Below are 118,056 nucleotides of genomic sequence, written 5' to 3'. Positions count from 1 at the left end.
TATTTGACAGAGAGAGACACAGCGAGAGAGGGAACACAAGCAGGGGGGGTGGGAGAGGGAGAAGCAGGCTTCCCGCTGAGCAGGGAGCCCGATGCGGGGCTCGATCCCAGGACCCCGAGATCATGACCTGAGCTGAAGGCAGACGCTCAACGACTGAGTCACCCAGGTGCCCCAAGCGTCCAACTCTTGATTTGGGCTCAGGTCATGATCTCAGGGTCAGGGCCCATGATGGGCATTGAGCCTGCTTAAGATTCTCTCTCTCCCTCTGTCCCTCCCTCTCCCTCTCTAGAAAGAAAAAAAAAAAAAGAAAAATTAATTTAAAAAATTAACAAATACTATCTTTGGATAGTTGCATATAGGTGATCTTTCTTTTCATTTTTAAAAAGTTTTGTCATATGTGCAAAAAGCATTTATTACCTTTGTAATCCAAAATAAACCTATAAAATCTTTGGATTTAGCTAAAAAATTATTTTTTAACTTTATTTCTTAGAGCACTGTTAGGTTCACAGCAAAGTTGAGCAGAAAGGAGAGATTTGCCATATCTCATCTGCCCCCAAACACACACAACTTCCCCCACTATCAACATTGTCAGACATTTGTCATAATCAGTGAACGTAACCTGATGCATCATTATCACCCAAAGGCCAGAGTTTACATTAGGATTTACTATGGTGTCACACACCATCATTGTAGTATCATACAGAAGAGTTTCTTTGCCTAAAAATTCTCTGTCCTGTTCATCCTTCCCTCCCTACTCCTCCCTGGTGACCACTGATCTTTTTACTGTCTGCATAGTATTTTTTTTTTGTTTTTTTTTTAAATTTTATTTTATTATGTTATGTTAGTTACCATACAATACATGATTAGTTTTTGATGTAGTGATCCACGATTCGTTGTTTTTGTATAACACCCAGTGCTTCATGCAGTACGTGCCCTCCTTTATACCCATCACCAGGCTAACCCATCCCCCCACCCCACCCCCCCTAAAACCCTCGGTTTGTTTCTCAGAGTCCATAGTCTCTCATGGTTCATCTCTCCATCCAATTCCCCCCCTTCATTTTTCCCTTCCTTCTCCTAATGTCCTCCATGTTATTCCTTATGTTCCACAAATAAGTGAAACCATATGATAATTGACTTTCTCTGCTTGACTTATTTCACTTAGCATAATCTCCTCCAGTCCCATCCATGTTGATGAAAAAGTTGGGTATTCATCCTTTCTGATGGCTGAGTAATATTCCATTGTATATATGAACCACATCTTCTTTATCCATTCATCTGTTGAAGGGCATCTCGGCTCTTTTCACAGTTTGGCTTTTGCAGACATTGCTACTATGAACGTTGGGGTGCATATGGCCCTTCTTTTCACTAAATCTGTGTCTTTGGGGTAAATACCCAGGAGTGCAATTCCTGGGTCATAGGGTAGCTCTATTTTTAATTTTTTGAGGCACCTCCACACTGTTTTACAAAGTGGCTGTACCAACTTGCATTCCCACCAACAGTGTAAGAGGGTTCCCATTTCTCCACAACCTCTCCAACATTTGTTGTTTCTTGCCTTGTCAATTTTTGCCATTCTAACTGGTGTAAGGTGGTATCTCAATGTGGTTTTGATTTGAATTTCCCTGATGGCTTTAGCCTTGCCGGATAAAGTATTCTTGGCTGCATGTTCTTCTCATTTAGTACCCTGAATATGTCTTGCCAGGCGTTTCTGGCTTGCCAGGTCTCTGTGGATAGGTCTGACGTTATTCTGATGTTCCTCCCTCTGTACATAAGGACTCTCTTCCCCCTAACTGCCCTTAAGATAGTTTCCTTGGTTCTAAGATTTGCAAGTTTTACTATTACATGCCAGGGTGTTGGCCTGTTTTCCTTGATCTTGGGAGGGGTCCTCTCTGCCTCTAGGACACGAATGTTTGTTTCATTCCCCAGATTAGGGAAGTTCTCAGCTACGATTTGCTCAAATATATCTTCTAGTCCTCTCTCTCTCTCTCCACCCCCTCAGGAATCTCAAGAATTCTGACATTGGAACGTTTCATGGTGTCACTTATTTCTCTGATTCTATTTTCATGGATTCTGAGTTGTTTTTCCCTGGCCTCCTCTTTTCCCTTTTTGTCTATTAGTTGGTCTTCTGGGTCACTAATTCATTCTTCTCCTCGCTTACCCTGTTAGATTATCTAGATTAGATTGGATCTCATTGATAGCATTTTTAAATTCTGTCAATTCAGCTTTCATTTCTGCCCTTAGAGACTCCATGTTGCCATTAATTGATTTCTCCATTCTAGCTATTGTCTTCACAATTGCTAGCCTGAATTCCATCTCTGACATCTTGGTTTATCTGCATCCATTTGTAAATCTGCGGCATAAATCATAATCTCTGAGTCTTTCCTATTTTGGGCGTTCCTCCTCCTAGTCATTCTGTTGAAGGATGGTTGAGGGAATGTATAGAGTCCAAATTATTGACCACAACCCAAGCAAGATGCACCTGTTTTCTAGGGACCTTAGCGTTGCTGGCCTCTTGTTCTCCCAGCCTGTCTTCTGGGGGAGGGGCCTGCCGTACTGTTACTCAGGCAACCCTGTTTGGGCAGAGTTGCCCTGCCCCCTGTGGCAGGGGATGGGCTCAGTGAAAACTGGTTTTGGGGGGCTTTTGTTCTCTGACAGCTTTCCCTGGCGGCTTTCCACGTCCCTTCCGAGAGTCAGAGCAGAAGAGACCGTTTCCAGCCCTCTGCCTCAGAGCAGAGAGACGGCAGTCTGTTCTTCAGTGAGCTCTCCAGGCCACACCATCTCCGTTTCTGTCCGTGCTGCTATAAACTGCAGTGGCCTGGGTTGTGCGCCCCTCTGCAGCGCCCCCAGTCCTGCCTCCAGGTCGGGGCACGTCTCTGCCCTTTGTGCTTCTAAAACCGCCAGCTGCTCCCAGTTCATGCGCATGACCCCACCGCTCCAGGTTTCTGTGTGGGGGCACTGCCCTAAAGTCCTTTCCCCACTGCTACTGGTCTGTGAGTCTGTGCCCGGTCCCCAGCGTGGAAGGCGGTCGCTCACCGGCGGTGTAGGATCCCCACAGCCAGGCACCCTCCCGCTGCCGTTTATCCTCCAATATCTGCCCACAGAATCATGCTTCAGACCTGGAAACCAACTGCCCGCAATATTCTGTTTGTAGAGATCCAGATCTATCTTCTTACATCTCAGGCTGATTTCATGGGTGTTCAGAGTGGTCTGGTAGATATCCAGCTCAATTCCAGGGACCTGCTGGAATAGGGTCCCCTACTCCTCCACCATCTTTTCCCCCCTCCACTGTCTGCATAGTTTCGCCTTTTCCAGAATGTCATGTGGTTGGAATCAGAGTATGTAGCCTTTTCAGGTCTTTTTGACTCCATAATATGCATTTAAGTTCCTCCATATCTCTTCTGGACTTGATAGTTCATTTCTTTTTAGTGCTGGAAAATATTCCATTGTCTGGATATTCCAGTTAACATATCCATTCGACCTACTGAAGGATATCTTGGTTGCTTCCAAGTCTTGGAAATTATGGATAAAGCTGCTATAAACATCCACGTGCAGGTTTTTGTGTGGACATAAGTTTTCAATTCATGTGGGTAAATACCAAGGAGTATGACTGCTGGATCATATGGGAGAAGTATATTTAGTTTAATGTAATTTATAAACTTCCCCAAAGACAAACCCTCCTACGTAATATAACAACTATAAACTCTAGACAAACTACAAAAACCAATTCTCTTAGGGCTCCACAGAGTCAACAAAGGCAGATTTTGGAAGAGAGCTAAAACATGTAAGGCATCAATATACGGTGAGCTTCCTGGATTTGTGGCTTTCGTCTAAAGTGAAACACAGCCAAAATGGGGCCAAGAAGAGCTGATGTTCTCATTGAAAACAACTTCCTTTCAACCTGAGGGAGGCAGAGCCCAAGACAGAAAGTGAAGGGAAAATTCAGGAAAGAAAAAAGGCAGATGGGGAAGCTCCACATTCTACGTGTAAGCTCTGCCCAAGTCTCTGGCTGACCTCTGAAACCACACATGTTGCAGAGTAGATTGCAAACAGGTCCACTAAGAAAAAAAAAAAAAAAAAGGATTGAACTGACATTTGAACTGCTACCCACCAAAGGTAAGATATGTTACGGTTTGAGTCTAAGCCTGTTAATTGCCTACCAAAAGAAAAGCACCTCATTGGAGGAATATATAATAGAGTCCAGATTTTCTTCAGCATAACATTCACAATGTCCAGGATATAATCCCAGAACACTGGACATATGAAGAACCAGGAAAAGGTGGGTCAGCGGGGGTGGGGCAGGGGACAATCAACAGAGACCAAACCCAAGATGACCCAGATGTGTCGCTATCAGACAAGAACTGAAAAGCAGTTATTATAAGTATGCTTTGTGAACTTTAATATTAAGCTCGTAATGAATGGAAAGGTTGGAAATGTTAGGAAAAGAATATAAAAAAGAATCAAGTGGAAATTTTAAAACTTTTTTAAAAAAGATTTTATCTGAGAGAGAGTGAGAGAGAGAGAGAGAGCAGGAGTAGAGGGAAAAGCAGACCCTCTGCTGAGCAGGGAGCCCGATGTGGGGCTTGACCCCAGGGCCCTGGGATCATGACCTGAGCCGAAGGCAGACGCTTAACGACTCAGCCACCCAGGCGCCCGGAAATTTTAAAACTTAAAACAATATCTGAAATAAAAATTCACAGGATGGTCTTTAATATCAGAATGGACATAGCAAACAAAGTCAGTGAACTTAAACACAGATTTTTTTTTTAAATGCCTCAGAGATCTGTAGAACAGTATCAAATGATATTTTTAAAGATTTTTTTTTTTTTTTTAGAGAGAGCACAAGCAGGGGGAGGGGCAGAAGGAGATGGAGAGAGAGAATCCTCAAGCAGACTCCCTGCTGAGCACGGAGCCTGATGGAACCAGGGCTCTATCCCAGGACCCTTGAGATCATGACATGAGCTGAAATCAAGAGTCAGACACTCAACCGACTGAGCCACCCAGGCGCCCCTAGAACAGGATCAAATGATTTGACATAGCTTTAATTGGAGTCCCAGGAAGAGAAGAGGGAGCAAATAGCACAGAAAAAAAACCCCAAAACTTTTGAGTAAATAATGGCCCCAAATATCCAAAATTTGGTAAAGCACAAAAACTTTTTTGTGTGGACATAAGTCCAAAATCTAAGCAAACCTCAAACAGGATAAATACCAAAAAAAGTACACCTTGGCATATCATAAAGTGCTGAAATCCAAAAATAAAGAAGATCGTGGAAGAAGCCAGAAAAAAAGGATACATCTAGGGAAACAACAATTTGAATGACCAGCTATCACACTGGAAAAATCTTGGAGGCTAAAAACAGTGGAAATCTTTAAAGTGTTGAAATAAAACAAATACTCAAAAAATATTTGCTTCAACTGATGTTTAGAAGAGATTTTGTATTTGAAGACAGGTCTGGAATCAAAAGTAGCGTAATAGAATTAGATATCTAACTGCTAATACCCCAAACTGATTTTAAAATACTCTTTTCAGGAATACCCAAACAAAAATTAGGAATCCTTCAATGATTACCTGTTTTCTCCCTGTCTTTTGTATTTTAAAGGCAACTTTATCAATGGTCCTTAAATGTAAAAATGTGTCATTTCTTAAGATAAACACTTAAAATTTTAAATAGCCATTGTTGGAAAGGCTGATTGTTTCCAATTTTTGTAGCATTATGATTTTCCACTTAAAAAAAAAAAAAAGCAATCCAATCCATCAAATTGGAACCTGCATTTAGGGGGAAAGGAAGCAGAAGAGAACGACATAGGCTTGTTGGCTCCGACTACCAATAAAGCAAGGTAACTCTCAAGCACATCTTCCAGTGTCAAGATTTGTCTGGCAGCTTACCGCACAGGATGTCTGACATTTTATGTCCATAGCCATGTCCATCAATCTTGGTCAAAAGCAGAACTGCCTGTTTCTATGTGTTCACCTGGGATTACTTTTCTCAAATATAAATAAATAATCTATCTTTCAACGATTACTTCTCTCCAAGTATTTGATTGCCATTTTTCAGGTGTCCTGCCTTTGTTTCTGCTTTGCTCTGGGACTTCCAGTTAAGCCAACTATGTCTGCTTCGGGGACGTAGCTCAGGATATGGCAGGCAATAGGGCCTTTTTCGGTTTTTAAAATGTCACCAGTCAAGGGCGCCTGGGTGGCTCAGTTGGTTAAGCGACTGCCTTCGGCTCAGGTCATGATCCTGGAGTCCCTGGATCGAGTCCCGCATCGGGCTCCCTGCTCGGCGAGGAGCCTGCTTCTCTCTCTAACCCTCCCCCCTCTCATGTACTCTCTCTCTCTCTCATTCTTGCTCTCTGAAATAAATAAATAAATCTTTAAAAAAAATAAAATAATAAAATGTCACCAGTCAATTCCCTGGAAGCTGAACTATTTCCCTAGAGAACCAGTAAAAATCAGTGCACTCCTTCAAAAGAACTGATCATGCAGCTTTTATTTACCACTTAGTATCTTCTTGGGCATGGGTAGGATGTTCCTTTCAAATAGGTCGATCACATGCTTAACTAGCTCAACACATATTGCAAGGGAGTCTATGAAGACTTCACGTATAAAATACAAAAATCTGTTACATATACATCCATCTAACAGCGGTTTGTACATTACAATGAGTTCCAGTGTCGAAATAACCCCCTGTACCTAACTAGCAGCATGAGCAGACTGTGGCAACAGCCCGCAGAAATGCCCCCCAAAGGGCAGGCCACACAGTGCAGTCGCTGCGAGAGCACAGATCAACAAGGTCACATCTTTTTCTTGTTGGTGCACACACAAGGAAAAGATGGAAGGGGAGAGCCTTGGGGATTTGGCAGTGGTCAGTCTTACTGGCAGGTAAACCGTCACAGGCAGTTGTAAATGGGACACAATCATTCATTAAAGAAACTCCTGCTTTTTCTCACCGAAAACACAACTTTATGCTACTTTCATTGTTTTGATTTCCAATTGCCAAACTTCGGGTCCCTCCTTTTCACATACCTAATAATTTTGCGAAGTTCGACCTAAGTGCACTAATTTCAAGAGGAAGGTGTTCAGTAATTAAGCTCTCCAAATCAGATACTTGTATGACAAGTAGCACTGAATATTCCCAGGGGGATAAAATAATAAAAATCCATTCCAGAGAGCTTTGGAGAATGAGGGCCAAAGACATAAACACGTGTGGGTCCTTTCGCCATTGGTTCACCAGTATCAACATCCCAAAATGACAAACTCTCAGTTATTAATCCTTTTAATAAATATGTGCCCACCCAACACAAGCTGCAATGGGACACCATGATTTCACATTACCAGTCATGCCAATGACTTGGCTGGTCGAGGGGAAGGCATTAAGAGCGTAACTCGGCATTGTGCTTATAGAAAGCGACAATAAATGAACTCAACAGCACTGCGCACAAAGGTTTAAGAGTCAGCCCCACTCTCAGCACCATGGGAAATTCCCAGCAGTGAATAACAGAAAGTTTAAAAAGCATAAAACTTGATGAGGTGAAACACTCCATATGGGCAGAGAGCACAATTCTTGCCCTCATCCTCTTTCAGAAAACAGCTGACCTGCACGGCATTCTTGCCTCAGAGGCGTATCCCAGGGCCTGTAAATCAAAGTCAGAGGGCACTCAGCAGAGGGGGAAATACTGAACTGGAAAACACCAAATTCTATGAGGCCACACGCTTTCTGAAAAATAGCCAAAGTGGATTTTCCCCCCAGGCACAAGCCATTCTTAAGTGGGAGTCCATGAGAAGCTCCTTACAATTCATGCTACTAAAACCCACAATTATATTTAGTATCATCTAAGAGGATGTTTTTTCAAACTGTGCACTACAACACATTTATAAGTCAGGAAATGAATTTAGTGGGTCTGAAGAGCATTTAAAATGGTTGTGGGGGGATCAAAGTATATTACACATAGTTAAAGAGTATGTATTATTATCACTCCTCGGCCTTTTGGCTAAGATAAGTGAAGAGTGTATATTATTTCACAAAACATTTATTTCAGTTAAAGATTTTATATTCGTTCACACACACACACACACACACACACAATTTCTGGGTCAAGATGTAAGAAGTTATTTTTATTCTGGTCACAGTCAATACAATGGTCTATAGAGACCACCAAAAATAATAACCATGGAGTTTCCACCGTGGAAACTGTAAAACCAATTTTGTGCTTGGAATCCAAGGTGAGCTAGAGTCGTCAGTTGACCATAAATACTTGCGTTAGGCTTGGTTTTCCCCCTGACCCTACACCCTTAGGCAGGGGTAGAGCAGTAAAAACAAAAAACAAACAAAAAAACCCTAGCTGCAATTGTTTACTTTGAGTGATATCATGTTATTCCCAAATGGCTAATTAAGAGGTTTGCCCTCCTATTCCATAATCATACTGTTAGCCTAAAAATGGGTGGAAAATTTTAAGTCATCTTCACAGTTTGGAGATTATAAATGTTTGTCTAAACCAAAGCGGTCATGATTTTGTTGTTGATTTGGCTTTTTGCAAAGTATGCAACCACAGATACAGAGAGAAGAAGCAATCTTGTCCTAAAGTATTTTCATCTGCCTGTAAAAGGACGATCAGAATGATCACATGGAGATCAAAGTCTCTCTTTCAACCTGTGAAGATGCTAAACAATCATCTTCTAAAAACTGATCATCTAAACGATGTGTTCAGTGTTCAGCTTCAGAGTTTCAGGAATCCCATGGTACTCAGATAATGGGTCGGTCGGCTTCCGGTGCAAGGACTGTTGTGCATGCCTCATCTCAGGAGCTTCTCGGGCAGACCAGGGGCAGCACTAGGCAGGGCATCTAACCCTGGGTCCCAGCCTCGGCACAGGCCGCAGGTCGGAAGCTATGTCATCTCCTAGCCTCCCTGAGGCGTAAAACAAAGGGGTTAAATTAAGTGAGTTAGAGAGTCCCTTCCTGAAGTAACTTTATTTACTTTGGATGCAGTTCTAAGACTTTTATCCAGATTGCTCTGCAACTCTGCCTATTGCTTTACTAACAGCTTTAATTCTTTTCATAACTATTTCCGTCAGTTTCACCAACAACCACCTCTCAAACATCCAAGGTCCCATTAAGCTCACTAGGCCCAGACACTTTTAAAAATCAAGTAAAATAGGGGTGCCTGGGTAGCTCAGTCATTAAGCGTCTGCATTCAGCTCAGGTCACGATCCCAGGGTCCTGGGATCAAGCCCCACACTGGGCTCCCTGCTCCGCGGGAAGCCTGCTTCTCCCTCTCCCACTCCCCCTGCTTGTGTTCCCTCTCTCGCTGTGTCTCTCTCTGTCAAATAAATAAATAAAATCTTAAAAAAAAAAAAAAATCAAGTAAAATAAAGCTAGTAAGGAACAAAATTTAAGGCATTTTTTTTTTTTATTTCAGCCAAGGAATGATGCATGCTACAGATTAATCTTTACTTTTCCCCACTTGGTTTTTCAAAGAATACCACCATTTCAACCCCCAGTGAACATGGCACTTGTTTCTTTCTTCCCCTTCTAATTTATTCCAGATTTTCAAGTGTTTTCTTCAGTAATGATGCTTTCTCCTGCAGCTCAGGTCTGCTGTCTGCCTCCATAGTAGCTAAAGACTCGATTAGGAGCACTCTGCACTCAGATGTCAAACTTTCCCACTGTTTAGATTCTGAATGGAAAAAGAAGAAAAACAGAATCCTTATAGAACAAGCAAGCAAAAAGCCTAAAACTATTCTTTCTGCTTTTCTTCCATATAGCCTATCCCCCGAATAAATGCAAAGCAACCCCCTGATAACAGTTTGGTATAGAACAGGTTCAATAGTTGTCTCAAAACCTAATTATTGACAATAATCTGAGAGCATGTCAGGGAGTTTCATCCTCTGCCCCAGTACTGGTGGGACAAAGAGAATCTAGGGATGCTGAATCAAAGTGCGAAGGAGGAGTTATCAAGGCAAAGCACACAGTAACAAAAAAGCATTTTTAACACACAAAAAAACTCTTTATAAAATATGCTCAGTAAAAAAATCTTGAATAAATTTCATAATGGCCAAGTCAGTCTGAACAGACAACAGACAACAATTACTCCTTTCTTTAAAGCACTAGAAATCTATATACATACTAAAAATTTTAGAAACTCAAAGTATACCAGATCCTAAATCTTGTCTATGAGGTTCTGCCACTTTCTAGTGATAAGGTTTCAAGCAAGTTGTTTTGCTGTTTAGCCTCATTTTCCTCATCTAGAATACATTCGTATGCATCTGGCTAATTGTGAAAATTCAGTGATGTGACTAAGTGCCTAGCTCTTTTACTTCAACAAGGAAAAGATGATGAGGTGTGTAGTGTTACTGAGTCTAAAAGGCCTGCTTCATGGAACCTTAAGGGGGGTGCTTTAATTGCTAAGCAGAAAGAGAAGTAGAAACAGCAAATAAAGACTCTAGAGGAAACTGTTCCATCTTCTCCATTCTTAATCCATAGGCTTAGAATAATTAAAAAAGAAGAGAAAGAACAAAAGTGGCCTCCTTTTGAAATACCCCACTGGAGAAAATCAGAGCAGTTTTCTTTTATCATTAGAAGAAATCTGCTTCTTGATAAAAGGTTTTAAAAAAAAAAAAAAGGAATAGGGGAAAAAAATAAGATTAAGCAAACTGCTGTCAAATTTGATGAGTTGGGTAGGTAAGTGTTAAAATGTTTTCCCAACCCCACTCTTCAGGGATCACTCTGTTTCTTGGCGTGTGTACTGGGAGCCCCATTCTGCCACTGGAAGTGACCCAGATTACATCAGGAGTCATGGCGGAAACAGAACTTTTTTATTTCAACATAACTGTAGCTTCATAATACATTAAAAGTATATAAAATGAAAAAGTACCAAATTTAAACACTTAATAAAATTTAAAGGTTTTAGCTTTGTAGATCTCACTCACATGTCCGTGTACTAATTTGTACTTTAGAGTATACACTTATTAAAAACAAAAGCAGGAAAAAATTTCTAAAATATATGCCATAAAGTATCCTGGCTTTCTGGCCCTCTTCCAATCAGAAGAATCAAGAACTCACCTTCCTCCCCCTCTCCCACTCTCCCTACTTACGTTCCCTCTCTTGCTGTGTCTCTGTCAAATAAATAAAATCTTAAAAAAAAAAAAAAAAAACTCACCTTCAAGTTTTTTAAGCAGTAATTCTATCACAGATAAAGCTTCTGTTCTCACAGATGAGTAGGTCTTATTTTCTAAGAGGAAAATCAGATATTCACATTATTTGTTTTATACGCCTTACAAACAGAACCTCCAAGATTAAGTTAGTGTTACTGGAAGAAAGATATTCAGAAATTACAAATTCAGGGAAAGATACACCTGTTCTTAAGTAAGCTTCACTTTGCTCATTATCATCAAATACTTGAAATGCGTTACATGTCCATATTCCTTACTTAAGAAAAAAAACAAAAAACTGTCATATACCAATATACCAATGTAACTGTCATATACCCAATATACCAATCACCACAACAGATGGCAATATTTCAAGGACCCATTTTAGAAGTGAGAACTCAAAGGACACTATCTCAAACACAGAGTTGTCGTCACATGATACCTAAGAAAGGTCTTTAGGTTTGCATGACTTCCTCATTTTATCAGAGAACATTACAGAACCCAGAGGCCTAAGGGCAATCAGGGACACCTGGCTGAGACCCTGCAGAGACTAGTGTCTTAGCAGCCAGTTTTTTATTCGAAGGCAGGCTACCTCCAAGAGTTGCAACTGAAAGAGGCGTCTCTGGTGTCTATTCTAGACACAGCATCTTGTTCAGGGTGAAACTGTCTACGGAAAAAATTAATACACAGCCAAACCTGAGGCAAGGAAAGCACAGGGTGAGCTTATAACATCCTTTTTATGCTACGAAGTACAGAGGTGCCTAAAAGGATGACAGTGACCTGCCAATAAGACATAGGAGCTTTTCCACTGGCCAAAGCTGGAACAATTTGAGCAAAAAATTAATTAAGGAAAATAATTAATTATAAACTGGTGGGGGGGGGGGGAGAAAATCCACAAATCAGTACTGTTAACAGATCAATAAAGAGGCAGGGAGAGGTGGGATCTTGTTTACAAGAGGATGCCAACTGCCAAATGATAGATATGGAGAAAGCACCAGAGTTGGAAAATCATCTTAGTAAAAGCTGGTTCAGGGAGAAACCACGGATGCATGGTCTAAAGAGGATGTTTTGAAAAGGCGCAGTGTATCTGCATGGTCTTGGGAGTATCTTCTGACTGCTGGTTAGACACACTTTACAAAAGGAGCAGGGTGTCTGAATGGTCTTAAAGTGTGTTCCCACAGGCTGCTTATCAGACACAAGGGAGAAATTTAGTAACTATACAATAAAGAAAACTGAGTAGTACCTTGACCAGGTAATCAAAATTAACATCGCCAAGTAGGGCAGATGAACACTCTATGCCTCTTGAAGTGAGAGCACACAGCCTCACTTTCGGAGTATCCCAACTGGGAATTCATAACCTGGATCCAATCGTGAGCATACATCAAACAAACACCAAATGAGAAACACTCTAGCTTCAACTAGGCCGGTGGGGCGGGAGGGGGGGCTTTTCTTCAAAATTGTCAATGTCATGTGAGGTAAAGGAAGGCTGAGGAAGTGTCCTAGACTCAAGGAAACTAAAAAGACACAACAGCTAAAATCAGTGAATAATCCTGGATTCCTTACTGGAGGGGAGGAGGAGAAAGTCTATAAAAGAACACTGTCAAATCAACTGAACCTAAAATATAAATGGAAAAAATGTGATTAAGCCCACAGCGTCAGCGTCATACAACCTACGACTGGTAACGGTCCTGAGATGGTATGGAAGATGGCACACTGAAGAGTTCAGGAGTAAAAGGGCATGACATTAGCAACATGCTGTCAAACGGCTCCAGAAAAAAATATGTACACGGAAGTACAAATGATGAAGTAACTGACACAAAATATTAACAGGTGACTTTGGGTAAAGGATATACAGATATTGGGCGCCTGGGTGGCTCAGTCGGTTAAGCGACTGCCTTCGGCTCAGGTCATGATCCCAGGGTCCTGGGATCAAGCCCCACATCGGGCTCTCCCTATTCTGTGGGGAGCCTGCTTCTCCCTCTGCCTCTGCCTGCCACTCCCCCTGCTTGTGCTCTCGCTCTCTCTGTGTCAAGTAAATAAATAATCTTTTTTAAAAAAGGATATACAGCTATATGTACTGTAACTGCAGCTTTTCTGTAAGTTTGAAATTATTTCCAAGTAAGGGTAAAAAAAAAAAAAAAAAACTATCACAAACGTTTTCCCAATCTAGGGGTTAAAATCCTAAATTACAGCTCCAGACTAATATACCACAGTGTGGGGCCAAGGTCAAGTAGATGAAGTAGCTCAGCAGCTGTTCCATAAATCTAGCTCCAAGCACAAGGGAGGGAACATCTGAAGTTTCACTCCTTGAACTTGAAAATGAGAGGCCTCCTGGGGCACCCACGTGGCTCAGTCGTTGGGCGTCTGCCTTCGGCTCAGGTCATGATCCCAGGGTCCTGGGATCGAGCCCCGCGTCGGGCTCCCGGCTCAGCGGAAAGCCTGCTTCTCCCTCCCCCACTCCCCCTGCTTGTGTTCCCTCTCTCGCTGTGTCTCTCTGTCAAATAAATAAATAAAATCTTTAAAAAAAAAAAAAAAGAGAGGACTCCTTACCACTGTCAGTTCACCACACTCACCTAAAGAGTAAGTGATTGATTTACAAGTTTCAAGGAGAATTTCAGCCAAAGCCTCAGGATCTGCATGTTCTTCTTCCAAAATCATTAATCTGTACAAATCAGAAAACAAGATACAAATTGCTAGTTATGAAGAAACATTCTAAAACCTTTCTGGCACAAATAATTTCTATCTGCATATATCACTTTCTGATGTCACTGCAGCTTTTCAGTTTTAAAATAAAAGAATTCCCTCTTAATCTCAGGAAACAAACTGAGGGTTGCTGGAGTGGGGGGCGGGGGTGGGATAGGGTGGCTGGGTGATGGACACTGGGAAGGGTATGTACTATGGTGAGCGCTGTGAATTGTGTAAGACTGATGAATCACAGAACTGTACCCCTGAAACAAATAATACATTATATGTTAATAAAATTAATTAAATAAAATAATTCTACTGATTCACTATAAAATGCTACTGGGGGGCGCCTGGGTGGCTCAGATGGTTAAGCGTCTGCCTTCGGCTCAGGTCATAATCCCAGGGTCCTGGGATTTCGAGTCCCACATCGGGCTCCCGGCTCAGCGGGGAGCCTGCTTCTCCCTCTGACCCTCTCCCCTCTCATGCTGTTTCTCTCTCGCTCGCGCTCTAAAAAATAAATAAATAAAATCTTTAAAAAAAAATAAAAAATAAAATGCTACTGGGGCAGGAGAGACAAACAAATGAGTGAACTAGAAGCAAAATTACCCCTGAAAAAAGGCGTTCATGGACTGTAGGACTCCGAGCTGCACTTTCCACGTGCTCAGTTTTAGCCGTTCACATAGCAACTTGCACAGCTCCCAACGGTAACAACCTGGGGAGAGCAGGGCAGAGAATGGGCAGGGCCAAGAGACAGAGCAAGTGGGGGACACAGACAGGGACAGAGAGAAATTGGAGCAGAGAAGGACAGAGGGACAGGGAAAGGAGAGTAGAAGAGAGGAAAAAAATAAAATAGCAAATGCCTTTAATTAAAGCCATGAAATCTCAAAAAAATTTCAGCCTGACTTTGTGCCCAATTCCCAAATTTCCCTGGCCAGGAACACGCCCCACCCCACCCTTGTTCAAAAATGTTGGCTCTCCAAGGAACGAACACAGAATCTTAACCACACTACCTTTCCCTGTAAGATACCCTGAGTGACAGCCAGAGAAAGCAGAACTCGGGAGGCAGGGAACTCGACTTGGGACACATCCAAGCTTCTGTGCCTGGTTGGCTTATCAAGAGACAACGATGCCTATTCCAAACATGTTATGCCAACTGCACTTGTTATAATTACATAATTACTATTATGCTAACTGATGAAAAGGAGTATAAAGCTCAACAAAGTAGTTATTTCTTAAATACTGTAAAATTTAGTAGGGTTCACAAATGATGAATGGTGGTAAAAATCTAGAAGAATTCTGTTGCACTTGATTTGTTTCGTAAGAAATTGTAAGTTCTTTTTCCACTATAAAGAACCAGAAACCGGAAATTGTAGATGTGCGTAAGAAGCCAGTGTGGAATAGTTCAATTCTCAAAGGCCTTAGCCCTCCCTTCAATAACTAGCAAATGAATGTACATTCCTATGCCTTCTATGAAAATAAACTGCTTTGTTTTGAGATGTATGTCATCTTTTTTTACAGAATTCGCTACTCTAACTTTTCTACCTATCAAGCAAAAATTAGGAGTCCTAATGGTGTCAATAAAGTGAACTTCCGCTGTGGTAGTCAACGTAATACCAAGAAATAAGGCCACTTAACAACGCTCCATCTTTTGGAAAATCCTTCTAGTATGTAGCAAATAGGCCGTAAAAAGCTCACACAAAGATGGCAAGGTTCAAAGACAACCTTAAGTCTGAGTTTAGACATGTCCAGTCCTGAATAATCAGTAATGTTCTGTGTAACATTTGAGAATACGGAGATGTTCAGCAGGGTGCACTGGAGGAAGCAACACCAGGCCAACTTAGGAGCAGCGTCATCCCGCGACTAAGGCCCTATGAATGAACTACAACTAAATCAACAACAAAGGTTTAGTGGTTATTTACTTAATCCTTTGGAAATACATGTACACTTTAAAAATCTCTCAAAAAGTTGCAAGTTTCTCAGTGAAATACAGATTTCACCTCTTTATTGAAGATTTGGTAACAAGGCCCTTAATTTCGAGATGGAAAGAACCCACTAGTGAAAATTCTACAGATTCCTCAGAACAGAGCATTTACGTAAAAGAGTACCAGAATTCTTTTTATGGCCAAACTATCTACATAAAATGTATCATGACTGTTACGGGTTGAACTGTGTCCCCCAAATTCGTATGCTGAAGTCCTAACACCAACTACCTCAGAAGGTGACCGTACTGAAAGACAGGGACAGGGTCTGTAAAGAGCTCATTAGGGTGGGCCTCAATCCAGTCTGACTGGTGTCCTTGTAATAAGAAGGGATTCGGACTCAGACACAGGCGGCCATTTACAAGCCAAGGAGAGAAGGTTCAGAAGCAGCCAACACTGCCAACCCCTCGATGCCAGACTCCCAGCCTCCAGAACCGTGAGAAAACCATTTCTGTCGTTGAAGGCACCCAGCCCGCGGTGCTTTGCTCCTGCAGCAGCCCTCGCCAACCCGGTAAGAGGAGTCAACGAGATCATCTGCTCACGTAGGAGTACAATTTACACTGGATCCTCACTACACAACAAACGGTAACTGTGATCTGGCACACACAACATCCTTGCTCTCATTCAGTAACCTCTGGTGACAGCACTTCTCCAAATGCAAGCCGTGTGCTTACGTTGGGTCTCCACATTTCGGGGCCAGGCTTTGCCCAGGCTCTCGAAGGCTCCCAGCAGAGACTCCAGCTGCAGCTCCTTTTCCTTCTCATTCTCATCTTCATTCTTGGTTGTCCGAACGCCAGTGTTTTCAGGGGAGTTCTAGGATACATCAAAGCAAAACTTATTTTCCGTCAAAGTTACAGGTGTACTGCAAAACAGTCAGGGTACCAGAGTAGATGTTAACCAAGAACTAAAAACTAAATTCTCTACCACGGGCCTTCCTATTTGTAAAAAAAAAAAAAATTTGTTACAGAAATACTACACCTCTCTAATAAATTTGGAAAATCCTTTAAAGGACTCTGTTAGGAAAGGTGAAAAAAATACTGTGTATGTAGGATTTTAAACATAACATAAAAAGACTTGCATTAGAATCATGGGATTAAAGATGCAAGAACTTGGTAATAATCCTCTAAATCCAAACTCTCTCTTAATAAAGAAAGGGAAACATGCTGAGAAGTGACTCATCCAGCTAGCTGGTAATATAATCAATTGAAAACACAAGTCTCCCAAATCCATGTACTATCATTATGTAACAGAAATTATTTAAACAGCCTTACTGTTGAAAGAAAACTGCAGATTGGCAGCAACACAAGAAATAAAAATGCTATTTAAAATATTTCGTGTTTCACAAAAAAAAAGATAATAAACCGTAACTTTTTTTCTCTGAACCAGTGCCCAACCTTTACAAATGAGTACTTCATTTTCCAAATGAAACCAAAGTCTTTTTGACCAAAGTCCCTCAATACATGGCAGAGACAATTAACAGTGGCCCACTGAGCTCCCTGTACTCACTCTAGGATGCCTGGGGTGGCTTCTGCACACCCTTAAAGGGCAAAGCATATCACCACTACGTCAGAGACTGTCCATTCACTCCAACACTCACTCTTGGAAGTCACTGTCCCCATAACCCTGAGTTTCCCCGTGTGCAGGTTGAAACCCCTGCAACAAACTCATCTTTCGCTTTGCTTAAGAAGAACCAGCCATTCTCCCATCGTCCCACGGAGGGCAGATGGAGGGCAGACACCTGGAGGACTGCCTTCCTCAGCCTCCTGTGCAGAGCTGTGGCTAGCTGGTGAAGGACTGGCCGATGAAAGAGAAGTGCCAGGGCCATGCAGCAATGTCCGAGAACTCTCCTTGAGAGAGAAGAGATGTGCCGACTTCGACCCTGCATCCTCCCTCCATCTCCTCTGCCATTACCCGCCCGGAAGGCAGTGACACCACGCACCACGATGACAATGGCCACACTCCAGGGAAGGCGGAGCTGTGAAGAGCCTCAACTATTACGTGACAGACAAAACTCTATCTTGTTTGAGGCCATGAGACTTCGGGATTTCCTATTTGCAGCTACACTGATCCAAATAAAATGAGTAAAGAGGATGCCGGGAAAATCTTGCTTCCTTTTCTTTCTTTCTAAATTTTAGTTTTTAAGTCTAAACGAGACCTGAGAGAAGAGAGGTGATCACTACCTTCTTGATGAGAGGTATGACAATGTCAGAAAACTCCTGGAATCTGTCTTCTTTGGTGGCCTTCAAGACATCCGCCGCACAGCTGATTGCTACGATCTTGTATTTAAGGTTCTCTTTGCAACACTCCTTCAGAACAGCCCGGAGAATCTCCTTTGTGCTGGGCTGACTGGGCACAGGCTTTTCCAGCTCTGCACTACGGGAGCCACACAAACGCATCGGGACAGTTAACAAGGACTTCAGCTTTGGGGTTCAGCTTAAGAAATGGCATCTTCTGATGTAATGTATGGGGATTAACATAAGAATTAAAAAAAAAAAAAAAGAAAAGAAATGGCATCTTCACTGAAAGAACATTTACCTGCAAGCTGTCACCACACAGGCAATGGCTTTCAACAGCTCTTCCTAAAGGGTTGAAAGATGAGGGAACACTGTTAAGCACACAGGTGTCACTTCCATCCCACGTACTATGACTCCATTACCTCAGGAATACTTAATGACTATGAGGACAAAAATTAACCAGAGTCATCTTATCTTTAATGCACTTTACTATTTAACAAGCACATCGACAGACTTGTACTCCAAACCACAAGAGCAGGACAACTGTCTTCATCTCCATCTCATAAAGCCTAGAGACCTGACTTGCCCAAGGTCAACAGGTGGACGTGCCAATCACGGAATGCTGATACCCAGCCCAACGCCTCTCCTCTAGTACAGCGCTGGCCACTACTGACTGGGACAACATCAAGGACATTGTGATATGCTGCCACAATCTCATCTCCCCCACGGAGGGTTCACTGTAAGTATCCCACTAGCACCCTTGTGTGTAACGTGACTGATTCACAGGCCTCAGAGATGGGCATCCTCGGCTCCAGGTTTAGACACAGCTTGCCTTGCTACTCAATTTCACATGTGCCCAATCCTGATCTGTTCATGAGGTCAACAGGGACAAAATGGCGACCAAGTGATTTAAGACCTCTCTTGGAAAGCTGAACATGACAAATAAAAATCAACCCCCAGCATTACTGTGCAGTATTCAAAAACACGTGGGTTACACTTTGATGAAATAGCATATTTAATCAGACAAGGTTTACCCAAAGCTTCCCATTGGCTAGGAAATCTGCTTCACAAAAACAATCCATCTGACATCCCACAAAACCAGATTCTAATTTTTATAGAAAATGAGAGATGAAGTCATAATCCTTTAAGGATACCTTAAATTTAACTGGGCATGAATGGTTCCTTTACCTTTCCTGCCCATGTTCTTCCAGCTAGGCCTTGCAGTAATGCGGTCAGGATCATTCCCAGATATGGAGGTACTAAGGAGCTGGTTTGTTTTGCAATTGATGCCATGGCAATTGCACCCTGGGCTTTCATTTTCCAAGACTGAGACTGCAAAGCCTTCTGGGTAATGGTAATCAACTCCTGCAGGTATAACCGAATGCCACCAAAGGAACCTAGGTTATGAAAAGCAAAATCAAAGCAACTTTTAAGTGACAAAAAAGAATTAACTGGGTTTTTTTAATCTGAAAAAAAAGTCAGTGACCATCAGTCTAAAGCAGTAATTCTCAATGGTTAGATCACACCACTCTCGGAAAGAGAAAGAGAACAGTGTTGCGATATATCTTTACAACAGTAGGACTTTACGAACTCGAATATGCCCACAGGAGGGTGTCATGCAAATGGTCGTCATCCATTTACACATGTGCAGGTGAAGTACAGAAGAAGCCTCACTCTAAAATAATACTCTAAGCCAACATCAAATCACCACTCACTCCCAACACAAATCAGTAAAGCTCTACTTAGCTGGGGCAGAGGTTCTATTCTCTCACATAGGCAGCAATGAGGGAGGAGAGAGAAGAGCTGAGCATCAACCTTGAGAAGGCAGCAATTTGGACAGGCTTAAAACCAGACGGGACACATACCGTTAAGGTCCTGGGAAAGTAACTATAGGAGTCTATAAATGAAAAAGAGGAGTAAGAACTCCAGCTGTGGTTCTTAAGAAACGGGATGAATTCACAGGTACTGATTACTAACCAGGTACGTTTTCCTGCCACACTTCAGTCCACAAGTCACACTCTTCTTTCTCTGATTTCTCCTCCTCGGCGATCTCATGCATGCCCAGAAATGCCAAAGGCAGCACTTCTTTGGCATGGTTTTTCAGCACGTCGGGGCTGTACCGTCCAATAGCATGGATGGTCAAAGCACAAGAGGTCTTATAGATGGGTTCTGAAGAGGAGCAGAAATAGAGTCATCTTTATGATACTTACTGTGGTTAGGGTAACGAACTGACGTAAACAGACTATTGCTCAGCTCGCACCACAGCAAAACAAATCAGTAACATCAATCCAGTGTTCCTAGCAAAGCACATAATACCACAGACGGCAAGACCCGATTTGTATTGTCTTACTAGACTGTTAACATCTAAATTAAAAATAACAGAGGGCCGCCTGGGTGGCTCAGTCAGTTAACGGTCCGACTCTTGCTTTCAGCTCAGGTCATGATCTCAGGGTGGAGAGAGGGAGCCCACCCCTCATCTGGCTCCCAGCTCAGCAGGGAGCCCTCTTCTCCCCCTTTCCTCTGTCCCCCGACTCACGAGTGCACTCTCTCTCTAAAATAAATAAATCTTTAGTAAATAATAAATAAAATAAAATAAAATAAAATAAAATTAATAAAATAAAATAAAATTAATAAAATAAAATAAATACTAGAGAGAAGGAAATAAAGGTACCTTCTTTCTCCATGTACCAGCCATTAAGCTTCTGCAGGAGTTTCTCAGTGCTGCTATCCCTTGAGGTCTGAAAAAGAAAACAATCGCTATTTATTTCTTTATAATTATCAAAGTATAAATACTTAATTAAATTAAATAAGAAATTCAACTCACCCGAACTAAATGGCCCATGGCAAATGCACAAGATTTCTGAATTACACTGTTCCGATCTGTCAGGCCACTAAGCAAAGCACTCATGAGTTTACCTATCAAAAATAATGAAGAAAAATCTGATCCTTGGTTGACCAAATGTTCAACCAAAACAAACTTAACCCTGTTTAGAACCCTTGTATGTTACATGTGTACGATGCACTTGCTTCGTTTCGCCCAATACAAAATTAAACAATCCGTGTCTAGAATATCGTGGGGAAAGTTGCAAAAATGAGAGCTAGGTACATAAAGTTCATTAGCCCCATCGAGGAGTCAATCCAAGAAGAGAAAAATGCTGATGTAAAATTAGGCATAAATGGGAAACAAATCCTACAAAATGGCAGATACTCTTACCTCTTCATAGCCAGTAAGAATTAATCTAATACTTATAAAACAGTGAACACGTGCTAAACTTGTTAAACTTGGTCATCACCGCACCTCTTGCAAACAAAGAAACAAAGGCAGAAGGGGGAGTTTACAGGGAGGAAAACCATACAGCAGATCACAAGCCCGTCTGAAGGATACTTAACATTTTTAAAAACCCTGTCCACAAGACATGGCCACACCGAAGTATCACCACTCGCGGCTCTGACAAACTCACCTGAGTGAGGGGTCAGGTCCTGGGGACACTGAGTCGTTAACGACACGATGACACTGGCACAGCCTCCCTACAGGGTTACAAAAGGCAAAGGTCTAAATCTGATGGTCACAATGTTCTGTCTCTCAAACCCACCGTGTCTTAGGTGTCGCTGATTTAAAGATGAGAAATACAGGACGCCTAACGGGATTCCTATCTGGCAAGAGGAAGGTCCTTATTTTAAGTATGCAATGCAAAGATTTTTTCTCAAGGCTTCCAGCAGGAAGACGTGTGCTCTCACACACACTACAAGGAAGAAAGAAAACTAATACAATCTTTTGGGAGGGTCACATAGGTCAACCTGGCCATCCTTGTTCTAACAGTTCCAGCTCTAAAAATGTAACCAAAGGAACTAGCTCCAGATATGTCCAAAGACATTCATCACAGTGCTCTGTTCAGTATCAAAACAGTTGAAGACAAATCCGATGCTCCTTGACGGACTAATATCAATGATGCTACAGCCACATGACAGAGTACCCCATGGCCATTAAAGGGGACGCTGTCACAGACACGTGCACAGAAAAGAGACTGGAGGAAAACACTGTGGAATATTAACAGCGATTACCACTGGGTGCTAAACTTCATGCACAGTCTTTAACTTTCTCCTGATCTACAAATGCTAAAATGTTAAAATGCAAGCAAGTGCTAATTTTGTCAAGAGAAAAACTGTGAGTTGGCTTTTGAAGTGCGGGGACAGGGTCTGATCCTTGAAAGACCTTGGAGAGGAAGACATTTTTCTTGCCAAATACCTGCTAGCCCCCGTGAAAATGCTAATCACCACCTAAAACCACCATCCGTGCCTTGATACCTACACGAGCATTTCCATTAATGACTGATCATGGCGGGGACCCAGAGGGCACGTACACGGCAACCAGGGGACAGAAATGATCCCACTAAAAAAGTCAGACACTATTTATTGAATAAGTCACATGTTTTCTATTCTGAGTGAGCTACATATTTTAAGTTATTAGTACAACCAGAGAAACAAAATGGTTAATGTAAATTATTATTAAGTTGTACAGAGAAATATGAATTTCAAACATGACGGCTGTTATATTTTTGTGGCCCCAACTAATGAAGATGCAAATTCCTCTTGTGAAAAATACACGTACTTACCTTAGTTCCAAGACCCACACCACTTCTGATCAATTCACATAATCTAGGAACGAGCTCACCAAGCACCGACACATCAAGATATTGCAGGCACTTTGGGAAAAGAATAAAGTTAACCTTAGAAAATGATGAAGGCAATGCCACATCATCAATTAAAAGCTGCTGTGTCACATATGTACCCACTGGATTTATCAAGTTGAAAAACTGCCAGGTTCATTTTGCACTGATTTCAATATAAAAACCACCACTGTACTACAAACAGAAAAAACATTCATCAGTCGTTCAACATTAAAACAAAAATTGGGGTGGGGCACCTGGGTGGCTCAGTCGTTAAGCGTCTGCCTTCACCCCAGGGGCCTGGGATCGAGCCCCGCATCGGGCTCTCTGCTCAGCGGGGAGCCTGCTTCTCCCTCTCCCACTCTGCCTGCTTGTGTTCCCTCTCTCACTGTCTCTCACTGTCAAATAAATAATAAAATAAAATCTTAAAAAAAAAAAAAACATAAAACAAAAATTGGGGTACCTGGGTGGCTCAGTCGGTTAAGTGTCCAACTCCTGATTTCGACTCCGGTCATGATCTCAGGATCATGAGACTGAGCTCTGAGTCCAGCTCCACGCTCAGCATGGAGTCTGCTTGTCCCTCTTCCTTCCCTTCTGCCCCTCCCCCCACTCACATGCTCTATCAAATAAAATAAAAATCTTTTTAAAAAATCATGAAAAACACTGACTTACTAAAGGAGAAAATAAATTAGGATTCCGCAAGAAAGGATCTCTCTGGGCCTACTCTTCCTCCTTACCAATCCACGTTTAGTGTAAAACATGTTTAGTTAAAACTTTCAACGGGCCTGCCCTACCAAACCAACTTCTTAGCCAAATTTGCTACACTATGTTTTTAAAAACGCAATGACATATTTTCTATTATTAATGAGCATATCCAAAAGGTGTTTGCTAACCATTCCTATTTATTTAAGATTCCTTTTCCCCTCAATAATCCAACTAAGACATAACACCCTTAGACCAAATTTCGGTGACAGTCCCCCAGTAAGCACTAAAAAATATCTTCTTCTCTTGTCCAGCCTTGTGATCTGCTTAACAAAACAATTTCCAATAGCTCACGAGTTGTCAATTAACCACTCCAGGGTATGCGCAGCAGAGCTATCTCTCGACTTTAGTGACCCCTAGTCCCGGACTCCAGGATCTTTAGAATTTAGAACCTCAGTGCCAAGCAGATCTTTTCTGCAAATCCCTTCTTACAACTAAAACATTTCAACATTGCTCAGTTCTCCTTCCCTATCTTTTATGCTACCTACCTTCACTGAACACCTCCAGCTTACACCTTCCTAGGTCCTCCCAAAGACCGTGCCCAGGCACACAAATATCTGAACCTTTCTAAACAGGCCAAAAGAGATAGAGATTTATAGAGGAATCTTTTAATATATTGTTCTTCTATGTAACACAAATCTGGACTAACGGATTCTAGTATTTGGAAAATGTTTTATTCCATTTAATAATCTGGAAGAAGAAAGAAAGACCTATACTAAGAAAAAACTAGAGTCAATAGCTGTTTGACTCATCCCTTAAACCTCTACTTCATTTAATGGGCTGTAAAGACTGAAAAATTACACTCTAAGGTAAGCAAAAAACAAACTTTCTTATTACATTAGGCACTGACCATGTTGATTGTTTCCATCATGGGAGAGGATTTGGCAGCACTGAGTCGAGCACTATCCATCGCAGCCTGAGGACACAAATTCAAGTCACTCAGCATATTCGATCAATTAAGAAGAACCCACATACACTCCCATAAAAGGGCTTTACTTCCAGAAGAAATTTTTTAAAAATAATACATAGGTAAAGCAAACTCAAATGTTAAGTCCAACTCTAATTTCTTTTGAGCTACATTCAACAATTACCAATGAGGCAGCCTCTCACTGCAGGTGAGAAATTCAGACAATAGTTAGAAATTAACTGCAGTTAGAAATTAACATAGCGTGGCTCTGAGCAAGCCATCGGCCTGCCTGAGCCTCAGGTTCTCCAACCACTAAATACGAGAATAGGCTAAATAAATTTCTACCTAAGGTTTTAAAAAATTGTATCTAAGCAATAAAAAATGTCATACTTTTTTTTTGCTTTAACTTTGTAAAGGTATTTCAGTCTAACAATGACCCTGCAGGAGAGGTTAACTAGCCACACGTAGTCAATGAGGAAAGTAACGCGTATAGAAGTGACAGGCCTAAGGCTGCAAAGTTTGGGCTAGACATTGTTTCCTACTTCTCAGCACTAGTAAACATACTGTGGGAACCTAGGCAGGGCGAGTCCACTGCTGAAAAGGAAAGAATGATGAATGGAGAAGAAACAGCAACATGAGAGGCAAAGGGAAAGAGGGTCGGTTATTAGAATAGTTTAGCCAAGGTAAAAACCAAATAGCAAACTGAGAGCGAGTACCAGCAGTCTACATGACAGAGGTGTGACAGTCCTAATAAACAGAGACCAACGTAAAAAACATCAACAAGCACAAAACCAGGCACGGAATAGAAACACACAATTCACAGAATGTAAGTGACTAACATAATACGATCAGACAATGGACAGCCCTAGTAACAGGAAGGTGTAAAGCAGAACGAGATTCTTGCTCATCAGACTGATGTTCTTCAATGTTGGCAAAGGTGTGGAGGAAACAGAACGGGCACAACTTTTGATGCTGCATAATCTCTCTGACCAAAATGTGAAATCACCTCACTGTAGAATACTATGCATGCATTAAAAAGAATGGAATAGCTCTATATACAGATATGATATAATGTCCATAACAAAAAGCAGGTTGTAGAACAACATTCACAGACTATTTTCAAATCAGTGTGTTTGTTTGGGTTTGTCGCCTGTGACTTCAAGGGAATTTCAAAACAGACCCAGAAGGCTACTGACCATGGGGACCCGGTAGGGCAGAGGAGACTCCTAGGGGATTACTTCCTCCCCCTTCTGCATTATTTTTTCATAGTAAATGTTTCATCTACAATTTTTTTTAAAAAAACTTTGGTCAGTCAAGGCAACTACAGTATCTCTGAAAAGCAGAATAATCTTGGACAATGCCAAAGTCTAGATACAAATCCTCTTTACTTATAGGGCAGGAGTGGTCCATAGAAGGACTCTGAAGGTGGAGAACCAACCCCTAAAAAAATAAACAAACATGTACAAAAACTGTGTTAAATAAATGGAAATGCATTTTTTGAATGGAAGTGTTAGTTTTCATCCAACTCACAAAACACTATGTGAGCCCTCGTTGTGCTCCCTCCGACCCCCCAAAACACACACTGCATGAAGTCACAGGTGTGGAGTTATTTCAAGAGTGGTGAAAGTATCATTCGAGTAATGGAGTTTGTCTAAAGACACTGGAAAGATTGTTCAGATGGAACTCAGTACCTTAGCAAGGCTTTTCTTCCTTGAGACTCACCAGTACGCCTGTGCTGTCAACTCACCTTTTCTTGGTCTGTAGCCCGGAGGCTCAAATAATTGAGAACCTGCGGTTCCAGTACACTTAAGGATTCCAACAGAGCTGGGATGAGTTTTGGTGCATGTGGTTTCAACATGGCTCCCGCACTTTTGCTAATCTTCACAAGGGTGTTAATGCTACAGACACACAGAATACAACTCCTAAGTCCTTTTGACAAAAGCCAGAAGCTCTACAAATCTAACCATGAGGATGTTCTGTGGTTTATTGTGTTCAGGAACACATTCACATGGTTAGTGTCTTAGCACTATTTTTTTCCTTTACTTTTTATTATAGAAATTTTCGAGCATATGTGAAAGAAGAGAGGATCATAAATGAAATTCTACATATTCTCTACCCAGTTCAGCCATTTGCAACTTCTCACCAATTTTGTTTCATTTATACCTCCTCCAGACACACAAGCACACATTCCCCGCCCCCCATATCATCTTGAAGTATCCTTTAACTAAACTTCAGTATGTGTCACTAAGAGGCAAGAATTCCTTACTATAATCAAAATAACATTTTCAAACTTAGAAAACATTAATAATTTTTTTCATATAATTTGATATCCAAATTTCCCTGTTTCACAAATGTCTTTAAGAGTTGGTTCGTTTGGAGGGCACCTGGATGGCTCAGTCAGTGAAGTGTCCGTCCAAGTCTTGATTGTGGCTCAGGTCATGATCTCAGGGCTGTGAGATCGAGCCCTGCGTGGGGCTCCATGCTGGGCTTGGAGCCTGCTTAAGATTCTCTCTCTCTTCCTCTGCCCTTCCCACCCCTCCACCTCTCTCACTCAAAAAAAAAAAAAAAGTAAGTTGGTTTGTTGGAATCGGATCCAGAGTCCACCCACACATTGCAATTTACTGCATTTCTTAAATCCTTTTTAATCATCCCTCCTCTTTTTCCTTATAATTTATTTGTCCTCACTAACTCTCTTCCAATGGTGTCATTTAACATGTTCCTCTCTCTGTCCCCTGTACAGATCTTCAGGCTAAATCAGGTTCAGGTTCAATTTTTTTTTTTTTTTTTACCACGAATCTTTTATAGGTGGTGGTGTACATGTCCTATTCCATCACATTAGGATGCATGTAATGTCTGCTTATCTTTTTTTGTGATATTAAGTGGTCAGTGAATTCAAGTTTGGTTCTCCTGACCATCCATTTAAAGCTTCCAATAACCTTTGACCAGTGGATTTAGGAGCCACTAATGATCATTACCCTAGATTATTTTAATGAGGTCAGCAAAACAGTAATATCCTACTTTTATCATTCCTTTGCCTTTGTTATGTGAATTCTTTAAAAACAAAACAAAACAACAACAACAAAAAAAACACCTTCAGGGAGCCTGGGTGGCTCAGTCAGTTGAGCGACTAGCTCTTGATTTTGGCTCAAGTCATGATCTCAGGGTCCTGGGATCCAGCCCTGTGTTGGACTCCGCAATCAGCAAGGAGTCTGCATCAGGATTCTCTCTCCCCCTCTGCCCCTCCCCCTGCTCACGCGCATGCTCTAAAATAAGGTAATTAATTAAAGAAAAAAATCTTCCCTCATCAATTATTTTATTAGTAATAGTAAGAAATAGTTACTCTTAGTATGAAATACTGTTGGTACTATTAATGTGATCTAATTTTAAGAGTGAAATAAAATGACAGGTAAAATTCCTAAATAGGACTCTAGTTTAAAAAAAAAACAAGAAACTAGAATCCTTCACTGCTGAATTTTACAAAATGGCCATATATGTCTAAACATGTGAGTGTATTTTTTTAGTACTTCACTGTTGCAGGTGGTACAGTTTATTTTAAACCTAGTTATCTGTGAAATATTACTAAATGGTCTAACCAACAGCAACCTCCCAGGGACCAGGGGCATAACAGAAAGGTGTGCTTGCCGAGGACAGATGCCAACGGCAACACAGTAACACACCTTACGCAAGTCAAAGCAGAACAGCAGGATGTTGGTCCAAAGCAAGGTTCCCGTGAGAATGTTTGTTTCTGAGAAATGTTCCGCCTCAGAACTTTTCACAAATGCTCTTGGGTCACCTCAGTGTATTCTCCTCAACTCATTTTCTCCATACTTTGAAGAATCTAACACTCAGAGAAACACTATTTCTGCGGAATGGCTAGAAACTAAGTAAATCCATTCATTTTATCAGCTGATTCACACCTGAGGGCTCGAACTTCTGTCACAGGACTCATCATTCCTTTGTCCAGAAGGCAAGGCAGAAGGACCGCGATGGTTCTCTGGCCAGCTGCTCCTTTGGTGGGGTCACACATTTTCACACAAACCTCACATACACAGAGCATGGAAATTAGTGAAACTGACTTCTTACCCAATAAAGCATTCATCTAACAAAATACTTTCTATTTCCCATAGCCATAGAAAAGAGTAAGCATCAACTCCATGACACTTCGGGGAGAAACGGAAAAGAATGCTCTGTATGCCAACACCTAACAGGGAATTGGGTAATGCCTTCCACTCTGTAAGCTTTGGTCTTGTCATTTGTGAGACAGGAAATAGTTGAAAAGGAAGTGAGAAAATCTGTAAGAAAGCACTCTGCAGAAGGCTTAAGGTATTATCATCATCAATAACTTTGGGTGGCGGCATAACACAGTGGTCAGGAACACTAATCGGGAGTAAGAAACACCTGGATTTAAAACCTGTTTTTACTACTTACTAACGATGTAATCTATGGCAAGCCTATACAGATAGAATGTAGAAGTCCCTGAAATACCATACAATCAAGTTCAAGTAAGAAACTAGTTTCAAAAAGCTTGCCAACCTCATAAACATGCAAGGCAGCTGAACACAAAACCACAGTAATAATAAAAGAGGTAATGTGTTCTTCAGGGTCGAGTGAAAGTCATACCTTATGTAAAAGCCCACAGAAGCCGACCAAATAAAGAGACCAGACATATTCTATGCTAAAAATACTAGTATTCTACTATAATGGCACCTAGTTTCTCATTCACTGTAAGAACACTGAACTATAACATGAAACCGATTACTTTATGTCACTGCAACTCAATGGCAATTGAGATGACAAAAAAATAAGTCATCGTTGTCCTGGTCACAGAAAGCCCTGCCCCACTTCACTCCCAGTATAAGATAAGAGTTTTCACCTTGCTCAGAGTTTTCAGAGCTAGTTCTGCGGCTTTCCGTACCGATTCCTAAAAATGAGGAAAGTATGGCATGACAGATTAGTTTCATTCCCATCCACCCCATGATGTGTATTTAACTGCCTCCGACTCTACACAGATTAGTGAAAAATCCTACTTGCAATATCAGGTAAAAAACAGTGTTTCATTAGGCTCCCTGCCCATCAAGGAACATGTTATAATGGCATATTTTTTTTAGGTATGACCTATTTTGATCTTATAAAAATATGGCTACAAAGTATAACAGTTTAGGGCCGCGTGGGTGGCACAGTCAGTTAAGTGTCCTCCTCTTGGTTTCAGCTCAGGTCATGATCTCAGGGTGTTGAGACTGAGCCCCATGTGGAGCTCTGAGCTCAGCACAGAGTCTGCTTGGTCTGCCTGGGACCCTCTCTCTCCTTCTCCCTCTGCACCTCTCCCTACACTCATCTCTCTCAAAAAATAAATAAATCTTTTAAAAAAACATAAAACAGTTTAGAAACTAAAGGTATTATAAACGCAAACATATAAATATCTGTATGAGCATTCTAAAAGACTTTTAAAAATCTCTAATGAATAAGTCAAAAAGAAAGGCAAAACTAAAGTGCCTAATTCTAATGGTGAGATACCAAAATATCTAAAATTTAGATTGAATTTAAAATTCAAAGGAATTGGTCACGTTATTTGGGATTAACTGATCCAATTTATAAAACTGATCAAGTAGAGGTTGTCTGGATTATTTCCAAACTGTTGCTTGTCCTAATCAATAACATCATAAAATCTCTATTGAAAAAAACCCTGCAACATCACAGATACATTAAGACTGAAATTTTGGGAGGAAACTGTAGTCTCTTAAAATTGTATACAGAGTGAATTCTTAAATACCCAATGTATACATCTTAACAATCTCAGTTAAAGTTATTCTGTGAATAAATGCAGACTTTTTTTTTAATACCTTGATATCATCTTGTACCCGAAAAAGAGTTTCCCAAATTTCTGGAAGTTTATCAATGATGTCATCTAGAGGTCTTCCTCTCAATAAATCATTCAGAGCTAAACAGCTGAAAATAAACAATTTGGTTTTCAAGTCTATGATCAAGAAAGCTCAATCTTACTATGAAACATTCATATCAAACAAGAATATGGATTCTGCCTCCTGGACAGCAACACCTGTTCTCTCCTTGGTGCCTCAAATACCCCCCCACACACATGGCATTTATATTCATCAGATGTCTGCGTCCCACAACTACAATACAGCCTCTTTGAGAGGATACATCATTTTTTATTTACCAGTGTACCCCCACGCAGCACACCGACAAGCACGTAACAGGCACTGAATAAATTTACATAAATATGTAAGTAACTGACACCCTACAAAGTCATGACAGTATATATCTTATTGTCTACCAATTTAACAAGTGATCTTCTTTAATGTCATACTTATATAAACTAAGACAACTGAGAAAAACCACTGATTAGAGTTGGGTGTTTATTTTAGAGTTTTAAATAGTTAGGTAGAGAGAACTCTCTAACCCAACCAAAAATACGCTTTTTCGTAATTTAGTAATTTATTCCTTTTGCATAAAGTATAAAGCTTGGAAACTTGAAGAAAAAAAATTAGTTATATCTGACTAGTCTTGTATTTCCAAAAATGGTACCTGGATTCTCGAACTCGCCACATACTGCTGGTAAGGTTCTTAACCAAATCTTGAAGAATCTCCTTCAAATATTTATCCACCTAATGAAAGAAAAAGTTTAACATTTAAAATGTGAAATTCATCAACTGTCAAATTATTAATCTCTCAACCACACTAACCATGTCTCTGTAGGTAGCAGCCTGAGTGTCTCTGGGCGTCTCAGCCCACAAGTCTCTCCCCACTCTGCTTGCTGACAGCTGCTAGAATGATCATTCTAAAATGCAAACTTGATTCTCTTGTCTTCTTCAGGACACGAGAATAAAATCCAACCACCCAGGCATAGATACAAAGCCCTCTGTGACTGAGCTAGCTCCAAAGGTATCATGTACTATTTCGCCTTTATTCCTTGATACATAATGCCTCTCCCTACAATCCCTTTCCATCTCTTGCTTGCCTGGCTAATTCCTACCTGTCCTTCAAGATTCATATCAGGCATCACCTGGTGGAGAATACTGGCCTACTCTCCTCTGTGTTCCCACAGCACCTTCTTCAGCATGTCATATCAGACTGTATGTAACTACACTGCTCCATCACACTGAGACCCCAAGGACAAGGACAGTGTCTGACTTGTCTCCATATCCCTGGTAATATGTACAGTGTCTGGCACATAAAGAAGTATTATGATTGTTCAGAATGAAAGGTGAGTTGAATCTTTTAAGCCTGTTTTGTTTGGATATACACTTAACAATTTGGTAATAACAACTAACTGATGGAAGGCTCAATTCTTATACTGATCCAAAGAACCTCAAAACTTAAGGCTTGGCGGCACCTGGGTGGCTCCGTTGGTTAAGCATCTGATTTTGGCTGTGGTCATGGTCTCAGGGTCCTGTGATCCAGCCATGGTGGGCTCCACGCTCAGCAGGGAGTCTGCTTCTCCCTCTGCCCCCACCCCTCCCTCCTGCCCCTCTCCCTGCTTGTGCGCGTGCTCTCTCTCATATAAATAAAATCTCAAAAAAAAAACAAAACAAAAACTTAAGGCTTTTCCACTTTTACTCTTATAGGTAGGAAAGGTTTTGTTATCCTCACTTATATGGAAGAAAACCAAGACAGAGAGGTAGGTAAATAACTCACCTAAGATTTAACAAACTGACATCTTATGTCCAGTTCTCTAAACATTCTCCACAGTGATCTCATCTGCACTATCTCATCTATCCACTGAGACAGACCGATCTCACTGATCCCCTTTCACTCATAAGGAGATGATACTCACATCTCGAAAGCCTCAGTCTGTGCACTGGACGCAGATCTATCAAGCCAAGTGGCCTATTAGATCTTGACTGACCCAGTGGTACCAAATACTCTGCTAGAGCCTTCAAAGCTGAATCCTCAAGGCCTATCACCATGAACAGGAACACACTCAACCTGACACTAAAGTGAAGAAGGGGAAAAGCCGTATCATGTGCAGGGACTGCAAAGGTAAGGTAAGGCTCATGGAATTTATTTAAAGTGAACTATGAAGCCACTAAAGGATTTTAACCCAAAATGGCAAAATCCAATTTCTTTTTAAATCACTTTTACTGCTGATTATATAAAGGAAGGCAAAGAGAAGAGAGAGAGAGGACACCCTGTTCTCCAGGAAAGAATCAGGGAAAGAAGACAGTGGATTCAAGAGATACTTTGGAAGCAGAATCAACAGAATTCGCTACTGGATTCAACTGAAAGTAGGGGCACAACAGACAGAAATCAAGAGGATACCAAGTTTCCTGGTATGGGTAAATGGATGAATGTTGAGAAGAGAGGGGAAAGTCCTGTTCTGGACATGTTAAGTTGAAGGAATTGTGAAACAACATCCAAGTGAAGCGGGCAGTTGGATGTGCAAATCAGGAACACAAGTCAAGTCTGGGCCAAAATATAAGATTGGGAACCATCACAAGTAAGATGACATTTAGATTCACTGGAACAGCTGAGCTCAAAACAAAACTGAGAGAGTAAAAGGTACTCAGAGGCAAGCCTTGAGAAATCCTAACATCAACAAGTGGAATCGAGTATGACAAGCAGCCAGAGAACAGAAAACCAAGAGAGAAAACCATACATGGTAATGGCCTGTTTCCTTGTCTAGCTCCTCAACAAAGGGAACTCCTTGAAGGCAGGACTGTGGCCTGTTCTCCACTGTATGGACAGTACCGATCGACACGGTATTCCGTTTGTGTGAGTATCCCGCCACTTCCTCAGCCAGCCACCCCATGGACATTTAGATTATTTCCATTCTTGAGATTTTAATAAATGTGGCCACGAGCATCTTCGACATCTTGAGAGAACGGAGAAAGCAAAGAATGAAAGAAAGCTTATTTGTTTAAACAGGTAAGTATACAGAGCAGAAAGAAAGATGGGCCTTGGGTTGAAATCCCATGTGTAATCTTGGACAAGGGTTCCCAGATACTTGCCGTTGATTTGTCAGTGACCAATGCATTCCAAATACTTGTCATGGCCTGTCGAATGCCCAGGTTGGGATCAAACTGGTAACGATAAAGACGGGGAACCAGCTGAGGCAGGAAAGGAGCCAGCTGTTCCCCAGCTCTGGAGGCAATCATATTAAAACCAAAAGCAGCACCCTAAAAAAATAAGATGGTGATGAAGTGACTCAGATACCTCACTGTGGTAAAATGTTAATATATTAAATCTACGAAGATCACAAAATCCTCCCTCCCAAACCTGTCCCTGGACCTGATCCACTGGGTGTCCCAGCTGTAGCGGTAACAGCAACCATGTGGTGGTCTGGCTCTCTCTAACCCCAGACTTTTACAAAGCATACTGCATATCAATCGCCACTGCCAGCCAGTGTAGCAGGTTTGGTTTGGAGGCAAAAAGCAAAAACCGTCCGTGATAGCAACTTACCTTCCTAGAGTTCCACATTGCATGATGGTTGGCTAAATTCATAAATTTATACACCAGATCTGGCTGACTAAGATCACTTGCCAGAGAACAAAGCTCCTTGTAAGTAGAGAGGCCCTGGCTTGGAAACAAACAAACAAAAAGTACACAATGTATTTCTCTGTCTCCAGCCTAGTAAAAGTCACATCACCAATATTAGTAGGACATTTTTAAATTATGTTCTCAATCTCATCACCACAGAGGAAGAGAATGAGGTTGAGAGGAATATAAAGAGTCACCTAGTTCAATTACTGACAAGGCCAGGTAAATGACAGAAAGGCCCCCTTGAGTCCCTTGGACATGGAGCCCTCACCCCCCCGGGAGGTGGCTCAGTAATTCCTTGTTACCTTGTGCACCAATCTCTCTCAGAATCAGGAGTTGCTTAGAGACAACTTCTATCATCCCCAAGTCTTTTCTAAGCTACAGCACCCCAATCATTTTCAAGTTTTTATTTTAATGCCACTTAGTTAACATAGTGTTATAATATTAGTTTCAGGTGTACAATACAGTGATTCAACACTTCCATACATCAACCAATGCTCCTCACAGCACGTGCCCGCCTTGATCCCCATCACCTACTTTACCCATCTCCCCACCCCCACTCTGGTGACCATAAGTTCGTTCTCCATAGTTAAGAGTCTGTATCTTGGTTTTCATCTCTTTTTTCCCATATGATCATTTGTTTGACTCTTAAATTCCACATGTGAGTGACATCACACAGAATCTGTCTTTCTCTGACTTGTTTCCCTTAGCATTATACTCCCTAGCCCCATCCACGTTGTTGGAAATGGCAAGATTTCATTCTTTTTTATGTCTGAATAATACTCCATTGTGTGTATATATATATGTACACCACATTTTTATCCATTCATCTACCTCAGTGAACAGTTGGGCCGCTTCCATATCCCAGCTATTATAGATAATGCTGCTATAAACATCAGGGTGTATGTATGCCTTTGAATTAGTATTTTTGTATTCTTTGGGTAAATACCCAGTAGTATGATTGCTGGATCATAGGGTAGTTCCATTTTTAACTTTCTGAGGAGCCTCCATACTGTTTTCCACAGTAGCTGTACCAGTTTGCATTCCCACCAATAGTATAAGAGGAGGTTCCTTTTTCTCCACATCCTTGCCAGCACCTGTTGTTTCTTGTGCTGTTGATTTTAGCCATTCTGACAGATGTGACATGATACCTCATTGTCGTTTTGATTTGTATTTCCCTGATAAGTAATGTTGAGCATCTTTTCATGTGTCTGTTGGCCATCTGGATGTCTTCTCTGGAGAAATGTCTGTTCGTATCTTCTGCCCATTGTTTTTTAGGTGTTGAGTTATATCAGTTCTTTATATATATTAGATACTAACCCTTTATCAGGTATGTTATTTGCAAATATCTTCTCCCATTCCACAGGTTGCCTTTTAGTTTTGTTGGTTGTCTCCTCTACCGCACAGAAGCTTTTTATTTTGATGTAGTCCCAATAGTTTATTTTTGCTTTTGTTTCCCTTCCCTCAGGAGAAATCTCTAGAAAGAAGTTGCTTTGGCTGATGTCAAAGAGGTTACTTGCCTGTGCTCTCTTCCAGGATTTTTATGGTTTCAGATCTCACATTTAGAACTTTAATCCATTTTGACTTTATTTCTGTGTATTTCTTTTACATGTTGTTGTCCAGTTTTCCTGACACCATTTGTTGAAAAGACTGTCTTTTTCCTATTGGATATTCCTTCCTGCTTTGTCAAAGATTAATTGACCATATAATTACAGGTCAATTCTGTTCCATTAATCTAGGAATCTATTTTTGTGCCAGTACCATACTGTTCTGATTACTATAGCTTTGTAATACAGCTTCAAGTCTAGAATTGTGATGCTTCTGGGCTTCACTTTTCTTTTTCAAGAGGGCTTTGGCTATTCAGTCCATACAAATTGTAGGACTGCAGCACCCAATCTTGATAACTCCTTCTGAGTCCTATTAACTTTCCTCTGAACAAATAATATTTCCTTAAATACCCGATCATTTGTATTAGTTATTCTGTGAAAAGAAAGCACTTTTTAAAAACTCAGAAAAAGTCTACAGGGACAGTAAGTGGAACAAAAATAATTTCTGATGTGGAAACAGCGAGCTATGGGAGAAAGTCAAGAACAGAACAAATGGCTGCTCTCTGGTGTTGCAGACAACACTGAAGCAGGGCCCAGCCAGCTGCACAGTTTGACCTGAGGGGTTTTAGAGGAAAAGCATCAGCATAACCACAACGGAATAATGATAAGATAAAGGAGGTAAGGCTCTAGGAATTAATCTGAAGTGCTAAATTGATGGACCCCACAATAACAAGCAGAGCTGCCCCCCCCGCCCCCAAAAACGAGGTGCAGCGGATGCGGAGCTGTGCTGCCAGACCGCCCCTCACGACTCAGCTGGCTGGGAGCTCATGGAACTGCCCTTAGTCCAAGGTCAGGTCCTCCCCCAGAGCAGCCCACCACCAATGGCTAGACACTGAGGGGATGTAAAGCCTAATGAGGGGATGTAATGTCCTGGCCCCTCATAGCAGGACAACTCTGAAGGGCCTGCCCAGCCCAGTTCCAGAGGCCAGGGTCTGCTTAAGTGTTGGCAGCAGGTCAGCTCCTCCTTGGGCCATCGGCCCTCTCCTGCCTCCTCACTGCCCTAGGTGATGAGCCTGGGGCACTCTTCAGTCAGCTTCCAGCTTTGTCCAAAACTCCACCTCAGAGTCTGTTTCCCAAGAACCCCAATCTGAGACACTATGCTTTCTCCACAGAAGTTTTCTTCTTCCACTAACACACATTTCCTAGGAGGGTAGAAATCAGTGTCGTGAGTGCTCCATTCAGAGACTAAAGGTGTCAGTGATGACTGATCGATGGATTTGGCACACTTACCCATCGGGTGTTTTGCCAAGGCTTCCCCCTTGAAATACCACTGTCTCTCCAGAAACTTCATGTTTAGTTCTAAAGCAAAACAACAGTAAGACTTTATATTAGCCTCAAATTTTTCAAAGCAGCATTCAACTAACTGATTCATTTCTTTTATAAATTGATAAAATCAAATTCCATAGCAGGTATTGACCAAGATGTAAAAGTCAACTAAATCCTTTCCAATCAGCCTGAGAATTCTGTAAAACTAACTCTAGGATGAACAAAGAGATGTAAAAGACATTCCACATCAAGTTAAACTGAATTAAATGTGGTCATCCATTAAAAAATATCCTCCCTGCAAGGAAGGCAACATAAAACAGTAACCAATTACAAGAATGACTGCCCCTCTCATCCTCTTCACAAATCAGACTATGAAAGACATGCAAGCTTCCCCTCCACATCTTCACTTTCATTTAGCCAACAGCAATTACGGTATTATTATAATCCAATGCTTTGACTGTCCTGAGATCATTCAACTTTTAAAGCTTGACCTACTGGCCTGTTTCTGAACAGTAGTTTAGTTTACTTCACTTTACTGTCTAAACAATATACGCTGAATAATTAAACTGCTATCCACCACATAACAATCACTGACTTGAATTTAAAGACTTAATAAACAAGAACATCAAATGCTGAATTTTCCTTCTTCCACTGCATATTCTCAGTATGTGCAAATCGTGCTGTATGTGTTTAAATCTGAAGTGTACAAGGTCACTGTACCTTTTGCCAGTCATAAGTGTCTCTACAAGTGTAGAAACCAATTCCTGCTGATCTTGTTCATTGCCCAGTTCATACACCAACCCAAGGCCTTTTGAGGCAACGTCTTGGCTAAGTTCTGCACAAAAGTCAGACAAAATAGTATTACTTTAAGAAAATTTGTCTTCCGGCCATTGTCGGATTTTTTTAAGTTGTAATAGAAATCCAAAATGATACCCAAGTGAAGACATGAAAGCAGAATCAATCTGCCTATTTTGTTAAAACATATTAAATCATCTCAGTGGACATGGAACCAAACGTCCCTGTAAGTAAGAATTACATTCACAAAAGATCCAACTCACAAACCAAGTCAACCCTGCTGGGCCTTAGAGTTCTGTGTACTACAAGTCGTACATGTGAAAAGTACAACAGTCTCATGGATTTCCATATACCCACATCCAATTTTTTAAGTAAAAAGTCAATATAAGACCATATGTTTAAAACAATTTATAAAACATGGGTGCCTGGGTGGCTCAGTTGGTTAAGCGTCGCCTTCGGCTCAGGTCATGATCCCAGGGTCCTGGGATAGAGCCCCATGTCGGGCTCCCTGCTCAGCGGGGAGCCTGCTTCTCCCTCTGCCTCTGCCCCTCCCCCCTGCTTGTGCACGCGCTCTCTCTCAAATAAAATCTTTAAAAAAAAATTTATAAAACAAAGCTACTGTTTAAATGTCTAATACATTTGCTCTCTCCTGGCTTACATCAGGAAAGGAACAAGAAATAGAAAAAAAGCTATTTTTGTAAGTACTAATGTTATAGAAGGCCTTGGCGCCATTTTTTTTTCATTTTTGATAATTAACTGAATTTAAAAAAAGATTAACATACAGTGTATTATTAGTTTCAGAGGTAGAGTTCAGTGATTTCATCAGTCTTATATAACACCCAGTGCTCATTACATCACGTGCCCTCCTTAATGTCCATCACCCAGTTACCCCATCCCCCCCACTCCCCTCCAGCAACCCTAAGTCGGTTCCATTTTTAAATGTAAAACTGAAGAACATGATCTAATTAATTAAATCAACCAAAAAAAATACTTTTCCTGTGTTCCTTCTTTTATGTTCATTAACCTAGATTTTTTAAAATTTAAAACACAAGCTTAATGAAGTTGGCAAATCAAATATTTACCAATAACTTACCATCATTTTCCGACAAAACGGAAACAAATGCACTCTGAATTTCTTTAAGGTGAGACTGAAAGAAGAAAACAGGCATTCAAGAACACAAACTCTACCTCTTGGTAGATTAATGGAAGGTAAGAATCTTCTCTCGGGGCATACAACACCTTGTAATTACGAGTCTTCCAACCCAAGACAGCCACAAACCCTATTGTGCTCTGTCTGAAGGCGGCCAAATTGCCTGAAGGTTGTACGTTTACAGGTAGTCTAATGCACACTCAGCCTCCCCCTCCTGACCATCTGACCTTATGCCTTCAAGTTTAGAATCATCTTCCAGCCAATGTACATCAGGCTGCCAACCTTCATTCACAGCTTCTTTCAAAATATCTGTTACTGGCTAATGGCCCTCACTATCCACTGGCCCTCACCTTCATACACTTTCCTTCCTATCACCTTTTAATTATAAATATTTCAAAGATGGTTTCTAACAATGCTGAACACATTTCTGGAGTGGCTTACCTTCACTTCTTTATGAGTACTTAGCTTCCTCACAAGGGAAAGGAGCCAGATGCAGGCTGCTTGCCTCACGTGTGGGTTGGGGCTGACGATATGTTTATTTAAAATCACATCCAATACCCAGGGGACCACATCATTCACTTTGGCTCCTGGGGGGAAAGAAAGGAATGATAAAATCAATTAAAACAAATGAAAAGAGTACCCTGAAAAATTAAATTTTACTCAATATTTACTCAGTACAACAATCCTAGAACATATTCAAGTCTACACGATTAAGGTGTTGAGGTTGCTGAAGGGACTGATGATCATCCATGTGAGAAGCGCAAGACATATGACACCATGGTACCTGTAACGTGTAGTCAGAAAGCGCGCACTCCTCACCAGTGTAGGCACTAAAAGCCAGCGCACCTCCAGTGCAGAGGTATGCAGAGCGTGAGCAGAAGACCCTGAGGCTTCATTATGTGATAAGGACTAAGGGACAGGTAACTTGGAAACGTAACTATGCCTCGACTTCTGAAAATGGCTAAATACACCAAGCCTCCAGAAAAAGCGCACAAGTTTGAAGGTAATACACAGCTAACGCCTTGTTTCCCAAAGAACTAAAAAAGAAGACCTCATTCATTTTGTTGTGTTCACTCTCCTTTAGCCAACTATTTTTCTTGACCGAACCAAACTGATAAGACATATATAAATATCCTACAAGAGTGAAAATGGAACACATAAATTTTTTCTTTTGCTTCAAATGTGGTAACAAGACCAGAAAGGGTTACTTGAGGATTACGAAAGGGTTAGCGGAGTGTGAGGTACCAGCAGGGGGAGTATATTCCTCCTCCGTCACCAGCCAGGCGTCCCGGGCAGCCACGGAGCTCGTTCCCACCGCAGCACTGGTGAGGGCTTCGCCAATAGTGAACTGCAGTTCGATCTGCTTGGCCTGCAACCATGCAAACGAAAGCCATGAATCACCGAGAACATTTCCCCACAACATCCACTTCCACAAAAAGCTGTTTCAGATCTTGTCTGTCAACATGCTCTGTTTTTACTCTTTTGCCTGGATTGCTCTCACCTAACCTGGTGGCTCGGAGGGGAGGCGAGGGGAGGGAATGGAGAATGTGAAAATGCCCTGAAGATCTTTTTCCAAGCCCACGTTGCCCTCTTCACCCTCGGCAGAGAACCACTAAGCAGGGATTTTTAATCTCTGGAGGAAAAGGGTATGGACTGAAGCCATACAGATCTCGGGGCAAATTCTTATCTGTCGCTCACCGGCTACATACACTTATTTAAACTGAGCCTCAACTGCGTTTCTAACGCAGGCGTAACACCATCGCCCAGCTCGTCAGGCTGTAGGAGGAAATGAGGGTAACGTACACAAAGCTTTTAGGGGACACCTGGTAGGCAGTAACAGCAGCCATTCTAACTTATTAATACCGCCTCTGGGCGCTGTTAAATTACATGGTGTTCACGAGCTACTCTCCAATGGTTCCAATAAAGGAGAGAACGCGGTAAAATGGTAAAACTTGGTGTATCTGGATAAAACAGTATAGTACAGAAGTACAGAGATCCATGAAGAGCTAGCTAGCTCCAATAGCAAGTTAATAATCCAGACAAGAACAGTTCTTCATGCTATTCTTACAACTGCACTGTAAGGTTGAAATTGTTTCAAAAACCAAACATTAAGAAAATTCTATATAGTATATACTCAAATTTTTTAAATTTTTTTTTTGAAAGAGAGAGCGAGCATGTGCAAGCGAGCAGGGGGGAGGGGCAGAGGGAGAAGGAGGAAGAGAATCTTTTTTGTTTGTCTGTTGTTTTTTTTGGAGAATCTTAAATAGGCTCCACATCCAGCACAGAGCCCGACATGGGGGCTCGATCTCATGACCCTCAGATCATGACCTGAACCAAAATCAAGAGTCAGATGCTTAACCGACTGAGCTGCCAGGTACCCCTCAAATTTTTTTAACTTGGTTTAGAAAATTTTGACACATTGGGGCACCTGGGTGGCTCAGTCAGTTAAGTGTCTGACTCCGGCTCGTCATGATCTCAGGGTCCTGGAATTGAGCCCCGTGTTGGGTTCCTTGCTCAGTGGGGAGGCTCCTTCCCCCTCTACCCCTCACCCCCACTTATGCACACATGCCTGCTCTCTTTCTCAAATAAATAAAATCTTTTTTCTTTTTAAAGATTTTATTTATTTATTTGACAGAGACACAGCAAGAGAGGGAACACAAGCAGGGGGAGTGGGAGAGGGAGAAGCAGGCCCCCCGCCAAGCAGGGAAGCCTGATGTGGGACTCGATCCCAGGACCCTGGGATCATGACCTCAGCCGAAGGCAGATGCTTAACGACTGAGCCACCCAGGCGCCCCATAAATAAAATCTTAAAAAAAAAATTTTGACACGTTTCACAAGCATGAAGTATTCAACATGGAACTGGACCTTAGTTCCCTTTGGTCTTTTTCTCTGTTTACTATAAACTGGAAAACAAAGAATTTGGGGACTAAGAAGAGAATGAAGAACAGAGAGTTCCCACGAGGAGTATGGGAATAGTGACCTTGGAGAGAACCCTACCAAGCACAGACCACAGTGTAGCCAGCCATTCCTAAGCTCAATCAACTATGCTCTCATCTCGAATGAGGTGTCAAGTTCTGATGCCAGATGCTTCCTATTCTGAGGAAAAAGAATTTCAGGGCTTCAGTTCCACAGCTTCCCTGGCCAAAAAATTCTTTGGAAATTTTAAACAGAGAAAAGGTATGTAAACACAGAGGATCCTACAGTAAGGATTCATTTTACAGGCCTGTTTTCAAATGTTTTCCTTTTTTCTTCTTTAAAAATTTATGCCAGAGATGCATTTCTTCTAGTTTTATTTAAATAAATGAAGCTTTGGGGCCCTGCTGGGTGGCTCAGTCGGTTAAGCATCCGACTTGACTTTGGCTCAGGTCATGATCTCAGGGTCATGAGATGGAGCCCCAAGTCAGGCTCCATGCTGAGCGTGGAGCCTGCTTAAGATTCTCTCTCCCTCTCTCTGTCCCTCATCATGTGCACACAACACATGCGTGCTCTCTCTCTATAAAGATAATTAATTAATTAATTTTAAAAGAAATAAGATAAGAAAGCAGACACTATAAGCTTTTCCCCAAGTGGTTACAATGTCAATGACACAAGGGAGAACTTGATGTGTGTATAATTCATTCTCAAAAAATTCACATTAAAAATACTGGATTATGGGGTGCCTAGGTGGCTCAGTTGGTTAAGCGACTGCCTCCGGCTCAGGTCATGATCCCAGAGTCCTTGGATCGAGTCCCACATTGGGCTCCCGGCTCGGCGGGGAGCCTGCTTCTCCCTCTGACCCTATCCCCTCTCATGCTGTTTCTCTCTCTCTCTCTCAAATAAATAAATAAATAAAATCTTTAAAAAAAAAAAATACTGGATTATGATTCCAGAGACCTGGATCCTGACACTGGCTCTGTCACTCACTGGCCTTAGTCCTCAACTCCAACCTGCTTCCTGCCTCCCACCCATCCTTCCAGGCCCAGCAGCAACCTTGCCTCCAAAAACCTGCACCAAGTCTCCAGACAGAAGTGCTCAAACCCCGCCTTGTGAGTCTACTCCTTGACACGCAAACGTCTCTTCTTTCAGTTACTCTTCCCACATTTACTAAGGTCCTACTACTTCTAATCACACTGCAAGACACCTATTTCATAATGGGGATCAGGAAAGACTTTGCCTTCAGTCTAGTGAAAAATTAGAAACTGTGATAAATGCTGTGAAGAAAAAGTATGGAGTCAGGAGAGCCCAGTATCTAAGGAATCTAGTTCAGCAACAACCCAAAAAAGGAAGTATTCATCTTTCAAAAGCTCAGAGCAAAGAAGACAAAGAGGCTGGTGTACAAAAATGTGAGCAAGTAATGAGAATTAAGCCTAGATGACGGGCCATATCAGGCCATGTTAAGACTTATGACATGGGACTAGCAACTGCCTGCTTGTAGGTCTTCCCAACTACATTAGAAATTTATCCAGACGACAGAAGCTTGGCCACCTGACTGAAGAGCGACTGGAATACCAGCACCCACTTCCCACATGTAGCTGATTGGGTGAGTCTCCCCTTCTACCCACACTGCACTGGGCTTTACTCAAAAACGAAGAGGAAAGTACTTTCCCATGTAGGTGATTTACTCAATGCTATGCCTACCAAAGTGGTAAGCCCAAGGCTGGTACTCAGTAAGTACTTGGTGAATAAATTAATAAAGGTTTAATTTAAAATCTCACAGCATGCCGGGGTGCCTGGGTGGCTCAGTCAGTTAAGCGTCTGCCTTCAGCTCAGGTCATGATCCCAGGGTCCTGGGATCGAGCCCCGTATCCAGCTCCCTGCTCAGCGGGGAGTCTGCTTCTTCCTCTCTCCCTCCCTCTGCCCCTCTCCCTCCCCCCCAATACTTTTTCTCTCTAAAACAGATGAAAAAATCTTTAAAAAAAAAAAAAATCTCACAGCATGCAAAATTCCACGCCTTTTGTTTGATTAACTGACAATCAGATAGCAATATAAATACCTCCACAGAATCCATCAGACCTTGCAAGAGGAGTTTCTGGTGAGGAAAATCTCCATCCCCAACTGGAAAATATCCCAGTGTTTGGATTGCTCGTTCTTTCATCTAGAAAACCAGAGAATTTTGCTTTTAAAAAAAAACAAAAAAAAACACAACAAAGTACGTAACAGCTTTATCCCAGAACAGTGTTTCCAAAATGAGATGACAGAGAGGGCAGTCTGTCTAAAGCACTTATGCATGCAAGTTTTTTTATTAAGTAGCCACAATTTTACAGAATTATGTATATAAGACATTGGAGGTAGAAAGACATAAAACTGAGTTCATTAAGGGTCCATGGCTGCAAAAGAAGAAGAAAGCCTTTAACAAGGTTTATTATCCGTCACACTGTTTATAAATATAGATTCTGAGTCCAAAGGACTTAAGATCAAATCACGGCTTAACCATTTTAGCAGCCTTTACAGGTATGTGACCCTAGGCAAGTTACTGCACTCTCTGTGACTCCATTTCTTCATATGGGAAAAGAGAGATGACAAGTGTACCTACTTCACTAGACCTTCTGAAGAGCTCCATTAATTAACATATATGAAGCCCTTAGCATACGCCTGGCACATTACAAGTGCTCAACAGTGGTTGGTGAGCACTAATTAGTTAATTAATAGCTAACAAAACTACACTGCGATATTCTCAGGAAGTTTTAAATGGTACCTAGACCAAGAATAAGACTGTTTATTAAACTGATAGTAAACTGATTCATCTGCTCATTAAATCATGTTATATTTCAACACTGAGGTACTCTGATCACAAATGTTTTAAAGTTTATGAAAGTGTTTATCTAAAACTAAAAAATGATAAATGTCCTTCTCCTCAGATATTACTCACACTGCTTCCTAACATCCAGACTTCTTAAAACCATTTTCGCTGTCAGAGGTTAAGATTCAGATTTAGTCTAAAATTACAAAAGTGATAACAACTATTTAACACTTTATTACCCACTTCCGCATGACAGAAGAATTACCCGTGCAGCTAGTTCTTCACTCAAATCCTAACAGTTATGGGTCTAAACTGGAACAACTGGGCCAAACGGTGCACGCACAGAGGTCATACACAAATCACCCCTAACTCAAAACTAAATAGTCACCTAGACTTTATCATTTTTTTTTTACATTAAATCCTTCCTCCGGCTGCACTGTCATCTATCCTCATGACAACTGCGTTTTTGCTCACTTATGTATCTATGAATAGAAAGAATTTCAGAAGAAGGGGAAAAAAGGAGAGACTTGCCTTATTTGTTTCTTTACTGGAGGGTATTCTATTCAGTAAGCTTTCTACAAGATGTGATTTGGTGAAGCCAGATCCCTCACTGGGGATTGGGAGGGGACCATTCCTGCCAATTTCCCCGAGGGCTGTGCAGGCAGCAATGGCCAGGAGGGGCGACGTACTGTCCAAAAACGAGCCTGGAAGCACATGAGCCGAGACTGAGAAGAAGACACTACTGCTCTCGGGGTCCGGGGCAAGCAGCAAGGGACTCAAGACTGTCTCAGAGACAACAGAACAAAATCAAAGTCCACATTTTCTTCTAATTGGTGGTTTGTTAACATTCAGTCAGTAATGAAACACCACGGGAACAAGGCAGACAGCACTGTCCTCTTAAAAATGTTTAAGGTTTTTCCCTGTAATGCAACCATCTCTGTCATACAGAAACACACAGGAAGAAACGTACAGAAAAATTAAAGTACTTTCATTGTTATTAAAAGCACAGAACTTATCCACCATCAAGCAAGTTTTGTGAAAAGACTTGTGCCTTTAAGGTACGATGCTGTAAAAAGAAACTAAAACGCTGTAATAAATTTGAACCCAACTCAAGGCAGCACAAGCAGGTCAAGTACCTATTGTTTCCGTGGCGCTCTGAATGAGTTCCTCTTGTTCCGGCAGGAAATCGGCATCTGTCTCCAGGTCCTGCTGCTCTGCCATTCTCATTTTCTTTTTGGCCAAGTATCTTCCTACCGTGAATCCCAACGCAAGCAAGGATCCGTGCTGTATCTCTGGGCTCTGAACCACACAATAGCTCTGTCACTCTCTCTCACATGCAAGAATGCACTGAAATAACAGTATGCTTAGGAGAGTCATCTCTCCAATAAGACATAAGGCTACAAAGTGATCATTTGAGGTTCTACTGAATGCTAACGAACCTGGAGTTTCCAACACTCAAGAATTCTGAGAAGGTAAGCTGAGTCTTGATTCACTTCGAGTAATTCCCTAACCCCACACCCACTCCAAGTCTGGGTGAAGTGACTCTCCTGCAGGCTCCCTGTAGCACCCATACTTTCTTCTAGCTTGGAGCACTTACGTAACTACACTACCATTAATTTTCAAGCATAATTTCTCCCTTCTGCCCTACTGCCAACAAAATACAATGAGCAGATACGATTTCTAATTGCTAAAACCTCTGAACACAAAGTAGAGGTTTGATTATTCGAAAGCACATGTTTCCTGACAGAACAGGCTCAATGACAGGTGGCTCTAGATGGGGAAAGAAAAAGGAACTAAGATTTCCGAGCACCTGGTAGTACGAGGGATCCTCGTGTAACCACTCCCCACTGTATTCCTAGCACCTAAAACAGCGCCGATTAGACACAAGGCACTCACAGTTGTTGAATGGACTGAATGAATCAATGTATCACCTATCTCAATTTTTCTTCACCATCATAAAAGTTCCTTTTAGAAATGAGAACACAAAAACTAAAAACATATCAGATGCTTTTAGAAAGCTCTCCCATCTCCCACAAAAAAGAACAAAGACAAAACTGATAACATACATGATTGTCTTTTGTGGTCTTTATAAGCTGTTCTATCATTGACTTCAACTCATTCCCCGACACTGTAGATACCACCACAGAATAAAACAATGCCGCCAGTTCACGCATCTCTTCTTTACTGCTATTCATCAGACTCTGAGTGATGTAGAAAAACAAATATATACGTGATATACAATCATCTTCCTACTGACAACATCTGACATTTAAAATTGAAAGAATAAATGATACACTATATTGTTCAATCTATTGGTATCGGTAAGAAAATAACACAATAAACTACGTCAAAATAAAAGCTGAATTATGTACCAAAATCTTCTGCGCATTTTCATCAAAAATACAAGACATAAAATAGACAGAATTAATACACAGATGATCTGAAACAGAGGTCAACAAATGCTTTCTGTAAAGGGCGAACGAGGCTTTGTAGGCCACCTGGTCTATGCGGCAACAGCTCCATTCTTCCACTGTAGGGCAAGAGTAGCCGCAGACAATGGAGAAATGAAGGGGTGTCTGTGTTCCAATAAAACTTTATGGACACTATAATTCTCATGTCAGAAAATACTACTCATCTTTTGATTTTTTTTTCAACCATTTAAGAACGTGAAAACCACTCTTAGCTTGCAGGCCAAATAAGAAAGGAGGCAAGGCAGATTTGGTACATGGACCATACATAGTTTGATGACCCCTGATCTACACGATCAAAAGTCAAAAACTGCGATCATTTTACAATCAGCAAATATTCACAAGGAATAAAAAATCCTTTTTAAATCTGAAGCAATTTCATGAGGTCAGTTTTTCCAGAAAAGCACAAAACTTACACTTCTTGGTATATTACATTCATGCTTTCACCCTAAGAGAGAATCTGCAAATTTTACCATAATTCAAGCTCCAATTTCCAAAAAGAACTGCATTATACAGCCCAAGAGGTATATGAAACTGTATGAGCCATACCTGTACTAAAAAGAACTTTTCGTTGTTTATGTGGAATTCAAATTTAACTGCGAATCTTGTTTTTTTTGTTTTTTTTTTTTTAAAGATTTTCATTTATTTATTTGACAGAGAGAGACACAGCGAGAGAGGGGAACACAAGCAGGGGGAGCGGGAGAGGGAGAAGCAGGCTTCCCGTGGAGCAGGGAGCCCGATGCGGGGCTCGATCCCAGGATCCCGGGATCATGACCTGAGCCAAAGGCAGATGCTTAATGGCTGAGCCACTCAGGCGCCCCGAGAATCTTGTATTTTTATTCGCTAAACCTGGCAAGGCTTTTGGTGTGACCATGAGACAGGAACACTCTCCTACATGGCTAGTGGGAGTGTAAATTGGTACCAGAGGATGTGGACTATCAATAAGAACTGCAGAAGTCTATGTCCTCAATTCCACTTCTGGGGAATCCATCTAAAAAACAGACTTCCTTATATTCAAAATGATGGACTGTTCATTGCAGCAGAGTGGAAGCAACCTAAATGACTATCAGTGAGGTTCTAGAATAAATCACGGCATAGTCATACAATGGAAAAAATGAAGCTGTTAAAGAGGATGTTCCCTCTCTAGTTCTACAGAATACCTCCACATTCTAATGTTAAGTGAAAGAGGTAAGGCACAAAACAGTGTGAGAAGTTAAATAACTTAATAAAATTATACTATATGTTAACTAACTAGAATTTAAATAAACACTTGAAACAATACAACTGTGGAAACTATGTACCTTTTGTGTAAAAGGAAGAAAAATTGAAAATGCTTATTTTTATTTGTGTGTATAGGCATAAATAAACTCTAGAAAGCACACCATAGAGAAATAAGTGATGACCTACATGTTTGTCAGGTGAGAGAGGAAGGGGCAGGAAGTTGAGAGATTTGGGTAGGTGGGAGAGAGTTACAGAAAGGAGATATTTTACATATATTTTATTTAAGCTACACAAATCTATTTTCTTAACTTTCGAAACAGAAAATACATATATATTTTTTTTACTTATATGATTCTCAATTCTTCTCTCACTCTCACCTAGATGGACTGTTGAGATACACTGACCTACCATGCTTCCCAGGAAGTGTCTGATAAAAAGAGTTTTCAAAACGACCCAAAGGCAGGAAAGGTCATAGGAACACTAGTAAGGAAGATGAAATTATAAGACTAAAGTGTAAAATATACAGAATCAAAGAGAAATATACATGCATAAGATGTACCTTTATCCATTCTGTTTTGTCTACAAATTTGGTAGCCAGTTTTTCTGGATACACGGAGACAGCTTCCAATAGACAGTACATGACTGGCAAACCTAAATAAGAAACAATTCAGAACCATTTTAGCTTTAAGAAAAGTGATAAACACACAGGGCTCACTAAATTCCTTTAAAGTATAAGCTACTGGGACACCTGGGTGGCTCAGTCGGTTAAGCGTCTGCCTTCAGCTCAGATCATGATCCCAGGGTCCTGGGATTGAGCCCCACATCAGGCTCCTAGCTTGGCAGGGAGCCTGCTTCTCCCTCTCCCTGCAGCTCCCCCTGCTTGTGCTCTCTCCCTCTCTCTCTGACAAATAAATAAAGTATAAGGCTACTGCTTTACGAAGCATTCCCCAGTTCTATGAAACAAAAACCAACATAAATACAGTATGTGATCCAAAACAGCAAATTTATAGACTACGTATCTATAAAAAGATGCTCTGTTCTTCGCACCCACTTCCAAAGTAAAAACATTATCTACTGTTAGCATTTCTTTCCGGGAAGAGTAAGAGTGTATCAAGGATGAATCAAGTAAGTTTGGAAACGAAGCAAAGACTCATGTTCAGTTACAGTAGTGAAGGGAGAAAATAATTTTGCTATAAATTCTCAGCTGAGTTTAAAATGAGATTTCTGCTTAAGTGCCTTAACTTCCTCCTCAGCAGCACGACCTCCTACCTCCAACACCTGCCAACAGCTGCTGAAGCAGGCCGATGTAGATCTGAACAGGGTGGGTTTCTCCACTCTTGGAAGAAGATGATGAGGATGTCGCCTGGCCGCCTGACAGCAAGGTCCGTATGTAGCGTCCAATGGCTGGGGCATGGTCCTGCATATCAGCCAGACTCTGGGAGGTGGGCACCACTCCCGCACTGTGCGCTAGGCACATGCGCAAGTACAGGACTATCTAAAAGCAGCAGGAAGAAGAATACCAGACAAGCTCCTCAAGAAATCAGTATGGGAGGGAACTCTTCAAAATGACAGTTTCCCATTTTCATTCCCCCACCCCCCCCTTCATAAAGCTGTTCAACAATCCTCACGAAAGCTGGAAAACATGACTCAGTACGTTAACTGAAATTACCATAATGGAGCACAACTTACATAACAAGCTTTTATAAATCCAGAGTGTTTTTAGTGGAGTTTAATGGAGTTAAAATGCAAACTCAACTTTTAAGGTCTAAACTAATAATTACAGGGACGCCTGGGTGGTTCAGCCAGTTAAAGCCTCTGACTCGTGATCTCAGCTCAGGTCATGATCTCATGGGTTGTGAGACAGCCCTGCGACTGGCTCCACGCTCAGCGGGGAGTCTGCTTGAGATTCTCGCCCTCTGCGCCTCCCCCACTCGCATGCTCGCACTCTTGCTCTAACAAATAAATAAATCTTTTTAAAGATTAAAAAAAAAAGTCTAAACAATTACAATAAAAATTGTTATTTTTGAAAGCTGGGGGGGAGGGGAGAGTGAGCAGAAACCTGGGGCAAATCATCTATTCCTGTGGAACTCCAGTTGTATTTAATCTCCACTAGCATAAGAATTTGAGAAAATGGGTTCAAATCATAAGAGTAGAGACAACACCATAAAAACTTCTGATATAGGGGCGCCTGGGTGGCTCAGTTGGTTAAGCGACTGCCTTCGGCTCAGGTCATGATCCTGGAGTCCCTGGATCGAGTCCCTGGATCGAGTCCCGCATTGGGCTCCCTGCTCAGCAGGGAGTCTGCTTCTCCCTCTGACCCTACCCCCTCTCATGCTCTCTCTGTATCTCATTCTCTCTCTCAAATAAATAAATAAAATCTTAAAAAAAAAAACAAAAAAACTTCTGATATAAACTGGCTACCCAAGGAGTCCTCCTGAAGCTCTTTCCTTGACAGCTAAAATAGGCAGCAATTCCACTGTGGGTATCTTACTCTGAACAAGATTACCTCTTGTCATTTAATTAGTGCAAGTCAATGACCTAAACAACAGATAATCCAAACAACCTCAACATAGCACTGGCTTTAAAATTCAAATCTAATTTGCTGTAAAATCACAATAGTAATCAATGCAGAGCACCCAATTCTTCCACAAAGAATCTCACAAATTTATCTCAGAGATAAATATATTTATAGACTCCACTACGAACTGAAATAATACCAATTACCCAACACTGTTTTTCTAATAAACAATCTGGTGAAGGACAATGACATCACAATATGGGTTTATCTAGAACACAAAAAAATTCAGACATCTCTTTGGGTGTGACATTATCTTTTAGAATGTTTAGAGAGAGCAAAATGGAAATAGGTCCAAGTCCTACCTCTCCAAAGGCTGCTGGGTTAAATGGAAGGACAGTAGTCCCAGTCATGTACTTAGCTGGAGTTTTCATTCGATGGGAAGCCTAATAAAAATAAGCCAAAAACAAACACAATTACTAAAACATGGAGCACGTGTGCCCTTCCTCAATTCAAAAATAACTGTATTTCTAACTACATTATTGTTTGCTACTGTTTTTTCCTAAATCAAAGCATTTTTCCATCAATCATGCTGATTTGCACATGTCCCTCAAACCCTAAATGATAGGTGTGGTGTCTTTTCTTCTTCCTGTTTTTACTGGCATATTTAAAAAGAATAAACCTGCTCAGGGCACCTGGGTGGTTCAGTCAGTTGAGCATCTGACTCTTGGTTTCGGCTCAGGTCATGACCTCTGGGTCGCAAAACTGAGCCCTGTGTCAGGCTCTGTGCTCAGCGGGGAGTCTGCTTGAGATTCTCTCTCCCTCTGCCCTTGCCCCTCACATGCGTGCACGCACTCTTTCTCTCAAATAAATAAATAAATCTTAAGAAAGAAAGAAAAAGAAAGAAAAGAAAAGAAAAGAAAGAAAGAAAGAAAGAAAGAAAGAAAGAAAGAAAGAAGGAAAGAAAGAAGGAAAGAAAGAAGGAAAGAAAGAAAGAAAGAAAGAAAGAAAGAAAGAAAGAAAGAAAGAAAGAAAGAAAGAAAGAAAAAAGAAGAAAGAAAGAAAAGAAGAAACCTGCTCCAAGCATCTACGAACAGTCACCTCAGGCCACTGCAGTCCAGTTACTTTCATTACTAATGGAGGCAGGAGGAAAAGATGAGCACAAAAACATCTTCTGACCACAAATATGACTGTGCCTCAGAGAAAAAAATCATGACTACTTAGTCCTGACCTCCAATTCCCTTAAGATGTCTATCTAAATAAAAAGCCAGGACCACCAGCATACTCAAAGAAACACTGACGTAAAAAGTGGGACAGGATCAGGACTGGGGGTCACGACAGCCAATACTCTTGTCTGATCCACCAGCAGACAGAACCACACACACACACACAAGGCTTGCAAAAGCAGACGTGATGTTCTCTTATGATCACAATGGAAAAAATCTGAACTGTTCCCTGAAGCATTCTTAAATTTATGGTTTCCAAATAATATCCTTAAAAATACAAAAAAAAAAAAAAAAAGAAAGATATTTTTAAGCATGTCATACCAAGGAGAAAATTTTTAAACCCAGGCAAAATGTTGACAAGCATAAAAGGAATTTAAGTAATTCAGATTGGGGCAAAACAGATCAATTTTGAGAATTACATTTTTCTCTTCATTTTGTATTTTCGTCCTCTCATTGTAAATATTAACATTGTTAGAAACCTTACTAATATTCAACATTTAGTGATAACATTTTAAATGTGTCACCTAAAAAAATACATGTTTATTTTCATGATTCATTATATGACCCCAACTAACTATCTGAAGTTAAATGCCATACCTTTTCGTGAATATAATACACCATTTCCGGGAAAGAAGGCATCTGCTTAGAAGCACTTTCTTTTCTGTTTCTACCAGGAAGACACCTTAATACTCGCTGTGCTTCTCCATGAACTTCTTCCCGTCTTACAGAAAGACAAATAGGAATAAAATATAAATTGCAATGACAGAATGATCATGTGATGATTAAGAACAGTCATTTTATTTGACAACTGGGGATCTGAGAAAATGTCTTAAATATATTCTTGGCTATCTAAGCAAAGAGTCATAAAATACATTTTAAGAAACTACTTCTTTGTGGAAATTTCTTGAAATTTGAAGAGTTACGTGGCTTGCATCTTTTAAGTTTACCCACAGAAAAAAAAGAAGATAGGGTATAACTACAGGTCTGTATCATATCAAGGGCCATATTTTTAACTCTTTAATAAACTGCTTCCAAATTCCATAGAGCAATACTGAAAACAATATAAATTTTAGTAATTCTCAAATAATTTAAAATGAACCCAAATTCAAATTAACACCTTTTGAAACTTACGGATCTCCTGCAGCTAGTAAGAGCAAATATCTGGAAGGTATATGATCTGAGGGAAACACCGTGCTAGCAAATTTCACAGCCACCTGTCGAACTTGAACTTCAGGCTATTTAACACATAAATACACGCACACACAAACACGTAACAGATTTTAAAAAAAGAAGAAGAAAGAAGAATCCAATTACCAACAGCTCATTCCAGTCAAGATAAGTCATCTTAATTGTAAACAATTAAAAATGAAGTTTTTTTAATAACTATATCTAAGTAAATAAAATGAAGACAAATCATTTGTTGAAAATCTTTAATCAAGTTGTTTAAAAGTCTTTTGGACAGCGGCATCCCTTAAAAGTACTTTTATGAGCTAAAAAAGGACCCTCCAAGTAAAGCAGGAAGACCCACAAAGACCATAGCCAGAGAATGTCCCTGTACACGCACATCCTCCGCCCAACTTTGGGACCACGGTCACTGTGAACAGTTTTCTCGCCGTCATCTCTGCTTCCCCAACCCTCAAACTGTCAGTCACATGAATGAAATTAAGATATTTGGCAGGGAACACAAACAGAGGTTACTTGGAATCTCTATAAATGTGAAGCAAATTCGTCTCCAAGTTTTTCAGATTAGCTTTAGTTAAAACTGACTCCGAAGGAGTTTCAACTACATGAATATATTCAATTCACCTAAACAGAATAATGAACAAATCTACGAATACAAAGTTCAATGAGAGAAGCAGCTGAAGAACCTTTATTCTGAAAAGCCTTATTCTCATGTACCTTTCCCCCCAGGTCATTCTCCTAGTCACAAACCTAACATAGTGAGATGAGAGTGATATTAAGAAACAGATAATGGTCCTATTCATTCAGGTATTCTTGCTCTTTAAGCATTCCTTGAGCTACAATCAAGAGCAGTGATACTAAGGACTAGTTCGTATGATTTAGCCTAGAGTCTGGTTGCTTTAAATGTAGTCTGAGAAAAGAACACCAACTAGCTTCGGTTTAGTAACATTGCTGCATGATTTGATCTGCATACGTATAACCAGAACCCACATGCATTATACATGCATCATACATCCTTATACGATTACCTAGGGAAAGATTTAAGTGTTCTATTCTAATGAGCTTCCAAATAAGCCCATACTTCTTTGTCCACAATATAGGACTATGAACCATGTACAAGAGCATCCGACAGTGGAACTCAATATACAGTAATGTTCCTGAGTGTACATAATAATCCTGTCACATTTCAATAGAAACCAGATACCTTTCTGAACCTTTAGTAATTCCCTCGATAGCAATGTATTAAATATGCCAGACAAATTTCAGTAAGACACAATATATATTAATCACACCAATACTTTTTGACATCATTCCCTCTTCCAATCTCCCTCTTTCTACTCCTAGAAATGGAGGACAAAGAACTGACTATAGCAAGTCCATATTATTTTATATTGTATACTATATATTACATATACATATGTGTATATATAGATACTCAAAATTTCCTATAAAATCCCATGACAGCCAAATAAAGAGGACTAGAAGGAAGAAGACTATGTATGATAGTACTGGCTTACTTCCTACAGACTCGATTTTAAGGTATAAAATTTGTCTTTCTTTCCTTCTGCTTTTCCCCCAGTGTTGGCTATAGAACTCCATCCCAAAGGACTGTAGTGTTCAGCTACCAAGTAAGACAAAAGACTTCCAACTTGGAGGACACGACATCAAGAACAGTTTCCCAACATGAAAGGCTTTAAACATAAAACCTCTGAGAATATCACCACTCCTTCTCCCCTAAAATCAGATTCCCATCATGAAGAATTAAAAATCAATCAGAAATCACAGTCCTGGGCCGCCTGGGTGGCTCAGTTGTTAAGCACCTACCTTCGGCTCAGGTCACGATCCCAGCGTCCTGGGATCAAGTCCCACATCGGGCTCCCTGCTCAGCAGCAGGGAGTCTGCTTTTCCCTCTGCCCTCCCTCTGCCGCTCTCTCAAATAAATAAAATCTTTAAAAATAATAAATCACAGTCCAAGTGAAAGCAAATATTCTTCTTAATTGTCAAGAACATTAAGGAAAAAAAGCAATTCCAATTCTGTTCTTAAAAATGTACACTGTATCACCAATCATTGCAGTTCACATAGCTGGACCTACCTTTATTAAGTACGAAGCCACAAGTGCCTCCATGAGAGTTCGCTGTGCTCCCTCCAAAGTACTATAAGCTCCCACCATCATAGACAATGCTTCTTGAATAGCAAGCCGAGTCTCAGGCTCTTCCTATAAATATAATAAAAATAGCGTTTCCCTCCCTGTCGGGTTTCCAGGTCGGCATCCAAGCAGAAAGCATAAACTTGCTGGGTGTTTCCCTACCTTACAAAGGGCTTCAAAAAGCTGCTGCACAAGAGCTATATCCTTGGTGAATAAATGGGGCATTCGACTGTAAGAGAATACAAGACCATTATTACGATCATCAATTTCCACGAGGTTAGAAGAAAATGTAACTCAACACAAATTTTCTTGAAATGCATTTTCATCTCTAAACATAATGTCGACATCATTAGATTACCTCCCCAAAGAGCCAAATATTGTTAAAAGTAAATACTTAGTTCTTCAACTGTCTAATATAAGTAACCCATGATTAAAATACATACTATCCAGATAGAGCCTTTATAAGATTCCATGCATTCAGTTAACATTTCTGATTTTAACATAAGAAAAATAGACAATTAAGACCAAACTGCTACTTAAACTAAAGGCTATTGTGTAAGCGCTGTATCAGGTGACTGAGGGTAGCTTTCCTCTGAACCCCAAGGATCCTTTCCCTGCAGACAGAAGAGCAAGACCCAGTCCACACAGGCCAGTAAGGGCCCTGCACCACGCTGGCAGCACCACATGGTGCCACAGTCTCCCTGCTCTGAAATATAGGGAAGGAAGAGGAAACCAGGAGGAAGTGGAATGAGGAAATCATACCAGAAGCAGAAGAAAAAAAATCCACCTCTGGAAACGGGCCACCCAGAATCATAATATACCACTATCAGGAAAGAGAGTCAAGAGCTAAACCTTGATGACTGTGGTTATAAAGACTAGTGGTAAGCAGCCACAAGAACACTTAAGGTCAATCAAATGTCTCCAGGGTGCAAGAAAAAGTAACCCGTTAAGACACAATCCAGTTCAAAATCTCATTTCAAGACTACCATTTAATATGGAAACATATCTATCTTCAAATGGAATGTCTCACATCATTTTCCCTCTACAAGGAAAACATTCCTAAACAACCCATGGCCATTAAATACATTTCCTTTCAAAATCACAACCAATTTATTCTCCATCCATTATTAAATGCCACATAATTTTTCTTAGTTTACCAACAGGGTATCTCTCACTGAAGAAGAGTTTACTCACCTGGAGAGTTTTCCAACAGCTGAATATGCCATTGACAGTAGCTTAGGGTCCTTGAAATTAAGAAAAAAAAAAAAAAAGAACAAAAAACAGACAAAACAAAAAATACAGTAAACGGCAAAACCTTTTTGCTGCAATTACATGCATTATTTTACTCCTTGTTAAACCTGGTCTCACTCTGCCTAACTACATGATATTAGCATCTAACAAAACAAACAAACAAAAAAAAGTCCAAACCCAGAATCATCACACTACTAAAAGGAAAAACAAAACAAAACTTTGTATCCCCAACTCACTCCAAAAGGAAAATACAGAGGCCATATATGAAAGGGTTCTCTCAGCTGGTGCTAAGTTCAGGATATTTTCAACACTATGTACCCTGTAAACACCAACGCACTGGGAAAACAGCTTAACTTATCAGAAAATTCACCACTGGTCGCACAGACTAGGATCCTCCATCTCTCCCCCCAAAACTGCAGTAAACTGGGGAACGATTACCTAAAACTCTGCATGATAATAAAGAGCTTCCCCTCATATCTTCCATTATAAAAAATGAAAGGGATCATAGTCATCAAGTGAGTGAGGTTCCCTCCTCAGACAGACAGAATTTTATATTGTTTTATGAAAACCAATAGTCTGATTACTCAGAAAAAAAGGAACACCTCTGTGAGTTGAAGTTTATACAATTAACATAGGACTCACTCTTCCACACCTCGATGGACACACTTACAGATTCATCTGTTGGGAAGTTCTGCAGGTACCTCCAGGAGGTACAGAGATTAGGGACCTATGGTTTATCTGGCCTCTCGAATTTATTTTTAAATATACAGATTCTCCCTAAAAGCCCAAAAGCATTTTTATTTCTACCAACCATCCCAAGCATCAGACTATGTATGCCATTAAAAAAACTCTGAAAGGTTCCCTAGGCCTCAAAAACCTTGCAAGCACTATTCAGTAAAGGATAGGAGAGCCAGGCCTACCACTGCTCCCAAAGGAACTGTACAGGAATGAACAGCTTTTCCCTAATAATAATACCTACTAAAGGGCATTCGATGTGCTGAACAATTTTTGTGTATAATCTCATTTAATCTTCACAATAATCCAACGAAGAGGTATTATTTTCATTTTTCTAATAAAGAACAGAACTCCAAAGAATTTAAGCAACTCATCAAAGAACAAAACTAGGATTCAAACTCAATTTTAACTCCAACTGGCAGAATGTTAATTACTATACAACTGCAAACATGCATTCATGTTTAGTTAAGACTTAGGAAAATAATGCTAACTAGAGTTCTTGAAATACTACTTTCTTTAACAAATTCACCTGAACTAATGAAGATGGTAAGAGTGACACAGCAAGGACAAAGGGGATTCCAAAGAATCCTCATCCCACTTAGCTTAAGGAATCAAAAACTTACTGAATGCATGTTTTTATAGAATTTTGAACTGGTAAAAACTCAGCCCTTAAGAATTAACACTATTTCTAAATATAAGCAAATCCAAATAAACATCCATATGGAAACAAATCATAAAATAAAATTTAATGCTTTCCATTCCATTTTTGCACAGTGCCTAAAAGCAGAATAAAATGCAGTTGCTTTAAAAGATGTTATTTAAAGAAGCAATAAGACCCCTCGAAATTCGTACTGTATTTTTAACACTTAATTCCAAAAACAAAAAAGCAAAAGATGGCAGTAATTTCTGAAATTCACACCACTTCAAGTAAAAAGATTAAGAAATGATGGAACAATAGCAAACTGTAACTAACTAAACAAACATGCAGACCAGAAAGATTGGTAACAGAAAATATTTTAAAATATAAAATGTTAACAGTGTTTAAAAGACAAGTCACTTACTTCTTTATATTCATTGATTAGCTTGGTGAGGCCATTCAAAAGCATTGGACCTAATGGCTTAATCTTGATTTCTGGACAACTTTAAAAAAATAGCACACATACACAAAAGCAAGATAAGAATCTCATTATTAGCGTATCTTTTCAGATGATGACTTAAAATAATTAGAGACACAACTGAAATAACCTATTAAAACCTAAAATTTTTTTAAGATGAGCAAACATGGTTTCTTTCTGGGTAAGAAAGAAATACTTGAATCATTTGATCACTCCAACAGCTTGAAATTTTACAAATAGTTCAAAAAAACTTACGTTATACAAATATGATGCACAAACTGCAGCGATAATGTTCTCAATTTTGAATTTGTATTTGTACCAAAAAGTCCATCATATACCACCTATGAAAAAGAGACAATGTCAAGAACACCAATTAATAATAGCAATTTGCTATTCTCAGATATTAGTCAGGATTCAACAGCAGATGTTGTGCACTACCCCTTGTTATTCAAACACAGTTCTTTTTAATACAGATAATCATCTTAGCTGACCAACTTAGGAAGCCGTCAGTAACTCCAATCAGGAGTCTGTGGAATAACGAACACAGTGGTTGATCTTGACAGTCTGCAAAACTTGTGGATCTACCACCAGAAAGCAACAGAGTTCACAGTGGGCCCTCAGTCTGCCACTCCACATCACACAGGGGACATGAGCAGATAAAGCCACTCTGGTCCCTTAATTACATGTAGTCAGTCATTCCAAACAAATTGTAATAAAAGCTTCATGGAAAATGTCAAGATTAAAGCATTCATTCTACAAGCGTAGAATACAGGTACTCCATGTATGGTGTAGTCATGCCTAGGTGGCAACAGATCACACAGGTGAGTCCTGTACAGCATCTAGAAGGTTCAGACATTAGACAGCAATGTCAAAGAAATCTAAATTCCTCAAATTCCCACTTTCTATGGGATGGATAGTCTTACACTTAGAAAAAAAAAATCTCCTTACATTGGTTCCTAAAATGACTAGCAGTATTCTGATCTTACTTAACAAGGGCATGTGACTGAACAGGACTGAGCTCTGCTGGGTAACCAACACTAGCCAGGTACTGTGAGACACAAAGAGACAAGCATTGCTCCCAAGGCACTCGATCTGCTTGAGGGATCAAAATGTACATACATTAAAAATGATACAGGACAATATATAATCACATGCTACCTTATCTGGAAAAGACTTCTAGAAAATTTATCTGATAATGCTAAATTATACAGAATAATATGGTAAGATAAAAGAAGCAAAAGAATCAGAATACTAATGTTTTATCAGAAAAAATAAAATTCACTGTGCACATATTATACACGAAGAATTATGCTGGGTACTTTCATACGTTCAAAATCAGGGTGAGGTACTATGTGCCTCGTTAAAGCCATTGGTATCAGGAAAGAAGAGGCTCATCTGAATGATGCCCTGAAGGATTTCTATGATTGACAGGTGGAGAAGAGAGGGGGCAGGGCCAATTATGTAGGAGAACAGTAATGCAATCATTAAAAATGGGACTAGAAAGAAGAATGTGTGTGAGGGACAGTGAGTTTGTCTTTGAATACACCAAGTTTCAGCCAGATTTATTTGGAAAACATATAAATAACTACAAATAAAGTACACACAGGATGTCTATGAATATTTTGTCACAAAATTCTAGCTGCTCGTGGCGCCTGGGTGGCTCAGTCGTTAAATGTCTGCCTTCGGCTCAGGTCATGATCCCAGAGTCCTGGGATCGAGCCCCGCATCGGGCTCCCTGCTCTGCGGGAAGCCTGCTTCTCCCTCTCCCACACCCCCCTGCTTGTGTTCTCTCTCTCGCTGTGTATCTCTCTCTGTCAAATAAATAAACAAAATCTTTAAAAAAATTAAAAAAAAAAAATTCTAGCTGCTTCTCATGTAATGTAGCGTTACTACAACCAAAGTTTCTGAACCAAAATTATCAAGACACTATCCAGGAAACAGTGCTTGCAAACACCAATTATAAAACACCAATTATGAAAAAGAATGACAGAAGCTCTGGGATAATTTTACATTTATGAGACACAGAGAATACTTTAAAGTCATCAAATATTAGAGTGCCAGATAGGGGGAATAAAAGTTTTATCATCGACGGGGAGGAAGTAGCCACTTCAACAAAATAAGCCTTAAGAGGGAGAGATGCTAAGACTGAAGTCTAGGCCCTCCATACAGTGAGCACGATGGCAAGTGTTCTCACTTTGGGACTGAAAAACGAGAGCGGCAGGAAGTGGGAACATTACCGATGGGAGGCGACAGACTGGAGGGAATCCTGAAACAGGAGTAGATGTTGACCAGGCTAAAAGGGGAACGGGGCGGGGGGGGGGGGGGCTCTGGCTGGCAGAGGGAACATCATGAGCGGAGACACGGAGCCGTGAAAACAGCGTCTTTAAAGAGGAACAATCTTCTGTTGGAGCATAAGGTACAGGGCAAGGGGGAGGTGAGACAGGAGACCAGAAGAGAGAAAACTGCTACCCCGTCAGCAGATAACTCGGAACGTGGTAACTGAATGAGTACCAGCCACTGTGCTCTCAATTTTCTACGACCCCATTCCGTCTTCAAAACCTTGCTACGAGTAAGCTGCTGTTATTACACCCATTTTACAGATTCAAAAAAGAATTTCTTAAGAAAAACAGGAAAAAAAAAAGAAAGAAAGAAAGAAAGAAAAACAGAAAAAACCCTGAGGCTTATTTAGGATCTACAGCAAATAACTGATGACAAAATTTTACTCCAATCTATCTGCTACCTGAGCTGAGCTGGTCACCACTTGGGCAAAAAAGGTAGGAGCTTTTGCAGAGGGACTCGTGTCCTGTACCAACAGAGTACAAGGATTTCCAACTGCAACAAAAACTCTGGTGGCAACAGAGAAAACAGGCTGACTGTCTTTCAGATGAGATGAAGGGAAACAAGCTAGATTACTGTGATGGCCAAAGTGAGAAGGCACAGTCCCAATTAACACCAGCATTAGCTGGAGGGAGATGAAGCTCTTAAGGAGGCAGAATCAAGAGAATATGGCCACTGCTGTTACGCAGGGGTTCAGTTAAGGATGACGCTTGATAACTGAATTTTTCCACTTAACTGACCACCAGAAACTTGGTTGCCTAAGACAAACATTTTTCGAGAAAAGCCGCCCAGAAAAGCACTAGTTTGAAAGGACAGTCACCATACATTTGAGTGTTAACTATATACAGTATGTACTCTATAACAAAAAATTTTTTAACCATGTCTGCAGCTAAACCTGAGATAGAAAAAAAAGATGGAATCTCATTAGACTTGTTACGAACATCAACATACCTCCCGAATATGCGTTAATGCAGTTCTTTCTGTAATTAGACAGACATAAAAGTTGTAAACAGGCCATTTTTCTCTGGAAAGAATGAATTACCTGGATGTTAGCTGGGAACGTTTCTGCAGCTTGTCTAGAACGAAGGAGATGGGGGACAATCTTTAACTTAACCCTTGTACTGACGGGGTCCCTCTTCAGCTCTGGTTTCAGAACTGCTCCCTGTTAAAAATATGTTTAATTATAACTCAGCAGTTCAAAATTACTACTCACTGAAAACAGTCATGAGAAATCATAAAATCAGTGGTCTCTCAATCTTTTGTTTCAAGATTCCTTTACACTCTTACAAACTACTGAACCCTCCAAAGAGCTTTTGCTATACTGGAATACCTATCAATATTTGCTAAATTAGAAATTAAAATTGAGAAATTTTTAAATATTCATTTAAAATTATAATAATAAATCCATTATACATTTTCATAAATAACGTATTTTTAAGAAGATTAACTATATTTTCCCAAACAAAAAACTGTACTGAGTGGCACTGTTTCACGTTTTCTCTAAGTATCTTAATTGTCCACCTTGACAGAAGAGAGTTGGATTCTTTTCTCTTCTGCCTTCAATCTGTTCTGGTATGTTGTTCTGGTTAAATTACATTAAAAAAAAACAACAACAACTGGCACTGGTTGTGGCCAAAAGAACAAAACAAAACCCAGTTTCATAAAGATATGTGTTTGGAAAAGTGGGGATGATTTCAGCCTTTTCAGGTAATTCCAGGTATTCTTTGATACTACAGCAAAACTTAATAAACAATAGTTTCTTAAAGGCTAGTTACAATTTGGATTTGAAACCTTCTCACTGAACTTTTGTACACTCTGTTATACTAAATTCCACTGATCTGTGTTGCCCACTGAATGGCCTCCTCACCCTCGTAATGCTTCTGTAACATCACCGGCCATTTGGAAAGTACTGGCTCATGAGTGAAGCAAACATTTCATTATGAAACATTTTTTTAAATCACATGTCATTATCACCACCAATCTAATCAGAAAAATCTGTAGGTACTGACAAAATGTCAGGCTCACGGTGACGGATACAAGTTTCCCCAAATTGTAATTTTTGCTTGAAAGTCCAACTTTTACCACTGCCAATAAACCTCGTGAATTGTTTTTCTTGAAGCCTCATTCCTTCATTTTAGAGAACGTATCTGCCAAATACCATCTCGATACCCACAGTTTCCCAGTCTACAGGTAAATAATTTTTACTGCTTCATCAAAGATATTTTTTCCTATTTTTTTATTTATTTATTTTAGAGAGAGGGAGAGAGAAAGTATGCATGAGGAGGAGGCGCAGTGAGAGAGGGAGAGAGAATCTGAAGCAGACTCCACACTGAGCATGGAGCCTGACACGGGGCTCAATCCCACGACCCCGAGATCACGACCCAAGCAGAAACCAAGTGTCAGCTGCTCAACTGAACCACCCAGGCACCTCATCGAAGATATTCTTCAGTAAAGCTGGGTTTTATTCTCTCTCTTTTTTTTTTTTTTTTTACCATGAGTGCTGACAGTTAAGAACACAATAACTACTAGTACTATTTAGTGACACAGTTTTGGTTCGTGCTAGGGCCCCAGCAGTTACACCCACCATTGTCAGCGCACCGTCAGTGCAAACATCGACACGATCAAAAAAAAGCTCCCTATGACCCGACAGGGGTGAAGAAGCACTGATCTAATCCAACCCTTTCATTTTCTCCACGAAGAATATGAGGCCAAGAAAAGCCCTGTGATTAGCTATTCATTACCAATAGCTTGTTATCAATAGCTCATTACATCCACGGCCCAATTGGACACCCACACAAGAAAAATGGACTGTATTTCACTCTCCTCCCCAGTACATTTGTGTGCAGCCATTCAGGACTAGAACCCAAGGGGGAGGCTCCCAATTCCCAATTCATTGTTCTTTCTGCCACATCACACTCAATTTAATCTAATTGGAAATAGTATGATGGGGGGGGATTATGATTTTTAAAACAACTATTTATGGTTTAAAAAGCAAGCAAGCAAATAATCCTTATATGTCTGGATTTGAACATGAGAACACTTTTAAACACAGTGAACTGAACAGAATTTAGCTTATTAAGCAAACACCTTACTTGGAGGCTTCAGAAGAACCCATCTATGGTCCTAGATTTTAGACCAGAGGTCAACAAATGAGCCAATGGGCCAAATCTGGCCCACCATCTTTCTTGATAAAGCCTATGAGTTAAGAATAGTGCCTTATGTTTTCAAATGATTTTTTAAAAATCAAAAGACTGGGCGCCTGGGTGGCTCAGTTGGTTAAGCGACTGCCTTCGGCTCAGGTCATGATCCTGGAGTCCTGGGATCAAGTCCCGCATCGGGCTCCCTGCTCGGCGGGGAGTCTGCTTCTCCCTCTCCCGCTCCCCACTCTTGTGCTCTTTCTCTCTCTCACTCTGTCTCTCAAATAAATAAATAAAATCTTTAAAAAAAAAATAAAAAAAAAATAAAAAAAATAAAAATAAAAATAAAAATAAAAAGACTAGTACTTCAGAATATGTGAATATTATATGAAACTCAAATTTCAGTAGCCATGAAGTTACACTGGCATCCAGCCATGCTCCTTCATGTGTTGCCTACAACTGCTTTCATGTTAGGGCAGAGTTGAATAGTTGTTGCCCCACAACCACATGGCCAGCAAAGCCTAAAAAACTGACAGAAAAAGTGTGTGGATCCCTAATCCAGAGATTGTATCATCATTATTTAAGTATAGGAATTGAAACGACCAGCTCAAATAAACTAAGTTACCAGGAAATCTTAATCCACCCAGACAACATGGCTTAAAACTAGTATTTCCTCCAGGATAAATTCAGCTTAAGTCAAAATAACTAGGAGAGGGGCGCCTGGGTGGCTCGGTCGTTAAGCGTCTGCCTTCGGCTCAGGTCGTGATCCCAGGGTCCTGGGATCGAGTCCCGCATCGGGCCCCCTGCTCCGCGGGAAGCCTGCTTCTCCCTCTCCCACTCCCCCTGCTTGTGTTCCCTCTCTCTCTCTGTGTCTCTGTAAAAAAAAAATAAATAAAAATCTAAAAAAAAAAAAAAAAAACTAGGAGAAAAAGTTCAAATATATGGAGCTCATGTCAACCAAATGCTTTTTATGATGATGTGAGAATAAACCAAAACAACCTACCTCTTTTGTCTTCAGTGGTATATCTCCAAGGTATACCTTGTACATCTTATTAATGATGGCAGGATTATTCCAGTCAATCAAGCTACAGAAGGTTTCAACACAGCTTGTTAAAATTATTTTTTTGGTCCCACTTCAATGATTTCAAAAAATACATAGCCCCAATATTCGTTACCAAAGGAAAATGTCAGAAATACACAAATGAACTGAGCAACTGACTTGTAGAAGAGAAGGAAAGGGATTAATTTAGATCAATGTTAATTTCTAAACAGAAATCCAGGAAGTCACTTGTCCCACCCTGATTCAATAGCTCATTACATCCACAGCCCAACTGGACACCCACACAAGAAAAATGGACTGTATTTCACTCTCAAGGCCAACGCCACGGAGCAGTTCCAACAGAGCAGAGCTATAGTACACTTGTTCAAAGAGAACTGAGGCAAGCATCATTCTTCTGTTGAACTACCTGGAAACCCAAAAGTGATAAGGAAAGTGACCCAAAAATAAAAAATTATCCGTTAAAGCCCCAACCCTAAGAAGCTGGCAGCCCCTCCCATTTCTCTTATATTGTGTTACCAGGACCCCCAGCCTCCCGCTCTTCCTTCTCTGCCAGCACATATTTGCAGTTTCATCACCTAATCCTAATAGCAGGCATGCTGCCATTAGTCCCTGACTTGCTCCTACTCGGGCCCCACTGTCAGGTGAATGAGGATACAACATTGTATCCTACAACACCCACCCCCTGCAGCAGCCCCTCCCAGTCATGTTACAAACCTAGCGGTACTGCAAGCCTGCGTTTCACTTCATCAGTGAGATTTAACCGTACTATCTTCTCTCTGCCTTTTGACATTGGTTCTGCTTCCAAGCTATGTTCTAATCTGTGCAAACACAATTTCTTATGCTGCTCTGACAGGTTTTCTAATCCGTCTCTTCTTTCACAGTTCATCCATCTGCCTCTTCCTCAGATAGCCACAATTCCACAATACCTCCATCCTCGAAGATGTTCCACCATTCCATTTTAGTTTTTATTCACCTACACTCTCCTCAGATGACTGCTACTAACTAATCCTCAAGCCCCACCTTTGTCTCCCTTCTATAAATACATCAGGTGTACAGATTTTTGACAACACGTACCCATTTTAGTAAAGCTTAATGGTAAAAACAAACTAAAAACTAAAAATTTTCACTGTTTCCTCTACTTTTCCCCTTGCCATCTTTCTAGGTTTTTTTATTACATGTTTGTTGTGAAAATTCAGAAATGTACAGAAACTTATAATCTGTATACCATATCCCTCTCTACTCCTTTTCAGTAACCACTAACTTTGGTGTATCTTTTTCTAGACTTCTTTCTTATGCACGTAAAACCGGTGGATGGTATAGCAGGTGGGTAGGTAAAGAAACAGATCAAAAGAGAGATGCATCACTTGAAGAGATACTTCAGGATTTTTCTTTTAACAAAATGGGAAAATATCTACATACCGTTCTCAACTTACTTTTTACCTCTTAACAATGTTAAACTCCTCTTATGAAAAAAATGCACACTTGTTTTAAAAGACAAAATCGAAACGAACTAGAATACTTCTGCACCACATTTACATTTCTAACAATCCAATCCACTACATGGTGTAAAGAATGGGGCCAGCTCAAACACAATGAGAAGTTTTAAAGGAAGATTTTTTGATACTTCGAAACCAAATAAATTCTTTGAAAGGGATACCAGGAGGATGCAGTTATAAGCAGCATGAAGGAATTTTAGACTGGGGGCGGGGGCGGTGTTAATGTACAGTCTAGTCCAGCTTCCTTATTCCACAGAGTCCAAGGCCTGGCAGGTTACAAGAGTCTTTCCTGCTCCATCAGCGAGAGGCATGACCAGAATTAACTCCCTGACAACGCGCTCCTCCCCTAGGCTGCCTCACCTGCTGTGGAGGGGTACACCGCTCCTAACCGCCCCCACACGTGCAGTCTGCTTACGGACACGTAACCGAAGACACAACGAAGTTACCTTCCTTACGCGGTTACACCTGCTTGTATCACTTTCTCTGAAGTGGAAAAACTACAGTATATGCACTCCACTGCCTTTTAGCATGCTATTACATTAAGCATTAAAACAAATGAAGAACATAACTCTTCCATAATCGTGATAGTTTTCAACCAAGTAACTTCAATTTCTCCCGTTGTTTTTCCAGTCTCCCCACCTCTCCTGTTTTAAATCAGTACACATATTATTTTGTATTCTGCTGTATTCATTTGCCATTACTTGTGGACAATTTACACATTGCTTTATTACTTTCATAATTATTTGGGAAGATCTATAATATTCCATACAGAGACACAGAGTTAATTTACTTAACTACTTCCCTATAGTAGAAATTTGAATGTTTCCATTTTTCTTAAAATTATAGGAAATGGTATAATGGGCAAATCTATAACATTTTTCTAAATATAATCTTTTTCTTCTTCTGAATGACTCTCTTAGGATAAATTCCCAGAAGATTTACATAAAACATTATAAATATTTTTATGATTCATTACATACTGCAAAGTGCTTTCCAAAAATTATTTCGGTTTATAATGCCAATCAACAGAATATAAAAACAGCAGTTTCAACAGAAACTTAAATGGAGTTTCAACTGTTACATAATTTTATTTACCAATGGGTACAAACTGGTACACCAGCGTTTCATTTTGCATTGATGTGATTTCTCACACACAACATTTTCTCTGAGGCTATTACTATTTGTATTTCCTCCTGTGTGAATTAAGATCTATTCAGCACCTCTTTTATGGGACTTGCTTTTTACTGTATTTATCATAATACCTACATATCCTTTATTAAAAGCCATCTCAAATGGTTTGACACAGAGGAAGAATCAAAAATGAATAACTTCTGGGTTCTGACATTCTTCTTAACATCAATTCTTTTAAGTCCATTTACCTAGACGACAAAGGTCCCACTTCTCATGGTAATATCTCTAATGCATTCCAGTTTTAAACTGCTTTTCCAAACAGCTTTTCTTCTTTGTCTTATACAGAATGCTGCTCCTAAGCAAACTGTCTTTATTACAAATCAGGTATATTTCATAATCTCCTAAATTGAATACCTCATTATAGAAAATCCTGGAAGAATAAATATGTGCTGAGTGAGCTTTTAGAAATACGGCCTCTTTTCATTTTTTCAAGGTGGAAAGGGAGGCAGTTTACCTTTGCTTGCTTTTCAATTCTAGGTCCGCTGCTGTCGCTACGCTGTGGCGTGTGTCACTAGAAGCAATCACCAAGTGGAGAACAGCTTCGAGTTCAGGCACCTGTTCAGCTTCTATGAATTTCACTATACCCAATTTGCACTGCAGATAAATGAAGGGAGGGAAAAACGGTGATCAAAGAAACAAATACTACCAACCAAAAATTAATAGTAACAACAGTGGCAGCTCCTGTTTGGGCTTACAATGTGCCAGGGAACTGTATATAACATATATTCATGACTTCACTTAACCCTCACTATCTATGATATAAGTAATATTATACTCATTTTTCTGATGAGGAAACTGAGGCAAGGCTTAAGAGATTAAGGCACATATTAAGTGATGAGAACAAGATTCAAACCAAAGTTTCTCCAAATCGAAGACCATCATGATACACAGCCTTCCTACTCAGGTTACAGTCTCTCTAGAATGATAAAGCCTTGAACTGAAGTCCAAATTTGGAGCCTACAGGTAAGAGATTGGTACATTATAAATAGAGGGCTCAACGGATTGTTTTGACAGTTCAAAAAGAACTAAACCACATTCCATAGAGTTCCACTCTATTGTTAACATATTCATTCTGTCCTCAAAATTCTTAGACTGAAAACAATAGGATTTCAAACACACTCTAGGCAAGGCAAGTGAAATTTTAACCAAACAGTATTCAATCTAATTGAATGGCTAAAATAAAACACAGATCAAAGAAGGATTCTAATTAGAACTTCATGCAATGTGAAGGAGCTATGAATTTCAAAACAAACAATTCTATTTAGGACAAATATGCCTGAAAACTATCTTTACCTTTAAAAATCAGTTATATACCAGTTCTTATGTATATGAATCAAGATTAAGAGAGTTTATAATTATTAAATAATAACATGCAATTTAAAAAGGTATATAAACAGATCATAAAATGCTTGCCTTCCCTCCCCTTGTTCAAAACAACTTACTTGTGGCAAGAGTCACAAGAGAAAAGACTCATTTACTTAAGCCACAGAAGAACAGTTAATGGAAATTAACTAAACAAAGATATAAACAAAAAAATGTGCAAAGAAAACTGAATACTAATGTCCATCAATAGGAAACTAGTTAAAATCTTACGTGGTTTACACATAATTTTATATAAACATATAAAAAGATGACTTTTTAAAAAAACTTTCTATACTGTTAAATGAAAAAAGTAAACCACAAATACTGTATTATATGTAAATGTATGTAAATGTAATATATAACATATAAAAATGTATTGTATAAAACTGTATTTATATATATATATACACACACAAACATACATACATAGACTAGGCTGTAGATGAATGACAAACTAGGATTTCAGGTCATTTTTAACTTCTCTTTATAATGTTCTGTACTACTTGAATCTTTACATTATCATAATGTTATCATTAGAAAAAATAAAAACCATTTTTATTTAAATAAAAAAAATTTTATTTCATCCTTGAAACTAAATGGTTCATTTAGATTCACTAGATTATAAAATTGACAAAAAACATGGAGAGGACCTTAAAAATTAGCAAATAATTATCAACACAAGATTACAATTTAATGTTAACGATTATTCTCCAGCACTTGGAGCCTGAGCCCTCAGAGAGGCCTAGATTCAAAGCCTAGTAATAGGAGTAAGACCACGGTACATCTCAAAACCTCAATTCCTTTTACAAAATGAAATGATTTCTCTAGCTCCTCGGGTTGACGTAAGGATTAAATGACACAAGGTATTCAAAGTGCTCAGGAGAGTACCTGTCACATCACTCCCACCCAAAAAAGAGGAGCTGCTACTACTATTTACCTTTCTTTCTTACTTACATCATGGTTTGAGAAGGGGAAAAAAAGACCTTTGAAACATAAAGTAAATCTAATCAAATGTAACCCTCGCTGAACAAGTCATTCTATGAATTTTGCGAGTGGAAGCAATCCCCCACTTGCCTTTTTCCCTCTCCTGGGGAACACTGCTTTTTGATCCAAAAAAACACTGTTTTTCAAAAAGAAAAAATATCAAATCACTTAGACTGCCATGGAGAGAGAAAGGAAGGACTGGAAGACTAACCCATGTTGCTTGAATTCCAAAATAATTACATACTGATCTCATCTGTTCTTCCCTGAGGTGCCTGATGACACAGACACAGTGAGGCAACTTCTCTGCAGAGCACCAGTCTTTTTTAAAAGCTGCTCAGAGAACAGCTGTGTCCTGTTTAAATCCAGAATAAAATGCTTAATGCCAATTCTGAAATTCCCAGCAAGAGATATCAAAGGGAGTCATGCTTTTCCCCCATATTGTCACATATGAGTATAGGAGTTCCTCACTTTACACAAAATGTACAGCCCTAAAAAGCTGAATAACCCAAGATAAATTGTATCTTAACTGCACCAAAACAGCTAGATGATTATTAAACCTACAGTTAAAAGCTAAAATGAGTGAAGTTAAACATAGTCCATTTCTGAGGGGGCTGGATTTCACCCTTGAGCTGTGGACATAACGAAGAGCACTGAAGAGCACTGCCCGCCCCTTCCCTTCCCCTGGGGCTTTAACACATAACTGCCACGATGAAGACAGCACTCGAGGTCAGGCAGGGGTTGCAAAGCTGTTTCACTAGAGAGACTGAGCACATGAGAACTACGGCAGACTTGCTCCCGGGGGGCCCCCCGGGGCCAGCGCACTGGGGCAGGCTCCATTATGAACAAGCAGTGATACCTGTTCCAACTGTTCAGGTGTCCACGGGTTATCACCAATAACTCGCTTAGCTGCATAAAAACTCATTCCTGGGGGAGGCTGGGGTATTCCAGAACCTCCCCCACTATTTGAAGAAGAACCCTGTCCTGAAGATGAATTTTGGCGACTCTGGGATTCATTTAACACATATCTGAAAAGGAAAGAGAAATGTAACCTCCCTATTAAAACACATACATAAACATATATGTGCACATTTAATACATTCAATTTTATACTTTTCTCTGAGAGATTTTTTCTAGAATACTTGAAAGTAAAATTTCATCATAAAGAAAAATTCTGAAGGTATCTAAAAAAGGGTATTTACATCTTTAGCAGATTAACCGTAAGTCCATCTGTTCAGCTTAGTTACAAATGAACTATTACAGTTACCAACAATGAATATAAATATTTTGCTCTCAATCTATAAACAACTCTCTAAGAGCCACTATGGACCTACTACATTTTGAGTTTCAGGTTGACAAATACAGAGAAAGAACAGTTGTTTGTAAGAAGGGTTAAAAAAAAAAAGAAACATTATTCTATATCCAAAGCACGGAACATTTTTACAGTCATTCCCATTTCTGCTAAGTGGCAATTCACCTTTAATTCCTATATCCCATTAGAAAACCCACTGAAACCTCCAAACCACTTACCACACAAGCACATAACACCCCAAAAAGAAAAAAAAACCCAGAGAAAAAGTCGTAACAATTAGCTTTTCCCACTGTATGTTCAAAGCCCTCTGTAGCTACTTATTTATTAATTTACCACCCTATTTTCATTTTTAGCTTCTACAGATTAAAAATAAGATTTCTGATAAATTCGTTTTGATCCAGTAAACTGGTATTTCTCATCTACAAAATGAAAATTTTGAAAAAAAAATTTAATTCAAGTCCCTTCAAACTCTAAAATTCTATGCTGATGAATTATCAGACTGGATATTAAAATGAAATACCCATTATAATAAAAATTAAAAATAACACTTAGATTCTGATAGTACAGTAAATTATTCCACATTACTTATATGCTATATCCATTTAATCTTAAATCCATCTATTAAAAAAACCTATTAAGAAATCACTTTAATACTTTTATAAAAATAAGGCAAATTCCCACTGGTAAGAAACACTGGATTGAGTACATTATGTGCCTAAGTTAAATTTGGATTTGGTAAGAAAAACTGGATTGAGGACGTTATGTGCCTAAGTTAAATTTGGATTTCAAAGTTTATTTACCAAAGCCATCATCACCTGCCAATTCTGGCTGCCTCCTGATTCAACAACTATAAAAAGGAGGTTTTCATTTATTTCTAAGTTAAAGCAAGACTAGTGGCAGTAAGTAAATGAATCAGTAATTACTGAACAGCTAACATTATGCAAAACACCATCTTGAGCACAAGACAGAAGAATACCAGGAAGTGTAAGATCTGGAGCAGGTTGAGATAATAACAGCACATATGAGAGCATTTGACATGTTATCACATGACAAAGAAACCACTGAGAAATAAGCAATGATAGGACATGTACTAGAAGTGAACAGGTAGAGGTAGTGGAAGTGTTTCAAGGTCTGGAAAATAAAGCCACCAAACTGGAGGGGCCGGAGGGGGGGCAAACTGGAAAGGGAAAAAATTGTACAGCATGAACCCTCTTGTGTCTGGTCGGGGGACAGAGGACAGGAGGCTCCACAGGCTAAGATTATAGTACACATTACCCCTTTGGTCAGGGAAGAAACATAATGAAAGCAGCATTTTAGATAAATATCTCTGGCAGGAGGACAACCTAGAAAGTAAGTAGCCTAGAAGCAGATCACAACCTGGGCCACTGAGCAAGGGACCAGAGCTAGCTAAAACAGCCCTTGACTTCAAGGAGGCCCCAATCTATTAGGGAAGCTGGACATGTCAGCAGTACAATGAAAACACGAAGTGGCAATACAGATGGATGGTTAGTGTAATAAGGATCCGGAAAATAGTGTCCTCTGCCCAAGGCAAGAAATTTGTGTCAGAGACACACACAGCTGACCTCTTAAAGCTAGTCTGAGATGCTTTTTCAAAGCAGTTGTTTTGGCTGTTGTTTTCTTTCTTTCTCCCCTTCTCTTCTGTTGGGCAGGCATTCTAAGCAGAGAGAACTGTATTTTCTTAAAACACGAAAGGCAAGGACGTAAGAGTGCATGAACTGCGTAAGTGTATGTAACGACTGGAAAATAATGCCCCAAGGATTTTAAGGGGGATCTGGTAAGATCTACATTTTAAAAATCAGGGATCCCTGGAGCGCCTCGGTGGCTCAGTCGGTTAAGCAGCCGACTCTTGATTTTGGCTCTGGACATGATCTCAGGGTCATGAGATCGAGCCCCCCCATCCCCACCCCGGAGAGGATTCTGTCCCTCTGCCCGTGCTCTGCCCCTCCCCCACCCACTCAAGCACGAGTGGGCGCACGTGCCCTCTCTCTCAAATAAATAATCTTTACAAAAAATAAAAAATAAAACAATAAAAATCAGGGATCCCTCTGGCAGTGTAGAAAGTTTTGGAGAAGAACAGCTGGAGAGAAAGTCATGACGAGAGCTGAGCAGAGATGAGACCAGCCCGCAGCGGACAGCGTGGTTCCAGGACGAGACAGGGAGCAGAGAGGGGCTACTATGGGACTGGCATTAGCAACAAGGAAAAGGAAAGCTGCAGGCAATTTATAGCTGTACGCAGACATGGCTAAGAGAACCATCACAGCACCGACAGCAGTTAAAGGAAAGAACTATTTTATGGGGAAAAACTGATTTCAGCTGGGACAGGCTGAGTCTGAAACCGTGACAGGAGCTCCACATCTGTAAGGTCAACAAGCAGTGGGGCTGGGGTTTAGAAGAGGTCGGGCCTGCAGCAGAAATGAAAATCTGAGACACATCCATTTTCAAGTGAAAGCTGAATCATTTAAAATAGTATTTAACCCCACACAGTGAAAGCAGTCACCGACAAGGTCGCTGGGTTTTATTTTGAACCTACCCATAAGGCATCAGAAGGACATCTAGCATGAAGTCCAAAAGCAGCTGCACGGTCTTTGGTTTCTCAGCAAGATTAAACGGAGAAGCTGATTTTGATGATTCAACAGGGTATTTCATGTGAAAAAGGGTTGGTATTAAAAGATGCATTAAGCTGAAAAAACAATTACATTTATTGCAACTACTTTAAAAATAAGGTTTTCATACATGCAAATAACAGACAAAACAAAAATCACATTAACAAGAAGTGGCAAGTGCAGCAATGGCCCTGCACTTTCAGAACCACCGATTTACAAAGTCCTAATCTAGGAACTGGCCTCGCTTTCTTTGTTATTGAAACCCCAGCGTGCTGGGTGATGTGATGACTGCCGTTTAGCCACTCCGACTCATTACCAAAAACACTAGGAAAAAGATATACATAATATGCCCTCAGTGCCAGTATCTAAAGTTACCAAAAGAGATTTTTCTATTAAACTTTAGGTATAGTTCAACTTATAACATGTTCCTTCAATAATTTTTTTCTTCTCCAGTTAATTAAAATATTCTAAATCTAAAGAAATTAAAAACCGATCCTGTTAATATTTTGAGTATGAAAATTTCCAATGTGTGAACTTATATAACACAGCTTCAGTAATTCCTTCTTTCATTACACATGAAAACCTCAAAAAGTGCTTGTACTGTTTATTAATTTTATTTGTAAAGATCCGTACGATAGTCTCTTTTAAAAATACATGTGCTCTAAAAAAGCAAAGTAAAACCATCATTTACCTCCACCTTCCCTCCACAGCTTCTGCACTCTTCCTGATGATGCTCACCATGACCAGGCTACACTACAGAACTTTGAGCCAAATCTGAAACTAAGGGTGTTATCCAAACCTTTTCACCCCTCCAATGCCCATATTAATATAAACAAGTGATCTGTTCCTTAAAACTGCTCTAAAACTTCATATGCTCCAAGACAGAAATGTTTTGATGAAAAGCACTTTATGACTAATTTGTGCAATCACATGAAATTAGCCTCTTCAAAATAACTGACAAAATAAATGCATCTAGATTGAGAAACATGTTGTTAGTTCTGCACACATTTTAACATGCTCGCATCAAGAAAGTTGATAATTACCAAAACAGTAACATTGAGGTGACACAGAAAATTCAATCATCTGTCAGCTGAAAGAGCTCAAGCCTTCACATTAGCCCAAGTAAAACCAAATGTGTGACTCTGTGTTTGAGAGGTAGCTGTTGACTCATGCAGGTGGGAGAGAAGGTAATTGAGGACACCATACCTATCCTGCTGTGGCTGAGGCTTCCCTTCCATGGCAGTAAGAAGCGTAGGGGCCAGTTCACATTGTTTTTCCACTGGCAGGCGAGGATAGCCCATCTTAACATAAATTATAGTAAAATTCTAACACGAGAGAAAAGCAAGTGAGCGTGAAGGAAATATTCTAGGATTTCAATGAAAACACATGGCTGATAACTTAGGGAGATACGTTATAACAAAGAAATCACATTCTCTCTCCATAAATTTATCACATGTTTATTTATTACAGCTTCAACTATGACATCTCAGGAAGAATTCCAGCCCTACTTATTCAAAATGTTTGCTTTAAGATGTACTTAATGTGAGAGAGCATGACCTAATCTAAAGCACTCATGCATACATATATCAAACTTCATGTTTTTTCACTTTAAATATATACAATTTTGTCAATTATGCCTCAATAAAGTTGGGGGGGATAAAAGCACGCAAATATGCAATTTTCGTTGAAAAGAAAAAGTCATCATTTGGCCCATCTGAACCTACATACTACACATTAGCATCAGAGCTCCCAGCTTGTTGCACTAATCCTTTCAAGCAAAGAGGAGACCACCTGTGAAATCCTAGGCTGCCGTTTCCCAACCAGTCAGTTCCTACAGCCGCCTTATGGCAGTACTCTGGTTCCTCGTTCCGGTAACTGACCAATGGATGATGAACCAAGGGAAACTGAGTGCTGTGGGTATTTTTCTATCACTAGAATCCATATGAATGCTTCATTCTAAGCAAATTCATACATGCATATCTGGATCTATGCATAAGACAAAAACTGGCTTTTCTAAAAGGATCCTTCACTTCAGAATAGGCCTCATAAGGTTATTCTTTGGGAGACATTCTATTTGGCAGTTTTATGGGCACACAGTGTGTCTCTCTGCGTGCAGTAGGAGCTTCTGTAATGAAGCTGTACGTCCAGAGCAGGCACAGAAAAGATCTCTGCACCAGTAGGTGGCTCCGAAGGTTTGGAACCCAGACGTTAGACGATACTCAATAGGTTGAACCTCAGTGCTAGGAGCAACAGGGCCAGAAAAAAAACATGCGACATCACAGGACATCAACATTTTTATACAGCTCCATTTCAGGAAGATGACCACTGAAGAGGAACATTTCTTACCAGCCTCGGTTACTTCACTTTCAAAGAGCATACCTTTCTGAACGTATCAGAGACAGAATTTTTTAAAATTCAGCTTCCTGTCCTTGACAGTCGCCCTTTCCTCCTCCTCTTATTGTTTATTCATGCCCATGCTGCATAACTCTGCCTTCTCTCTGTTCAGACTGGCCTCGTACAACCTTTTACTACGAATCAAATCCTTCCTTTATATCAGCAAACCTGAGGAGTCATTTCACCAGCCTTCCTGTGCCCGATGTAGACGACCATGCCTTATCCCACACCTACCACTTCAGTGGAAAAAACGTGTGTCATCTGAAGAAAAACACCTCCTGTTTCATTTAGAATTAGTCTGAGGTGAAATTCTAAACCTGCCCATATACTGATGACATCTAATAAACGTTAGGAGAGAAAATTCACTGTAAGTCAGAAATATGCCAAGAAAACACTCACTGTGACAAAGGAAACTGCAGCAGGGTCCTGGTATTGAACCAACAGTGTCTCTACCGGGAGCTGTATTTTGGGGCGGCTTTTTATACGCTTATTCAGATGGACCAGCAGTTCCATTACCTAAGATACAGAAAGATATGAACTGAAATTATTGATTCCTTTAAAACAAATTCATTTCTCAACCACTATTTAATTTGATGAATAGCAGCTACTTTGTTTTTTTCAAGGACATAAATGTGACATCCCAGAAAGGGAATTTACAGTATCAGGGTCTTGTTCCAAAATGCTGTGTCCCCCAAAGCTGGGATCCTGTGTGAGCCTACACTGAGGCACAGCCCCCCAGGACCCCTGTGAATAAAATGACTGCAACACACCATGCCACGAGTGGAATGTTTGTGTTTCCCCAAGACGCATCTGTTGAAGCCCTAATCCCCAGTTTGATGGTTTTAGGAGATACTTAGTTTTGGCTAATGTCATGGGGGTGGAGCCCCCACGATGAGACTGGTGTCCTAATAAGGGGATGAAGGGATTAGAGTCCTGTCTCTTCCCCTCATGAGGATGCAGCAGAGAGGCTGCCCTGTCAACTAGGAAGGTCCCTCCATGAGGAACCTGACATGCTGGCACCCTGACCTCAGACTCCCAGCCTCCGGAATGCTGAGAAATAAAGTGCTGTTCAAGTCACCCGGTCTGTGGCCTTCTGTTACAGCAGCCCAAACGGACAAAGACACACCGTGAATGTGACAATATGAGAAACAGACGACATACTGTGGGTTTCCAGAAAAGACTCTGCCAGATCAAGGAGGACTTAGGGAGGAAGTGACAGAACACTGAATCCTGACAACCAGATGAATTTCCAAGCAGAGAATCAGTTATAAGAAGGAATGAGGACTAAAAGAATATAACATACTGCATGTGACTGACACACAGAGTGATAAGAGATAAAAGAAGAGCCCAGATTATAAAAGGACTCAGGTAAAATGATGGAGAATTTTTGCTTTATTTTGAAGATCATCTGATTCTACTAAAGCAATATAAGTAATAATAAGCTTCCTCTCCTTCAAGTGGGAAAAGAGAAGAGAGATCTGCAAGTCAATAATTCCCATGGGTGGAAAGCAAAATCCAGAAGCTTATGTCAAATGGCCCCAATCTTACTCTAAGAGTGAGATTATCTTGCTACGAGAGAAGTGAGAAACTGATCATTGAAAAATGACATTTTTAGGGGCGCCTGGATGGCTCAGTCGGTTAAGCGCCTGCCTTCGGCTCAGGTCATGATCTCCAGGTCCTGGGATCGAGCCCCATGTCGGGCTCCCTGCTCGGCAGGGAGCCTGCTTCTCCCTCTCCCTCTGGCCCTCCTCCCTGCTTGTGCCTCTCTCTCGCTCTATAAAGAAATAAATCGCTCTCAAATAAATAAAATCTTAAAAAAAAAAAAAGGAAAGAAAAATAACATTTTTAGAAAGCCTCACCTGAGAAAGACTCAAGGATTTAAGGTATCTGTTCTGGAGGGCCAGGCCTATATACTGTTCTCCATCATTTCTAAAATGTGTGCTCTAGCTTCAAAGCAAGTATTAAAGAGAGTTATAGAGGGGTACCTGGGTGGTTCAGTCAGTTAAGCGTCCAACTCTTGATTTTGGCTCAGGTCATGATCTCAGGGTGGTGGGATCAAGCCCTGTGTGGGGCTCTGTGCTCCACAGGGTGTCTGCTTGCCCCTTTCCTTTTGCCCCTCTCCCCACTTGCGTGCTTGCTTGGGCACACTCACTCTCTCTCTCTAAAATAAATAAATAGGGGCACCTGGGTGGCTCAGTCGGTTAAGCGTCTGCCTTCAGCTCGGGTCACGATCCCAGAGTCCTGGAATGGAGCCCCACGTCAGGCTCCCTGCTCAGCGGGGAGTCTGCTTCTCCCTCTGTCCCTCACCCTGCTCGTGCTCGCTCTCTCTTGCTCTTTCTCAAATAAATAAATTTTAAAATTAAGTAAATCTTTTAAAAAATAAATAGAATTGTAGGACTATCCCTGGCAACAACAAAAGTTCAAGTGAATCTAGAGCAATAATGAAATGTGAATTTTAATAACAACAACAAAGCCTGCTTCTCCCTCTCCCAATCCCCCTGCTTGTGTTCCCTGTCTTGCTATCTCTCTCTCTGTCAAATAAATAAAAATCTTAAAAAAAACAGGAGCACCTGGGTGGCTCAGTTGGTTAAGCGACTGCCTTCAGCTCAGGTCATGGTCCTGGAGTCCCGGGATCGAGTCCCGCATCGGGCTCCCTGCTCGGCAGGGAGTCTGCTTCTCCCTCTGACCCTCCTCCCTCTCATGCTCTCTGTCTCTCATTGTCTCTCTCTCAAATAAATAAATAAAATCTTTAAAAAAAAAATGTATAATCTATGTCTGTTTAATGAATAATGAAATAGCTGACATTTATCAAACAGTTTCTGTACAGAACACACCTCTGCATAGCACTCTGCATTTCCTATCTGATTCTCACAACCAGAGAGACGGTATTGTCATTCCCATTTCACAGGTGAGGAAGCAGAGGCTCAGGGGACTAAAGTAACTTGTCCTAGGACACTGAGCCACCAGGTGGCATAGTAAAAATCTGATTCCAACACTGACAGTCGAGCTCAATTCATCTGAAGTGTCTGTCACCATGAGTCATCCTTGGAACCACTAATATACCTTACAGAGACCTAGAAACTTGCATTACCACACATACTCATCTCAACTTCCTAGCTGTCCAGACCTAAGATACAGCTGACTGACGGAGAAAAGAATCAGGAGGAACCAGGCTCAAGAAACAGCCCTCGTCTGACAATCTAATCTAGACTGAGTCCTGGCAGAGCTCTATGGGAAATCATTATTAGTGACAATCATGCCCACAATCACGCACTTTCTTTTTATGATAATTTTTTTCTTACTTTAAATAAACGACAGGGGCACCTGGGTGGCTCAGTCGTTAAGCGTCTGCCTTCGGCTCAGGTCATGATCCCAGGGTACTGGGATCGAGCCCCGCATCGGGCTCCCTGCTCAGCGGGAAGTCTGCTTCTCCCTCTCCCACCCCCCTGCTTGTGTTCCCTCTCTTGCTATTTCTTTCTCTGTCAAATACATAAATAAAAATCTTAAAAAAAATAAGTAAATAAATAAATAAACATTAAAAAAAAAAAATCAACCCCAAACCAACCTTCCCCATGGACAACAATCAGTAAACCTACAGAATCACCAGCCTCAGGTATACAGTATCTTGTCTATATCAGTTCTTACTACTCATGTATTTATAATTCATTTATTCATTAATAAGCTTTTTAATTGAAGTATAAAACATAACTAAAGTGTACAATTGAGAGTGCATGGCCCAATAAATTTTCATAGAGTAAGCACACCTGGAACCACAAAAGCCCTATCTACCCCATGCCCCTTCACTCACTAACCCCTCTTCCCCAAAAGTTACCACTATCCTGACTTCGAACACCATTTTTTTAAAGATTTTATTTATTGGCGAGAGAGTGTGAGCGAGAGAGAGCACAAGCTGGGGAAGGGGCAGAGGGAGACGGAGGGACCGAGGGGAGGGAGGAGTGGACTCCCCGCTGAGCAAGGACCCCCCCCCCATGCAGGACTCGATCCCAGGACCCTGGGATCATGAGCTGAGCCGAAGGCAGGCGCTTAACGACTGAGCCACCCAGGCATTCCTCGAACACCATTTTTAAATTTCTGTAAATGGAACACATAAAGCATTCAGACACGAGTTCGCCTTATTTGCCATCGTGTCTGGGACTCACCCATGCTGCTGCTCATAGCAGCAGTTCACTTTCACTGCTCTAGTAAGGAGATCCCGTCATTTATCCACTCTCCTACTGACAGACATGAGATTATTTCCAGTTTGGGCTATTACCAATAATGCTGCTATGAACATTCTTAGATATGCTTTTAGTGCACATATATACATAATTCTGTTATATATGAACTCAGGACTGGATATGCGTCATGGAGTATGCATAGGATAAGCTTTCGAGTATTTCCAAACAGTTTTCCAAAATGGTTATACTAATTTACACACCAACCAGCAGTCTGTGAGAGTTCCAGTCCAACCTTGTCAGTATGTGGTATGGGCAGTCTTTAATTTTAGATATTCTAATGACAGCCTACATTTAAAGTTGGCTATGAAGTAAAATTCTACATAACAAACCTTGTTTTCCTTAAAATAGCAAATATACTCTAATATGTCAGTAGAAATCTAAAACTTTTATTTCTCTTTCACTCAATTTATCCACAAATTACCACCTACCCTTGCAGGGTATCCTGCTTAAGTCTAATTTGCATCATGACACTGATAGTTAGGAACCCAAAAATTACACAACTGACAATCAATACAAGTTTTCATCAATCACAAAATTTCACACATTGAAATTATGTGTACATGAGCTTTCAAATTGCTGCCCACTGGCGTCCCTGTTTCCTCTCCCCAAAGCCTGACCACCTATCACTCCTATCACTGGGTGCACTGGGTGGCCCTCAGGTCCCTGAAGTCGTCCCACACTGTTCTAGCTCAGAACATCCACACAGGGCCTGCTGTATCTTATATGGTCTTCCCATCTCTCTGTCTGGCTACTTCCTACACACCACAGAGGCCTTCCTTATGCCCCACATTCAGTTTAAATCAAGTCCTCAAATATATTCTTTCAAAGATCCTTTTCTATCTTGGCACTTACTACAATTTATAACTGGATACTGTCTGTCTGACTGTTTAATACCAGTCTCCCCAATTAGATGTTTCTTTCATTCACTAGCGTGAATTCTGCTAGTTACCTAGCAGAAACGAACTCATGAGGGGCCTTTTAGTATAACTTGCTCTCCTGAGGGTAACAGAAAGCCACAGAGGAGTTTTAAATAGGACAGTGACAGGATCAAATACATATGTGTTCAGCAAAGCAGTGTTAACAACAGGCACGTCAAATACCTGATGAGAATGTCCTGTCTCTTCCTGCAAACATAACAGATGTTCTTAAAGAGACTCTTTGTCCAATAAACCCAAATTGGGCCTCAGAATCCCTCTCAGGGCAGACCTCCAAGGAGCCATTTCCAATCAATCACAGTGGCCTAAGGGATGAAACTTGATGACAGCTCTAAGACCTGAAGGTCTAGTATAAATACACCAGAAGACTAATGAACTATTTTAAAAATGAAGGGGGCAAATGTTCCCTGCAGAACATTTAGGTTAAAAAAGAAAATCTTGGGGCACCTGGGTGGCTCAATCAGTTAAGTATTTGTGCCTTGGGCTCAGGTCATGATCCTGGGGTCCTGGGATCGAGCCCTCCCTGCTCATCAGGGAGTCTGCTTGTCCCTCTCCCTCTGCCCCTCCCCCCACCAGCTTGTACTTTCTCTCTCTCACTCTCTGTCTCAAATAAATAATGAATCGTTGAACACTACATCAAAAACTAATGATGTACCGTATGTTGGCTAACTGAACATAATAAAAAAAACCTCTACACCTGAAAGTAATATTACACTGTATGTTAACAAACTGGAATTGAAATAAAAACTTGAAAAATTAAAAATAAACAAAAATAAAATAAATAATAAATAAAACCTTAAAAAAAAAATCTTGATGTGATAGTTACCCAACTTTTGGTGACAGTACTTCAGAATCCTAAAACAGGAGCTGTACGGTATCTTGCTTTTTAAAAAAATTATTTTGCTTAATTTTCATGAAAGTTGTATTCATAGTCAGCCAAAGCTAAAGAATATTTTTGCCCCATTACCACCTGACTTTCATATCGGAATCAAGGGCATGGCTTTTAGATCAAGCCTCCACATACGCGGAATAACGATCTCAATTCTATCATCGGGCACTGGGGCCAAGTGTACGGCTGGCACTAAATGCAGCTGTGCTAAGCATACAAAAGCTACGTTTAAGTCACGTAAGCTGGTCCCAGACTCACTCTCCACTTTGAAAGGCCATAATGAGACCATGAACCTGGATGTCAATAATGAGAACAGAAAACTCACTTCATAATATACACCCATTTACTCACCATTTAACTCCCCCAACCGTCCCAACATGCTTACCTTTTTGCGTACTCCTTCTTGGGTGCTGGACAGTTTGAGCAAAACAGGAGGAAGGAATTTAGATATAATATTCTGTAATTGTTCATCTGTTTCAGCATGGCCAAGTCGTAAAAAGACCCGTTCAAGCTGATCTATAATATAAGAAGAAAAAAAGAACTTAACAAATCAAACACAACCAAAACTAGGTATTTTTATAGCTTAATCCTTTTCCTGTACTACAGTTCACTCAGTCATGATTAACCACAACTAGCCCTGTATGCAGATGACTCTGACATAGTAGGACACAACACTAAAAAAGGTTTACTACTGGGGCGCCTGGGTGGCTCAGTCGTTAAGCGTCTGCCTTCGTCTCAGGTCATGATCCCAGGGTCCTGGGATTGAGCCCCACATGGGGCTCCCTGCTCAGCGGGAAGCCTGCTTCTCCCTCTCCCACTCACCCTGCTTGTGGTTCCCTCTCTCGCTGTGTCTCTCTCTGTCAAATAAGTAAATAAAATCTTAAAAAAAAAAAAAAAAAAGGTTTACTAGTTATTTATACTGTCTTACAACTGTCCTGGTCATTTAACCCCTAGAAGAGAGGAAAACAAAGCCAAGAGTATCAAAATTCTCTTCTACATATAGTTATTCCTTTTTTCTAAAGGATTTGTATACTGAAAAAAATACAAAAATTTTGAAGAAATCTTCTAGATCTAGCTAGCAATGGGAAGGAGAACTTTAATCAGACACCAGGGACAATATCTGTTTGGTGAAGCCACCTTACTGATGGAAGTTTCTCCACAGACAGAACCACTGCCCACTACTGTGGTGGGATTACCTAAGCAGAATGTGACAGACCAGTTTCAACCAAGAAAGCCTCTATGAGAGGAACATGTTGAACAGCACCACCGTGATGCTCTCGGCAAAACCCAGACTGTGGCAAAGTACAGAACAGGGTAGGCAGAACATTCCAAGGGAGGGGAGGGGTAGGGACAGGGGAACCTACCATTTGCAAATGCCTGCATATTTTATTTTAAGGAATTACTGTTAATTTCTTAGGTGTAATAACGGTATTGTGGTTTATGTTTGTTTTTCAAGATTCTTATAAAAATTATCACTTGTGATTGAGGAGACTTCTGAGGGGCTAGAAATGCCCTGTATCTTGTTCTGGGTGATGGTTACAAAAACATATAGCTTGATAAAAATTCATCAAGCTCTACACTTTCATACTCTCTACTCTATTATACCTCAATTTAAAATTTTATTTAAGAGAGTATTTTTTAGAGATCAAGACTGAAATATCTATAGGTGAAATAATATAGTTACTGGGATTTACCTGAAATAACCAAAGGTGTACTGGAAATTTGCTAAGAGAGTAAATTTCAGCTCTCACCACACATACACAAAAAGATAACTATGTGAGAAGATGTATTAATTAGTTTGACTACAGTAATCATTCCACATGTACATATATATCAAATCATCACGATGTACCCCTTAAATATACACAATTTTTATTCTTTTAATATAAATAAAGTAATAGCCTCATTTGGGTCTTCATAAAAAAATAATAATCACGGGCAGAGGGGTGAGGCATGGGGAGAGGCCATATAAATGAAACCAAGATTGGCCACTGATCGATAATTGTTCAAGCTGCATGACAGATACTGAGAATTTGTACTTTTGTGTATGCTTGACGTTTTCCAAATTTTTCAAAGACGCACACACACAGAACATAGAGGCAAGACATTCTGGTAGCAACAAGCACACCCTGCACCCAAATCCTGGTTGTTAAATACCATTCTCCAAAAAGAGGAACCAGGCTCCTTGAAAAAATGACGGATTCTGGGGCTGGAGCGCTGAAAAAGCAAGATGACCCTGAAGCATTTTGTCATGCTAGAAAGAAAATGGGGCGTGAAACACATCAAAGGTCTCCAGGAGCCACCTGAAAGAGTTCCAATATGGCCAAGGCTGGAATAATTTGAGGAACAAAATAAGTAACACAGAACTGGATTATAACCCAAAGTATAAAATTAATCTACATGAATCCATGCCGATGTAAAGAAATCATTAAATGATGAAATTCACTGGGGGGAAAAGAAACACATCTTTCTTCTAAAAGAATTCCAAATAATGTATGTAGGTACCTCCCCCTGCAGGAGGTATGGCTTCATTTCTGCTTCTACCCTCTCTGAAAGGGTAGACTAGGTTTAGTGACCTGCTTCCAAAGAACAGAAAAAGGAAAAAGGAAAAGGTTGATGCTACAGTGGAGACACGTGATAAATACGATCTCTACCAAGTGATGAACGTTAACACCATGACTGATGTCACAGGGCTATCATGATCCCTGATAGGATGTGACAAGAAGGGCACTGCACCTCTGTGGTGTTCTTTCAAAAGCCCCAGACCCCCCATCTCATTATCAGTAAAACCACCAGAAAAACCCAAATTGGAAGAGCTTCTACAGGATATCCAGCCAGTACCGCTCCAGGCTTCAAGATGGTGAAACACAAGGAAAGACTAAGACACTGTCACAGACCAGAGGAGACCGGAGAGACAACTAAGCACAGGGCGGTGCCCTGGGTTGGATCCCAGAACAGAAAGAGGACATTAATGGGAAAAAGTGGTGAAATCCAAATAAAGTCTCAAAGTTAGCCCAAAGCTCAATGGTAAAGGAAGAAAAGAGTAAAGAAGAAGGAAGGAGGAAAAGGCAGGCAGGACGGCTGTGAGAGCAGCAGATGAGATGATTCTACGTGGTGGCTGTGCAATCAGTCTGCGGCACTCGTGCCAGCATAGGAGGCTCTGCCCCAGTGCCTCTCAGATCTCAGGCAGCAAACACTGCCCACAGATTTTAGCTACAGAAACGATGGAAGAATCATTCTGGGGAAGAAGACAGAAAGTTAAATTCCTCATAACAAACTGACGTAGACAATCTGTACCAAAGGCTTAAAAAGGCAAGTGATACCGGTCTCTTTCGTTTTTCGAACAACCATTCGGTTTCTTCCTATGTCTCCCCAGTATAGTGCCTAAACTTTCCGCTCTCCCTCACTAGGAAAGAAAATGTAGCATCCTAAATTCAATAAAATTATTTATGATGGGACCATGGGAATGCCAAAAGGGCACCAAGCATCATATGGAGTCCCTCCAAAACGGGCCAAGTATACCAGAGGAAGAGTTAAAGCCTCCTACACCCTTTGAGGAGGATCAGTGTAACACTCTTATGCCATCTTTAGATACACACCATACTTTAAATAAAAGGTAATTAATCATGTTCAAGCTTTATGAAAAGAAATGTAAATAAGTCCTGATAATAATCAAGTACTAAAATTATCAACCCGTCAAAGCTAACAAAATTAAAAGTAAAGATTTAGCAATAGTATGGTCTCTGAATCCTGTTTTTAGAGGCACAGAAAGAATGTGAACTCCAGGGACGCCTGGGTGGCTCAGTCAGTTAAGCAGCTGCCTTCAACTCAGGCCATGATCTCAGGGTCCTGGGATCGAGCCCCACTTAGCTCTCTCTGCCTCCCCCCCGGCCCCGCCCCGCTCATGCCCATGCTCTCTCTCTCAAATAAACAAATAAAATCGTAAAAAAAAAAAAAAAGGTATCTGAATTCTGTGCCCTTACCCAACCCAGGAAACAACCTCATGAAAGTGACAAGGCAAATTAGGCCTAGGACCCCAAAAGTGTCTATTCAGAAACAAGAAGGATTGTAACCAATTAGACAATCTGGAAGAAATAGATGCATTCCTATAGAAGTATAAACTACCAGAACTGAATCAGGAAGAAATAGAAAACCTGAACAGACCCATAACCAGTAAAGAAATTGAAGCAATAATCAAAAATCTCCCAAGAGCCCAGGGCCAGATGGCTTCCCAGGGGAATTCTACCAACCATTTCAAGAAGAATTAATACCTATTCTTCTGGAACTGTTCCAAAAAACAGAAATGGAAGGAAAACTTCCAAACTCATTTTATGAAACCAGCATTACCTTGATCCCAAAACCAGACAAAGACCCCATTAGAAAGGAGAATTACAGACCAATATCCCAAATGAACATGGATGCAAAAATTCTCACCAAAATACTAGCCAATAGGATCCAACAGTATAATAAAAGGCTTATTCACCACGACCAAGTGGGATTTATCCCTGGGCTGCAAGGTTGGTTCAACACCCGCAAATCAGTCAATGTGATACAATACATTAATAAAAGAAAGAACAAGAACCATATGATCCTCTCAATAGACACAGAAAAAGCATTTGACAAAGTACAGCATCCTTTCTTCATTAAAACTCTTCAGAATGTAGGGATAGACGGTACATACCTCAATATCATAAAAGCCATCTATGAAAAACCCACAGCGAATATCATACTCAATGGGGAAAAACAGAGCTTTTCCCCTAAGGTCAGGAACACGGCAGGAATGTCCACTATCACTACTGCTGTTCAACACAGTACCAGAAGTCCTAGCCTCAGCAATCAGACAACAAAAAGAAATAAAAGGCATCCAAACTGGCAAAGAAGAAGTGAAACTCACTTTTTGCTGATGATACGATACTTTATGTGGAAAACCCAAAAGACTCCACCCCAAAACTGCTAGAATTCATACAGGAATTCAGTAAAGTGGCAGGATATAAAATCAATACACAGAAATCAGTTGCATTCCTATACACCAACAGACAGAAGAAAGAGAAATTAAGGAGTCGATCCCATTTACAATTGCACCCAAAACCATAACATACCTAGGAATAAATCTACCAAAGAGGCAAAGGATCTGTACTCAGAAAACTATAGAATACTCATGAAAGAATTGAGGAAGTCACCAAGAAATGGAAAAGCGTTCCATGCTCATGGACTGGAAGAACAAATACTGTGAAAATGTCTGTTACCTAGAGCAATCTACACATTTAATGCAATCCCTATCAAAATACCATCCACTTTTTTCAAAGAAATGGAACAAATAATCCTAAAATTTGTATGGAACCAGAAAAGACCCCACATAGCCAGAGGAATGTTGAAAAAGAAAAGCAAAGCTGGCGGCATCACAATTCCAGACTCCCAGCTCTATTACAAAGCTGTCATCATCAAGACAGTATGGTACTGGCACAAAAACAGACACATAGATCAATGGAACAGAACAGAGAGCCCAGAAATGGACCCTCAACTCTATGGTCAACTAATCTTCGACAAAGCAGGAAAGAATGTCCAATGGAGAAAAGACAGTCTCTTCAACAAACGTTGGGAAAATTGGACAGCCACATGCAGAAGAATGAAACTGGACCATTTCCTTACACCACACACAAAAACAGACTCAAAATTCTTGAAAGACCTAAATGTGAGACAGGAGTCCATCAAAATCCCTTGAGAACACAGGCAGCAACCTCTTCAACCTCAGCCACAGCAACTTCTTCTTAGACACATCGCCAAAGGCAAGGGAAGCGAAGGCAAAAATGAACTATCGGGACTTCATCAAGATAAAAAGCTTTTGCACAGCAAAGGGAGCACTGAACAAAACCAAAAGACAACTGACAGAATGGGAGAAGATATTTGCAAATGACATATCAAATAAAGGGCTAGTATCCAAAATCTATAAAGAACTTATCAAACTCAACACCCAAAGAACAACTAATCCAATCAAGAAATGGGCAGTCAAGATGTCCATCGACAGATGAATGGATAAAGAAGATGTGGTATATATATACAATGGAATATTATGCAGCCATCAAAAGGAATGAGATCTTGCCATTTGCAAGATCCATCGACGTCGATGGAACTGGAGGGTATTATGTTGAGTGAAATAAGTCAAAAAGAGAAAGACATGTATCATATGATCTCACTGATATGAGGAATTCTTAATCGCAGGAAACAAACTGAGTGTTGTTGGAGTCGGGGGTGGGGTGGGAGGGATGGGGTGACTGGGTGATAGACACTGGGGAGGGTATGTGCTCTGGTAAGCGCTGTGAATTGTGCAAGACTGTTGAATCTCAGATCTGTACCTCTGAAACAAATAATGCAATATATGTTAAGAAAAAAAAAAAAGAAGAAGAAGAAGGTAGCGGGAGGGGAAGAATGAAGTGGGGGAAATCGGAGGGGTAGACGAACCATGAGAGATGATGGACTCTGAAAAACAAACAGGGTTCTAGAGGGGAGGGGGGTGGGAGGATGGGTTGGCCTGGTGGTGGGTATTGAGGAGGGCACATTCTGCATGGAGCACTGGGTGTTGTGCACAAACAATGAATCATGGAACACTTCATCTAAAACTAATGATGTAATGTATGGGGATTAACATAAGAATAAAAAAAATTAAAAAAAAAAAAAAAAAGAAACGGGCAGAAGACATGAACAGACATTTTTCCAAAGAAGACATCCAAATGGCCAACAGACCCATGAAAAAGTGCTCAACATCGCTCGGCATTAGCGAAATCCAAATCAAAATCTCAATGAGATATCACCTCATACCAGTCAGAATGGCTAAAATCAACAAGTCAGGAAATGACATATGTTGGCAAGGATGCAGAGAAAGGGGAACCCTCCTACACTGTTGGTGCGAATGCAAGCTGGTGCAGCCACTCTGGAAAACAGTATGGAGGTTCCTCAAAAAGTTGAAAATAGAGCTACCCTACGACCCAGCAACTGTATTACTGAGTATTTACCCCAAAGATACAAATGTAGTGATCTGCAGGGACACCTGCACCCCAATGTTTACAGCAGCAATGTCCACAATAGCCAAACTATGGAAAGAGCCAAGATGTCCATCAACAGATGAATGGATAAAGAAGATGTGGTGTATATATATATATATATATAATGGAATATTATGCAGCCACCAAAAAAAAAAAAAAACAACGAAATCTTGCCATTTGCAACAACGTGGATGGAACTAGAGGGTATTATGCTAAGCAAAATAAGTCAATCAGAGAAAGACAAGTATCATATGATCTCACTGATATGAGGAATTTGAGAAACAAGACAGAGGATCATAGGGGAAGGGAGGAAAAAATGAAACAAGAAGAAACCAGAGAGGAAGACAAACCATAAGAGACTCTTAATCTCAGGAAACAAACTGAGGGTTGCTGGAATGTTGGGGGGTGGGAGGGATGGGGTGGCTGGGTGATGGACATTGGGGAGGGTATGTGCTATGGTGAGTGCTGTGAATTGTGTAAGACTGATGAATCATAGACCTGTACCTCTGAAACAAATAATACATTATATGTTAAAAAAAAAAAAAAAAAAAGACGATAATAGGAAGGGAAAAATGAAGGGGGGGGAATCAGAGGGGGAGAAGAACCATGAGAGACTATGGACTCTGAGAAACAAACTGAGGGTTTTAGAGGGGAGGGGGTGGGGGAATGAGTTAGCCTGGTGATGGGTATTAAAGAGGGCACGTATTGCATGGAGCACTGGGTGTTATACACAATGAATCATGGAACACTACATCAAAAACTAATGATGTAATGTATGGTGACTAACATAATAAAATTATATTTAAAAAAAGGACTGTAACCAAAAGTTCTGAAAATTCAAAAGGAATCCAACACTCAAATTCATCTTTCATACAGACTAAGTTTTCAGTTGTAGAAAGTGAGATCCTCCAGGCCATCACATAGTATCTGAGACATGACCAACACTACTTCAGAGTCAGAAGCCAGTTCCACCCTCTCCACAACTCCGACATTATTCACTGCATACAAACGCGTATCAAAGTATTTTCACTTATGAGAAAAAGACATTGCCATAACCTCAGATAATCACTGTTAAATGTGGAGAATATATTCTGAACTATTATTTCCTGTTCGTAAAACTAACATTATTTTAACCTAAAAACTGGAATATAACATAGAGTATTTTACAGTTTGCCTTTTTTTCCTTTTTTTTTTTTTTTTAAGATTTTATTTATTTATTTGACAGAGAGAGAGACAGCAAGAGAGGGAACACAAGCAGGGTAAGTGGGAGAGGGAGAAGCAAGCTTCCCGCCGAGCAGGGAGTGCGATGCGGGGCTAGATCCCAGGACCCTGGGATCATGACCTGAGCCAAAGGCAGATGCTTAACGACTGAGCCACCCAGGCGCCCCTTTCTTTTTCCTTTTGATTAATACAAGTCCTTTACCAGAAACCTTTGGAGCAATATATGTCTCAGAATATTTTAGATTTTAGAATGATAATATAGTGAATATACTGTGTATTTCAAATAACCCCATCCACCCAATGGGTTCTAGAGCAGTACCTGTAATCAAATACAGTCATATTTCTGTAATAAAACATATGGGCACTCACACTAAGTGGGATAATCAAAGATTATAAAGAACCACATATCCATTCAGGTCAGGTTTTAAATACCAAATGAAGAACACTAAAAAAATGTTTGGTTACATATAAAATCTTAAATATTTTTCCGTAGCACTAAATAAAAATCTAATTAATAATGGCTAAAGGAAGACTATCTATAGAAGTAGTATAACGTACTGAACGAACCCTCTATTTGTGTTATTACCAGTTAGGACCACAAACAATGCTTCAAAGAACATTCTTATCCATGCATCTGTTCACTTCTATGGGTTTCTGTAAGCTAAAACTCTAGAAATGGAACTGCTGAGTCAAAGGGTAGGTGGGTCATCAAGTTTAATAGATTTTGGAAAAATACCCTTCAAAAAGTCTGTGCTACTGAGTAATGTATGAAGTGTTGAATCACTATGTTGTATGCCTGAAATTAATATAACACTGTATGTTAACTACACTGGAGTTAAAATTAAAAACTTAATTTAAAAAGTCTGTGCTTATTTATACCACCAGCAGTGTATACAAGTAGCAATTTCCCCACACCCACTCCTACACTGAGTACTCAATTTTATAAAGACTGTAAGTAATCAATGTTAGCTGACTATGATAAATGAAAAGACTGTTGTCTTACTTTATACCTATTTTATCACTGAGGTAAAGTATCTTCTCAAATATTTATTGGTCCTTTGAAACACCTTCCTCAGCAAATTACTCATTATTCTTTTGAGTTGCTGACCTATAAAAGCTTTTATATATTGGGGGAAAAAATCTCCCCCTATTCTCCCACACATCATAAATACTTGCCTTGTGACTCTACAGCACTTCATTTTCGTATCTAAGGTTTTAAAATATAAATTTACCCTTCCTTCTTTTTATGGCTTCAGAGCTTCTAGTCATGCTTAGAAATGCCTTTCTTACTCTAAGATTACAAAAAAATAGTATATTCTGCAGAAAAGAGTTAACATAGGGGCGCCTGGGTGGCTCAGTCGTTGAGAGTCTGCCTTCGGCTCGGGTCATGGTCCCAAGGTCCTGGGATCGAGTCCCACATCGGGCTCCCTGCTCGGCGGGAAGCCTGCTTCTCCCTCTCCCACTCCCCCTGCTTGTGTTCCCTCTCTCGCTGTGTCTCTCTCTGTCAAATAAATAAATAAATAATCTTTAAAAAAAAAAAAAAAAAAAAGGAAGAAAAAGAAAAGAGTTAGCATAGCAGGCCTGAGATGGCTATCCTTAGAAACGCGTGCCTGCCAGGCTGGCCCTTGGCTGCCATCTGGAAATGGGTTTCAGGAGAGATCCCCCCACTCCCAGAACTGCTAAGAGTGGCTCACTGGGCCTAAACCCTTTGTACAAACAATATGGTTTATGCTGAACACGCTGAACACTTGCTTTCCTTCTCAGACTCCGGAATTGTGGTACGTGTTAGGCAGAAGATGCCAACATGACCAGCACTGATTAAAAGCCCTTGGCACTGAGTCTCTAAAGAGCATCTCTGGTAGACAACGTGTCACGCGTGTTGTCACAACTCACTGCTAGAGGGATTAAGCATGTCCTGTGTGACTCCACTCGAGTGGACTCTTGGACGCCTATATCTGGTTTCCTCTGGACTTTGCTCCACATATGTGCCTTTTCCCTTTGCTGATTTTGCTTTTTATCCTTTCACTGTAATACATCTTAGACATGAGTACAAATATATGTGGAGTCCTGTGAATTCAACTCACTGAACCTGGAGGTGGACTTGGGAGACCCCTGCCACATATATTTACCTATGTTTTCTTCCTACTCTTATGATTTTGCTTTCTGCATTCAAGTCTTTAATCTAGCTGGAATTTTTTTTTGCGGGGAGAGGGGGCACATGGACATAAGAAACCTAGTCTTGGGGCGCCTGGGTGGCTCAGTCGTTAAGCGTCTGCCTTGGGCTCAGGTCATGGTCCCAGGGTCCTGGGATCAAGCCCCGCATCAGGCTCCCTGCTCAGCGGGGAGCCTGCTTCTCCCTCTCCCACACCCACTGCTTGTGTTCCCTCTCTCGCTATGTCTCTCTCTGTCAAATAAATAAATAAAATCTTAAAAAAAAAAAAAGAAAAAAGAAACCTAGTCTTTTGTGGGTTCTTAAAATCTTTTTCATTGTGAAATAAAACATCTACAAAAGTGCACAAAATGGAAGTGTGCAGGTTCATGAATTATAAACATCCATGAAACTACCACCCAAGAAAAAAAAATTTATTTTGAAACCTATGCCACAAAGATTTCTACTGAACTCACAGTTGGAGAGGACTAAAAGACTGTTCACCATAAAAAACACAGTGGGTTTTAAGGACTCACCTAAGTTCACAGAGGTAATAAGCAGCAGGGCCAGAACTAGAATGGGGTCTTCTGATCTTCAGTCTAAAACACCTTGCGGACGCTGTGCCACTCTCTGCAACAACGACCCTATTTTCTATAGGGCACTATGCTACACATACTACATCAGACACAGGGAGCCCTGTTCGAGAGCATCACCAAAAGGTCATGTGACTTTGTCTCATTCAAGTGGTAGTTAAGACAAAATGGAACAGTGTACAAAAATCAAAGGTCAAAAAATGACACGAGAGAAGGCTCACCATTATGAATCAGAAGCTAACACCAAATGTGTCAAGTTGCAACTCACCCTTCCACCTCCTCCCTGCTCATCTAAATTCTCTCCTCCCTCAAGGCCCAGCACCCTCCTACTTCCACTGTGAAGCACTAACTTCCCTAACTAGATCACTGATGCACTCATTCAAGTATTCACTGAAACCCCACCCTGTGTCAGGGCTTGGTGGTCATGGATCAACAGAGTGAAGAAGGAAGAGGCAAGGATGTGGTACAGGTCTGAGCACTTGTATATGCTAGTTGTACGCTGAAAGTAAGTACCAGAAAGCCAGAGACAGTGTCCAAGACAACAGTATTTAAGGATAAAGGAAGGAGAATCCAAAAAAGGAAATGATAGGCAGCATACAAAAACAGGAAGAAAATGGAATTATGGGGTCAGAAGAACTGGGCGAAGAAAAAAATGAACTAGTCAATGAAAACTGGAAAAAAATTTGTTTACCCATATAGAAAAGAAATACCTAAAAATCCCTTGCAGGTAGATTAATGACATATGTAAAAAGTAGAATTTTAAAAATTTTAAAGTAAAACTAAGAAGGGAAAATTAAAACTTGGGCACAAAACATAAAAGACTAATGGGTTAAGATTTAAAAATATAAAACACAAAACATAAAATAAAAAGATAAGTTATAAAAAGCAACAAGGTTTTTAAATGAAAAGGACTTAAATACAGAATACTTTTCTTAAAGATTTTATTTATTTATTTGACAGAAAGACACAGCGAGAGAGAGAACACAAGCAGGGGGAGCAGTAGAGGGAGAGGTAGAAGCAGGCTTCCCGCAGAGCAGGGAGCCCGATGCGGGGCTGGATCCCAGGACCCTGGGATCATGACCTGAGCCCAAGGCAAATGCTTAAGGACTGAGCCACCCAGGTGCCCCTATACAGAATACTTTAAACATTCCTGCAAATCAAGAAAAAGCAAATTAATCCCAATGTCTTTAAAGAAAAAGATATAAGCAAGCAATTCAGAGATGATACCCATATACTAAATAACACAGATGCTCAATCACACTGATCAGGAGCATGCAAAATTAACATAGTAAGATACAATACTGCACCCTTCACATCAGAAAAACTTTGCAAGGGGCACCTGGGTGATTCAGTCAGTTGGACTGTATCCGGCTCCCTGCTCAGGGGGAAGCCTGCTTCTCCCTCTCCCATTCCCCCTGCTTGTGTTCCCTCTCTCACTGTCTCTCTCTCTGTCAAATAAGTAAATAAAATCTTTTTAAAAAGAAAGAAACTTTGCAAATCTACCAATTGTTGGCAAAGACTGGAAACAAACCAAGAGGTACTTGAGCTCACTGCGGATGGGGTGTACACCAATACCATCTCTGAAAACAAATCTCTCTACTAACTCTACACCAGGGTAACATACCCTAAAGCAGTGCTGTTCAAAGTAACCCAGCTGCAAACTGTCACCAGTCAAAAAAAAGATAAGGAACACTCTTCCTTCGTTGAGAATGTCTTACGAGAAATATTAAATAAATTAACAATGACAGTTAATTTACACTCTTCCACAGTTCCCTATTTGCAAAAAGTAATTCTTCCTTCCTTAGACCACACTTTGTGTAACACTATCCTGGAGAAAAACTCTCCTAGGCAAAGACAAGCAAAAGGAACACCTGTAAGAAACTGATCATACACACAGGGTCAGTAAAAGGAAAAACATGGAAACAATCTAAATGTCAGTCAACAGGAAAACGGATAGAGAAATTGTGGCAGGGTCATACCTCAGTGAAAATAAACAAGAGTTGAATGTCACATGGACCAACATGACAATATCTAAAAACCTAAGATCAATGAAAGCAAGTGCAGAAGGATATGTACAGTTTGATTTAAATGCTATATATATGGTGCATATGATATATATACTTCACAGGAATGACCACCTCTGGGCTAGAAGGGAAGAGAGAAGGAAAAGGGGAAAGAGGAAAAAAGAGAATGAAAGGGAAATTGTAAGGGGTAACACAGCAAGCTTGAACTGTATCTCTAATATTTATTTCTTAAATAAAAAACTTTTTGCTAACAGCAAAAAATATAAAGATTTGACAAATGGGTAGGACATACATAAGTATTTCTAAGATTAATCTCTATACTTTCTTCATACTTGAAATATTTCATTATTTTAAAAAAGAATATACACACCATACTAATTTTATTTTAGGATACAACTACATAAAAGGGGGAAGAAAATATATCAGTAATTTTTCTTCTTTATACTTTCATGTATTTTTCAAATATTCTTCAGTAAAAACACGTTTTTGTTTTTGTTTTTTCAAAAATCTGTTGAAAGAAGCCATGTTTCAAGGATAAAGAAATTTAAAGCACAGACTTTTAAAACTTAAGAGGAACCTTAAAGAATATGGAAGGACAAAAATAAGAACATTTACTGGTGGGAATGCAAAATGGCATAGTCACTTTGAAAGACAGTTTGGAGGTTCCTTAAAAAACTAAAGAATCTCACCATACGATCCAACAATCACACTTCTTGCTATTTACCCAAAGCAGTTGAAAACTTACGTCCACACAAAGACCCGGATGGGATGTTTACTGCAGCTTATTTGTAATGGCCAACGCTTGGAAGCAACCAAGATGTCCTTCAGTAGGTGAACGGATAAATAAACTGACATACAAACAGCAGAATATTTTTCAGTGCCAAATAGTTTTTTCAAGTCGTGGAAAGACACGGAGGAACCTTAAAGGCACATTACTACTTAGTAGTAGTAGCAGTACTAAAGAGGCCAATCTGAAAAGGCTGCATACTGTTTGATTCCAACTATATAATATTCCCAAAAAGGCATAACTATGGAGACAGTAAAAAGATCAGTGGTTTCCAGGAAGGAATGGGGAAGGAGGGATGAATTGGAGGAGAACAGAGGATTTTTAGGGCAGTGAAAATACTCTGTATGATATTATAATGAGGGATATAGGTCCAAACTCATACAATGCAGAACACCAAGAGTGAACTGTAATATAAACTATGGACTTCGGGTGATTATGTGTCAATGTGGTTTACCCTTGATTAAAAATGTACATGCTGGTGAGTGATGCTGACGGGAGAAGCCATGCTATGGATGGGAGGAGGGAGTAAAGTGGGGGGTAACATGGGAAATCTCTCTGTGCCTTCTCAATTTTGTTGTAAACCTAAAACTGTTCTAAAAAAAAAAATAAAGTCGTTTAAAAAAACTTGGTCTCAGGGGCACCTGGGTGGCTGAGTCAGTTGAACGTCCAACTCTTGATTTCGGCTCAGGTCACGATCTCAGGGCATTGGGCTCCGTGCCGGGTGTGGAGCCTGCTTAAGATTCTCTTCTCTCGGGGCACCTGGGTGGCTCAGTCGTTAAGCGTCTGCCTTCGGCTCAGGTCATGATCCCAGGGTCCTGGGATCAAGCCCCGCATTGGGCTCCCTGCTCCACGGGAAGCCTGCTTCTCCCTCCCCCATTCCCCCTGCTTGTATTCCCTCTCTCACTGTGTCTCTCTCTGTCAAATAAATAAATAAAATCTTTAAAAGAAAAAAAAAAAAGATTCTCTTCTCTCCCTCTCCTTCTGCCGCCCACCCCACCGTGTCAGTGCACTCTCTAAAATAAATAAATCTTAAAAAAAAAACTTAGTCTCAAAAAAATATATCAAAACACTGAAATTCTTCAATCCCAAAACAAAAAACAATTTCCAGGGCACCTGGGTGGCTCAGTTGGTTAAGCGACTGCCTTCAGCTCAGGTCATGATCCCAGGGTCCTGGGATCGAGTCCCGCAGAGCAGGGAGCCTGCTTCTCCCTCTCCCACTCCCCCTGCTTGTGTTCCCTCTCTCGCTGTGTCTCTGTCAAATAAATAAATAAAATCTTTAAAAAAAAAAAAAATTTTCCAATTTAGCTTATGTCAACTATTACATTCAAGTAGGGAAAAAAAGCCTACTAAAAATAAATACATTCATTTAGTTTCCATTAAATATTTCTATAATTCATATTATTCACCTGTCTTCAATTTCTCTATGTAGAGACAAAGAAGGGACCTTCCTTCCTTCTACCCCTCCCAAGGAAGAAATAACCAGTAAAGGTTCAAGGACTTCACTTTAATGTTATCCACCATTAGCCACTGATATTTCTGAAAACATGTAATTATTCCTGACAAATGAAACTGCCCACTTAAATCACTCATACTTCAGATCACTCCAAAAAAATACAACTTTGACTTCTGAGTTAAGAAGGAAAGGCTATTTGTTCACAGGATTAGAAAAGGCAAATACTGGTTTTTCACTCACATAATCACCTATATAAAAAATTTTAAAAAAAGGAAAGAAAAAGAAATAGCAGTATGTCCATTTCCTCAGATGTATCATCTTTTCATAACAACTTGAACATCAAAACATTCCTTACAAAGTATGCAAGGCAAGCATACACCATCAAAAAGAAAAGGAAAAGTTACTAAATTTAAGGTAGTGGTTATCTCCATGTGATGGAATTTCAGAGGATCCTTTTTTGGCTTAATTTTATGTCATTGCTAATTTACTTCATCAGCATGAATTACTTGTTTGAATTAAGAGAAAACAGTTATTTCAGGGTAACAGGTTTAGGAATGTTTTTAAGGCTGCTTAAGTTTTCTACAAAGAACATTATTTTTTCTGAATATGAACGTAAATTTTACATTGTTAATCAGGTTAGAGCTTATGGAAATGGAAATGGAAAGCTGAAAATACCTAGACCACTGCCCACTGCATCATAAATCAATTAATAATCTAAAGCTACAAGATATTTTGAGAAAGATCTATCAAGTTACCATAGAAATGTACTAAACTCTAATGGAATAATCTCACAAAGAGATATTGTCCCTCGTGGTACTTACTTTCTTCCGATTCATACATATGTAAACACATTATAGTCACAAAGCAGTTTCACACATCCCTTTGAGCCTCAAACAACACTGTGAGGTGGGTAACTATTGTCTGCATCTATAGATGAAAAACAGGCTCAGGACCTGATTTGCCAAAGGTCACCAAGCTAATAAGACAAAGAATCATTAAGTTGAACCTCGAGAGGTCTTTACCTTCCAAGTACACACTAGAATGCAGTACACTTCCCTCTAAAGTACTATTTATTGAAGTAGGGTAATACTAGCTTCAACTTACACATGAAGAAACGGAGCCTAGAATTCATTAAGACTGTTGATTTTAAAAAAAGGAAGAAGAAGAATGTCGATCAAGACTATAAGGTAGCAAGTGTCAGGGCTCGGGTTCAAACTCCAGGCCAGTCCAACTCCAAACCCAATGCTCCTTCAACATGCTAAATTGCAGCACTGATGAAGCGGAGAAAGGGGGTGGAAATGATACAAAGGCTTACTGGACAACCATGTACAACATGACTTTGTATCCTGGCCACAGCCAATGTGTCAGGATGGGTCCCGACTCAATTCATACCTTCCTCAGCAATTCAGAAGTGGGACCAAAAAAGTCAAGCATCCCTTGAGTGCCTGGACCTATAAAGCCAATGGATAGGACATGGGCCTCTTTAGCCTACTCTATGAAACAGAATCAGAAGAAGCTGGTCTGAAGAAAGAATGGGCACAAAAGCACAGAGAGCGACTGGAAGAACTGGATGATTTCTATTTCGTGAAGGCCCCTCGGGTTTCCATAAAACTCCCTAAAATAAGTGCCCTGTTTTTGCTTAAGCCGGCTTACAAACTGGGTCCAAATACAAGCAGAAGGTCTTTGCCAAAGGGGATAAAAAAAGAAGTACTTCTATAAAAGTACATTTAAAAAAAAAAAAAGCAGCTAGCACATGCCTAGGGTGAATTATCAGATCAGAGAAAGAGTCCTTCCTTCCTAATGGCCAATCTAGCTCCAAAAGAATCTTCTCAACCATGCACCCTATTACTCCTGCAACAGCAATCCAAATCGCAATAGCTTCTTAAGTGTACCATGTTTTCCCTGCCCAATTATTTGGTCAACCAAGTCCCCCAACGGGGAATAGTCTCCTTCTCCACACAGCCAATTCCTCCCATTCAAGGTCCAGCTCAAATATTACGTGCTGCACACTTATACATCCTATCTGAGCCCTACAAACTCCCACAGATCTCTCTTCCACATCTCTCCTGGCACTCACTGTCTTTTGCTACACATTATGTAACTGCCCGATTTTCTCCTCCTTAGACCAAAGCAGTTCTTTGAGGCGTGATTTCAATCTGATTCCACCTAAGTACCCACTCCTCTACCCTCCATCCTTCTATAGAGCTCCTCAGGTTGAGAAACTGTGACTTAAGTCTCTTGGTATCCCAGCACTAAATTCAGTCCCTTGCAGAGAGGAGTTGCTCAAATACCTGTTGAATGTATGAAATATTAATTCCTCGTGCACTAGAATAGTTAGAAGTTTATACATTCAACATCTGTAGCAAGGGAAAGGAGGGGACTGGCGACAATTTATAATACCTGACATCAGAATCTCTTGAAAAAGGGACTATATATATTTTAATACTATGACGAGTGCTTAGGGTTTAAAAAAAAAAAAGGTGGGAGGAATTCTGGACGGTCTAATTGTGTGGCAGAACTGGTCTGCTCCATGGGGCGCCTGGGTGGCTCAGTCCTTAAGCGTCTGCCTTCAGCTCAGGTCACGATCCCGGGGTCCTGGGATCGAGCCCCGCATCGGGCTCCCTGCTCCACGGGAAGCTTGCTTCTCCCTCTCCCTCTGCCCCTGCTTGTGTTTCCTCTCTCGCTGTGTCTCTCTCTGTCAAATAAATAAATAAAAATCTTTGGAAAAAAAAAAAAGAACTGGTCTGCTCCAAATTAGGAGGGATGCAATAGTTACTACAGAGAGGAGAGAAGAAAAGGAGAGAGACGACAGAACAGTGAAAGGACAGAAAGTCAAACACTCTACACCAAGACTTTCCCCATGACTCACATCTTCCAGAGTTAACTAAATTGCTGAAATACTTGGGAGAGTGGAGTCAGTGAGTGAGTGAGTGAGTGAGTGAGTGTGTGTGTGTGTAAACCAGTGAAACAGGTGGGTTTTCATGTCCAAGCTGACATGAGTGGAACCAAAATATCATTTTCAGAAATGGGAACCTAACAGAAGAAAAGCATAAGTAAAGTAAATTACAGGAAATTCACAAGAACAGGGTGTGATGGGGGGTTGGGGGTGGCAGAGAGATGACCACCTCTGGACTTTGACAACCTCTGCAATTAGGAGTATGAGGCTAAAACTACGAAGAGTAAGGAAGGCCTAGCTGCCATCTAGATTTTATATGTAATAGTCTTTTCTGGTAGATCATACCTGTGAATTATCTAACCAGATACTAACTAAGGTTAAAGTAGTTAAAGTCCACATCATCTATTGATTTCTATATGCCATTTCGATTCACTAAATGCCACTCTAATACTTAAGTGACAATATCCAAATGAGGCCAGCGAGATCCTTCTTCAGGAATAAATGCTTTCAATTTTGATCTCTACTGCTAGGTTTTTAAAAAGATGTTTGCCCCAATCCCTACCTTAAAAAAAAAAAAAAACTTATTAAATGCAAACATACTTAAAAGGAGAATGTCAGGAAGTCCAGTAGTTATCAATATAAGTCAGAGATGGGGAGAGGATCCATTCCATCATGGCTCCTTCCAGCCAGGGCTGCCCAAAGGGGAGACAGATAAGAACTTCTGCAAGCAATGAGGCTCGGAGCAGGAGGTGCCTGCTGACACAGTCCCTGCTGGTACCCCTTACTCCCAGAACTAAGCAGTCAGACAGGCCAACATCCTGTCCTCCAGCCCACCATCTTACCCCCAGGACCCAGGCAGACACTCCGATATGGAAACCCCTGCACGAGGATGCGCTCTTGACTCTGAGCAGGGAAGGGGAAAGGAGTCTTTCTTCTCCTGCCGCTTCCGAAGTCCTAGCCACCTGGAGATGGTGTCAGGCTACTTTGAGCCCCCCTGACCAACCCAGCATAGCCCTAAGCAAGGCGACCCTCTCCTGCTCACACACATCCCCCTGCCCCCCTCCACACACACAGACAGAGGGAAGGAAGAAGTCACAGGGTTAGCTTGGCAGGGTTGGGCCAAGTGATGAGATAAAAGCCCTCATCTGTACCCCAGATTTACTGAATAAGTGCCACGCTCCAGATGCACTGAGCTCCACAAACACTCCCACCTCCCAAGGAAGCCCTTTCCCCCAGAGACAGCAGCTGGCCAATGCCCAGTTAGAAATCAATGTTAGTAAACTGATGAGCAGAAAGATTAGTTCAGCTTATGAAAGCCAGCTTAGAGGAGACAATATATACTATGCAAGAGTTCAGACTGCATAAAAGTCAAACATGTGATAGTTAAGATCCACCAAAGCAGTTAATTACTTAGGACAATGCTCATTTGGATGTGTAAACTCTAGAAAGTTCTTTAAGTCACTATTTAAATTCCAGCATTTGTGGTTTGACCTGCTTGCCTTCGGTATATCATAACTTCATTAACACACCTGTCACAGGCCCAAAAGCACTGAGAAAGAATTTAGGAGCAAATAAACAATATCCTCATTTTTCTTCTAAACAATTCCTCCAACCTCCCAGTTTTCCATTTCTCTATAATGGAATGAAGATATGTGAGATAGCAAAAATAAACCAAAGCTTACGCTAAAGTTGAACTCTGATTTATAAAATACTCCATTCATTCTATCCCTCAAAATTCCACCTAACTGAATTAAGGAATCCTACACCATCATCAGCCATATACATAGGGAAAAACAGAATGCACTGGGGAAAGGGGAATGCAGTCGTTAGATCAGAAGCAATAAAACGCACCTTTGGATTGAAGCCACAAAAGCCAAGGTACGCTGGATATTGAGCTCAGGGTATCAGAGAAGTACGATCTGAATTTACAGAGTTTCAATCAAAGGACCATCCAACATCATTCAAGAATGACACCAACACTAGTCTTATTCGGCCCCAGAATTAAGTAGAATTTAGTGGCTTTTTCATCACAGTACATGTCAAAAAGGCAGAATTAGGAATATCCAATTACTATGATGATGCCTCTTTCAATGCCCCCTTTCTCTCTCTCTTTTTTTTTTTTTTTTTTTACAAATAAAACCGTTAACTCCAGGATGACATTTCGGGAGCATGTAAAGTCATTTTTTATTGTGGCAGACAATACTACTTGAAAACTAACACTCACAGTCTTTTCCTTGTGCACCCTGCTAAAGTGATGTCTTCAAGTTTTATCTTTTTCTCTCTCTTGCTAATTGTTTAAATTTATGTTTATGTGATGACAGACAATAGAGGCTTCAGGAATATATAAACTAACATGAACTTCACTAACTCTCTCAGGATAGCTGGAAAAGGAGAAAAACCCATGAAGATCTTGGCAGGAAATTTCTTGCTACTTGATAACTTATGCATTTTTAAATGCTACTACAAAAAAATGCACACATCCTAAGAAACTAAGGAACTACTAACCTCTACAATCAATGTGATACATGGTTTATCCAGTCTTGACAAAAATCCTCTGGATCACCAATGGTAGGTTCATCCACTCGTACATATGCAATTGTATAAAGAATCTATTATTTAGAACACCAGGAAAAAAAAGCAATTAAAAGATTTATATTCATAGCTACCATTAAGAAATTTTTTAAAAAAAGCACTTTTCATTTCTATGCTAAGATCTAATTTGATGCCCTGCTTTGCAAATTCAGAATGAGGAGGAAAAAATTATAGTGATTACCAAACTGGAGAAAGATAAGGAGTATGTCCACAAATAAAAGTGGTTGTATAGAAGTAACAGGCTAATACTTTCAAATTATTCACCGAAGGCAAACATTGGAATATCAATACAACATAGATTTCATCATATATGTATATGTGTACATATACATCAAAATCATAAACATACAAAGTCTTACATTACAAATTGAAGGAAGTGTTAATTATACAACAGTTTTATAAGAAGGGTATTAGTAGGTGGGTACACGTTACTATACATTACAACTGAGAATGTAAATGGTGAACATTCATAACCCTGGGAACCTCTGCCCTCTCTCAGCACTCCTGATCCCCTTCTCTGGTTCTTCTTGTTCTTCTTCTCACCCCTACATATGCACAGCCCCCAGACAGCTGTCCTCTGGACAATATGCCCATTGCCCTGACTCCACCATCACCCCCACACTGTCCCAAGCTTCAGAACAAGTTCCCACACCCAAGGAAGCCACACGCCTAGCACTATTTCAGGTTCTTAACATGCATTATTTATCTCTTCCCACTCTTACAACAACTCTGTGAAATAGGTTTGGTGGTTATCCCACTTAACAGATGAAAAAACCAAAGCCCAGAAGTTAGGTCCCTTGTTCAAGGACATTAATCAAAAAGCAGCAGAGCCAGGATTCAAAACCATCTCTGACTCCACACGACATTTCAGCTACTATTCCAAACAGTCTCCCTAAACAATGCAACATGGGCACCTCAATAATTCAACTCATTCACTCAACAAATTATTTCTTTGTTGAACACAAACCTGTTCTCTCTTTTCTCCACTTCCACCTCCCTAAATCTGTCAGAGACTATACTCTCCACCCCCTGCAAATCTCTCAGGTAGATTCTTGGAATCATCTCTAACTCCTCCCTCTCTTGAACAACACTCATCTACTTGGCCGATAATTTCTGCCTATTTTAGGGATTCTAGGTTATGTTACCTCCTTACCAAATCCACTTCCACTGTCCCACTTCAGACCCTAGGTTTCTTTCACTTGGCCACTGCGATACTCTCCTAATTAGTCTTGCTGCTCTTGGTCTCTGGATCCACGCAATCAATGTTACACCACTGCTACCTGTTATCCTTATAAAACAGACCTACTCATGTTACACTCCAGCTTAAAAGCCTTTGATGGTCCTCTACTGTCTACAGAACAAAGTCCAAACTAGTGTTGGCATTCCCACACAAGCTAGTCCCAACCTCTCTTCCCAGCTTCATGTCCTACTGCCTCCCCACCTAAATAATAATAATAATTTACATAGAGCTTAATTGTTTATACAGTGCATTTTCATATACATTAATCACAACAACACTATGAGTATTTCTTACTATCCCAATTTTATGAGAAAGAAACTTAGACCTAGAAAGGTAAATAATTTGCCGAAGATCCCAAATCGTAAAAAGAACATAAAAGGCAGAAAGGGTCAAGTATCAAACTCCAAATTTCTTCTCCTTTCCCAACACTTCCCGCAGCCACAGCACCCCTACTCCAGGACATCAGACTCAAACTTCCTCTGAAAGTATTTTCCAACCTCTGTCTTAGCTCAAGCTATTCTCACTTGAAACTTCCAAAGAACAGTGGAAGGCATTTTTCATATTACACTTTGTATCAGTTACATACATTTATATATAAACCTGTGTCCACAGATCATAAGCCCTATAGGGACAGGACCAAAAGTTAGTCACTCCATTTTTAAAGTCTGCTTACTTAACTGAAAATGTGTGGGGAAAATAAGCCATATAAGACAACAAGCATCAAGGCAGAGACTGGCCAGGCCTGAAACCAGAGACCAGAAACTTGAATGAGACCATCAGAGCACGTTGGCAGTGCCGATAATTTTAACATCTCCTGAACAAGGTCGAATGCCCCAGTGCCAACTACTTTCACGGACATTGGCCTTTATTAAATACTACAGCTTATTGGAAGCACAAGTCAAGAGTAAAAATGGAGTAAAATGAAGAATTAGAATAGAAGTGATAAGAAACAGAAATACCATTATTTCCCATTTTAACTTCCCTCTTTGACTAAGTAACCAAAATTTGAATGATACAGGCTTGACTGAGCGTTTCCACAAAGATCGGCTCCGCCGCATAGATGGCTGTCTCTGGGGCTATTTCCGTAGGCCACAGAATCACGTTCCCCCACACGGCTACACAGACAGCTTCCCACGTCTCACCCTCGAAAAGAGCCACGAGGCTTCCGGCCACTGGCAGAGCCTCTCTCAGAAGGTATTTGACATGTTGATTATCTGGCCAACTTTTGCAAGTGAAGCTCCCCATGGTTCTGTCAAATGGTCAAACTGAAGAGTGTCAATGTGCTTTAAGATTACAGGCCATACTCCTTCCTGAGTTGTCTTTATCCCAGTGAAGATCAGATGCTAAGGATGCCTTATAATTATAAAGCCCAGAATATGAAACCACTGAACAGCTGACCAGGTGAAAAGTCTCAAATGCTTCCTTCCCTCTGTCAGAAATCTCCCTGTCCACTGCTGAAACAGAACCACAATGTCAACTTTTCTATGAACTGGCAGAGGGTAATATTAGAAGAAAAACTAGCCCACATGCCCTGCACTGAATTTCATTCCATTCCAAACAGTTCTAGCACCATGACCTTAAGTAATTTACAAACTAGATTTCAGAATTATCTTTAAGTCAGAACTAACTGTTCTCTATCGTGGGATCTCACCCAAAAATCTAATATTTCTATTCAATGAACCTCAGAATACTGCCACATTTTATACACAACAGCAGATTTCTTCTGGAGGCTAGTAAGACATGGTGGGGGGGGGCGGGAGGAACATGCTGCTCTTGTTATTAACTGTATTTTCGCTTTCAGAGACAGTAATACAACAGTCAGTCAGAATTAACATCAACTTTGGAATCAGAGAATCTGAATTCAAGCCCTAACTCTATAATTTGAAGGAAGTTCCACCACTGAGACAGTAACAGCACCAAACTCACAGAGGTGTTGTACGGATTCTGTCAGCCAACATGTACAAAGTGACTAGAACACACAGTAAGCTTTCAATAAACATTAGCTTTACAATCACCTGATTCAAAGTGACAATTACATGAGATTTGTGAAAGGATAACAAATTCTAAGAAATCCCAGCCCAAGATTGTCCTGCTTACCTTTTGGCAACTTCCATATGTCAATGATACTAATCATTCAGTCAATCGATAAATATGAAATAAAACAGAAACCTAACAGTGCTGCTTCTTGGGAGCTCCCGCAAAGTGCGGTGGCAGATACAACTGAAAGCAACTAGATTTAATTTAAATTTATGGCATGTGTATCACCTCAAATACAAAGATAAAAAATGCTGATCTGAAATCTATAGAAACCCAGTGTTACCAGCTATACATCCCTAAATAGCAGATGTGGGAACCACAGATAATATGATTTTAGCATTATCTATATTACATAATCATACACTTTGCTCCCTCCATATTTGTTTACATGTATGCTTCCTCTTTCCCCTCAGCAATATTATAATTCTGTTGGTGGACAGTGGTGTTTCTTCTGCACCCCACAGCAATGTTAAACAGCAGTCCAATAGTTGGACTAAAGTAACATCTAGCTAAGAATTTAGCAGCCCACCTGACCAGATCTTTCCATCAGCGCGAACACTGACTACGGTAGACAGAGGTAACACAGCCTAAAGCCTAGCTGAGTGCAGGCTGGAGTCTGAGACACCTGGGATCCAACGCCACCACTCACTTGCTGCAGGACCTTTGGAACGTAAAAAATCTGTTTTCCATTCCATAAAACAGCAATAATAATTTGACCCACCTCTCAGGATTACTGTGACAAATGAAAGAATATATGCAAAACACTTCATGCTAGACTTGAAATTTTGAGGGGTACGTTTACAGAGGTCTCCAATTTACTTTGAAACACATCAAAAAAGGCTGGATTGAGGGGCGCCTGCGTGGCTCAGTCGGTTAAGTGGCTGCCTTGGGCTCAGGTCATGATCTTGGAGTCCCGGGATCGAGCCCCACATCGGGCTCCCTGCTCGGCGGGGAGTCTGCTTCTCCCTCTCCCTCTGCCTGCCTCTCTGCCTACTTGTGCTCTCTATCTGTCAAATAAATAAATAAAATCTTTAAAAAAATAAAAATAAAAATAAATAAATAAATAAATAAAAATCTTTTAAAAAAAAGGCTGGACTGAGTACTTAATGCCACTGAACCGTACAACTAAAAAATGATTAAGATGATAAGTTTCATTATGTGTATTTTACCACAGTTGAATTAAAAAATAAAATAATTAAAATAAAATTGTAAAAGGTGGATTGGAAGATGGACAGATGCATGATAAAGCTGGTAAAATAACAAATGCAGAATCTAAGTAGTACGTATATGAATACTCACTTTCAACTTTTCTGTATTTTTGAAGATTTTTACAATAAAGTATTAGGGAAAAAAACAATGCTGGCATCCGAAAGTTTGCTTTTATTATCACTGTCAAAAATAATAGCCAGCAATATTCAGATTCTTGGCTTTTTAAAAAATTGTATAAAGCATCATTTATCGGCCATCTCTCCTTTTATTGTAACTATTCTAAAACTAAAAGTGGCTTGGGGCGGCGGGGTGGCTCAGTTGGTTGAGCGACTGCCTTTGGCTCAGGTCATGATCCTGGAGTCCCGGGATCGAGTCCCATATCAGGCTCCCTGCTCAGCAGGGAGTCTGCTTCTCCCTCTGACCCTCCTCCCTCTCATGCTCTCTGTCTCTCATTGTCTCTCTCGCAAATAAATTTAAAAAAAAAAAAAAAAACCTAAAAGTGGCTTACTTGAAACTGCTTAGCCAGTACTTATGTATGTAATTTCAAGTTAAATTATTCTAAGGTACCAGCGGCCAAACATTTAATCTCTTCTGAAGGAACACAGAAACCAAGTCAACAGATATTTGTGGTCGATGATTGATGACTTGACCAAACAAAACAATGGAAAAGCAAGGATTGGAATTACTTGTTCCTTTTTCAGTAGCTGCTAAAGCTGTAAGTTCCAGAAGTATTACCAGAAGTACTACCAGCACTTAACAGATACCTGATGTACGGGAGCATGCTGCATGTACACAATATGTCAGCCACTTCAGAATGATACCCAATTTGGGGCGCCTGGGTGGCTCAGTCAGTTAAGGGTCTGCCTTGGACTCAGGTCATGATACTGGGGTCCCGGGATCCAGTCCCACATCGGGCTCCCTGCTCAGCAGGAAGTCTGCTTCTCCCTCTCCCTCCACCCTTCCCCCAAGCTCGTGTACGCTTGCGTACGCTCGCACTCTTAAATAAAATCTTTAAAAAAAAAAAAAGAAGGATATCCAATTTTCCTCTAGTTTTTTTCCCCCATTCCAAATGGTAATTCAGATTTTAAAGTGTTTAAAGGTACTACAGGAACTGAGATACCATGCGGTATAACAATTTTAAACAGACCATCTCAAACCCATTGCAATGGCTACTTTCAAAAATACAGAAAAGAACAAGCGTTGGTAGGAACGTGGAAAAATTGGAACCCTTGTGTACTTTTGGTAGGAACCTTTGTGCACTGTTGGTAGGAACAGTATGGTGGTCCCTCAAAAAATTAAAAACAGAATTACCATATGACCAAACAATCCCACTTCTGCATATACACTCAAAAGAACCGGAAGCAGAGTCTCAAAGACATATTTGTACACCCATGTTCATAGCAGCATTACTCACAACAGGTAAGCTATGCAAGCAACCCAAGTGTCCATCAACAGATGAATGGATGAGAAAATGCAATAAATACACACATGGAATAAAAGAAAATACGGTCACATGCTACAACAGAGATGAACTCTGAAATAACATTAGGCTGAAATAAGGCAGTCACAGAAAGGCAAAATCATGTATGATTCCACTTATATGAGATACCTAGAGCAGTCAAAATCAGAGAGAGAGCAGAATGATGGGTGCCAGGTGCTGGGAGGGTGGAGCGGGGTGGGATAGGGAGTTCAGGTTTAATGGGTATAAAGTTTCAGTTTTGCAAGATGAAGAGTTCTGGAAATGGATGGTGGTGATGGTTGCTCAACAATATGTACTTAAGATCCCTGAACTATAAACTTAAAAATGGTTATGACCATAAATTTTACCTTATGTGTACTTTACCACAATAACAAAAAAAGGGAAGAAAAAAAAATCAGGGAACTGATCTCCCCAGGAGGCCTGGTAAGGGTGCTCCAGCTTGGATCTGATCAACTCTGCGGCCCTCAAACCATGTCTATCTCCAAAAACACCCTGAGACCTTGTCCATTCAGACTCTCCATCCTGCCCAGGGTCACACCAACTGTTTATTTCAGCTTCAGAATGAACAAACATTACTCCTGCTACACCAGTTTTCTGTCAAAGGAGCAAGGAACTTAATCTCTCTAAACCTGCCTCCTCTTTAAAACAGGGATAATTCCTACCTACCTGCTTTACAAGGTTGTTATGAGGGCAAGAGTGAGATCACGTATATAAAAGTAGCTTTAAACTGCCAAACACCAAAGAAACACAGATTACTATGTTTATAACTACTTTCGTATGGAAATGCAGAAGGGACTATAACAACAAAAACTTCACAAGGCTTGCGACACCTCACCCATGCTTCATTCCCCTTAAAACTCACATCATCCCTAAATAACCCCTTTTTTGTTTTTGTCATAAACCGGTGGGCAGCACTGAAAAAACAAACAAAAGCTCAACCTAAACATTTCGTCTAACCATCCCAAACGCAATCAGAAATCATCTTACGTGTCCTAGGAAAATTCAATTTTTATGACCCCAGCGTGGGCCTGCGGCGCCCTGGAACTACACTTCCCACAAAGCATCGAGGTGAACCCGGGTGGCGGGCGGGGCGGCCTGGGATTCAGGGTGACCACCGCTCTCCCCAAACAGGGATCGCCGTCCCCTGAAAAACGGCAACGTTTACGGCCGAGGGCGCGCTGGCTCTCCTTTCTGAAAGCGCGCTCAGCCCCCGGCCCCCCCTGCGTCTAGCCCCGCGACCCTCTCTCTGCCCTCCCGTCCTTCCTGCTCCACCTGAGGGTCACCGCCTATTCTTGACCTTTCCGCTGATTTCTAGGGTGTCACACAGAGGCACCTTCTCCCCCACCCCCAAAGCTCCATTTCTAGAACTCCCCCAAACAGTTGGGACCCGGGGCCACGGCGGGGTCAGACGGGACGGGCAGACACAGCCCGCCACCCTGGGCCCCCCTGGCTCGTCCTCCAGCCCGAGAGCAGCGGGCAAGGGGCTAAGCTGCCCCCACCCCCGGACCGGGGCGGATCGCGGGCAGAGGTGGCTCCGCCCGGGGCTCCAGTTTCAATTTCGCAACGTGACGGTGCAAACCTGAGGCCTACAAGCGCAAGCGGCGGCGACCGGCGCCCCCCCCCCCCCCCGCCCCCCCCCCCGGGCCGGGGGCCCCCGCCCCCCCCACGCCCCGGGCCCCCCCCCCCCGCCCACCCACCCACCCAGCCAGCCAGCCAGCCAGCCAGCCCGCCCGGCTCCCGGCGGGCGGCAGCGCGCCCCGGCCCGCCAGCCCGCCCGGCCCCGGCTCCGGCCGCCGCCCCGGGCCCTGCGCAGCGCCAGCTCTGACTCGCGGCCGCGGGCTGGCGGTGGCACTTACTCAGCTCGTCCTGGGAGGCGGAGGCGGCGGCCGCAGCCATGTTGCGCCAGGGAGGGAGGGAAGGGAGGGGCCGGAGCGGGAGGGCGCGGACGGGCGGCGCGGGGGGCTCGCCGCTCTCGGTGCGGCAGGGGCCGGGAGCCGCCTCCGGTCGCTCGGCGCGGGTCGCGCTGCGCCCACGAGGCCCGCCCGCCGCCGTCGCCTGCGTCCTCCTCGCTGCACGCGTCGCTCTCGCGGTCCCCCGCGAGCTCGCGACTCGGGCGCTCCCACCGCCTCGCGCCTCTGCGGGGCCGCCGCCGTCGGTCGGCCGAGTCCCGGTGTGCCCGGCCCGCGCGGTGGCTCTGCGGCTCCGCGCCGCGCTCGCCCAGCTCACGCCGGTTTTATATTTAGAAAGAGCTGAGCCATCCTCCCAGCGGCCCCCCCCGCCGGGCCCCTCGCGCGCCCGCCCGCGCTCGCTCGCTCGCGGCTCGTCCTGCCCACCTGCCGCCGCCCGCCCCGCGAGCGCTCCCCGCGCGAACCCGGCACGCGGCGGCCTGCGCGGGCGGCCCGGCCTAGCCGCCCCGCCGCGCCGCAGCAGCCCGCGGCGGTCGCGACACGAAACGGACGCGCGGGCCTCTGACCTGAGTCTGAGCCGGTCTCCATGCCGGGATGCTGCGCGCGGCGCCGCGCGGTGGGCGCCCAGAAGCGAGGCGGCGGCGGGCTCGGGCCCGAGGCGCCGCGCGCCGCAGTCCGGGAGAGGCCTGGCCGGGCCGGCCCGCGCTGCCCCGGCCAGGGGAGCTCCTCCAGGCGGGGCCCGAGCTCTCTCTTGAAAGGTCTGCGGCTGTCACGTCGGCCGGTCCCGACCTGAAGGAACGCGCCTGGCCAAAGGAAGAGACGTGGACTCGGAAAAGTAGAGCCGGGTTCGGAGTCGGCGGGAGGAAGCCCCGCCCTGCGCCTCCCGCGAACTTCTCGGCCCCGGCGCGTTGAACGCCCGACCCGGCGCCCTGGGCTCCTTTTCTCACTGAAAAGCCGTGATCAAGTATAGTTTGCTGATGTTTCAGAAACTAGGACTGCCGAGTGAAGGAAAGCCACGAAGTCCTACTAAAGTTAAATGAACCAAGATATTTGAAGTTCAAGTATATATGCTTATATGAGCCTTTTTAAAATGTTTATTCTAATACCTACGTTCTTTTTGGTAACCAGAGTGATTTATTTTCAATATACCGATTTGAACTTTACGGCTTAAGTTTGTCCATGAGGTCGTGGACGTGAAAAAACACTTGCAAAATGGAATTCAAATTAAGGGGTTGCGTATGGGACGGCACTGTCAACAACAAACTAGGTACAAGATCAGATGCTTTTTTTTTTCCTTTGGTATAAGAGGAAGAAATCAAGACCCTAAATGGATTGAAATTGCATTTATTCCTAAAAGAAATCTCTAAAGCCCTAGTTAATGTCTTGAAAAATGAATATATGTCATTCCAGGTGTAACTTAGGCAAGTACAAGGTACTTGCAAGACATTAAAGACATTTATTTCCTTTATTGCTCTAGTATGGAAATTATACATGATCTTTGGGAAATTTTCAAATGATCGGGGATATCACAAAATTAAAAGTCAAAGGCCTTCCACTCCCACCGTCCCATTCCCCAGAGAAAAATGCGGTTAACAGGTACAGAGTGGGCATTCTCTGAGGCCTTGTCTCTGCACACATATACACATCCCCAAAAGCAACTAGAAGGGAGAGAGGCCCATACTTACAATAAAGTTCTGTATTTCTGTTTTTCCCCCATAAACATTCTTCCCTGTTATTTCAAAAAGGTCTACACCACCACTCTTTTTATTAATGACCTCACACCACATTAAGTTCACCAATTCCTTTTTTGAGGACGTTTTGGATCTTTAGTTTGATATTGACACAAAGTACATAACAAACTATTTGCAAAGACTATGATACAGAAGTGTATAAAAGTAAAGGTTGTCCCCCACCTCCCTGCCCACCATCCCCTCTCTTACTCCCTGGAAATAATCCTATTAACAACTTGGTGCCTCCAACCTTTCCTGACTATGAATACATAAAGTAGTTGCACCAAGGATTGGTTTGAGAAAACTTTTGACTTCCCACAGCCTCAAACAGATCCTTCTAAAGCCACCACAAAAAAAAAAAAAAAAGAATATAAATTACAAAAAAAAAGTTTGTTAGGCAATATTAACTTCCAGACAAGACTAGTTAGCATCTCCTAAGTTCATCCTATGTTTAAATTTCAGAGTCCACACATGTGCAAATCATAGATACGTGCATATACACAGATTTTTGTTTGTTTTAACAAAAATGGAATCCTACTACACATATTATATAACTTTATCTTTTCACCAAACAATATATCACAGGTGTCTTTCCACACAGGTAATGATAATAATAACTAATACTAATCATGCCAGGCAGTGTTTAAAGTGTTCTACATGGTGGAATCCATTTAGTCCTCATGACAATCTTATGAAGTAGGGATTTCTATGACACCAGATCGTGGAGGAAAAATCCAAAATGCCACAAACTAGAAAATGGTGGGGCGGGGATTTCAACCTAGGCAGAGTGGATCATTCTTCACCACTGTGATCTGTATGTACAGAATTACCCCATTCCTTTAAATGGCTGCACAATAAGTACGTGATAAAACTTATTTAACCAGTCCCCTACTGATGAGCATTTAGGTTGTGGACAATTTTTTCTACTAGTGCAAGCAAATGCTACTGTAAAAAATTCCTATACATGTCAACCTAATCACATATTACCTATATAGAGAGAAATATGTAGAGGCGGAATTGTTAGGTTAAAAAAAAGATGCCTTTAACATTTCATCATATACAGCAACTCATACCACTTTACAGTACTGCTGTTAATCGCTAGTGTTTAAAGCTCTAAGCTTTTTTATAATTGCTTCTTCCTTCAAACTATTGTAGTTTATTTTTCCTACTAAATAGCTTCATATTGTGGGGCGCCTGGGTGGCACAGTTGGTTAAGCGTCTGCCTTTGGCTCAGGTCATGATCCCGGAGTCCTGGGATCGAGCCCCACATCGAGCCCCACATCAGGCTCCCTGCTTGGGGAGGAGCCTGCTTCTCCGTCTCCCTCTGCTGCTCCCCGTGCTTGGGCTCTCTCTCTATCTCTCTCTGTCAAATAAATAAATAAAATGTCTAAAATAAATAATAAACAAACAAACAAATAAATAAATAAATAACTTCATATTCTTACTAGACAATTTGGTTTTGAATAGTAGCCTGGCGATACTTCCTATCTAGAATTTACTTCAATTTCCAGACACAGACAAGAAGGAATTGTGGAAAGGGATGCACAGGGGGCAGAGAAGAGGCCACTGAGAAGCCAAAATAATGCATCACAAAATCCAAGAACGAAAAACTTACGTCTTCTACTCTTTCAAAGTCCCCTCTCCCCTCTGGAAGGCCCGAATTACACTAAACGTATGCACAGTTCTAACAAAGTAGGCTTGTTTCCATAGTGAGAGCAAATTAGAAGCAGAACATTAGAGAACACTCTTCTGGGCAGGTACTTGGATGACAGAGGAGCTTATGGACCCCTAAAAACCAGGGAAGAAGCAGGAAAACTATGAAAAGAAGCTGTAAGAACTCAAAAAGCAAAACATTCTGGGGTTATTTGTAAAGTACAAAAAGCACTACCCACCCCAGAGTCCCTGAAGTCATTTCACTTGAATAACTGATGGCCACGGCGATAATCCTGACATCAAGAAACAGTACAGGGACACCTGGGTGGCTCAGTCGTTAAGCGTCTGCCGTGGGCTCAGGTCATGATCCCGGGGTCCTGGGATGGAGCCCTTCGCTGGGCTCTCTGCTCAGCTGGAAGCCTGCTTCTCCCTCTCCCACTCCCTCTGCCCTTCCCTGTTTGTGCGCGCGCTCTCTCTCTCAAATAAATAAATTTTTAAAATCTTTCAAGATTTTATTTATTAGAGAGAAAGAGAAAGGGAGAACAAGTAAGGGGAGGGGAGAGGGAGAGGGACAAGCAGACCACCCACTGAGCAGGGAGCCCTATGTGGACTCAATCCCAGGACCCTGGGATCATGACCTGAGCCGAAGGCAGATGCTTAACCGACTGAGCCACCCAGGTGCCCCTCTAATAAGCAATTTTAGATGCCTAAAAGGATTAATTTTAAACTATCTAGAAAATCCAACTATCCCAGATGATTCAATTATCCAATCCCAAGGAGCTCCAGACAAGCCAAAATTCTACAGAAATAAGTCTCATACAGTATTCATTTTGGCTGCTGAAGAAGTCAGGGACTGGGTCCAGTCAGCCAACAGAGTCCACAGCACTCATGATCTTCATCTCTGCTCGTTTCAGTCAGTTATTAGTTAAAAACATGTTTCACTACGCAGAAAACTGTGTCAGGACTCAAAACATTCCACTTCTAAAAGTCAAACTCAAAAACATCAGTCTCTAACCACCATATAGAATCCTTCCACTGTTTTATTCCCTAATTCCTGTGGATTTAGAATACATTTTGGATCCTCCCCATCGCCTGGAACATTTCCACTGCTTTCTGGTCTGTGTTTCCTCTAAGTATCACATGCTCCATTCTTAGCCTAAACCCCAAAGATGGCAATGAATTCAAGTCTGTCTTTCCTTGGTTTCTATCTTAAAGACAGTACCAATCAATTCCCAACCTCTGGCAAAACCTATCATTCACTTTATTTTTCCCTCCCAAATATCACTGGAAAAGGGCAAAAAGCTGACCTGGTCCAATACAATACTTCAACTTGCATCTTAGAGGATAAGGCAACATTTCCTCTAGGGATAAAATTTATCCCTATACCAGAAGGGAGATCTCCTCTGATTTCCTTTAGACAGCGGCTGCAAAGCTTTTTGTTTACATTCCTCTCCCCACCAAAAAAATCTTTGAAAACGAATGTAATCCATTCACACATTTTTAGCAGCTAAAATTTTCCCTTATGAAAAATTGAAAGGGAGAAATTTTGACAATAAATTCTGTTGTAAACACGAGCACTTAAGTATAAAAACCAGGGCACTAGGGTGGCGCAGTCAGTTAAGCATCCAACTCTTAGTTTCAGCTCAGGTAGTGATCTCAAGATCTTGAGATCAGGGCGCCTGGGTGGCTCAGTCGTTAAGCGTCTGCCTTCGGCTCAGGTCATGATCCCAGGCTCCTGGGATCAAGCCCCACATTGGGTTCCCTCCTTGGCGGGAAGCCTGCTCTCCCTCTCCCACTCCCGCTGCTTGTGTTCCTGCTCTCGCTATCTCTGTCTCTGTCAAATAAATAAATAAAATCTTAAAAAAAAAAAAAAAAGATCTTGAGATCAAACCCCCATGTCAGGCTCCATGCTCAATGTGGAGTCGGCTTGAGATTCTCTCCCCCTCTCCCTCCGTCCCTCCAGCTCATGCTCTCTCTCTAAAATAAGTAAATAAATCTTTAAAAAATAATAATAAAATAAAATAAAAATCCTTCTGTTAACTTCTTTAAACTATATGTATAGCACTAAAGTCTATCCCGGAAACTAATAATGCAGTGTATGTTAATGACATTGAATTTATTTTATTATTTTTTATTTTTTTGATTTTTTTTTTATTCTTATGTTAATCCCCATACATTACATCATTAGTTCTAGATGAAGTGTTCCATGATTCATTGTTTGTGCATAACACCCAGTGCTCCATGCAGAATGTGCCCTCCTCAATACCCATCACCAGGCTAACCCATCCCCCCACCCCCTCCCCTCCAGAACCCTGTTTGTTTTTCAGAGTCCATCGTCTCTCATGGTTCGTCCACCCCTCCGATTTCCCCCGCTTCATTCTTCCCCTCCCACTACCTTCTTCTTCTTTTTTTTTTCTTAACATATATTGCATTATTTGTTTCAGAGGTACAGATCTGAGATTCAACAGTCTTGCACAATTCACAGCGCTTACCAGAGCACATACCCTCCTCTATTTTTTATTTTTTAAAGATTTTATTTACTTATTTGACAGAGAGAGAGCACAAGCAGAGGGAGCAGCAGGCAGAGGGAGAAGCAGGCTCCCCACTGAGCAGAGAGCCCGACGCGGGGCTCGGTCCCACAACCCCGGGATAGTGACCTGAGCCGAAGGCAGACGCTTAACCACCTGAGTCACCCAGGTGCCCCTGAAATTGAATTTAAATAAAAAATTAAAAAAAATATATGTAGCATCTAAATAAGATTTTTATTTTTTTTTAAAGATTTTATTTATTTATTTGACAGAGAGAGACACGGCAGAGAGGGAACACAAGCAGGGGGAGTGGGAGAGGGAGAAACAGGCTTCCCGCTGAGCAGGGAGCGCGATGCGGGGCTCGATCCCAAGACCCTGAGATCATGACCTGAGCCGAAGGCAGATACTTAACGACTGAGACACCCAGGTTCCTCTAAATAAGATTTTTTAAATGAGATATGGATTTGGTGCCTACTATTATCTATTTAAAAACACATGAACAAGTTCTTAAAAATCAGTGATTTTATATAATTGCATTTTCTCCTTGAACTTGTATGTCAATTTTACTTCCCCCCACAATAATTTATAATAATGCAATACAGTTTTTACCTTGAAAGTCTTATTGTTCACTTCATCATCCTTTTCTTCAACAAAAATATGTACATAAATTTAAAAATTTAAATTTTTTCTGTGGCCATTTGAAAAATTATTATGATTAAGCATAATTAGTAGTAGTACACAACTTTTCAAAACAACGTAAATATATTACAACTTTTTTAAAGGCTTTAACTATTAGTGATTAGCATATTTTTATGTTACAACTTTTGAGAGTTGAAATATATCTCTTAATGAAAGGGACAGAGGCTTTTTGGGAAAAAAAAAAGAGAAAGAGAGACATATTCAGGTGTTGTTATTCACTTCCTCATTATCTAATTTGGTATATCAAATTGTCCTTTTGAAGTCACTTGAAGTTCTTCCCCGGGGGTAATCAACCATAGTCAGACTGGAGGTGGCTGAGAAGTGTGGCTTGCTTTTGTAAGATGAGAGAAGGGCCATAGTGAAAAAGAACATCTTGACTTTATTTTTTTTAAGATTTTATTTTTAAGTAATCTCTACACCCAACATGGGGCTCAAAACCACAACCTGGAACTCAAAAGTCACATGCTCTACTAATTGAGCCAGCCAGGCATCCCATGGACACCTTGAATTTAGAGCGTTCTTAGGCAAAGCAATTTAAATGAAGAATCGAGGCACCTGGGTGGCTCAGTTGATTAAGCATCAACTCTTGTTTGTTTG

General features: G+C 40.9%; 1 protein-coding gene across 6 annotated transcripts; it reads right to left on the bottom strand.

Annotated features, from left to right (window-relative positions):
- Nucleotides 1-9,379: 9,379 nt before the first annotated feature.
- On the bottom strand, nt 9,380-111,690 carry ECPAS (Ecm29 proteasome adaptor and scaffold). Of its 6 annotated transcripts, none has more exons than XM_035016070.1 (50): nt 111,416-111,690; nt 102,890-102,993; nt 82,607-82,737; nt 76,559-76,675; nt 74,972-75,090; nt 73,693-73,842; nt 70,689-70,857; nt 67,941-68,080; nt 64,743-64,824; nt 61,645-61,764; nt 58,521-58,606; nt 58,212-58,290; nt 56,359-56,408; nt 55,327-55,393; nt 55,111-55,233; nt 52,967-53,070; nt 52,433-52,556; nt 50,975-51,055; nt 49,364-49,589; nt 48,654-48,745; nt 46,472-46,606; nt 45,542-45,704; nt 44,937-45,109; nt 43,659-43,760; nt 39,932-40,055; nt 39,128-39,273; nt 38,630-38,684; nt 37,462-37,576; nt 36,706-36,774; nt 33,791-33,908; nt 33,340-33,507; nt 30,917-30,996; nt 30,214-30,319; nt 29,247-29,294; nt 28,291-28,412; nt 26,121-26,271; nt 24,317-24,382; nt 22,651-22,740; nt 21,499-21,565; nt 20,862-20,953; nt 20,709-20,775; nt 20,015-20,206; nt 19,226-19,434; nt 18,339-18,382; nt 17,984-18,176; nt 16,478-16,616; nt 14,431-14,536; nt 13,713-13,801; nt 11,148-11,219; nt 9,380-9,665 (listed from the first exon to the last, which is right to left on the bottom strand). In XM_035016070.1, exons 2-50 carry the CDS (start codon nt 102,909-102,911, stop codon nt 9,526-9,528), a joined length of 5,523 nt encoding a protein of 1,840 aa, XP_034871961.1. In that variant the 5' UTR covers nt 102,912-102,993; nt 111,416-111,690; the 3' UTR covers nt 9,380-9,525. The 6 variants fall into 6 exon arrangements, with proteins under 6 accessions (XP_034871961.1, XP_034871963.1, XP_034871959.1 ...); XM_035016072.1 differs by lacking the exon at nt 111,416-111,690 and adding an exon at nt 110,799-110,866; XM_035016068.1 differs by lacking the exon at nt 102,890-102,993.
- Nucleotides 111,691-118,056: the final 6,366 nt, after the last annotated feature.

Source organism: Mirounga leonina, unplaced genomic scaffold (genome assembly GCF_011800145.1).
Source record: "Mirounga leonina isolate KUSES-001 unplaced genomic scaffold, KU_Mleo_1.0 Mir_170, whole genome shotgun sequence".
Lineage (NCBI taxonomy): Eukaryota > Metazoa > Chordata > Mammalia > Carnivora > Phocidae > Mirounga > Mirounga leonina.
The sequence above is the reverse complement of the archived record's forward strand: the minus strand, read 5'-3'. Positions and strand labels throughout refer to the sequence as shown.

What these genes read in the sequence shown, in the direction of transcription:
- ECPAS (XM_035016067.1), bottom strand. Translation starts at nt 110,838, where the DNA reads ATGGCTGCGGCCGCCGCCTCCGCCTCCCAGGACGAGCTGA. An exon ending in TGATGGAAACAATCAACATG is followed by an intron (nt 22,741 to 24,316) that starts GTCAGTGCCTAA and finishes CTTTTCCCAAAG; the next exon opens with TGCCTGCAATATCTTGATGT. An exon ending in TCATACCTCTCATCAAGAAG is followed by an intron (nt 16,617 to 17,983) that starts GTAGTGATCACC and finishes GATGTATCCTAG; the next exon opens with AACTCCCCTGAAAACACTGG.